Raw genomic sequence first — 144179 nt, 5'->3', positions numbered from 1 at the left:
ATTTCCTGTGAACCTGATTCCTACCTGCTTAGGTGGGGTGTTCACGGCCGTATGTTCCGTGGCTCTCTCCTGGGTTCTCTTTGCATTTGCTCTGCCACTTGGCATATGCAGAGAGCTATGACTATTTGAGCAAATCAGCATTTAGGATTCTATTGTGCTTATTTCCACTGCATAGGTTTATTATGATTATTACTATTATTTGGCTACTGATTTTTTTACCTCTTTTTTTTAATATGTTAAGTTCTAGGGTACATGTGCACAATGTGCAGGTTTGTTACATATGTATACATGTGCCATGCTGGTGTGCTGCACCTGTTAACTCGTCCTTTACATTAGGTATATCTCCTAATGCTATCCTCCCCCCTCCCCACACCCCATGACAGGCCCCAGTGTGTGATGTTCCCCACCCTGTGTCCAGGTGTTCTCATTGTTCAATTTCCACCTGTGAGTGAGAACATGCGGTGTTTGGTTTTCTGTCCTTGCGGTAGTTTGCTCAGAATGATGGTTTCCAGCTGCATCCATGTCCCTACAAAGGACATGAACTCATCATTTTTTATGACTGCATAGTATTCCATGGTGTATATGTGCCACATTTTCTTAATCCAATCTATCATTGATGGAGATTTGGGTTGGTTCCGTCTTTGCTATTGTGAATAGTGCCGCAACATCATCAATTTGTCCATTACTTCAGGTACCACCCTCTGCAATGGCATGCCCTACATAAGACTCAAATTTCACATGTTTACCTGATGTGTTCATTATTTTCAACTGAATACTAATTGTTGGAACAAAAATCAGTAGCCGCAATACACACATACGTTTATTGTGGTTACTGATTTTTGTTCCAACAATTGTTATTCAGTTGAAAATAATGAACACATCAGGTAAACATGTGAAATTTGAGTCTTATGTAGGGCGTGCCATTGCAGAGGGTGGTACTTGAAGTAATGGAAAAATTGAGGATGATTTCACAAATGTCATGGAAGAACAGGAACTGCCAATTCTTACGTGTATTAAGGTAAATATATGTATTGAGAATTTCATACAGCCGACCCAACCCCTTAAAACCACTGGGATAATCTGAATTCTACCTGATATCATATTTTAAAAAGAGGATTTCCACTGCTAGGGAATTGGAATGTTTTGGTGGCAGTGTTGTCACCAAATATAGTACCTGGATGCTTGTAGGACTGGCCATGTTTGCCAGTCTAAATGTTCAATCAGGTTGGCCTCTTGCTCTGTTATGACCGGTGTGTGCCTTGATATCTGAGTGCCTTATATTTACTCTAAGTAGAAGCTAAGCTTGTGCTTATCCTCAAGTTCTACCATAATCTAGTTCTCCCTTCCAGGCCCCTGAGAGTGACCTTCTTTTCCATCTTCTCTGCCTGTACACTGCTTCTCATACTTACAACGGCTAATTAGGGTCCTGATTCAATATATTTTCTAAATATATTTTTGCAAAATTGACATGAGTTTTTAATTAGTAATGAGAACTGAAATAAGCTCACTGAAAAAAAGAAAAGAAGAAAAGCTCTTGTGCTGCCTTTAACTGTAACATCTCTTTCTTGCAGACTGAATGAATAGACTTCAGCAGGAAATGTGCCCTTACCTTTATAAAGAGAGGGATCATATGTACAATTATATATGAATTTGGATTATCCAAATGCCTGCTTTTAATATGGGCAAAGTGGTTTGCCTCAAATTCCATCAGGGATATAAGAGATCATTTATTCAGCAAGAAAAAGAAAGCTGTGGATCATATTAGCCAGTTTATGACATTGTGCAGGCACATAATACAAACAAACACACGCAAAAATGGATAATGCAGCGCTTTTCTAGACTTTGTGAAAACAATCCTCCTACTAGGGTACCCTGATGAGGCAAAATGCCATAACCTCAGGAAAAAAAAAAAAAGTCAAAAGAAATTACAATCGTAAGGTTGGCTGGACTCATTGTACCTGGATAAATGTATTTTAGCTTTCACCATGATTTTCTGAATTTTATTACTCTTTGCATTCTGACTACTAACTGAAAACAGGATTCCTTCAGATTCCTGGGCAACTTGCCACTACTTTGGGCCAAGGGGCCAATAAAAATCATTAGCAATACATAAATTTTATCCAATGGGCTTTCCTGAACATGTGCAAGTATTCATAAGGTTAGAGCACTGACATCCACATGTTTTGTCTCATCATGTGCTCGTCATTTCCTTGCAATCAGTTAAACTCAAATCTGTTATGTGATTATATTGTAACTTATATCAAATGAGGATCAATATGCTGTTCGAGTATACTAATAAGTATGGTGATTAGATAGACACATTTGCTAATAAAAGACAACAGTTGAGACTTAATATAGTTCCAGGTTTTTCAAAATTCTGCATTACAATATTCATATTCTGTACCTTATATATTCATCTGTAGTTACACCAGTATGAATATATTCATAAGAGGAACATGTAGAATGCAGTAAGCATGTTCAAGATTGTCATAATGAGATACCTCCGCCACCTATGAAACTGAAAATCTCTATCTTTTTTGCATTTAAAATTCAAAATTATCATTTGACTAAGTCGAGTAAATTTTCATTTCCCCCAGTTTATAGGGTATAAAGTTTTCTTGTATCTTCCTTTAAAGTGGAAAATATTTTCTGTGAAATATTTTTACCTAATGTTTGGTTAAAACACAAGCACATATACACAAACACACTTGAAATATTATGTGAGGCGCATTTATTCTGATGTTTAATTAAAAAGTGCCAATATCATGGCAGCTGCCATACGACATGCCATCATGGCAATTTCAGTGACTCTAGCACCTCCTTCCTCATGACTCCCAGTGACTATCTTGGGTACACTGAGCAGAAGCCATGAAAATAAGAAATGGGGTTTCAAGAATGGAGACGACACACTGGTTGAAGACAGAGTATTAATATTAAAAGGAAAAAAAAACAAAGAAACTAATTTTGGGGTTTCTGTTTGAACTACGTTGTCATCTACCAGATTATTCTGATATCCAATGATGTGTTCCTTTCTGATGAGTAACTAGTATGTCCTTAATCCTAGAAATCACAGCCCAGTTAAAATCCCCAATTCCCAGTTTGAAAAAAAAAAAAAAATCAAAGGATACCTCCTCTGTAATTTAAACCAGAAGGTAACCTACTTAAGATACTTAAGACTGTAGTAATCTAGTGGGAAATATATTTTGGCTATAAACATCTACTTAGAAACATTTTACAACAAACTAACACCTCTTTGTATGCTAATTAATTAAATACAAATTACAGCCTAAGGATTCTTTTCTCTCTTTCTTTTTAAATTCTATTGGTTATCATGGGCTTGCTTTCTAAAAGGATAGTTCAGAGAATTCAAAACATGAGGAATATATTCTATAAGCTGGCAGAATTTTATTAAAATTGTTCTCAACAGATGGGTATCTATTTTTAAAACACCAGGGAGAGAAGTTCGACACCATGTCTGGGAAGTCCATTCTAGTGTTCAATCTAATCTTGTGATCCTCCAATTATCTTCCTTGTCTCTGCACATATTTCTATTTACCAGAGGATGCAGTTGAAGACAATTGAAGATAAATTAGACAATGGAGCAAGAGTGTGGCAAATAAATTCATTTTTTTGAAAAAAAATGGGACAGGAGATTCATGTTAGTAGTTTTGAAGTCAGCTTCTTATGCTTCCACCCCAGTGCATTAAAAATCTTTAAAATAATGTGTTTCTGATATTGGCTTCTTTACATCGCAACATTTCTGTGATAAAATTAATTCATTTTTATTTAAATTTAGGTAGACATTTTTTATCCATTAATAGGCAATGATTTTTTAAAATGGTGTGTTTTCAGCCACTTATAATATTTATTTCCAAATAGTAAAGAGTAAATGATATCAATCATAGTGATGATATTACCATAATGATGATCATTCATTGTCTTGTTGTTTTCTTCCCAATTTAAAAAAATCATACATAATTAACATGAATATAGACACTCATATGCCTGTATTTGGGAACCTAAAGAGTATTAACGTACAAATTACCTGGACAATATGTCTTTAAACGTTGCACTCAAATGTTTTCTGTATGAGATGATACTGTTTCTCCAGCATAACTGTAAAACGTTGTTACATGTAGTGGAGTCTTCGGGCTTTGCCCAGATGCCCAATTCAGAGCTGATGGATCCAACAATTATCTACTTGGAATATGGGGTTCTGGGGACTCACAGCTGAATACTTCCCTGGTAATTGCCCTTGGCTGCAGAGAACTGCTGAGAGGCAGATTAAGCTTTCTTCAGATTAGGCACACCCTGTGCCTGGCCGATATGAATGTAAACACCCAGTACACCTATCTGCATTGCTGGTAACTGCATCCCAGCGCCACAGCTCACTGAAGAGTCAGGTGGAGCTACAGCTGTAATCACACAGTGTGGCAGCCGCTCCCTTCACGATTCCTGCTTTCCTTTTTCTCTCACAGGGGTAGCTCCTAAAACTATTACCCAATAAAACGTATGCAGACTATGCTCCATCTTGGGCTCTCTTTAGGAAATTCAACCTTGAACACCACAACAATTGCAATGGGGATATGTTATGTAAAAAGTGATTCAAGAATATTTTTGCACACAATCTGGCCATCTGTGTTCCAATGTAGCTTAATTGTCACCTATACTGTAACTCTTTAACAGTTAGTTCCTCAGATACTGGAACATCAACAGGTTAATCTGGAGGCTCCTATGTGCAAGGTACTTGAGATGCTGGGAATACACCCTGAGATTTATACTTATTTATTAATCAAACATATACCGAGGACACAGTCTGCAGTCCAGGCACTTATAGCCTGAGAGGACAGAACAGGCGCATATACAAACATCTCTTTACTGGCTAAAATATTATATTTCTATTATTTTTACCTCCTTTCTGTTTTTTCTCTATTTTTTATTCATGATATTATTACATATCACTATGTCTTTGTTATAAGCTGCCTCCTCAACATTTTTTTTCTTTCTTTTGTTTTAGAGATGGGGTCTTGCTCTGTCACCCAGGTTGGAGTGCAAAGGTGAGATCATAGCTCACTGCAGCTCTGAACTTCTGGCTCAAACGATCCTCCCATCTCAGCCTCCAGTAGCTGGGAGAGCAGGCTTGCGCTATCGTGCCTGGCTGATCAACACTTTTTAAAAGGTCATTAAAAAGTGATTAAAATAATGTTAATAGACTTGAAGGAGTTCAGGATCATGGGCTTTAGAGAAGGAAAACATTTTTAAATGGACAGAGGCAGAAAGTACATTTCAGAAAAAGAGAACAGTACTGATGAAGCATCACAAAGCAGGATATATTCACGGCATGTTTGAAGCATGCATGGACCAATTTGGCTAGAATTCAAATTAGAGAGTTTTAGGCGATACATTTGGAATGCTCAATGATGCCAACTTGGCTATGAATGCCAAGATAAGTGGATGTTAAGTATTCTCACAACAAAAATGATAACTGCATGAGCTAATGCATTTGTGAATTAGCTAGATTAAACTATCCTGCAATGTATATAGACTTGAAAACATCATGTAGTACACAATAAATATATGATTTTCAAAAAGATCAGATCAGAAATTTAAGTTTGTTACAGCAGAAGAGTAGATTCATTGTTTGCATTTAGTTATTAGTTTGGGTTTTGTTTTTATTTTAGAGAGATACATAAAAAGAAAAAAAAAATCCAAAATTTAAATCTGTGATGTGCCTCTTCAAGGTTAATAAGATAAACCAATGTAGGGAACAGCTGAGAGGCAGGGGTAATGTTTTAGAAAATAGGAGTAGACTGTTTAAGAAAATGGACAGCAATGGTTCAAAGCCGCAGTTGTTTCCAAAGAAGAAAGCAAATTGAATTTAGTTATCTGGGTTTGAGGGACAAGAGAGAAGAGTTAATAAAATTCAATTCCAGAGATTTCATCTGCGTGATTGGAAAGACAATGATGATTATGAATGAAATAGCCAAATGTGAAGTACAGACTGGTTTGGGGGAAGAGAGAAAATTTGCCTCTGGCTATATTCGGTTTCAAGTGATTGCTATGCAGTCAGGGTAAAAATAGTAGTAGGTAGGTGGGAATTCAGAGGTAGAAATCTGGAGTTCTTATTGAGAAGACATGTAAAGAAGAAGAATATTCTATGGGTAACTTTCAACACAAAGAGAACTATACACTAAGAATTTTAGAGTTATTAGAACCTCAGAGAGCATCTGTCCCATGTTTCTCATGAGTAATAGACCTGGCATTGCTTCCCTCTGCCATATTGGTTAACAGCAACTATGATGCTGTACCTGCCTTTCCCCTTTGCTTTTCCCACTCCCTCATTATAGAGTCCATTTTAAGTATTTCGATCACTTACTAGGTAACTATATTATTTAGGTTTGAAATAATGTTTATGTGGCCTATAATAATGTAAAGAGATGCTAAATTTCACTCACAACAACAGAAATGAAAATTTAAAATTCCAAGATGTATTACTTCTCTCACACAGATTGACAGAATTCTAAGAAATTGATAATGTGCTCTGCTGATGAGGGAGTGAGGAGACAGGCACTCTGACATGGATAGTTGTAATAAAAAATGTAGAATTCTTGTGGAAAAGAATTTCAGAATATCCAGCGAAATTGCATATGGATTTAATATTTGACTCAGAATCCCACCTTAAAAAATAGCATTCTACAGATACTATGGTAAAAATGCAACACTACTAATTATGGCATTATAACATCAAACAATTAGGGAACTGGAGCCAAACATCTATTATTAGGGTGCTATCTAAATAAGGAAAGTACAAGCAGTGATATATGACGATGGACACCTTGATAGAGATTCACCTGAAAGAGATGTGGTTGGATGAAAAGCAAAATGCAGAACAATATTTACAGTATGCAGAATTTTGTTTAAGACAGGAGTAAATATTACTATATATATATATATATATATATATTTGGCTAGAGTTTCAAAAAGAAACATTGAAAGGATAAATTAAAATTAAAAAAGTGACCGCATATATGACAACATAGAGAAGAGGGTTGAGTTAATCGGGATAAAAGCCAGACTGCTCTGAAGAACCTTGTTTTATTATTTTGACGATGGGATCATGTAACTGTTTTACAATACAAAAAAATACCATCAAATTACTTCAAGTATAAAATCCAGCACCTCAAGTTACATAATGTTAACAACACTCAGTTGGACATATCACTGAGAACTGATTTCCCCCCCTATATTATTTATATTGTAACTCTGTGAATTGTTAAAGCCTAGAATCAACATCAACTCAGATGAAATGTGCACTTGGGATTCCCCACCAAAAAGAACCAGTATACTTTAAATGAAGAGTGATTCCAGTCTGGGGCTGAAAAATACACACGATGCTTCTAGGAAGTGTTGTGCTAGAAAGCAACAGAGACCACAGAAAGTCTCACCAGGTCATGTCAAAAGGACATGGCAGCTATCATGAAGGGAACCCAATTAGCCAAAATGCAAGCATCCAACATGAACCACCGAAGCAACGATAATTGTATCATGGATTGAAAGACATTGGATCTATGAAAACCAGTGAGTTACCATGGGGAGTCAAAGTTCACCACAATTCATCAGGTTACACAGATGCACGTGAGCGCGGGCCAAGCACATTCAGTGTTAAGAAGGCTCGTGATCCACAGCTTGTATTTTCCTAGTCTTCTTCTTTTTGATATTGTATTAATAACAGTTTCTGTGTCACCATGATGCTTGTTTTATCATGCCCTTTCTCCCATAGGTCGTTATAAACAGTCCGATTTGTTCAGGTCATCCTCAAATGCTTTGCAATGAGGCCATTACAATCAACCAGAACTTCCCTGTCTTCACTAACTTATCCACGTGAAAATAAAAAGCTTCAGACACATCAAATTTAACAAGGTTTAATTGAGCAAATAACTATCTGCCAGTCCAGCAGCCCTCAAAACCAGAGGTTCAGAGAGCTCTGCTCTCTGCCGTGGGCAGGCAGGATTTATAGACAGAAATTGGAAGTGAGGTGCAGAAACAGCGTGACTGGTTACAGCCGCGCATTTGCCTCACGTGTGCGTGGTCTGATAAATTGGCAGAATGTGATTGGCTGAAGCTCCGCTGCTGTGATTGGCTGAGACTCCATGAGTTGTTACAAAAGGCACGCTCCTAAATTAGGCTTTCAGTTTGTTTATGTGCTAAATTAGGTAGCAGTATTTCATGTAGGATATAAGGTATAGCGGCAGCCTCTGGCCAATTTTAGTTTTGCTTAACACTCTTAAATATTTTGAGCGATGCTGCAGTGTTAACTCACATCATTTTCTTTCATGCTATAGATTCTTATGCTCTATTACTTACATCTCTTAAGCCCACCACCATCATCCTTTTGTGCCCTGCCTTGTAATATGTATCTAAACAGGGAATCTATTCTTACAAATCTGTCCCTGTATTATTATGCAGGCTATGTCACTGTAGTCTTCTCTCATTTGCCCTCTTCCCATCTTTTTGTTTCTTTGGTAGTCCTATTTCAGGTTCCTTCTCTTTGCTTGAAAAAAGCCTATGTATGTCACTAAATGCAAAAACAGAATATTTGCTTGTCTGTTTCTGTTTTTATATCTGTATCTAATATCATATTTTACCTGGTTATGTAATTAGTGACATCTTAAAATTAAAGCAAGCTTCCTCTTCCATTGATTAAATTTAAATATTTAAATTTCTTCCTGTTGTAACATAAGTTTTTAAATCCTCCATATGACTTCCAAATTTTCAGGATTGTGTGAAATTAGTTTTAGCTATTGCAATATCATAATGAAAAAATGTACTCTTTTTTCTATTTCAAAATTCTTATTTCTGTATATACAATATTAATTCTTGTGTATACTTCAACTTACTATACTTCTATTTCAGACGATTAGCATGTATAACTCAACACACATTCTTCTATAGTACATTCTAACAGGCTGATGTCAGACAATTTGACATTACTTTGGGCTTAGAATCAGACTTGCTTTTTTTTTTTTTTTTTCTAAGACAGGTTAATTTTTCTAGCTCAAATCACAAAATTCTCCATGTAGATTCCTTTCCTTTTAAAAACCTATAATATGTCATAACTACAACTCCTGGGCAGATTATATTCACTTATTTTCACCGGGAAGAGTCCTAAATCTTGAAACTAAAGAAATTTCTCAAATTTGTACTTGAATCCTATGTTTCAATCTGAAATACGCTTCTGAGCTGCTTGGCTATGTCTGCCCATGGACTCCAAAACAGTGTCTTTGACCTTCTCTATATTTGGTATTCCATATTGCCAGAATGGAAGGGCAAACCCCCAGAAGGCTAGAGGACAGGGAGACCTTAGCCATCCTGAAGTCCCATCTGCTCTCCTAACACAAAAGGAAACTGTGGCCCAGAACACCTAAAGCAAAACAAAACACACCTGTTTTCTCAAACTGTCATTCTATTTCTCCTCCTTCTCCTCCTTGACCCTGGTTCCCATGCCCAGCCTCCTCCTTCCACTCCTCTGCCTTTATTATGTTTCATTTTTTAACAGTAGTTTGTCTTAACATTTGGGTGACTTCTGATGCTTTAACTCATGTGTTTTCTCATGAATACCTAGGCTGATTATAAGAGAATTGAATGTAACACACATTTACTGATGATTCCTCCAGGACATTGCATTACCTTTTGCATCTATTTATGTGGTTGGTTCAACATTTCAAGTTCTCTTTCAAACTTCTTTCTTTTAACCTTTGTCTTCTTCAGTTACACTTATTTTATTTTACCTTTTAAGCTGTATTTCTTTTTGATTTATCTTCTGCTATATTCTGCCTGTTGGGAAATGAGGTTCTTTTAACCATGGTCCTGCTATTCTCATTTCTTTGGTTTTGTCTCCATTCATTCACTTTGATCCTGCCCCCATCTCTTCCTCATCTGAGGACTGTAGACAAAAGTGTCTCCTCTGACATTTTTTGTCTCCTTTTCTCGGCAAGACCCATCTCCTCCCTGCTGAACTTCTGCCATACTTCGTATCATTCCCTTGCGATTTATGTTTTTCTTGTCTCTGTTACTCTAATTTCAACCTGAAATCAGTCTTTGCTTTTTTTGTCTGCATTTCTTTCTGAGAGTCCCTCCCTTGCCCTATTCCTACCCACTGTAGAAACATAGTGTGTTAACTTAGGAGAATGTTACTGTAACTGTTCTTTTCTTCTAACTTTCATATAGGGTCCTTGAAGTGGGTCCAGCTGTTGAGCATTGCATAGATACGGTGTTCTTTCGCAAATAAAGATTGCATGCATTTTATGGGAAAATGTGCCCTGTCACTTTCCTCCATAGGAAACTCACATTTCCTGACTGCACATTTCTCCCAGATGAGTTCTAGTGCCTTACACAAAGCGTGGCTTTAATTGTCTTCTTTTATAACAACAATCCTTCTTTGTTTCTATTGGAAAACACCTGGTGAATGGCTAATCCCACCCTATCCTTGCCACATTTCTGTTTCACACTTATGTTTCCTAGAACAAATCCCAAACCTGTCTGCTGTATTTGCTGGAAATACTGACACAGTGCAATGTCATCTTAGTTCATATGCACTCACCATTTTATCCCACTAATTGGAAGCAAGACCATATACTTTTACAATATACTTCTATTACTTTTTTCCAGGCAACTTTAAGTTAACACAATAATAATTATAAATTAATTCTAACAATAAAATATACTACTAACAATAAAACTGGCAATATATAAAATATATAACTAACAATAAAATATAATAGTAACAATGTAAATATAACAAAAATAGTGTTTATATTATTGCCTCTACTTAATTATTCTGTTATGGATGATTTCCTGAACTACGCCATGACCCTCATTAATTTTCCATGGAACAATATTTTTACTTACTCATATAAATTCTCTTAGTTCATGCTTCCCTGCTATTGCTTTTGAACTTTTTATTTCACCACTAATTTTTGCACGACTGTGGCCAGTTGCAACTCTCATTGCTATCTTTTTTTAAAGGCATTCAAATTACTGTTACATCATTTTCTACACTACATTTTTCTATTTGTCCTTGTTTCTGGTTTACTTCTAAATGATGCCACCTTATCATACGAAGCCCAGTGTGTTAATAAATGTTATAGATCAAATCAGATTTATATTAAATATAAGAAAAGCGGGCTGGGTGCAGTGGCTCATGCCTGTAATCCCAGTACTTTGGGAGGCTAAGGCGGGCGGATCACGAGGTTAGGAGATCGAGACCATCCTGGCTAACACGGTGAAACCCCATCTCTACTAAAAAAAAAAATAATAATAATTAGCCGGGCATGGTGGTGGGCGCCTGTAGTCCCAGCTACTCAGGAGGCTGAGGCAGGAGAATGGCGTGAACCCAGAAGGCAGAGCTTGCAGTGAGCTGAGATTGCACTACTGCACTCCAGCCTGGCCGACAGAGCGAGAATCCATCTCAAAAAAAAAAAAAAAAAAAAAAAAAGAAAACCTAACCTAAGTATTCGGAGATTTGTCCAAGTATATAGAACTTGTATGGGACAAATCTGGATCTAGAATTCAAACTTACAGTTTTCTGTACCAACACGTATTATACATCTGTCTACCTATCTAAATAAGGAATATACTGTTATGAAAATAATCCAGAGTCATAATGAAAATATGGCTTTAAAATTAACTTTTGAATAAAGTTATTGCAGTCAGACATATATATGAATATGTATTTTGAAGAAAGTTTGTTCTTGAACTACCAGAAAACTTGTCAAAGACATGCGTCCACACTGCTATTACAATTTAATACCTGAATTAACACAAAATACAGTTATTTGTCATTTCTTTTACTATCCTTACAAAATTATCACTTGAGTTTGATTTGTCCATTATTTTTTACATTTCCCAGATAATCTACAGTTGGGTAAAAAAAAAAGATAGCCTTTATTTTTTTTAAAAAATCGAACATAAAAAAGAAAATGTCTGTAAATCATTTGCATTATTAATGTACTCCCCAATTTCTACCTGCTTACCATTGCAGAAATTCATTTTATAAAAAATGATATTAGTAACTCATTAAGTGGTTAAATGAAGCTGAACTCACTCAATTAACTGAAAATGGTCACACTGGTTGGTTGTAAAGATATAAGAATAAAGCATAGGATCTATACAGCGATAAATTCATAAAAAATAAATGGCTTAGAGTAGAGCATTGTCAAATATTTTTCTAGTCATATATATGAATTGAAATTCTGCAGAAATGCAGTCTTTTCCACTACTACACATTAATTTTAAGTAGACTAGTTGCAACTCAATTTTATGACTTCATACATGAGAATTAGGATAGTTTGAGAATATTTTATTTCTAAAAAACTTAGAACATTTATTATTATTAAAGGATATAGTAAATCACCTTATTATCTAAAATGCTGCTTTCTATAGTGGGTAGAAGAAGTTCTGCAATAGAAATTAGAAAATGATAAATGTAGTATATTATTGGTAGTATATAGTTTATTCTGTACATATGGGTATGTCAATTAGTTTCTTTATTTCTAAACTCAAAAGCGAGGGTTTCATATTAGAAATGACCAAATACATTTGAAAGTACTTCAGAAGTAAAAATTATTTTGTATATGTAACACTGTGTGTTATTTTGAAGCAGATAAGTTAATGCTTCAATATTACCACAGAACATGAAAATGAATTATTTTCTAAGTAGAGGAAAATAAATTATTACTGGCCTGGAAATCTCTGGGTAATAGCAATAAGTCTGTATGGAACATTAACTTCTAAATTGTCATTTTTGTGATTTGGAAATGAAACCATCTCAATTGCTGAAGTGCTAAGCACAATGGATTTGAAAAATTGTCTATGAACCAGAAGTATTACCTAAATTTTTAGCACTGTCTTTGGACTCAATTGGGTTAATTTTTACACTCAAAGGCAAAGGACATAATATGCAAATGGAACAGAGTTTCAGCCATACTAGACATTTGATCACTTTGTTACTGTTTCAGAGTGTCAGTTTCCTGATTCTCTGCATTATAAATTCTCTAAAGTGTGTCTTCAGGTTTCTTCATGCATCATGAGAGAATCTACTATTTGTACAAAAAGAAAGCTCTTAACTGATTTCTCTTAAAATATTCAATTAGGGGAGAAATAATTACACTATAGCTACAAGTTGTTTTCCATATAGTTGTAGAGATAAGTCAAATGTTATTTCTCAATAAATTTTCACCTGTTGTAGAGGTTAAACTATAAAACATCATCCAATTAATATTTACGTAGATTTGTGTCTTCAAGAGTAATGCAATTCATTTTGCATTGATTGTTTTTGATAAGATAGGAAGTAGATTCATAAAGTAGTTTTCAAGAAGTACAATTATATATTGTCTTGTATGCTGATATCTCTATTAAAATTGTCACTATTACACTTGGGGAAGGCTTAGCTACTTTGTAAAGATGTTCCATAAACTCAGCAACATATGTGCACTGACCAAGCATTTCCTGTACTGCACCCTCTGTTTCCTCTCTACTTTTCTGCATCCCCAGGCTACTCTTCCAAATACAGGAAGTGGAATGTACTGCCAAAGCATGCTATATGATTATTATATGTTTCATATTTTACTTCCTCTAACTCCTCCTTTCAGTTTTCTCAATAGGTATGAGAGATAGTTGAAGAGATAATGGAACTTCAGAGAAAGCTAACACAATAGTAACTACATGTGATTTTCCTCTTGTTTCCCCTGCTAAAATACACGTTTATGTTTCTTTGAAGCTTTCACATTGTTTAAGCCTTCTGCCCAACTTCATTGTCTCCCTGTGGCTAACCTCAATCTGTTTTCCTCTCTCTCCTGGCTGCCAGCCAGCTACTGAAACTGCAACAGGGCTATTTATAACTTATGGACTGCAAAAGTGAGTTTTTCATATGGCATAGGTACTTTTTTTCTTTTCATTAAGGCCATTATCTTAAAGGACTCCATGGCTATATTTGTAAACTAGATTTCTCATGAACAAAAAATGAGTTTACATATTGTCAGACATTGGAACACAGTAAATCTTTAGGTAGTCTCAAAGTTGTTTGAGTTTTATCAAATTTCTCTATGTGGAATATTATATATTAAGTATATTCACTATAGACAGTGATGCTTGTTCAATGTTTGGATTAGAATAGATAGAAATATTTCCAACATGAATGACGTTTTTGATCTGAATAAAATCAACATCATAAAAAAATTCTCATTATTCTAGACAACTGAGTTCCAAGAATATGTACAATCCTTGTGTCGCAAAGGGGAACACAAGACCTGAATCACGTATCTTAAGAAAATAGAATCCCTTTAAGTCTCTTTAAAGAAGTCTTGAAAATGAGAGGCTGTGTGATTTAAAGGCACCTGCTTTGGGCTCCCATGGCAACCTGTATCTACATTGTATATGCAACATTTCTAACTGGAATCTAAGCATTAGTTCTCCTCCTTACCTGACTGAGTGCTTTTTAAATTTGTCTTGGCAATTTGTTATGGTAAATAAAGCTTCACTGAAACACAGTCAGACTTTGTGTGTGTGTGTGTGTGTGTGTGTGTGTGTGTGTATTGTGTATGTCTGCTTCCCTGTTACAAAGACAGAATTAAGAGTTGTCAAGAGACCATATAGCCCACAATGCCTAAAATATTTACTGTCTGGCCCTTCGGAAAAAAAGTTTGCTAACTTCTCTTTCAGGATATTTATATGCTAAGAGGATGAATGAATGTATGATCTGATATGTTCAGCAGAGATTCATTTTTTTAGTCGTTCATTTACATGTTTATTACTTCATACAGAATTATCTAGTGTCAGATAGCTCTTGGTTCAAATTAGAACTCCACTATCATACTAGCCTTTGGAAAAATTACTTAAACACATTAAACCTTGGTTTGTTCACCAGTAAAATGAATGTAAAAATTGTACCTGATTCATCCATCCACTCCGTCAGTGAGATTTCATGAATGAATCAGTAGGCCTACACAACATTCTTAAGTTGAGGGAAATACTGCTTCAGTTACTTCTCATCTTATTAATCCTCTGTTTCTCCCAATTGTTCTTCTCATGCTTCTTTCTTCTTTTCTTAAAATACGTAAATGCCTATAAGCATGTCCCAAACCTACAATGTGCCCACATGAAACTGTTTATTCAACAAGCATACACTGCAGGGATGGATGGTTGAGTGAGTGAATGCCTTTAGTCTACTGCCCCATCATGTTGTGATGCTACATGGCTTTGGCTTAAATTGAAACCTGAGAAGCATAGAACAACCTGAATATGGTTGGACCTGAAATAGAATAGTGCCTGGACTACAATCCGTCTTCAAAAAGTTGCTTATGGAAAATGTGTCCTATGAAAAAATGATCCTTTAATGACTTTAAATGTTTTTCTTGTAGCATTATAGACTCATATTAACTTGTAACATGACTGAACAGAATCTAGTTTGGGGCACTAAAAAGGATGAGACATCTGTTTGAAAAGAGCACCTATGAAAGCAACACAAATTCTACTAAAATTGAAGCAAGAATAAACATCAAATATATGATGAAGATTGGGTAGAAGAATAGTGAAATCATTAATGCTTTATGGAAACTTTATGGGGACCATGCCACCAAAGAAATCAGCAATCTACAAATGGATAACTCATTATAGGAAGGGTCAAAATGATACTGACATCCTGAAGTCTACAGTGACAGACCATTCACATCAATTTGCCAGAAAAAAAAATTCATCTTGTTTGTGCCCTAACTGAATAGGACCAATGATTAATAGCAGAAACAAAGCCAATACCATAGATGTCTTACTTGCTTCAGCTTACACAATTATGACTAAAAAAATAAAATTGAGCAAATTTTCTGATTCATGGGTCCCAAAATAATTGTGCTCAGATCAGCTGCAGACAAAAGCAGAGCTTTCAATGGAAATTTTAAAAAAGTGAGATCAAGATCCTGAAGCATTTCTTCAAATAATTGTAACAGGAGATGAAATACGGCTTTACCAGTATAATCCCGAAGACAAAGCACAATCAAAGCAATGGCTACCAAGAGGTGGAAATGGGCCAGTCAAATCAAAATCAGACTCTTCAAGAGCAAAGTTTATGGCAACAGTTTTTTGGTATGCTCAAAGCATTTGGCTTGTTGACTTCCCAAAGGACTGAAGAATGATAACATTTTCTGATTATGAGAGCATTTTGAGAAAGTTGGCCAAAGCTTTAGCAGAAAAATGTTCAGGAAAACTTCAACAGAGAGTCCCCACCTGCTCATTCATCTTATCAAACAAGCGCAATCTTGCAAGAGTTTCTATGACCAATCATTAGGCATCCATCTTACAGTCTTGATTTGACTTCTTGTGACTTCTTTATGTTTCTTAATCTTGAAAAATCTTTAAGGGACCACTATTTGTCTCCAGTTAATAATGTAGAAAAGGCTGAATTGACATGGTTAAATTCTCAGGGACCTCGGTTCTTTAGGAATGGACTAAATGACTGGTATCCGCACTTTCAAGAAGGGGTCTTGAACTTGATGGATCTAATGTGAAGAAATAAAGCTTATCTTTTCATTTTACCTTTGAATTCATTTTTTCATGAACTTTTTGAAGCCTCCTCATATAATAGATGATCAGTAAATCAATCTTTAATGAATGCAGTGAAACATTAGGTAAAAATTACTACATTATTTCAGAATAGCATTGTCAAACAGAGAGACCGTGTGGGTTGTGAAGTCCTTCCTGTATGTTCAGGTTGTTTGTAAAAACAAACAGACCATAGCCAATGCCTACCACGTTAGGCTGAGTATATAGCAAATAACACTGAATAGGTGACTTATACAGGTCACAGAATTGTCATCAAAGATGGTTTTACTCAAATATACAGAACACGTTTAACTTGACAAATTAACAGACAGTTCTAAATTTAGAAGATGCCATTACTTTTAATGGCAAAAACTGCAAGAATTTTTGCACCAACATAATAATTCACATGCAAAAAACTATAACCAACTACAAGATATTTTAGTTTAATTGATAAAATGTATAATTGCTGGAAGAGTTTAAATTAATATTTGGGCCCTTAAGTCTGGTAATTTCCACTTAATTACTTAATTGAAAGGCCTTTGCTTGAAGAAATGCTTTAGACTTCAAGAAGAACAAAGTTCAGTAGGACTGTAGATGATATTGAGGCAGTGTCTAGTGGTAAGGAGGGGAAAGCATCTGTACTTACGTGTATGTAGGGATGAATTCATCATATCCATTCCTGTTATGCTCACTGGATTTATATACTTTATTTTTATTATTATTCAATTTTATTGAAGATGAACTAGAACTGAATAAATTTACTAAAATTGACATAGTGGGGCTGAGGAACCTAAGGTCACAGTGAAGCATAGTGTTAGGAAGAAGTAAGTATTTGCCTTGCGGTTTTTATAAACTCTGATACACATCTGTCACAGCGAGAACTGAATGTTAACACAATTTGTCATATCTAGTATTCACAGCAATGAGAGAAACAGGAGACAAATTGGTCACGAGACACCTGTGGACTCCCAGAAATAACTAGAAATGTTTGGGGAGGAAAAGAAATCCAATTATGTAAGTTCAGGGTTTACGAGGTAAAGAAAACCATGTGTTAATGTTCATATAATAAAATGTAACATAATCTGGTAAGAACTGGAGATATTTAGGTTGCATGCAAAAAGGAAAAAACATAATGAGGGTCATCCTAGTGTAAATAGTAATATAAGAATTTAGATTGTTTGCGTGTATACATTCAGTCCAGTTTCAAAGAGAATAAGAACAGGAACTCATTAAAATCAATATAAAATAATAAGAAATAATATCATTCTATTTATATTGCTTTAATGAAGTACTAAAATATCATCATCATAATTCAGAACATCTTTATTTATTTCAAATGATCACTATAATAAACATTATGATTAATTCATTAACATAAATACATAAAAAAATTAAAAGAAAATATCTAAGTCTGAGCCCAATCCAGTAGCTAGTCAATTAATTGCTGTTATTTTAAATTCATAAAATTTCTAAGAAATCTCAGAGTGTAGAAGCTAAAATTAAAGATTACTTTTTAAATACAAAAATCGTTCTTAGATCAAACCAATTTTTTTCAAATACTTTCTTGTAATACCTCATGCAAGTGATTTTTTTTGAAGATATGATTTACGTATTTACATCCAGAATGATTGGTTGTGTGATGACTGAAACCTGAGACAAAAATACAAGTTATTTGAAAAATATAAAAAAAAAACAAGAGAAATTAGAATTGCAAAAATGACTTCTGAAATAGGTTATTTAGTCCAATTTATAGTTTATACATTCACCGTTGATCTATGGAAATCCAAGATCTGGTTTTTATATTCTGTCCAAACATGGCTTAGTCACAGAAATTTTACAATTCTTTCCATACTGGATGACTTCCTGACATCATTGTTCTTACAAACTGTTATATTAAAGATTTAAAGTTCTTACACCCATTCAGTCTGGGGGCAAAAGCGTATTATTAATCCTATCACAATTTTTTAAGTTGCTTACACATTTTCTAAAATGTATTTTAAAAAGGTAGTTACAGTTTCCTATGATCTAGTCATTATTCCCTAATACAATCCTGACACATGGTCAGTTCAGCTTCCTCTGCCTTGTATTTCCCTTGTTTGAAGTATTTTACTTTCCTGTCTTCCTTACCAGAATCATATAGATCTTTTCACAGACAGTCTAAGTCTCATTCCTGTAACAACCTGATCCTCTTCGTCTCTCCCTTGAGCAGCTGCAAATTTCATGGTAGGTGTTGTGCCAGCATTTCACAGCGTGCTTTTCATTGTGCTCTGTTCCTTGTTATTTTTGTCAGCCCAACTAAATTATGCTCCTTCAGGACAAAAATCATGTCAGTAAGCATTTGATAAATATTTGCTTATTTACAGATTCCTTAATTATGTGTTTTGCCATAGGAATCCCTTCGTGCCAATGATGCTCCATTGTAGAAAATAGAGAGCCTCCACCTGAAAATTGAAGACAATTCCTGACTGGTGGTACTCTGGCTATAATTACCAGTTTTATTGTTTTATCATTGTTTAATATTCATAAAACACAAAGGTATATTCATTACATGTTTTGGAGATTATTCATTGCATCAAATTGAGTGTTTACTTAATCTTAACTTTATGAGACCCAAGATGAGTATTTGCATGTTTCTTGATGTGATGGTCAGTTTTATGAAAAGAGGACAACACCATGAAGAAAATTACACAAGTCAGAAAATGCAACACTTCCTGGTGGCAGGGGGAAGAGGCGTCAGGGTATTTTTATTACAGGTGAAGAAAATCCCACTCACGGTTTTTTTAATCCTTCATTTGATCACATTATGAATTGCTTATAAAACTGACAGATTCACTCTTGAAATCTCCATGGAAAATAACAGAGCTTGAACATTTTTTCCAAGTAAACTATATGATTTTTTTAAAAAGTCTTACTTTCTATACAAAACACAGCATAGAATCAGGGAGTATAAATTACTTTCTGGTTTTAATTTAGTTACATTGGGAAGTCACATCAATTCTTTTCAGTAACTGCTGTGCTGAGCTGTTTGTTTCCACACATTTTAGGAAATTATGGTAAGTTGAAAGAGTGAATGATTCTAGATGTATTTAATGTGTAAACAAATTTTATTTCAAGATGATGTGAATATATTTCTTATAAGACCGTTTGAAATAATTTTTAATGGCAATAGAAACAAACTCAATCGCATTCAGAAGATGAAGTCTTCTGTTTTAATTCCTGTTAAATATATCTCAAGATAATAGATTTCTATACTGAATATAAATTACATTAAATAATGACATTTCCTCGTTTCTAAGATATCAACTTTTCTGTAACATACGTTTTGTCTTTAGGGCTTACTCTCTTAAATATAATTTATATGAACAATGATTGTTAATAATAATAGTAATAAATAATACTTTAAAAATTCAAAGTTTTCTTTTCTTCTATCAATTTTTAAAAATTACGATGCAATTCTCTGCTGACAGGCATCTGATGTGCACCTGTGCCATCCCTCATCCTGCATCCCACTGATAATTGTTGGCACCCATTGCCCAGTTTATAAATTTTAACAATTATCCTGAAGATGTTTCTCTCCTTATTTAGGGAGAAGAAGGTGTATTAGTCTTTAAGTCTGTTATCTGGAAAGTACAGTAGAAGATGATTTTGTGTAGAGGAAAATGAAGAAAGAAAGGGGGACTGGGAAAAAGGGAAAATTAGATGAGAAAATAAGAAAATAGAAGAGGCTGTAGACAGGAAGGATACAACTGATGTAACAAATGAAAGGGGAGTAAAACTGAGAAACTTTCACAAAATATTTTAGAGCATTCCGAAACTAATGTTTGCATCTAAAACCAAAATTTCTGGCCATAGTTTTGTCAGTAGAAAGATGTGCCTTTTCATGTTTTATACCTCACAAGTTCCAGTGTAAATTATTTCAGAGTAGCCCTTACCCTGAATACGTAAAACAAAATAAACCAAAACAAGCAATAATCCTATGATGTTATTGAATTGATTCCTGAATTACACATTTGAAAATACCTTCAAACACACTCCACTCAATCTCATACTCATCAACCTAGAAACACACTAAAGAAAAATTGAAAATATCTCAAATTCTGGGCTGAAGTAGCTACATACGGAATATTTTGGTAGTGGAGGTTTCGTGCCTTACGAGTGAAATTCCTTTTTGGGTATGGCTTTCCATGCTTCCAACACATAGTCCTGTCTCAATTGTTTGTTTGATTTTCCTCCAGTGACCTCTATTGATCTGTGTTCTTCAGATGGATCTCTAAGCTAACATCTTTGACATTTTGCAAATATATCCTTCTCATCTACCCAACCCTTTGCCTGTAGACATAAAATCTTTATCTGTTTGTCAGTCTGCCTATTGCTGCTCTACCTGGTGAGTCACATAAATAAGGCTCCAATTTTATAAAAAGAAGTCAGGGGAAGAGGTGGTGAGAAAAAGATCTTGATGAATTTGAGGAACAAACATTAAGGATTGACACCCACAGCCGGCTGTCTAGTGCTTCCTTTTCTGATCAGTGACACACCGTTCCCAAAGGCTAAAAGACACCAAGCCTTATTTTGTAGACATAAACTGTGATGCTCTGGCAAAACTATCACTGCTTAAATCATATATAACGATCTTTCAACAGAAGTTAAAATGTCATCTTTACTTAATGATGTCAAATAAGATCATCATTTAGAGTCTATCGCAGTTTCATCTTTGCTGATTTAAATTCTGACGTATTGGAAGCCAATTGTGGAAGAATGATGTACGCAATTTGATTTACCTTGACTGCCTGAGCAACTCATTTTGCTCAGCTTATAAATGACAGCGTGAATATAATAGTTCATTTTGATAACGAGAAAATTTAAAGTTTGGCTCTACAATCTGGAAGAACAAAATGAATCTTGACATGGGCCTAAAAATAAGAACATCTGTTTGCAGTAGGAAATAGTAATGATTTATTGTTCCAATATCACTGTTTGATGTGTTGTTTCATTTTATGGTAATTTACAGCATTTAATGTACTATATAAATTGACATAAAGTGAGGTAATGCTCCCCCAAAATGCAATAAAAGGAACAAAAATGTAGAATATAAATGTTTGGTTTCCTGTGTGAAAGTTTTGGTTTTGAAATGGGATTCATGCAGGAAGAGCAGACTGACTCCAAACCAAAATTGCTCTCTAGACAGCTTTGAAGTTCTGCTGGTGTCAGCATCCCAAGCAGGCTAGCAGTGGAAGGCACTGTGTGCATGCAGCCGCAGACCTCCAGTGCCTTCACCCCACTGATGAATTTAATTGAGACTTTTTTGTTTTTTGAGACGGAGTCTCACTCTGCCGCCCAGGCTGGAGTGCAGTGGTGCGATCTCGGCTCACTGCAACCTCCGCCTCCTGGGTTCAAGCGATTCTTCTGCCTCAGCCTCCTGAGCAGTTGGGACTACAGGTGCCTGCCACCACGCCCGGCTAATTTTTGTATTTTCAGTAGAGATGGGGTTTCCCCATATTGGCCAGGCTGGTCTCGAACTCCTGACCTCATGATCTGCCTGCCTCAACCTCCTAAAGTGCTGGGAATACAGGCTCGCTGGGAAGTGGCTCGCCTGGCCAGTTGAGACTTTTTAAAGTAGATCTTTCCTGCAAAGTTCTAAAGCCCACCCAAAGGCCCCCAGTCATACATATTTATCTGATTTCTTTGGCCAATAATACAACTCTTGTATTTTTTAACATCAACTACTTGATTTTATATAAAATTATCCTTGATCCTAAAAAGAGACCTGCCTTTTTCAAGTATTTCAGAACACTTAAAAAGCTCTAAATCAATATCATTTTATTTAAAATATGTCAATACTAGAAAACTGTGCTATACTTTCTTGAAGCTACATGAATACCCCTCAAGCAAAGAATCCTCAATCAAACATTTCCCATGTAACTTTGCTGGTGTTCCATCTCTTACACTTGCCAAGCAACCCTCTTGGTGCGGACAGTGGGCTCAAGATTGGGTAAGGACAGCAGCAAGTACTTTCACAGGCAGGAGATTCAAAGAATCTCAGGACACAAATGGCCAATGCTTTCCACTGAAGAGTTGATGGTTAGTTTTTCTAATGCACAATCGAGCTATTTGCCCGGACAAGAAGTTGTAAGAATGGTAAAGTCATACCAAATATAGAATAAGTTCTGTGGGGAGTAGATAATTTTAGAGTTCAGTGTCCTCACTGTATATAGAAGTAGATGGTTTCATTTTCAGACACTTGTTATATATGACTGGAATTTGTCAGCATTAATTTTAAGCCAATATTTTAGGAAGGAAAGGAGTCCAGTGATGGAATGGTGTGTGCCTCCTTACTATGCATGCATGGGAAATAGGGACTTTAATTAAAATAACACCTGTGGATATTGTCTACAGTTTCCTTAACTTTACATCCTTACAAAAGCCCTGCCCCTGTTCCATCCCTTGCCATTGATCCTCATTTCACAGATGAGGAAACGAAGACAAAAAGCAGTTCACTAACTTGTCTAAATACTAACAGCCCCTAAATGAGATTGTCAGAATCTGAAATCCTGTCTGCCAAATCCAGAAGCCATACTCTCATTGCTCTGCTTTTTAACCTAATCATTCATTTTCCACAGAGCTCCTCTATGTGACATGGTTTTCTCGATTTAGATAACCTCAGAATTTAATTTCTCATTCTACACAAGGTAGGTCCTCAACTAATGTTGGCAATATTAAGGAAAAGAAGTAGGCCGGGCACAGTGGCTCACACCTGTAATCCCAGCACTTTGGGAGGCCAAAGCGGGTGGATCACGAGTTCAGGAGTTCAAGGTCAGCCTGGTCAAGATGGTGAAACCCCATCTCTACTAAAAATACAAAAATTAACCTGGCGTGGTGGCGGGTTCCTGTAATCCCAGCTACTTGGGAGGCTGAGGCAGAGATTGCTTGAACCCCAGAGGCAGAGGTTGCAGTAAGCTGAGATCACACCACTGCACTCCAGCCTGGGTGACAGGGTGAGACTGTCTTAAAAAAAAAAAAAGTTATCAATATTATTAGATCTCCTAAATTTGCATAAACAAATTAATTTTCTCAAAACAGGGATTGACATTGTGTCTGATAAAACAGAAAGGCAGGCTTTTATTCCACTTTTGACCCATAGCTCACTTTCTGTTTGCTATGGTCGTATATAATTGTATATGACAAAACTCCATTTAAAAATGTTGATGTCTGTATTTACTTCAACCCATTAGTATATTAATTTTAGTCGATATTTATTACCAAAAATAATTGTCTTATACAGTAGAGAAGTGTTCACAATACCAACTAAGCTGATTATGCCACTGCCAAAGTCTACTCTTTTTGAGAAGGCCACTCTCTTGCCACTTCAACACAGTGAGAGCTTCTTTGTACATGAAGTAATGATCTATATGTGGGTCTGCTCCGCTCCATTGGTATAACCATCTATACTAACCCAATACGATGCAACTTAGTGTTGCTTCATTCTCATCTGGCCGTGTAAGTCCTCACACATTGTTCATTTTTAGGACTCTTTGGCTGTTTTTGGCTATCTCTATTTTTATATAAATGTTTCAATCAACTTGTCAATTTCCATAAAAATACTCTTGGTTTTTGAATAACATTACCTTAAACTATGCATAAATTTGAAAGAAAATAATATCTTTAGAATATTAATCTTCCACAAACATGTTAGATTTCTCTCTTTAGTGGTCTTTAAAATTTTATCTGAAATACCTCTTATGAATTTCTGTAAAAAGGCTTACTTTAACAGATATTTCTGAATATATATTTATTCCCGGGTATTTAAAAATTATTAATAGTACTATACATGCTATAATGTTAAAAAATTGTGTTCCAACTTGTTAATATCTATAAATATAATTGATTCTGTTATGTTAATATTGGGTACAGCCACCCTGCTAAATATACTTACTGGTTTAACTAAAATGTATAGATTTTTGTGAATTTTAATTCACAATCATTTAATACAATATTTTTTAAAATTGCTTACTTACCATGTCTTACGTATTTCATTTATTTTTTGTGTCCTATGTCTCAGTCTTGTATTTCTCAGTCTACTATTCCTGTCCTATGTCTCAGTCTAGTATAATATAGTCGTGTACAATATTGCATATAATTGGTACGTCAAGGAGAAATCAATTAACATTTGATCATTAAGATAATGATATCATTAAGTATAATGTTTCTCTGGGTGATTAGTAGATACCCAGTCTCAGTCTAGTCCAGTGTCAGTCTAGTCTAGTCTCAGTCTAGTCTAGTCTCAGTCTAGTATTATGGAATTGTGCACAATATTGTATATAATTGGTATGTCAAGGAGAAATCAATTAACATCTTAGCATTAAGTAAAATGTTTTCTCTGGGTGATTAGTAGATACCCTTTTGTAGATCAAGGATACAGCATTCTATCCTTAGTTTTCTAAAAGCTATTAATATAAATTGATACACATACACATTTTTTTCTAAACTACTTTATTCCTTATCTGTTAAGGTAATAATCACACAGTTTTAAAATTTCGCTGTGTTCCCATTAGTGACTTACACTGAGTGATATTAGGATTTTAAATAATATTACCTTTCTGAAATGAATCCTACTTGATCATGATATAGCATAATTTGTATATACTGCAAAAGTAATTTTGTTTATAATTTATTATTTATGACCGATATTTGTCAGTGATTTATCTTTCCTGTAATTAAACTGTAAAGTTATTTTGAACTTATATATCTGGAAGTATTATCACTTATTAGAGTTTTCTATCAATATTTTATGTAAAACTGGCATTATATCTTGCCTTAGCATTTGTTGGATTTCAGCAGCAAAGTCATATACCTTCAGTTTTCTAAATAAAAAGGTTTCAACTTTAGATTCATTATTCATTATTTTTGATAAAGGATTAAATATTCTACTTCTGTCATATTTTGTAAATTGTCTTTCTAGAAATTTGTTCATTTCACATCAATTTTCAGCATGATTTATGTAAAATTTGCTACAATGTCTTCTCATTGTCTTTTCAATTACTGCAGAGTCTATGATGATGCCCTGTTTTCTAATACAGCTTTGTTTTGCCTTCTCTCTTATTTTAAATGTTTCCAGTACTTTTTGATCCCCAGTTGTAGATACTTTATCACATAAAATTCTCTCATTTTTTGCTGTTTTTTAAAATCATAAATAGTTTTAAATTCATATACTTTTTTCAAAAATAGTTTTAAACTCATATACTTTTTTCAATCCTATTCAGTTCTCTTTATTGTTTGGTTTCCTTTGTTTTCTTTGAAGTAATTTCTTACACTTTTTCTAACTTTTGAATATTAATTTATTCATTCTGTATTTTTCCCATTAGATGCATTAAAATCTATATTTCTCTTTTCTCCGAACTCAACTTTAATTCTATTTTGCACATTTGGAAATCTGCATCTTAAACAATTTTTAATTCTAAATATATTGATTTCTATCAACTTTTCTTCTTTGTTTCATGGACTATTGAAAAGTACAGTATATAATTTTCAAGCAGACGGGGATTTTTCACAGTTACCTTTGTGTTACTTTTCTCAAGCTTAATTACATACTGTTAATAGGGTATATTTTATATAATTTCATTATTTTATACTTTGATGACAATTCAATTCATGGGCTAGAAGACTGATTTTCTACCATAGCACTATTAATATTTTGGGTAAAATAATTCTTTATTGTGGGGTGGTATTGTGTATTGCAGTGTGTTTAGTGGTCTTCCTGGCTTCACCTATCAAGTTCTGGTAGCACACTCCTCTCTACCAAGTCATGACAATCAAAATGTCTCCACACTTCGTTAAATGTCTCCTGGTGTGGGAAAAATTTCCAATGCTAGACAAGCACTGGTTTAGAAATGGGTCAATTTTGTAAATATTCCACGTGGCCTCCAAACAATTTAAATACATTTCCATCCCCAAATGCATAAGAAAGTTTTATCCTGTATTTTGGTACTATGTGTAATTTGAGAATCACATCCTTACTTTTGTGAAAACCATTACAGATTCTTCTGTAAATGCACACAACTTGTTTACAAGTTTTTGAATTTCTTACTTTAATCTTTATCTCTGAGTTTCCACATAGGTAATTTTGAAGAATTTATCTGGTAGATCTTTTAGTATGATTCTTTTTGCTGGTGATGACTTAGTCTCCATTTTCACTTGTACAAATATATCTAAAGTGTATTATAAATGGCGTGGCTGATAGATTCTCATTTTCTGTTTTGTTTTCTTTTTTTTTTTTTTTTGGAACAGTTAAAATATAATCACATTGTCATGTACTTTCCACTGTTTTAGTTGAGAAATCCGATCTAGTTTTACTATTTTTCTTTGAGGATACAATGTCTCGATGTTTCTAAGATCTTTTTGTCTTACTTTCTGCTTCTTAAGAGTTTTAATATAATGTGAAGGAATATATATATATATATATATACACACCCATATATATTTATATACCTAGATGTATAGATATCTATAAAATAGATATCAATACAGATATACAGATGGTATATGTTAGATAGATATGTATATCTATATATATACTATATATATGGATAATAGTGATGAAGTGCTATTAAAACTGTCCTGATAACTTTCATTGGTTTTAGAAATTTTGTCATTGATTTTGAAATATGTCTTCTATTTTATTCTATTTTCTTGCATTACGTAGCTCTAATTATCTGTATAATTAACCTCTTTTTACCACATTTCCTCTCCCTCTGCAATCTTTTAATATTTGTTATTTTTTAACTTTTCTGTTTTTTGGGAGGTGTATATATTCTTTATGTCATCTAGTTCACTCATTCTCTGTTTACTCATATCCACCCCACTGCTAAATACATTTTTGTGTATTTAATTATATCTACTTTTATCATTCTGTTATACAAATGGAAATTTGATTTATTTTTCTATAGTTTTTAGTTATCTGTGGAAATTCTTAATCAGCCATTTTATTTTGTTGAAAATATTAAAAATAGTTACTTTAAAATTTGTATGTGATATGTCCATTATCTCTCATCTCTTTCTCTTTTTTCTCTTTAAAAAAGTGGTTCTTTCCCAGGTGGTGGAAGTTGCAGTGAGCCGAGACTGCACCACTGCACTCCAGCCTGGGTGACAGAACGAGACTCTGACTCAAAAAAAAAAAAAGTATATAAAAATAATACAATACAATACAATAAAAAAGCAGTTCTTTGTCTCTTTGTCTAATTTGTGCAGTACATTAAAAATATTTTGAGAAATAGTTTCAGGTATAAGGAAATGTTTTATGTTCCTTCAGAAAGTTTTTTTTTCTGGTAAGAGGCCTATGGACAATGGAAGTTTTATGGGAAATAATCTCAAGCAACAGTAGGGTCCCAATGATCACCAGAGCTGCCAATATTTCTTGTTCCTTTTACTTTTATTGTAAGATTTTTTTTAGGATATCAAATTAAATATAGGTTGGTTTATCAGAGCATCTCAATTTTTGGTGCATTTGGAACTTATATTTTTGTCTCTGGACCAGGGGCTGTGAAAACTCTGCTTGTGACTCCAGTGTCTCAGCATTATCCTCTGCAATCACCAGCTTCCCCCTGAGGACTCAAAGGCTGCACGTCCTTTAAGTTATAGTGGATCTTGGGAGTTTTTCAAGACATTTCTTTTTTTTTTTTTTTTTTTTTTTTTTTTTTTGAGATGGAGTCTCGCTCTTTCACCCAGGCTAGAGTGCAGTGGCGCGATCTCTGCTCACTGCAAGCTCCGCCTCCCGGGTTCACGCCATTCTCCTGCCTCAGCCTCCCGAGTAGCTGGGACCACAGGCACCCACCATCACGCCCGGCTAATTTGTTGTATTTTTAGTAGAGACGGGGTTTCACCGTGTTAGCCAGGATGGTCTCTATCTCCTGACCTCATGATCCGCCCGCCTCGGCCACCCAAAGTGCTGGGATTACAGGCGTGAGCCACCGCCCCCGGCCTCAAGACATTTCTACTGATGTTTTTTTAAAAAGATGTTCCAGGGTTTTTTTTTAAATATAATTTTTCTTAGTAGGAGAGCTTTTCTGAATTACTTACTCTTCTATTTCCGGGAGTTGGATTTAATTCTCCAGGACAAAATGTTAAGTTGTAGTTTATGATGAAGAATAGTGTTTTTTACATACTTAGGAAAACAACTTGAGTCTACCTAAGCCAAGAAAATAAAAGTCTTATTCGCCACCAAAGAAAACAAGTAATATGAAGGTATCTTCTCAAACAAAATATCTTCAAAGATGCCCTCTGGTAGGCAGGCAGTAAATCTGGTCTTGCTATTCTGTTGTCAAATACAGTATGCCAATTGTGCAGTGTACTACATAGAACAGCACAAAGCTGCAAATAAAATTTAAGTGTTAAGTAGGTGGGAATACGTCCTAAACTTTAGTGATAAAGATAAGCTGAGGAGAGGCTTTAATAGGTTGTTCTCATAAAACTCAATAATATTCAATGTGGTATAAACTTTTGAATATGCATGGGCCATTTCTTCATTGTAAAGTTCTTATCAGAGGAAATCGGAATTCTATTGTGACGTCGTATTAAACTGACAAGGTTGCTCTTCCAGGAACATAATGAAATACAAAATTTTAAAAAGCATTTCCCTGGTTACTAAGGCAGCAGTTTAACATTAACTGGAGGATGAGCTTTTAGATATCACACAAAGGGTAAACATTCGGATTTTTATTTTAAAAAATGTTATTAAGAAAGGAACAACTCTAATTACTATTCACAAAGCAGCCCACTGATATGAAGACTAAAGACCAATCCACTGCTTCAGTTGAAGATGGCTCCCTCCAGGATATACATCACTGTCACTTTACCAGTTCACAGTAACATAATGTGTATGCAAGTTAGAGGATAGTGGATTGCATAATCCATTTCAAAGTTATTCCCCCAAAATTTTGCTTAATTGAATAAGGAAATTTTATACAATTATTCAATTATGATATTGTATTACACTTCAGAAAGAAAGTGTTTTTTCACCCTCACTCTCTGTACAAATAAAAAACCGAGAACGTAAGCTATAAACAGCACCCGATGGCCCCTGCAGTGTAGAGTAACTGACCAGCTGCTAAGAAATTTCAACAATTGCCATAATGCAGGAAGTTAACATATTTATCAGATACTTGAGATGAAAAAATGGTATTTCATGGGGACTTTTTACCCTATGCCATCTGGTCCTGAGGTGCCTATTACATCTATTATTGACTCATTAAAGTCAATGAGGTGAATAACACAACTAAATTTGTTTACTTGTCAAGTAACAGTCACTTAACATTGAAATGTAACTTCCAGTTTCAGTACCTCTATGCGGCACAAACCCATTCCGACCACACTTAGTGATACCCAAAATTAATCTCAGATTAATATCTCTCAAAAATTATAGAGCAATTTAAAAGTACATGAATATTTGAGGCTACATTTCAACATACAAATGCCGTATAAGAGTCACAATGAAGATCAGTCTTTATAATTAAAACAATATAAGAGTAATAAGTGGCCAATGGGGACCAAACACAGGATACATATTCCTGCACTCCACTAGTCACTCAGCTGCAGATGGCTTGCACATTTGCAAATAGCTTGGAGAAAACATGGATCTGCGTGTGCAGGCAGGGCAGCAAAAGGAAAAGCTATCAGAATGGAAAAGCTTATTTCTACAAAACAGCTTAAGAATTCATTATTAGATAAGCTCTTAAATATGTGCATAAATGGTTGTGGTAAAATGCAAGTACTATACGTATTATTTTAACTTACCCTCAATATGCTATCATGAGAACAATGCGAAGAAATATCTTTTAACACTGGACCTAAGAAAACCAACATAAAAATGTTTTAGACTATAAATATTTAAATAGTTATAACACAGGAACTTTTGTTTTGCTTTGTTTTGTTTTGAGATGGAGTTTTGCTCTTGTTGCCCAGGCTGGAGTGCAATGACGTGATCTCGGCTAATCTAACACTGGCACTTCTTAACATCCTTCTCTGAGACATAACAAGACAGAAAATCTACTTTTTATTTATAAACGCTTACTTATGTAAAGCAAGTAAACATCATTTGTTCATTATACACATTTTAAGTTCAGACAAATTAGTAAAATGCCAGTTTTCAAATTAAAGTTTCTTGAATAAATGCCATGAGGCTTCAGAAGTAAGCATGGGCTCCATCACTGACAGTCACACATGCATTATGACCAATAAGCATTTAGAGAAAAAAATAGAGAGGGAAAGAGAAAGAGATTGCCAACCACAATGGAAGCACAATAGCATAATGTCTTCTGAAAAATTATTGTAGCCAAAATAATTTCAGTTATTGCCTCAACTTTCTCTCTGTGAATTCCTACCAACTGGCAAGCACCTAAGGAGAGATTTGTGTTACTGATGGCTGCCACCACTCTTGGGGCTAAAATAAATATTTATTTTGCTTAAAGATGAAGTTCTTTTCCTTAAAATAAAATTTCTATTTATTAAAATCCATGTAAAAATTTTAAATATTTTTACAAATGATATCAGTATTTCTTTTACCAAATGTGGACAAATAGTCACTAGAAATTGTCCATTCAAGTAACCTCTAGAGCAAACAAGTATCATTGAGTGTTTTTCATCAATTATAAGACATCCAGGGATATCATTAGCCATTGAACTTAAATAAGTAGCACATTGAAAGATATATCCCTACATGGTCACAGGCCTTCTCAACAGTATGTTTTAATCTAAGCAACTTAACTTAGAATTTACAATGTAAAATCTATTAAGGAAGAGAAAGTGACCAATAATCCAGACATTCGAACTCACTGACTACATTATATAACTAAAAGTTCATGCTCCTCATGTTATAAAAATAAAATAGAAAACCATTTAATACAAATAAATATTTACTGCATCAGTATGCTATAGGATTGTAAACAAAGCTACATTTTTGCAACTAGATATATGGAAATGGTCATTGCAATGACCTCCACTAATATATCTCAGGGACTTAGTAGTTTAAAGATAATGAACTTACTTCTTCATTCAAGTATATAAGGCAATATTTGGTGAGATCTGATAACTAAAAATAACAACAGCTCTGAAATTCCATGTATTTTTATAATCATAGATTTTAGTCAATTTAAAAACATATTAAAACAACCTAATTTAGGGTTGAAGTTATTTACTTTAGACTATCATAACATATTGATTGTTTTTCAAAGTATAATGTTTCCATGTATTTTTGAGAAATAATTGTGATGTTTTCTAGTCATACAAAGAGAAGGGCAAAGGTTAACTGGTGTGCATGTTGAGCTTATTGATAATTTTCAAGTAGTAAAAGTCCTTTCCATTAAAGAGTACATGTCTAACAGCACTTCAAAGAAAGCTCTACATAAAAATTAGATTGACTTCAATTTGGTTCAACCTCATGACTATCTAATCCATTTGAACATACAATGTAGATTTTAATTACTTAAAGAAAAACAAAAATCCATTTGTTTTTTTTTTTTTTGACATTGAACTTAAGTTATGTAAAAGTAAAAATACATTCAAGGCTTTAAAAATTCTGGATGGTATTCAACAGGAAAAGACTTCAGAACATATTCTAGAAAAATATCTTTATATCATATGGAGCACTCTTACATGATCTACTTAGGAAAGTAATAATTATGTAAAACCAAGCTATTCATTGTCAGATCAAGTAACCTTCTAAAAAAGGGAAATTGATCTGCAAATGGACACTTGGGATGAAATGATAGTAAGCAATCCATATGGACCTGAATAAGTAAGTACAGGATTATGTATTTCGTTTTGGAAAAGTGAGAAAAGGAAGATTCAAGGCAATGAAGAATCAATTAATGCATCTTTAATGCATAAGATGAATCAAGAGCAAAACCAATTTAACTGTGAAAATATACAGGCCGAAAGAAACGACTAACTTTAAAAATTACAGTATTTTATATCAAAGCTATGTTTTCTCATATATTATTAGCAGTACTTTTATCTCCTATGAATATAACTGAGTGGAAAAAGCATTTTTATGGAATCAGTGATATATAAAATGCACGGTGATTTTTTTACACCCCATGTAAAAAAATTTACACCTCCTGTGAAAAAATAAATTTGAAAGGATTACTGAGCACTTTTCAAATAAAGAGCAATAACATACTTAATATTATTGAGTAAGTGGTAACACATTCAAATATGGAAACATAAAGCTAGACAAGTAACAGCATCTGCAGTAATGCAAATTAATATTTTCAGATCTTTTCATTAGGATGAAAAGGTCTAAAAGCCCATGAGGGCTGTAAAATGTACACTGAATTACACACGCTCCGTGTCTCATCAAAAGCTTCTGCACTTTTACTTATGGTGAGCATGTTGCCAGCACCTTACTTGTTCCTCTACCTACAGATGAGAGAACTTGTTTGGACAAATTTAGAACACATGGAAAGTGAACTCCCCAGGATTTTAGTTTATTCTGAGAAAAGCACAACTTCCTGGTTTCTTTCTTTTTTTTAAAGAGCCTTAAAGGATTATCAGAAAGTCTCAATAGCCTTCATGGATATCAAATCGCTCTAAAAAACCGGGTGTTTTGATGATTTAAGTGTAAATGATTCAAAAACACATGGATTAAGTTTCCATTAAAATACACAAGGTTGTAAAAATCAAGGGAGAAGTCATTCCAAAAGGGGCATTCGGTGCTTTAACTTTGAGTGCTTGAAAGCAGTTCAAGATGTCCAGCAAAACCAACCTGCAGACAGGACGCATCATTCAGATTGTATTTTACTACAGAACGGGGATGATTTTCCATTCAGGCAAATTTGTGCTGATACATACCATATAACCTTAGAGATTATTACATGCCCAAATAAAATCAGATACACAGTAATTTAAATATATGAAAATTAATACAGATATGATACAAAATAATCATGTAGGTTTTGCCAGTAAAAAGTTATTTTTTAACTCACATTTTGAAATTAAATCAGAAAGTGGTTAGTTAGGCTTTAACTGCAATCTTACCAACTAACTACAGTTTAGATGATTTTACTGACAACTCACCTTGAAAGGTACTCTTATTGAGAAGCCAAGAAATAGAAAGGATAAATGGAAAATGGTTCTACCTTTGGGCAAAGGAATGATGATAAAAGTCCACTCATTCACTGTGACTCTATTTTTATTCTACCTGTATTGAGATGAAACTCATATAACAAATCCCATCCGTTTATGGTATACTTTAGAGTATATTCAGAGGTTGTGCAACCATTACCACAATGAATTTTAGAAAATTTTATCATCCTCCAAAGAAACCCCATTTTCACGAGCAGTCATTTCCCAGCCAACTCCCAGACTTGGACAACTACCAATCTTCTGCCTTTCTCTATGAATTTGCTTATTCTGTACATTTCAAATAAACACACACAATATGTGGTGATATGTGACTGTCTTCTTCCTCTTAGTGTAATTTTTTTCAAGGTTTATGCATGCTATAGCATTTACAATACTTTTTTTAAATTGTCAAATAATATAACATTGCATGTTTAGCACATTTTATTTATCCATTCATCACTTGATGGACATTTGAGCTATTCTCGCTTGTTGGCTGCTATGACTAATGCTGCTATGACTAATGCTGCTATGAATATTGATGCGAAACTTTTCTTTGTGTGGACGTATGTTTCCATTCCTCTTGTATATGTACCTAGGACTGAAATTTCAGAGTAGCTTGGTCATTCCATATTTAAACTTTAGAGGAACTGCCAGACTATTATCTAAAACAGTTGCCATTTTACTTTCCCCTCAGCACAACATGAAGGTTGTAATTTTTCACATGTTCACCAACACTTGTTATTATCTATCTTCTGATTCTAGACACCTTAGTGGATATGAAATGGTATTTTCTCTAGTTTTTAATTACATTTCTCTGATAGTTACAACATAGGCTTGTCCGTGCTGTCTAGATACTTATGTTGTCATGAAGATCGTCTACCTCTACTTATATAGATGATACATACAGACAAATAATAAATAAAACATAATTTCATACAGAGGGACAGTGAAAAAATATGAAATAGGGTAATGTGATATAAATTGACCAGAATAGAGATCATTTTAGGCATCAGAAAGATTCTCTTGATTAGGTGTGCTTTGAATTGAAATAAAAAGGATGAAAAAAAAAAAGCCTCGTGAAGAACGCAGAATACATTTTTCTTCACTAGGGGAGAAGAGCAAGTGTAAACTCTCTAAGACAGAAGTGAGCTTGGCAACTTTCAAGGAGCCCAAGGCAGCCTCGTGTGACTGAAGCATAGAGAGTAGGAGGGAAGACGCGTGATTGAATGAGGAATTCATGGCCAATGAGTAGAACCTCAACTCACACACACCAGGCACTTAACAAATGATGCTTGTTATTGTTGTTATTCTTATTTTACTAACCTATGTATTAGCCAGGGTAGTACATAGATGAGGCTTATTAAAGAATGGTATAATTTCTGTGGATAAAATATTCTACCACTTTATGATTTTTTAAATTATTTATTTATCATTGAAGTCAGATGGCACAAAGGAAAAACCAGAAGGTGTGGAAAGCCTGAGTGAAAACCTCAAGTCTGCCACTTTTATAGCAAAAGTGCAGGGAGTAGAGTGTGGAAAAGGAGCGGGAAGGTCTTTCACTACAACCCCACAGGTGGGAAGCTTGAATTTTGTTACAACTTGGCTTCATTTTGTTACAACTTGGCCAATCTGGGGATTTTCTTTCCACCACCAAGCCTCAAGGTATCTGCGATAATATTCTGTTCTGTGGACTTACCATTGTACCAGATTTCAAAGGCAAGCAGTCCACCCTTTGAGGCTCAGGAAAATGATGAATAAAGCTTTATGGTACAGAGTGTGTAGGGACAGTCTTGTAGGATAATGACTGGCTGGGATGCTGGCTGATATTACTGGTCCATCCCCAGTGTGTAATTACAAGACAGACATGTGGTACATGTCTGCTAGGCACAGGTGGGCATCAGTTCTCATTTGAATTCAGCCTGGGTGTTTCCAGGTGGAAACACGTGGTTCCCCCTGGCTTCTGGCCCTAGTGGCAGATGGTCTTTGCCCAGACTTGGCTAGGAGGCTGTTATTGGCCTCACTCTCTCCCTCTCCACCTACCATAACCTATGGAACGTTAAAAGACAGAATAAGAATATGGACCGTGGGTGTCTTTTGAAAGCTTTTCTATATTGTTCTTAGATGTAGAATTATGCATTTAATAGGAATGAATGTATTGGTTCCTTTCTCTTGTTCCATCTGCCTGGCCAGTCCTCAGGAATGAGCTAAGGGAGCTGGTGTTAGGAAGGACACTGTGGATTATGACGTCAATAGTGGAACATGCCACCCATTAACTTTTGTAGCTCAGTCAGCTGTAAGATTATGATAATACCCTATTTCAAAGGACTGTGGTGATGAGATAACATAATCTATACTACTATGCAAATTGTAATGCCTACACCTCCCAAATCTTTCAAGATAACAAATTCTACATTTTATTCATATTCTGTATTTTATGTATATTTTATATTTTTGCAGAGGGCTGCTAGCTTCAGTTATTAGACCACTTTTCTCCCCTCCCTGCACTCCCTCCAGATGACAGCTCTGACTAGTTTTCTGAGCCCTCCCTACCTTGACCTTTTCCGTTTGGACACTTTCAGCAACTCTGGTGTTCCCAGAGCATCACCTCACCTCAGCACTTTGCACTGGCTCTCCCCTGTGCACGGAATGGTCTTTCACCCTCTGGCTATGTGGCTTGCTGTCTTCTCATTGTATACAGGTCTCAGTTTGACTTTCCTTGGCTTCTGCTCTGTTCATGTTTTCTTTTTCTTAATAGCCTTTAATACCATTGGACACAATACAGGCCTGTTTCAATCAGCTACTGTAAAAAGTCATAAAGGAAAAAACTTTTTTTCTTTTTTACTGTCTACACTCTACCAGTTAGAAAAGTACCTAACATAAAGTAGACATTTAACAAACATTGGCTTAGAAGGCATGAATGAATTTGTCCTAAATTTTTTTTATTAATCAGCAAAGAATATTTGGGGGTGAAGTTACAGCAATGGGTTACTAAACAGATTACAGCTACTCAGGAGGCTGAGGAAGGAGAATTTTTGTATTTTTAGTAGAGATGGGTTTCACCATGTTGGCCAGGCTGGTCCCGAACTCCTGACCTTGTGATCCGCCCGCCTCAGCCTCCCAAAGTGCTGGGATTACGGGGGTGAGCCACTGCGCCTGGCCACCTCTAATTGTTGATGTATTTGAGTGACAGATTCCAAGCAGAATCAGCATGCCCTTTGAAAGTGTTAAATGCTTGCTACTCCAGAAATGGTCATTTATTGGTCCAGAACCATCACCATTGCCTGGAGCTCCTGAAAATGATGAATCTCAGCCTACTCCAGACCTACAGAACAAGAACATGTAATTTTAACAAGATCTCCAGGTGATTCTTATACACATTTGCTGTTGAGAAGGTCTGGGTTAAGCTATGCATCAATTATTCAAGTACATGCAGGGACAAGGCAGGCAATACAAAGAGTAAATTGGAACTGGGTATGAGGTAAAAACAAGCGCATCAGGCTGAGGAGCATTTGACAGTATGTACACATTCCTACAAAGGTTTTCAATATGATGGAAGGAAAAAATAATACACTGTGCTGGGAGAAAAATAGCTCCTGAAGGAAGCACTAAACATGGAAAGGAACAACCGGTACCAGCCACTGCAAAATCATGCCAAACTGTAAAGACCATCAAGGCTAGGAAGAAACTGCATCAACTAACGAGCAAAATAACCAGCTAACGTCATAATGACAGGATCAAATTCACACATAACAATATTAACTTTAAATGTAAATGGACTAAATGCTCCAATTAAAAGACACAGACTGGCAAATTGGATAAAGAGTCAAGACCCATCAGTGTGCTGTATTCAGGAAACCCATCTCACATGCAGAGACACACATAGGCTCAAAATAAAAGGATGGAGGAAGATCTACCAAGCAAATGGAAAACGAAAAGAAGGCAGGGGTTGCAATCCTAGTCTCTGATAAAACAGACTTTAAACCAACAAAGATCAAAAGAGACAAAGAAGGCCATTACATAATGGTAAAGGGATCAATTCAACAAGAAGAGCTAACTATCCTAAATATATATGCACCCAATACCGGAGCACCCAGATTCATAAAGCAAGTCCTGAGTGACCTACAAAGAGACTTAGACTCCCACACAGTAATAATGGGAGACTTTAACACCCCACTGTCAACACTAGACAGATCAATGAGACAGAAAGTTAACAAGGATACCCAGGAATTGAACTCAGCTCTGCACCAAGCGGACCTAATAGACATCTAAAGAACTCTCCACCCCAAATCAACAGAATATACATTTTTTTCAGCACCACACCACACATATTTTAAAATTGACCACATAGTTGGAAGTAAAGCTCTCCTCAGCAAATGTAAAACAACAGAAATTATAACAAACTGTCTCTCAGACCACAGTGCAATCAAACTAGAACTCAGGATTAAGAAATTCACTCAAAACCACTCCACTACATGGAAACTGAACAACCTGCTCCTGAATGAATACTGGGTACATAACAAAATGAAGGCAGAAATAAAGATGTTCTTTGAAACCAACGAGAACAAAGACACAACATACCAGAATCTCTGAGACACATTCAAAGGAGTGTGTAGAGGGAAATTTATAGCACTAAATGACCACAAGAGAAAGCAGGAAAGATCCAAAATTGACACCCTAACATCACAATTAAAAGAACTAGAAAAGCAAGAGCAAACACATTCAAAAGCCAGCAGAAGGCAAGAAATAACTAAAATCAGAGCAGAACTGAAGGAAATAGAGACACAAAAAACTCTTCAAAACATTAATGAATCCAGGAGGTGGTTTTTTGAAAGGATCAACAAAATTGATAGACCTCTAGCAAGACTAATAAAGAAGAAAAGAGAGAAGAATCAAATAGATGCAATAAAAAATGATAAAGGGGATATCACCACTGATCCCACAGAAATACAAACTACCATCACAGAATACTACAAACACCTCTATGCAAATAAACTAGAAAATCTAGAAGAAATGGATAAATTCCTCAACACATACACCCTCCCAAGACTAAACCAGGAAGAAGTTGAATCTCTGAATAGACCAATAACAGGCTCTGAAATTGTGGCAATAATCAGTAGCTTACCAATCAAAAAGAGTCCAGGACCAGATGGATTCACAGCCGAATTCTACCAGAGGTACAAGGAGGAACTGGTACCATTCCTTCTGAAACTATTCCAATCAATAGAAAAAGAGGGAATCCTCCCTAACTCATTTTATGAGGCCAGCATCATCCTGATACCAAAGCTGGGCAGAGACACAACCAAAAAAGAGAATTTTAGACCAATATCCTTGATGAACATTGATGCAAAAGTCCTCAATAAAATACTGGCAAAACGAATCCAGCAGCACATCAAAAAGCTTATCCACCATGATCAAGTGGGCTTCATCCCTGGGATGCAAGGCTGGTTCAATATACACAAATCAATAAATGTAATCCAGCATATAAACAGAACCAAAGACAAAAACCACATGATTATCTCAATAGATGCAGAAAAGGCCTTTGACAAAATTCAACAACACTTCATGATAAAAACTCTCAATAAATTAGGTATTGATTTGACGTATCTCAAAATAATAAGAGATGTCTATGACAAAGCCACAGCCAATATCATACTGAATGGGCAAAAACTGGAAGCATTCCCTTTGAAAACTGGCACAAGACAGGGATGCCCTCTCTCGCCACTCCTATTCAACATAGTGTTGGAAGTTCTGGCCAGGGCAATTAGGCAGGAGAAGGAAATAAAGGGTATTCAATTAGGAAAAGAGGAAGTCAAATTGTCCCTGTTTGCAGATGACATGATTGTATATCTAGAAAACCCCATTGTCTCAGCCCAAAATCTCTTTAAGCTGATAAGCAACTTCAACAAAGTCTCAGGATACAAAATCAATGTACAAAAATCACAAGCATCTTATACACCAATAACAGACAAACAGAGAGCCAAATCATGAGTGAACTCCCATTCACAATTGCTTCAAAGAGAATAAAATACCTAGGAATCCACTTTACAAGGAACGTGAAGGACCTCTTCAAGGAGAACTACAAACCACCGCTCAGTGAAATAAAAGGGGATACAAAGAAATGGAAGAACATTCCATGCTCATGGGTAGGAAGAATCAATATCATGATAATGGCCATACTGCCAAAGGTAATTTATAGATTCAATGCCATCCCCATCAAGCTACCAAAGACTTTCTTCACAGAATTGGAAAAAACTACTTTAAAGTTCATATGGAACCAGGAAAGAGCCCACATCGCCAAGTCAATCCTAAGCCAAAAGAACAAAGCTGGAGGCATCACACTACCTGACTTCAAACTATACTACAAGGCTACAGTAACCAAAACAGCATGATACTGGTACCAAAACAGAGATATAGATCAATGGAAAAGAACAGAGCCCTCAGAAATAACGCTGCATGTCTACAACTATCTGATCTTTGACAAACCTGACAAAAACAAGAAATGGGGAAAGGATTCCCTATTTAATAAATGGTGCTGGGAAAACTGGCTAGCCATATGTAGAAAGCTGAAACTGGATCCCTTCCTTACACTTTATACAAAAATTAATTCAAGATGGATTAAAGACTTAAACATTAGACCTAAAACCATAAAAACCCTAGAAGAAAACCTAGGCATTACCATTCAGGACACAGGCATGGGCAAGGACTTCATGTCTAAAACACCAAAAGCAATGGCAACAAAAGACAAAATTGACAAATGGGATCTAATTAAACTAAAGAGCTTCTGCACAGCAAAAGAAACTACCATCAGAGTGAACAGGCAACCTACAAAATGGGAGAAAATTTTCGCAACCTACTCATCTGACAAAGGGCTAATATCCAGAATCTACAATGAACTCAAACAAATTTACAAGAAAAAAACAAACAACTCCATCAAAAAGTGGGCAAAGGACATGAACAGACACTTCTCAAAAGAAGACATTTATGCAGCCAAAAAACACATGAAAAAATGCTCACCATCACTGGCCATCAGTGAAATGCAAACCAAAACCACAATGAGATACCATCTCACACCAGTTAGAATGGCAATCATTAAAAAGTCAGGAAACAACAGGTGCTGGAGAGGATGTGGAGAAATAGGAACACTTTTACACTGCTGGTGGGACTGTAAACTAGTTCAACCATTGTGGAAGTCAGTGTGGCAATTCCTCAGGGATCTCTAACTAGAAATACCATTTGACCCAGCCATCCCATTACTGAGTATATAGCCAAAGGACTATAAATCATGCTGCTATAAAGACACATGCACACGTATGTTTATTGCGGCTCTATTCACAATAGCAAAGACTTGGAACCAACCCAAATGTCCAACAATGATAGACTGGATTAAGAAAATGTGGCACATATACACCATGGAATACTATGCAGCCATAAAAATGATGAGTTCATGTCCTTTGTAGGGACATGGATGAAATTGGAAATCATCATTCTCAGTAAACTATCACAAGAACAAAAAATCAAACACTGCATATTCTCACTCATAGGTGGGAATTGAACAATGAGAATACATGGACACAGGAAGGGGAACATCACACTCTGGGGCCTGTTGTGGGGTGGGGGGAGGGGGGAGGGATAGCATTAGGAGATATACCTAATGCTAAATGACGAGTTAATGGGTGCAGCACACCAGCATGGCACATGTATACATATGTAACTAACCTGCACATTGTGCACATGTACCCTAAAACTTAAAGTATAATGATAATAAAATAAAATAAAAAGAACACTTCTGGCTAGCTGTATTTTCCATCTCTTCATTGAAATCATATAATTTATGATGAGTTACAATAAAATGTTATTTCAAGCCGATCAACACCCAAGGGATGTCAATTTTAATGAGGTATAATAGAACTTTAGGTAATATTTGGGAGCAGAAAGCATTTTAAGACACTGGTTTTGGACCTTGGAAGATCAATAGCAGGGCAATAAGTCTTCAGGGTAGTTGAGGGAAAAGAGAAGGCTTAAGTAAAACTTTGCAACTTTCTCTTTCAAATCCAAAGAGAAACCAGATCCCCTTGAAAAGAATAAGCAATGTGTCCAAGGTTGCATTGTTGGGGAGTGTTGGGACTTGGATTGCTCTGCCTAATCTCATAACCCAGGCATCCCTCATCCTGGAAGGAAGGGTGGTCCTGATGACTTTACCTCTATTAGATTAATGTGTCAAACCTAGCTGACTCCAAGGTACCACATGTCTGGATCTTGCCTGTGATTGGATTATTTTCTATATCTTTATAACTCTCCTTCTATATTCTTTATTTCTGACCTATGAAAGGCTGAACTTTGGGTAGCATTTTATTCTTTCTTGATGAAAGTTATCTCTTCCTTTTGCCATAATTTTTCTGATGCCATTAATAATCAAATTTTATATTATCTGTATTTCTTTTGCTGAAGATTTATGTTGAACTTGCATAGATTGCCCCATATCTCATCTTTACAGCATAAGTTCTTTTATTGTCCTACTCATCCCAAATCCACATATGACAATGCCATTTAGATAAGAATATTTTATAAGTAATTTTCTGCTTTAGTTTTTCAATATTGTAGTACATTATTCTGGTTTTTCCTATACACTGTTTGCTCCTAGACATAAATTGCTTCTAGTTCTTAGGTTGTTTGCTTGGTCTTGAGAGAGTATTCTTTATTAGTTTATCTTGTCCCTAAACTCAAATTCTCTGTCCAACTCATTCAGAACGAACCTGGATCCTCTCACGCTGCTGCAATTTCTTATTCTGGTAATTCTTTGTTGTTGGGGCCGGACTGTACATGAAAAGATGTTTAGCAGCATCCCTGGACTCTACCTACTGCAGGACGGTAGCTCTTCTTCCACATCCAGGTCATGCCAGTCGAAAACATCTCCAAATACTGCCAAATGTTCTGAAGGTCACAACCACTGCTCTATTGAAACCTGTCGTCCTAAAGTCACTCGTGACCAGAAACAACAGCCAATTTTTATTATTTATTTTGTATTTATTTTTATTTTTATTATTATTTTTTTTTGGCGGAGTCTCGCTCTGTCACCCAGGCTGGAGTGCAGTGGCGCGATCTCGGCTCACTGCAAGCTCCGCCTCCCGGGTTCACACCATTCTCCTGCCTCAGCCTCCCGAGTAGCTGGGACTACAGGCGCCCGCCACCACGCCCGGCTAAGTTTTTTGTATTTTATTAGAGACGGGGGTTTCACTGTGTTAGCCAGGATGGTCTCAATCTCCTGACCTCCTGATCCGCCCGCCTCGGCCTCCCAAAGTGCTGGGATTACAGGCGTGAGCCACCGCGCCCAGCCCAATTTTTATTTTTTACATTATTCCTGAAAGCTGAAAGCCTCTGTTCCCCTGGAGTTTCCTTCGTTCGGAGATTACACTGCACCATTCTCTTGGTTCCATTTCTAGCACACTTCGGACTTTTGAGTTGGTCTGCTTTCTTTCCCTGGCCTTGAACAGTGTGCCCACCCGGGTTCTCAGCTCTGCTCTTCCGTATGTGGTACCACTGTCTCAGGATAACAATTGTTCTGAGAATTTCCACTCCCATTCTACATTCTGACGACTGTCCTTCTTCAGTTCTAGTCCCCTTGAAGCATCTCTCCTGAGAGCCAGTCCTGGACCTCGACCCTTTGCTGCCCAGCCAGCACTCATGTAATTACACTAATCCACTGTATTTTCCTTTCCTTCTCCATGAGACCTGGTATTTATCACACATTTCCATTGTCACTTTATGTCCTCATCACCCAGCTATTCTCCCTCCCTTCTAAATTTAGATTTATTACCAAAATCTATTTATTACAAACACACGTATCCGAATTTGATCTCTCCAATCTATCATCATAATCTTTCCTTAAAGCTAGAGAAATACTGTAGTTTCCCCATCTCTTGCCTGCACTATTTTTACAACCTCCTAAACGGTCTTCCAGGCTGCCAGGCTCCCTAGATTTTGTCTGCTGCACATGTTGCTGACAAGTTTATTGTCCCTAAAATAAACCTGAATATGTCCTTTCATTGATTAAAAGACCTCAGCTATTGTGCATTGTTTTGTGAGTATAATTCAATCACCTTAATAAGGCATTGAAAGACCTCTATGATCAGGCCCCACATACCTCACTGAAGTTATCACCCTTTTCGACTACCAGCCACAATGTGGCCATGTCCTTGTACGATCCCACTTCAGATGTTGCACTTTTTCTGTCCTGGGTCACCTTCCCTACTTCTTGGCTGACAGACTCTTACTGATTCTTCCCTAAACCGCTCAATTACCCCTTCCCTCTAAAGGGGACTTGAACTTACATAGGCATAAAAAGAAACTTGGAAACTATTTTCATTTATCAGAATGTGCTATAAGTATTCTTTTAGACTTGCATTTTCCTCTTATGAACTATCAGACCATAGGATCTGATTATTTCTCAATAGATTAAACAAGATTGTTAGCCAGGATTGTCTCGATCTCCTGACCTCCTGATCTGCAAGATTATTTCTCAATAAACAAACAAGATTATTTCTCAATAAAGAAAGAAAAACAAAATGACTCAAACAAAAAGTTCTATAATTCAATTGCACATTTCACAATAACACTGAGAAATAAAAGTGAAAGAAAGCAATATATATTTAGGCATGCGTGTGTGTGTATGTGGAGACAGAGAGAGAGAGAGAGAGAACATTGAGCTATGCTATTACAGTAGGAATATTTAACAAAATAATTTCCTTGACTTATATTAATCTAAATCATACAAATATTAGAAATTTTACAACAATCCTAAGGAAAAAAAGGTTATTGAGCATATAAATTAAAATGAAACTTTCATGGAGAGAAAAATAATATCAGCACATTGTTATATAACAGCTTTCACATTTAATCAAATTAACTGCTAATAAATTTCATATCAGTCAGAAATAGAAATGCAGAAATATATTTTGAAAAGTAATAAAAAACAAATGTATGTTTATATTGGATTTTACATTTTCAAATGCCAGAAGTCCTCATTAAAGATCTCACAAGCTGAGTATTTTCTTTGCATTCTGTTTAAATTAGTACAACTTTAACCTCAGCCAATTAATTTCATCATCTTAACAGTACCAAGATGTACTTTGGAGTTCAGCTCTACTTATTCAGGGCTAGAGACTTTGAATCATGGCTCAAAATTGATGCAATCTTAAAAACGAAAGGCCAGTACTTTATCCTATAATCTTCTTCAAAATATTGACTCAGTGTCCATGGATGTTCATCATTGCCCAGGGATAAATCAGTAAGACTATCTTAATGGAGTTTGATTAGTGAATGAGGCCACATGTGTTCACAGGGCCTAGCCTAATAACTGGGTCAATATGTTCAGACCCATTGTCTGTGCGTAGTGATTTCATTAGATAAAAAACATCTTTGCCCATTTTTTTCTAATTGTTTTAGGAGTATAATTCCTGCTGATAATCTATAACATTGACTTGTACATGGGAAGGCAAACATTTGTTAGAAATTCTTTCTGCTACCTTTGATCGGAATGAAAGAAAAAAAATCAAGAGATATTAAAATCAACTACAAAGGAAAAGGAACCTGTCTTTTCAGGTAAAATTGAGTTATTTAAGGCTGATTTACAATTATATGTATTTTACAATGTCTCCTGCAAATGTATATAGCTTTCACTAACAGTGCAATGATACTTGCCATCAAAAATAAAATGCAGAAACCTCTTTTCCCATCTTATTGATAAGAAGGTAAAATTTAAATCCTGAACAGCTCTTTCCATCAGAACATGATCTTTGGTTTCACAAACTCTTCCTTCAGTAACAGAGCATAAGTTTGGAATATCATGCTTTATTTTCACCCACTAATGCCATTTTCTGTTTGAAGAAAATAATAATGTGCAGCTGCTGCTCTATCAGGGTGACTGGCAAGTCATTCCCAAGCTTCATCCTAATTAGATCAATAAAAACTAATCCCTATGAGAGTATAAATAAGTCTTGCCAATTACACACTTAATTTAGAGAGAAGTAGTACTATTTTCAATAAGTGGAACTATCATGACTATTTCATTGCTCTTTTCCAACATTTATTTCCCTGGATCACTGAACTGCAGATGTAACCAGTGAGACATGAGACAGGGTGGGGCGTGGTGAATGGGAGGAGCAATCATTGGTTAATACTTATGGCTGCTTTGATGCTTACAGAATGATTACACAAGAGGAAACAAATGGTTTTAGAAAAGCTCATGTGATCATATAATAATTGGTCTATAGGCTTCTGTGCACGGTAGAAACTCTAAGACAATTATAGGTACCTGTGTCTAAATAACTTAAAATCATTCCACTCTGCCATTTCTGGAAAAGATTAAGAAGCAACACAGTCCAGCAATCTGAGAGCTGTGACGATGTGATACAAGTAGAGTTCAGGTCAATTTGTCATCACTGGCAATAATTAAATAGTCTTTGCCTTGAGCTGCTTTACCCATTTGAACGGGAACTATGTCCACCACCACCAGAGTCACTTTCTACTGCCCAGGTATTGATTTGGTTCTTTGTTTTTTTCGACATGCAGAATCACCAATTACAACATGGTTATTGATATCATGGAAGGATCTAAATTGGCTCTTTTTGCATAGTAGGTAAAAATTAAGGAAGAAAATCGTGATTTTTATTCTGACAAAATAAACTAATTTTAGAATGTTATTACTTGATTTACTGTTTTGCAGAACATGTAATTCTTTTAAAATTGATTCAACTTTTCAGTTCATTGGCTTTCTCTTCAACATTTATTTTAACGTAAAATGATACAAAGATATCTAAGTATTTAACATTACGTGCATACGGGCTTGTAAAGGTGCAGTTGTCCAATATATACTACTGAATAAAATGTAATTTATAAAATCTGATTGTGAGCATATATTGTAATTAGTTATATAAAATATTTGCATTTACTAAAAATACAAACACCAATTTTTGTTTTAAACAAGGCAATACATATAATTTCTATTAATATGCAGTAGATTCGTTTTACATCTAAGTTTTAAAATCACCAGGGATAAATCATCACTACTTATGGTTGTGTCAATTTACATAACTAATTCTGCAAGCAGAACGTCTCTCTAGCCCTGCCCATCACAGCATAGCTTCAGAGCAATTTCCCCTCTATGCACCGTCTAGGAACATGACCAGATTCATTCTATTTAGGACAATGTGGCAGCTGGGAGAGCAGTTCTTCAGTTTCACAGAATAAGTCAGTATGACATTCACCTTGAACTCAAATTTTATATAACTTTCATATCCAAGATAGTACATACATTTTGGGGGAATATGTCAAACTAAAATATATCACCTGTGTCTTAAGAAATGAAAAGTATTGTACATTTTGGGTTATATATGGCTAACTGTATAGATATAGATATGTAAATATACCAAATGAACAAAAAAGAGGAGAAATATCTGCCCAAGTACACTGAAGAAATAGATACTTACATGATATTGGGATTATTTTATTGACTTCTCAGAATTAGGCAGAAAAATCATATCACTGGTGCTATGTAAATAGGATGCTAAATTTTAAAAAGTTTTACTCTCCTCCAAATGGAATAGAAAGGGGGAATGTGGTGATGAGATGCTCTCTTGCCTTGAAGTCAGCTGGGCATGCTACTAACAGCCAAGGCCGAGCAGCAGATCAAGGTTCTCCTGGCCTGCTGCCTGCCAATCATGATCTCTCATGAGCTATTTCACTTCGCTCCACTGTGTGTGATGCGTAGGTTCTCTGGCCTAGCAATCCATGGTCCTTTTCACTTTGGGTGAAGGACAGAGGCCTAGTTTCATACAGGAAGAAAAATGAAGACAAAGGAAATACTGCATTAGGTATAGTGTCTGAAATGATGTTGGACATTCACAATGGTAAGAATGCCAGAAAAACTAAACTTTGTTTTCAAATAGACATCTAGAACAACAGCACTATATTTTTTGGAATCTTACTATGAATGGTTTATAACACTTCAAAATTTTGCCTGTTTCATGCATTCACATTTACAATAGGTAGGTGATGACTGATCCTCCAGCTGGAGTCTGGGGGTCTGGCATGCCTCAACTCTCAGAGGACACTTAACTGTCCCGAAGAAATGGTCATTTCATCATTTAATCAGGTACTTGCATGTAATTGCATTTGGATACACAGGCATTCACACACTTACACAACTACATTTAACCTTCAAAGAGAAATTTTCTAAAGGGAATTTGCTTCTTATGGAAGTAAAGTCAGAATGAGCTGTATTCAAAGGGTGAGGAAAGCTATACACAGGAGACCTCTGTTTTATTGTGGTTTAGCTCATGGAGCAAATATATTTAGTGGTTTCGGTCTACTTCCTTGGAAAAATGTCCACATTGAAAATGACCACCCAGGTTAGCAAAGTTTGGCATAATGCTCACATCCTAGAAAACAGAAGTCTCTATCCAAGGCCAATGTCCATTTCCAACTCTTACTACATTTCTTTTCCTCAGGGAAGAGATTTTAGTAGAATCAAAAGAAGTTATTCTACGGGTCTAGAAAAAATACAATAAATTGCGCACTTTAAACTCATAACTACTAAATCAAAATAATTTATTGTCCTCCATTTTTAACCATAAATAGAGACCGTCCACTATGGGATCAACCAAGAGTGAACTACTCCCCCAGCTGGTTATGAAATTTATTCAGATGTCATGGAACTGTGACCTGGTAACCTGCCCAGTCTTAGAGATGCCGAACATTACAAATGTGGAGGCAGTTGGGCTACATAAAATTCTTTCCCAAAACAGTGTAGCATTGTCAAAAAGTCGTATAAATATCAATCCATGCCACAATCTTATAAAAATTGCCAGCCTCATTCTTTTTGTTTCACTTTCTATTCCCCCTTCTTAGCAAATGACTGATTGATTCCTTGGGCAGACTTTAGACTCCTATCAGGTACTGAAGAGGCTTATGCAGTCCCTGGGCAAGACCGTGAGTTCCATACAGGGTGAAAGCATGAATTTTGCTTTCAAAGAGCCCACATTTTTCAGGGGCAATACAATGAAATATATGGCTTCCTTAAGACATTTTCAACAGTAATATAGACTTGTGGAAGAATTTTGTGCAATTGGCATTGAAGTAAACATAAAGGCACTAAAGAAAGTGGATGCAATTGCTGCAAATAACTCCTTTTTTGAATATATTGAGTCAAAATTTTGGAAATTTTAAACAATAAGCCTTGTGCAGACATGCAATTAGTGACAGAGACATGTTCTGATAAATGTGTCCTTAGGTGATTTTTGTCCTTGTGCTAACATCAAAGAGCGTACTTACATAAACCTAGATGGGATAGCCTAGCACCTAGGCTATGTGGTATACAGCCTACTGCTCCTAGGCTACAAACGTGTACAGCATGTTATTGGACTGAATACTGGAGGCAATTGTAACACAGTGGTGAGCATTCATGTACTTAAACATATTTAAACATAGAAAAGGTACAGTAAAAACATGGCATAAAAGATTAAAAAATGGTAGACCTGTCTAGGAACTTAGCATGTATGAAGTTAATTGGACTGAAGTTGCTCTGAGTGAGTGGTGAGTGGTTGTGATGGCCTGGGACATGACTGTCGGCTTTATGGACACTGTACATACAGGCTATACTGTGTTTATTATAAAAATTGTTTTTATTCAATCATACACTTAACTTACTGTAACTTGTTTACTTTATACACTTTTTAATTTTGTAAACCTTTTTACTATTTTGTAATAACACTGAGCTTAAAACACACATTGTAACCTGGACAAAAATATTTTCTTTCTTTATATCCTTATGTTATAAGCTTTTCTCTACTTTAAATTTTTAACTTTTATTTTTTACTTTTTAAAATTTTGTTAAAAACCATGACACAAACACACATACCACCCTAGGCCTATACAGGGTCAGGATTATCACCATTATTGTTTCTGCCTCCACATCTTGTTCCCCTGGAAGGTTTTCCGGTGTAATGGCACACAAGAAGCTGCCATCTCCTATAGCAATGCTACCTTCTGGGTCCCTTCCCTGCCCGAGGCTATTTTACAGTTAACAATTTTCTCCTAAGTGGAAAAGGTACACTTTAAAATAATGGTAAAAAATATAGTATGGTAAATACACAAACCAGTAATATAGTCATTTGTTACCATTATCAAGGATTATGCACTGTATATAATGTATATGCTATGCTTTTATATGACTGATAGTGCAGGTTTGTTTACACCAACATCACCACAAACATATGAATAATGTGTTGTGTTATAATCTTATGATGACTATATCATTAGACCACAGGAATTTTTCAGATCCTTTATAATTGTATGCAACCACTATTAAATATGCAGTCCATCATTAACTGAAATATGTCCTTATGCATGACTGTGTGTGTGTGTGTATACATATACAAAAATGTATATACACCCACATATATAAGTATAATTTATTCTATATACTCTCTGATTTCTGTCACTGAGATTTACTCAGAGTGTTCCAAATAATATAATAATTTGCTTTGCCTACAGAATGAAGCAAACTATAGAAATTAAGTGTAGGTAATGTCAGCATTATTTGAAGATTTTTCCTATATTACCCAAATATTTATTTCAATTTTACCTAGTCAATTCCTAATTTGATTTCTCATTAAATATTATAGAATTGTCACTTTTTAAAAAATAGCCATGCTTGCTTGTGCAATCTTTGTCACCTTTGAATGTATCTTTTTCAAGCATTTTTTCCAGAAAAGCAGAAGTCAAATAGATTTTCAGGCTATAATAGCAAGAAAACTTCTACCTGAGTACAATGAACATGAAAATTTTTTAGAAAAATGTAACTCCAATATTCAAACCAGAGTGTTACCTGTAGGAAAGAGAGAGCTAGAATAATGCATGATGAAAGTCAACACTGAAACCAATTTTATTACAACTCTCAAAGTTATTTCAGTAAGTTTTAGTTTGGGGTAAAGAATCCATATTCTATTTACTTCTGAAAAAGTCTCCAAAATGAAGCAATGAAGGTGAATAGTTGCATATATATGTGTTAGTAGACAATATTCATTGTATACCCCAGTAACACTGGGGTTGCAAAGCATCAAATCAAAACAATTCAATGCAAAGCAAACATGAAAAATTCTAAAACACATAATTGAAAAGCACAACGTACAGCTCTTTCCTACTCCTGAGTCTCTTACAACAGATCTAAAGTATTTCTGCTTCTCCTAATTAAGTAAATATTCTCCCTTAATACTCTTTCACTTTGCCACCAACTCTGGGTTCTTGAATTTAAAACTTCAATAAAGTAACTAAAATAAAGTTTCCTTAAAAGCAATCATGATGGTAAAGAACCTGGTAGAGGGATATGGGATACAGTAACAAAGCAAATGAGAAATTGTGAATTCCTTAAAAGCAGAGACTTACTGCTCTTTTCAGACTCAGGACTTATTGCAGTGCTTAGCCTCAAAAGGAAATCTATAATTGCTTTTGAATTTTTGAATTAACTCTCTTCATCTTGTGGTGGAAATTTTATCTTAGTTGAAGATTTATCTTGTCAACTAAAACCACTTGATAGTTTAGGTTTTCTTTAATCATCCAGTCAATAACTTAATTGTAGCTGTATTCGACTCTCAAGTAATCCATATAAAAGTGGCAAGTGGTATTGTATATGTTTGCATTAATCAATAATAGTAACTTGGAAAAAACAGTCACATTATATTTCAATACAAATACTTCTTTAATTCAGTGATTAACATGAAACATAAACCATGGTTTGTTTTTACGAAGGGATTTTACTATTACTCCAGTTTTACTAACAATAATTGAAAGAAAATATGTCATCCCAGTGAGTGGTATTTTCAGTACCATTATCATCACAATACTAATTTTAGTTTTTTTTTCTCTTTCAGTTGAATAGAAGAACTGCTGTCTCATTATGGTCTTTTTCAATTAAAATGAACTCATGTTGATAGACAAATATTTGCATTGCTATAATATTGGATTAATAACACTCACAGCAACAGCAATTAAATCTCCCTTCACCAACATTTAATGTCCAATTTTAATCAAGTCTATGGGGAATGTAATTGAAAAAAATTCCCATGTTCTTCCTTTGCCTTTGCTGTGCATAGATTTCTTTTTTGTCTTACACATATAATATCATTCCAATAATATTTGTCATAAGGAATAGTAAAAATTAAGAACTGATCATATCTTCATTTCATTTCTCTAGGGCAAAAAGTGAGAAACACCAAATTTAATCAATCTTACTACCAAAACGTGGTAATTTCTTTGATGATGAAAATTACAAGGTTATGTCATTTATTACTGGGACATTAATTATTGGTAAAATGTAGAAATTCATTATAAAAAATGCCATACACAATACTCTAACAATGGAATTACATATGCATGCCCACCTGTGCATGCGTGTGTACCACCTGTATGTACATGCACTAACCTCTTTCCAGAATGTATTTAATACAGTACTGATTGAGTGTTATCAACTACATGATAATAAAACAGTCTTCTGAAGATTGTTCAGCATAGGTATCACGTTAAAAAGCAGATTCCACATTTTCTGTGCTTTCAAAAACTAAATATAAGGATATTAGAGTCTTTCCTGTCAAAATTATTCATAGGAAACAATCTGTTTGCTTTTAAATTAAAAAAACAAAACAAAACAAAATCAAACAATAAAAATCAACAAAGATCAACTGAACTTTCTATACAGAGCTCAAAGAGGTGATATTTAAGAAAGTGAGAGTCAGGGAGAAATAACATATTTACACTGGTCTGTGTTGATATTCTGTTTACCATGAACATTTTGTACTAATTTTGAGTTTTAAAATATTTATCAAATATTATTTATCTTGATAACTGTGGGGTTTTTGTCCCATCTTAAATTTTCTTCCCAATTATGTTTGAATGGAGTCCAATTATTCATCACGGATACAATTTTTAATAAGTGTTTTATTATTAAATATAAAAGCAGGTAAAATCATTTTCTCTCCATCATGAAAGAAAATAGTATTAACCAATTTTAAGCCCCATGTACATTAAAATTTTGACTCTTCACTATGCTTTTATTTCTACAATTCTAGGTAGTTTCTCTTCCAATTAATATTTAATTTAAACATAATTCAAATATTTATTTCATTATTCTAAAACTTTATTTTTAAGAACCTGTATTGTCTTCCATTCTGCCCTAGCATCTAGCTTCTCTATATTCTTCTGCTTTCTCCATTTGGCTGAGTTCTAATTTTATACTTTCCTAGAGCATTAAGCTCTAATCTAACATGCCTGATCATAGTAAAGACAGGAAGATTTTTTAAACCAACACATTCAGAGTAAAGCTCTCTATATGATTATCCTCCTAATTGTGTATCTCTTTTAGTGCACAGTATTATTTTACCAATTCCATCTTATTTGTTAGAAAACATGCTTCACAATTTTGTCCTACTTTTTTATTATCAGCAGTCCTTTCAAACTAAGTTTTAATGTCTTTTAATCTGAGGCATCAGTATCTGCCACATCACTGTAGGTCGCCTATAGAATGTCTTCATGTAATTTATGTCTTCACACCACACTACCATTTTTCTTTTCTTTCACATTTCTTCCCTCATTTTTTTCATACTTACTTTTCTCTTTCAATTTTGTTTTTGTTTGGAATACAACACCCTTGGGAAGAAGTGTAAGAGAGAAATAAAACTAAATAAGTGATACGTGATACAGCTGTTTTCTGGTTTGTTCTTGCATGATTTATTCTTAGAAACAAAGCCAAAACAATTCTCCTAGGTGTTTATGTAATGACCAGCCCCCACCTTTAACTATGCACTGAGGCTGTACAGGAGCTTTCCATTTTTATCTTATTGAATTAAAATTCATAAAGCTTGACCTTTATGATTTTCTATTAATTGCTTTTCCTTTTATAATTTTCAATTTGCCAGACAATCAATTGTCAAATTCAATGTTATACTTCTTTCTGCATTCTGAATATTTTTGTATTTTTGTTTGCCATGAAATGCTTACATTTTTAAAATTAAAATATCATTTTGCCTCCTTTTTGTCAGACACATCTTACTACATCTATGTAATGTCGATGAAAAGAACCTTCACTTATCTTCTAGACTCAATGTACTCTCTCCAAAAAACAAGGAGGTGGAGAATACAAATATAAATATTTCTAGGTTATTTAGGAAGAAAATCATCTAACTCCAAAGAAATATAACTGGGCCATTCACATAGATTTGCCATAGTTGACGGTACTTAGTAAATCTGCGTTTAAATGTAAACTGTTGTTCAAAGTAGAGTTTGAACAACAATTTGAATCGTCAAACTTGGCAACATTCCTTTCAGACAATATAAAAAATAAAATACTCCTTTTGTATTCACTTGACATTTTCCTCTGTGTTTGCAAGGAATTAAGAGAAGGTTCTGTAAAAAAAAAAAAAAAAAAAAAAAAAGAACCATAGTAAAATATCAAAATGTTCATGACTAAACAAGCAGATTAATGATCAGAGGGAGCAACACATTTTGGAATCCTTTTATCCCATCTTTAGTATGTGCCTAAGCCTATGGATCCCAGTAACGGCTGGAATCGATCACAGCTGTAGACCTTCCTTCAGAAGCACATGCTTCATCTGTTAGTGATGCAGCTGGGGTTTGTGTGTGTTTTCTCCCCATGATTAACCCTTATTCAATCTAACAAAAAAGGGGTCTAATATTCTCAGCACTGAAACTATATCATGTCACTAATTCTAATACTAGTGTTTTTATAAACATTGCATAAGCTAAAATACTAACATTTCCCTAGTCTTATTTTATTAATTGTTAGGACATTTCTGACTCAAAAATAGAGGTAAAAGAATGAACTTCAATGAAGTTTTTATTTCTGCATTTGTGTGTGTGCTAGTTTTGCATGGCGAGAATACAGCTAAATAGACTCAGATATAAAAAATTGATTTATTAAAAATTTTTAAAGATAAAGAGTAGTAAGCAATAATAACAAAAGAAAAATCTGGAACCCATTCAGCTCAACTAACATCCTTGGCAGGTTCCTATTTACAGCATGAGAAATTTAATGACCAATGCATATAAAACAAAGACTGCCTACATTTTTTCACATGTGCTTTGTTTTTGAAAGAACACTAAAAAATATGCCTACCAGACAGGGCATTTTCATTACATTTAACAACTTTTGTTTTTCTTAACTCTTGAATAGGGGCTTGAATGCTTTAAAGATGGTACAAGAAGTCTACAGTCCTGTTCAATGAGAATTTATCTATATATATTATCAATTACTGATACATTGTGTTTTGTTATAAATCACTCTCATGATCTGTATAAAAATAAACCCTGTTTTTCCAAAGGGAGAAGTTTTACGGCTTTTCTCATGTTGTTTTGTTGCTGTTGTGTTTGTTAGGATGTTTCCCATTTAGTGCTCCCATGTGGTTTAAATTAGAGAAAGAGTCTTGTAATTCAAGAGCCACTCTCAACTTATAATGAAAAAGTAAACGAATAAAATACCAGATTTAATAGTCCACAGGAAAAATATTTAGAAAAATAAGCTTTTCATGGTATTAGCTGATAAGGAACAGAATAAGAATAAATATCTACACAGTAAGGAGTAACACAAATACAACTTGAACAATCAATCAATCGCTCTGAAAGATAGTACAACCTCTGCAAATGGATTTTTCTTTTTTATTGTTACCTGAGGAAAAAAATCATCTTCTGTGAAGTGGAAGGGTGAGTTGAGTGGTGTTTTTTATACAAACCCTGGGCAATCAGTTCCTTCTGAGGAAGTCCAGCCTGCCTCAATCTCTCGGTAAGCATAGCTGGTTCCTGGAGGAGGGAGACCTAAGCGACCCTTAAAGTTGTTGTTATTATTATTTTGTTTATTTGGACTGAAGGTCTGGGCTCAGAGAAGGTACTAAGAATTTTAGGTTGTGTGTTAGGAGGGGAGGGAGTATGGGCAGTTTGGGGACAGTCTCTAGCCAAGGCTGACAGCTCTACTCCACTCATTTATCCTTGAATCATGCTTTGCGTTGGAGAAAGTCCATGAGTGTAAACTCAGAGAACTATGCACTGGCGTCCATGAACTGGACGAACTGCAGCACTGAACCATCCATGAAGTCAGGCACGGGACCATGGAGGAGTCGCCTTCAGAGAAAACAACACGACAGAATGAAGCAGAAGTAAGGGTCCCTAGGAACTCACATTTCCAGGCAGCTCTATGCCTTTCACTACAAGCAATCCCTTTTTGCCTAAATACATTTAAAGATGACTGTAGAAAACGGAAGCCTCAAAAGGAAAACAATTAACAATGCATTTGGGCACTCTATCACCTTGCTACTTAAAAAATAGTTCTACGAACCAGTGGCTTCCATATTACTAAGTAGCTTTTTAAAAATAGAGACTCTCTGGCCCCACCCCAAAGCCACTGAAACAGCATCTGTATTTTAAACGGATCCCCACATTATTCATATGCATGTAGAAGATTGAAAAGCATGATTCTTGTGATTAATTATGAAAAAAATAATTTTCTGTTTGAGGAATCAATAAAATATAATACACATATAATATTTGTTCATACATGTGTATTTATAATTAGATAAGATGTATATGGGTATGGTCTCTGCCCCTTATTAAGTTAATATTTTCATAAGTGGTGACAGCAGTGATTTATTAGCTCTTTGGTTATATTTGAAGAAGGTGGTGCTTTTCAGGTTTACTTGATTAAACAAATGCTATACTTACATGCAGATACATTTCTACCCAAATGATAAAATAATTGCTTTTCAAGGAAGAAGGTGGGTGTTATTCCCAAACTCAGAATTCACCAAAAAAGAAATCGATGACAACAGCAAATGCCACCAGTTTAGGAGTCTTTGTCACAACAGGACAAAGTGGAGAGGATAAACCCAGCAGTTTATTGGAACTCAGATAGCTCTCCCAGGCCCTTAAGGCTGCCTACAGCTAACTCATCAGCACAGAAACTTAATCATGTTTTCCTCTGTATATGGATCGAAACTTTAGAATCGAGAATCCATTGACTAAAGAAGCAAAATGATAAGAATTATAATCCCACTTCAAAATTCAACTGATAAAAATAATGCAAAGAATGATTTAAATTTCTGAAGCATTCATCTGAGTATATACATCTGACTGCTAGAAAAGAAACAGACGGTTAAGAATTAATGAAAGGAAGAACCAAAAAACGCTGAAATTATTTCAGAATGAGTTTCCCAAAATATGGCAAACGGCTGGAAAGAAGTTCTATGATACGTTGTTAAATACATTAGGTGAATTCTTGCTTTAACCTGTCATTTTTTCTCTTTTCTTGTTGCTTTCTTTTCTTTATCTCTTTTCTTTCTTTCTCTCCCTCCCTCCTGCTGTCTCTCACCATTTCCCTTTTTTACCACTCCTACTTCCTCTTCCTCCCCACTCCTCCTCCATCCTTCCCTCTTTTCTTCTTCCTAATCTAACATAGAGAATGCCTGTAGTCAAGAAGTACTGAAAATCATTTATTAACTATATGCTACCCAAAGAAATGATGGTAATGATTATGTATTTCCCTTCAAAATTAATAGCAGCTCTTTTTCCTTTACCTTTTCAGCTTTTTCTTACCGCATTTCAAATGTCATAATAAGGATAAGAAGCATTTTGTTTCCCAGAAATGGAGTGATTGATCTGATGTGTGTCAGGTTCGATGACATAAAGAAGAAAATATATGTGCCAGTGTGGGCCAAAAGAGTCATTTGGCATTCAATCCTATAGGTTTTCTGAGTTTCAGGAATTTTATATCTTTTCATTTTATTTCAGGAAGAGATAAACAGCTTGAAGCCAGAGTGCCCACTACCATAGTTACAAGAAAACTGGCAATTAGTTCTCTATACAATGCTATTTTATATATTGTAAATCTCCTAAATAGTTGATTTTAGTCTTGGACACTCTAAAAATCCAGAGTTTGGGGGAGAAAAAAAAAACTCATGAAAATGTATTTGTTTCAGGCAGTCTACTAATCTTTTAAAAAAGAAGACATAAGTGTTAAGAAGGGTCCAAGCCAGAATTAAGCAATATGTTAACTATTACTTTAGCTCTGAACTATCTTGTTTTGTGTTGAAATAATTAGTCTTTGAAGGAAGCCGTGCAAATTACTACAAGACTTGACCTGAAAGAAATTATTTGGGCTCTCAAGGCTATGTAATCCACAGCAATGTCACCTACTTTAGACTATTAATTCCCAATAAGCCTTGCATTTGTTATGCATGTGTACCCGGAAGCCTATTTGAGCATTTTCTGTAAGCCATATGTAATTCTCTTCAATTTTCCTTGAAATTGCATGAAGCCTTTGAATATTCTAAATTACAATCTATGAACTAAATTATGGAACTCAGTAGAAAGATCATTAGATCAATATTTTGTCATTCAGATGACATAAATATGGTGCTTAAAAGAGTCCATGCCATATAAGAATTGTTATATATGTGTTAGATATTATTATTACTACTATTGTTAAATTATTTTTTGAAAATGTGAAATTCTAATTTTTATAATTATATTCCAGCAATTTAATGTGAAGTTTATATTATGTTTACCAGACTATCAATTATATATTATCTGTATACCCAACACGAATCTGTTGTTATTAATACCTAAGACAAGTCATAATTTGTCCTGCGGTAGATATTTAGAATTAAAAAAGTATCAAATCATATAATATTATACTCTTAAAAATAATAATCTGATTTTTATTACTGGTTTCGGAATTGAATACTCATATTTCCTCTAATATAACAGTTCAATTTTCAGTAAGTCTAATTATGTTTTCTATTTTCTCAAATAACTATTTTAGTTTTCATAATCAATGTCTTCCTATATGCTTTTAAAATGATAAAAATATATACTGTTAATTTTTTTAAACCTAGTGTTTTAGTCTGTTAACATGATGCTATAAGGACATACTCAAGACTGGGTAATTTATAAAGGAAAGAGGTTTAATTGACTCACAGTTTTGCAGGGCTGGAGAGGCCTCAGGAAACTTACAATTATGGCAGAAGAGGAAGCAAACACATCCTTTTCACAAGGCAGCAGCAAGGAGAAGAATGAAAGTAAAAGGCGGGAAAGGCCCCTTATAAAACCGTCAGATCTTGTGAGAACTCACTCACTATCACGAGAACAGCATGAGGGTAACCACCCCATAATTAAATTAATTCCACCTGGTCCCTCCCATGATACGTGGGGATTATGGGAATGACAATTCAAGATGAGGTTTGGGTGGAGACACAGCCAAACCATGTCACATAGTCACTATACTAAACATTTTTACTTATTATTAGGAATAAATAATACAATTTTTATTATAACCATATTATAGGTACTAATACATTTCTTATTGCGTACAAATTGAAACTGAGGCACAGAAAATTTTAGTAAGGCTGAGGCCTCACAGTTAGTAAGGTTGGAACTGTGAGCAAAGTCTGGGCCTGGCCTCAGAGTTTCCTCCCTCATCTTTTGTGACCTCCTGTAATCTCTCTGTAGGACGAACAGAGAATACATAAGTGGAAAATAAGCACCACTGGGTACTATAATACCATTTTCTTGTTTTATATAATCTGCTATTATTTTGTATTTTTTCTTTATTTTTCATACAAGCAGGGATGACATAAATTTTTTGACACAGAGATCTTATACTTCTAGCCAACCACTTTTCCTATTAGTTTGTGACTGGGGATATATTTATCCTCAAATGTAGCACTTTTCAGTTTTTTCTAATGTTTTCCAATACTGTCTTCATTTAATTTTGAAAAGGAATATTTTTAATTTCCAAAGCTCGTTTTCAATATTATTTTTATGTGTTTATTTTTTCATAAATACAGTAACACCATTTGATAAATCAACTATTTCTTACAAGTCATTAGTAAGACTATTTACTAGAATGTATATCAAGACCGACACTTTAATAATGCTGTTTATCAACTTAACAACAGTTATATTGATAGTTTCTTAGCTTCCCAATAAGACCTACACAGATAGAATAGAAATTTGACAGACAGAAAGGAAAATTGTTCTATTCTATACCTTGTACATATGAAGCCATCCTAGGTTCAATAAGATCTTTCCTTCAGTGTGTTCTTTTATTTTTTATGCAGCAAAATAATCATTTCCAGGGTTGCATCCACACAGAAGGAAGGATTTATTAATGTATTTATTCATTCCTTCATTCTACATGGATTTATTTAATATCTATTCAATCAGTTCAAAACATATTTATTTAACCTTAATCTTGAGCAGTACACTATGCCAGACACAGAGAAGGATGGAGTGAAAAAAATCAGATTAGAAAGGAGCACAGCCTAATCTTTACCATATTTCACCGTTACTCCCAGAGCCTCTGCGTTCTGCTGATTTGCTCTGATGTGACTTGATAGTCTTAGTCATTTCAATATGATGTAGCCTCATATGAAAAACAAATATCTCCCTAAGTGTCTGACTTACTACCAAGAGGAAATATAATCAGCAAGGGAAATCAGACTCAATGTATGCAGCCTGCATGTGATGTTTGCAGAGGGTGTTGAAACACAAAATACAGGATACCATATATACAGACAAGAACCCATGCATTGGCTTCAGGAATCTGGGCTGCTTTGGACCTTGTTTATTTATTTATTTTTGGACCTCATTTAAATCCAGGCTGCCTGCACCTCCCGATAACAACATTCTGCTCTCTCAGGCTGAATTCTTCTACAGTCTAACAGCAAGTAATACCCTTCTAAAAGCCGTGAATATACCTACTCCGTTGAATATCAATTACGTTAACATGGCAATCTTTGTGGTCTCCAGTTGCCCATGAAACGGAGCCTTGAAATTCCTCCAGAACCTAGGTCACCTTCAGACCAGCAGTCTGCTCGATGCTTACTCACTAAAAGGCAGGGCTTGCTAAGTTAGGGAGACTCGTGAAAATAAAGTGATGTAACTATCAGGATCTTGTTCTTTTTTCATTGCACTAATGAAATAGAAAATATAAATTGTTCCCCAGAATGTAATATTTAAAGACCTATCTCCATTAATGAAAGAAAAAAACTCATATATATTATGCTTCCTTAGACATAGGTTTTAGTCTTTTTTATCCTTTCAAACATAGATATTTCCTACATAGTTTTCTTGCTAATAAAAATTTGAGGCAATTTTGTTAAAAAAGTACAAGGATATATATGTGTGTGTGTGAGTATATGTGTGTGTTTGTATACATATACATACATATGTGTATGCATGTGTGCATATATATATGTGTGTGTGTGTGTATACACGTAGATATATATTTCCTCTCTCACTAAAGGTACTCACTAGACATGTGTTCTCATTTACACAGTAAATGCACACACAGGTGCATATGTGCACCCAACTTGACTGAAATTTAAAAAGTCTTGGCCTTCTCTCTAACCCTTTACATCTAAGAGCATGTTTTCTATATGAGATGTCCTAAAAATTATAGTAACCAGTTACGGCACACCATTGCTGAGAAGATTTTGAAAATATCGAGTCCCGGACACATACTGTCTACATGTAAGACAGGCTGAAGAATGGGAATACTTCTTTCAATTCCTTAGGCTTTACACCTATAGAAATGAAAACCGTAGTCTATTAAAATAACTCAGTGAAAAAGCTGTGGCTCATTTCAGGATTTTTTTTTTATGCCAGGCATTAATAGAAGTATGGATTCCAAAACAGCCCAGGGCCTGAAAATGTACATCTGAAAGTAACCCTGTGAAGAATTAGGAGAAATACACTTGGAATATAAGCAGAAACTGGAAGGATTAAAGGAATAAAAACAATGCATTTTTTTCTTCTTTAGTTTAGTGAAATCAATAAAATTGACTAGTATCAACCACTGAAAATGGAGGAAAGAATACAATTTTTATATTTTGTTTAACAAAACGTATCACTTCCTTATTTGAAGGGCTTCAGTTTGGGTCCTACTGTTGTCACTCAAGAACTGTGTGATATTTATGGTATCATAAATTGATTTAATAAATAACCAAATATAGGGTTAATCTATATCTATAGGCATAACATTAGCCAGAATCAATGTATACTTAGATTTCAAGTAATCTGGTAAGCTTTTCAATTTCTGGAGATATATTTATTTATTTTAGATTATACTTACGTAAAGTTTTTAAAATAAGGTAAATCAGCTTAAAAGTGATTAAGGTAAATCAGCTTAAAGTCCATAAAAATAATAAATATTTCTTGTGATTCATTACATTGTAAGCACTAGTTTGAAAATATTATATTGTAAGCACTAGTTTGAAAATTAGCAACTGAGGATTTACATTGATAAGACTGTTGAGTTGATGGATTAACCCCACACCACCGGCCAGATTAAATTGTCACTGCATGCCTTACAGTTCCAAGAGATATTACGAAATAGTAAATACTAACTCCAGCCTGTTGTGTAAAAGATGACTTTTACACAATCAGAATTTATGTCCCATCCCATGGTTAGAACTTCCTTGAGGGCCAGAGCCTCCCACATTCTCAGAAAATAAGGCAGTATGTGTTTTGATCTGTTAAATGAAAAGTGTAAATTAATGACTACATTTCTAAGTGAGTCACTATTACACTACCTTTCCAAAATTTTAATAGAAAATATAAAAATTGATAGGAAAATTCTCATTGTCAAATACCATACTTCTCTAATTAATCTCAAGGCAAGATGGATAATTGTGTGGGGTTTCACAAAGACAAAGTTGTTTCTATTCAGCTTGCTCTGAAAAAGAAAAGAAAATTAAAAGGATCTAAAGTCAAACTTTTAGTTCACAGTAAGACATGTAAAATCTAAATACATTATACCTATTATTTTCAAATTAGCACATAAAAATAATGAATCGCAAGAAATATTTGTTTGATTTATGAACTTTAAAATCAAAATACATTCACTTTTAAGCTGATTTAACTTATTTTAAAAACTTTACATAGAAATATACCTAATGCCAGATGACGAGTTAGTGGGTGCAGCGCACCAGCATGGCACATGTATACATATGTAACTAACCTGCACAATGTGCACATGTAGCCTAAAACTTAAAGTATAATTTAAAATAATAATAATAATAATAAAATGTGAGTATTAAAAAAAAAAGAAATAATCTAAAGCAAATCAGGATATCTTTGGAAACTCAAGAGCCTACCAGATTACTTGAAGTGCAAGACTGTGTTGATTCCAGTTGAGGCTATGCCTGTAGATATAGATGAACCCTATATTTGGAAATGTGAGACTCATTTTCCTCATTTTTACTTCATTATTTTTCCACTTTTATTAATATTTTTAAGACTCTTTTCTTTTCACTTTATTTGATACAAAAGTATTCTCGATGCTATATCTAGAAAACATTAGAAAGACAATAATTTTTTATTATACTTTAAGTTCTAGGGTACATCTGCACAACATGCAGGTTTGTTGTATATGTATACATGTGACATGTTGATGTGCTGCACCCATTAATTCATCATTTACATTAGGTATGTCTCCTAATGCTATCCCTCCCTCCTCCTCCCACCCCATGACAGACCCCAGTGTGTGATGTTCCCCACCCTGTGACCAAGTGTTCTCATTGTTCAATTCCTACCTTTGAGTGAGAACACGCGGTGCCTGGTTTTCTGTCCTTGTGATAGTTTGTTCAGAATGATGGTTTCCAGCTTCATCCATGTTCCTACAAAGGACATGAACTCTTCCTTTTTTATGGCTGCATAGTATTCCATGGTGTATATGTGCCACATTTTCTTAATCCAGTCTATGATTGATGGACATTTGGGTTGGTTCCAAGTCTTTGCTATTGTGAATAGTGCCACAATAAACACATATCTTTAGAGCAGCATGATTTATAATCCTTTGGGTATATACCCAGTAATGGGATGGCTGGGTCAAATGGTACTTCTAGTTCTAAATTCTTAAGGAATCGCCACACTGTCTTCCACAATGGTTGAACTAGTTTACAGTCCCACCAACAGTGTAAAAGTGTTCCTATTTCTCCACATCGTCTCCAGCACCTGTTGTTTCCTGACTTTCTAATGATCGCCATTCTAACTGGTGTGAGATGGTATCTCACTGTAGTTTGGATTTGCATTTCTCTGATGGACAGTGATGATGAGCATTTTTTCATGTGTCTGTTGGCTGCTTAAATGTCTTCTTTCGAGAAGTGTCTGTTCATATCGTTCGCCCACTTTTTGACAGGGCAGTTTGATTTTTTTCTTGTAAATTTGTTTAAGTTTGCTAGATTCTGGATATTAGCACTTTGTCAGATGGGTAGATTGTAAAAATTTTCTCCCATTCTGTAGGTTGCCTGTTCACTCTGATGGTAGTTTCTTTAGCTGTGCAGAAGCTCTTTAGTTTAATTAGATCCCATTTGTCAATTTCGGCTTTTGTTGCCGTTGCTTTTGGTGTTTTAGTCATGAAGTCCTTGCCCATGCCTATGTCCTGAATGGTATTGCCTAGGTTTTCTTCTGGGGTTTTTATGGTTTTAGGTCTAACATTTAAGTCTTTAATCCGTCTTGAATTAATTTTGTATAATGTGTAAGGAAGGGATCCAGTTTCAGCTTTCTACATATGGCTAGCCAGTTTTCCCAGTACAGTTTATTAAATAGGGGATCCTTTCCCCATTTCTTGTTTTTGTCAGGTTTGTCAAAGATCAGATGGTTGCAGATGTGTGGTATTATTTCTGAGGGCTCTATTCCATTCCATTAGTCGATATCTCTGTTTTGGTACCAGTATCATGCTGTTTTGGTTACTGTAGTCTTGTAGTATAGTTTGAAGTCAGGTAGCGTGATGCCTTCAGCTTTGTTCTTTTGGCTTAGGATTCTCTTGGCAATGAGGGCTCTTTTTTGGTTCCATACAAACTTTAAAGTAGTTTTTTCCAATTCTGGGAAGAAAATCATTGGTAGCTTGATGGGGAAGGCATCAAATCTATAAATTACCTTGGGTAGTATGGCCATTTTCATGATATTAATTCTTCCTACCCATGAGCATGGAATGTTCTTCCATTTGTTTGTGTCCTCTTTTATTTCATTGAACAGTGGTTTGTAGTTCTCCTTGAAGAAGTCCTTCACATCCCTTGTAAGTTGGATTCCTAGGTATTTTATTCTCTTTGAAGTAATTGTGAATGGGAGTTCACTCTCGATTTGGCTTTCTGTTCTTAAACATATCAGCATTACTTGTAAGTTTTATAGTAGTAGTTAGTGATATGCCACTAATAAAGAGCAGTTCATTTAGTAGGAACTGAATATATTTAAAGACTAGTATAAACTAATTATAATACACAAAACTACTCTGCTTACTAATTAAATTTCTTATAAATTTGTTAGTCTGGAAGCAGTAGCCAAGGTGGACAAAATAGTTGAATGTATCCGTGGAAGCATTCAGCTAATTCATTACTGAAAAGCCCAAGTGGTGTCTTAACCAATACATTGTTCGAAAACAAAAGGTCCATAGAGTTATACTTCCCAATATGAAACTGTTTTAAAATATACATATATTACATTTAAGCTCCTTTTACAAAATGCATGTTTCTTCTTTATTCTCTTTAAATTTGGTTGATATATTTACATGAACAAATTTTAAATACCACAAATTTTGAATATTGGAATGACAAGCTTACTTTTTTCCCTAGATTATTTTCCCAAATGAATAAACAAAAAAATGACAACTACAATATAAAAGAAATTATCCATCAACAGTACAGTGCATTGCAAACAAACAAGCTCTCCCTCTAGCCTCGCTTCTCTAGAATAGAAATTGAATGTGGAAGAGAAACAAAATACTTTTGGAAATAAAGAGAATTGTGAAAAGGAGAGAGTGTTTGTTGTTTGTTTGTTTTTGTACTGTGAAAAACCAGATCTCTGATGACATAGAAATTTCAAATGGACGCCCAGGCTAAATTTTAGAAAGTCAATGTGGTTTTCACAGTAGATTTGTTTACATTGTTTATTTATTATTAGTTAGTTATCATTATAAATACTCTCTTGAATAAAAATTATGAAGAGAGAAAAATTCAATAGATGTAATGTCTATATTATCAAAACCCTGAAGTATTATGTACCTTACAAAGAACTCAAAAGGAAGGGATTACAAATTATCACATATTTAGTCAATGTATTTATTTAATTGTGACAAGTGAAATAACATTAAATAAATTATATTCTGTCTTCAGGCTAAACTCATTCCAATTAAGGGTAAGCATTTTGTAAGTGCTTAACGTATGTCATTGTAGTAAAAACAACTCATATAATAATACCATGGAGTTTCACCAATGGCCCTGGTGGAACTATGACTGTTGTTGGAAACATGTTGTATTTTGCCTCTGGCAAAATCATTTTCATTTGCTCCAACTGTAGTCATCCATTTATCCATTTTCTAGAGCAGTGCTACTTTGGTTGCTAATATCACTAGTCCATCAAAATGTATGAGGAACTTAAATATTTTATCCAAAGAAAGACTACAGGGATTTCCCCCCCAGTATACTAGCCATTTGCTTTCTTCTAATAAACAAAAGAAATGTTGATATTAAAAAATTACATTTAGTATTTTTGAATATGACAAAAATATTTTGAGCTATATTTGAGCATGAGTAATTTGTGTATTTGATAATTGTTAAACAAATTGTTATATTCTTCATAGTAAGAATATTTCAAATGTGTACTTTTACTATTACTGATTATTAAAGTAGCAACCTAATTGTATAATATTGTTCCTAATTCAGCTAAATTTTTTATTAAAGGAAGCACGTTTTATTTTGTAAAGTCACATGCAAGTATATATGTATTTAATTTTTTTATTTTAACAAAAAATATAATTCTACCTTTGCAACTTATTTTCATTTACTACTATATTAGGGATATTTTTTTCGGCCATATCTCTCTTTTTTTCTCTCTCTCTCAATAGGTAAATAATTATATACTTCATTTTTTTACATCTCTTAAACATTTGACTTTGACTTTTATGACTTTTAATCATAGATATTTCCAAGTTTCAGGAATCTTATATCTTTACATTTTATTTTAGAATGAGATAAACAGCTTGAAGCCAGAGTACTCACTAAGTCAGTGATGAGAAAACTGTTAGCTCTCTACAAAGTCCTGACTGACTAACACTTAGCACATCACCAAACTAACCTCAAAATTCAATCCTAACATTTGTTATCAAGGATAATCAGTATATTTACTATTGATTACCATAATGTGTGTGTGTGTCAGGGGGTGTTTTAAATTTTTCTAGTGGAAATAATTGTAAAGGACTCTGGAAAAAGTTATAGAATATCGTTGCCCTTGATGGCAAAAATATATTTTTAAATCTATTGTTTCCTAATTAATATAATAATTTTGGCAAGGTATACTAGATTCTCAATTTGTTTGGAGACTAAACACATTTATTTTACTGTCTATATGTAAGAATGATGTGGAGAAATCTGGAGGGTAGAAAATTGGCATCTCTCATTTCTGCACGTTATAGAGCAGAGGCAATGATCATCTTTGTTGAGATTACTTTTTCAGAATGTTTTTACAGCAAAAAGCCTTGGAAGATAGAGAGTGTTGCACTCTTTGAAGCAAAGGGAAGTTTTTTTATTGATTAGTATAATAAAGATAATGCTTTTCTCTTAAACGTAAAAAATGTTCATAATAATAAGATGTTTCTTTTTTCTACACATTCTTCTAGGGTTCCAGGCTTTCATGGTTTGTCTGGCTGTCATCATTTCCAGACACCAAGATGAAACAGTGGAAATCCAGGTCAGAAGTTAATTTTAACAAGGTTGCCCTTCTAATTATAGGGTTGGCTGATATTTAATCACGTGGTCACACTTAGCCCGGAAAGATAGTGGTGAATGTGGTCTTAACCTGAATAGCCCTGAGGAAGGAGAGAAAAGGTTTGGATAGAGACAGGCCGAACAACCACTGATACACGGTCTTTAAAAATCCTGGGCCGGGCGCGGTGGTTCACACCTGTAATCCCAGCACTTTGGGAGGCCGAGGCGTGTGGATCACGAGGTCAGGAGATCGAGACCATCCTGGCTAACACGGTGAAATCCCATCTCCACTAAAAATACAAAAAATTCTCCAGGCGTGGTGGCGGGCGCCTGTAGTCCCAGCTACTCGGGAGGCTGAGGCAGGAGAATGGCATGAACCCGGGAGGCGGAGCTTGCAGTGAGCCGAGATCGCGCCACTGCACTCCAGCCTGGGCAAAAGAGAGCGACTCCGCCTCAAAAAAAAAAAAAAAAAATCCTCGGTAACAAAGAATAAAAACAAGAGAAAATTTTTAACAAAAAGAAAGACTATGTGTAATAATCTAAAACAAAATCTAAACATGATAGCCTGGGAGTTGGGTGGACACCAAAGGGAGATGTTTCAGTAAAAACTGGACAGCCAATAGGACAATGGTCTCAGGGTGAACCATTTCTATAGCCTGATGATAGGGTAGAATTTCCAGTGGGACAAGCTATGCAGGTGGAAGACAGTGAAAATGATTATCTTGACCTTGTGTAGGCCTAGGCTAATGAGTGTGCCTGTGTCTTAATTTTTCATAAAAAATTTAAAAGGTAAAAAAATTAAAAATAAGAAAAAAGCTTATAGAATAAGGATATAAAGAAAGAAAATATTATTGTACTGGTATATAATGTGTTTGTGTTTTAAGCTAAGTGTTATTACAAAACAGTAAAAATGTTTAAAAAAACTAAGTTTATAAAGTAAAGTAGTTACAGTAAGCTAAAGGTAATTTATTATTGAAGAAAAAATATTTTCAATATGTTATTAGTCTGTTTTCATGCTGCTGATAAAGACATATCTGAGACTGGACAATTTACAAAAGAAAGAGAGGTTTAATGGACTTACAGTTCCACGTGGCTGGGGAGGCCTCATAATCGTGGCTGGGGAGGCCTCATAATCATGGCAGGAGGCAAGGAGGAGCAAGTCACATCTTACATGGATGGCAGCAGGCAAAGAGAGAGAGGTTGTGCAGGGAAACTCCCCTTTGTAAAACCATCAGATCTCGTGAGACTTATTCACTGTCATGAGAACAGCATGGGAAACACCTGCCCCCATGATTCAATTACCTCACCAGGTGGTCCCTCCCACATCACCTGGGAATTCAAGATGAGATTTGGGTCGGGACATAGATATCAAATATCTTAGTGTACCTGTAGTGTAAGGTGTTTATAATGCCTACAGTAGTGCATAGCAACATCCTAGGCCTTCACATTCACTCAGCACTCACTCACTCTATTCACCCAGGGCAACTTCTAGTCCTGCAAGATCCACTCACGGTAAGTGCCCTATACAGGTGTACCACTTTTAAATCTTCCGTATCATGTTTTTTAATGTGTCATTCCTATATTCATATACTTTTAAATACATGTGACTGTACTGAACCCTGAAAGCAATTGTAACACAATCATAAGCATTTAGGGGCTATAGGCATTACCATAGAGTCTAGGTGTACAATGGGCTGTACCATCTAGGTGTGTGTAATTATGGCACACTCTGATATTTGCACAAGGACAAAATCAATTGATGATGCATTTCTCAGAACACATTCCCATTGTTGAGCTATGCATGACTGTATGAGATTACACTCTTCTGCTCAAAACCATTTTTGATTTCCTACTGCCCACAGAATCAAGTCAAATTTTCTTATCCTAACATTTAAAAAAGTCATCTATTATTTACTACAAGGTTTATGCATTTTTCTCACTACCATCCATTGCTCATTCCTTTAATTGTATTGATTATTATTTTCCAACATTTCTGTTCTATGATTCTATGATTTAAAGCCATCTCTTAGTTTTCACCTTCCTCCTCTTCAGATTCATGAGGAAATCCTTCATGTTCTACTTTTGCTATAAATCCTGCAATTGGAGCCCCTTGATGCATTGCTCTTACACCCAGCCACCATCACCTCTCACTCCAAACAGCATGATAGCTTCCCCATTGGGTGTTCAGCCTTGATCTTTACCATGTAGAAACTCCACAGTGCCTACACTGAATACTCTTCTATGGATTGAATCACATCATGCCATTTCTAAGCTTGCAGAACTCCAGGACCTTTGCAATTCTCTGAGAAACAACAACCAAGTCCTTTCCTTGGACAGGGAGGACTTACATGATCTGACTCACTCACTCTTCTGATCTGATCTTCCACCACTTCTGCCTCATGCATCTCGCTCCAGCCACACTGGCCACTTGCTCTTCCTGGCACTGACATGCTTCTGCCCCCAAGCTCTTGCCCTTGCTTTCTCTCTACCTGGAACTTTCTTTTTCTGCTCCTGAAAAGATGCACACCTTGCTCTTTCTGCCTTCTTTCTTCCAATGTCTGCTTAAATGTTACCTTCCCTGCGATCACTTTATATAAAATTGTACTGCTCTCCCACCATTCTGAATCTTCCTTAATTTTATTTTTATAACACTTTGCATTTCATAAACTTATCAATTATTGTTTATTTTTATTTGTTTCTTGTTCCTCTTTGAATTTACGCTGAGGGATGATGGCGATTTTTCCATTTCCAAGAATAGAAAATTGCATGTACTATGGAACCAGCAAACCTTTGCTGAGTGAATTTCTGTAATTTTTCCACATTGTTGATATACCCTGAAATACCTATCCCTCAACTGTCAGACCTTCTACTTTCCTTGAGAAACCCAGTACAAACACCATCTCTTCCATCAAGACCTCTTTAATTCCCTCAGTTCTAATTAAATGTTCTTCTGAAAGATTCCAAAGTATTTTAAATTCATATTTTAGAATCTTTCACATTGTATCATGCTTTCAAGTTGCTAAGTATACAGCAATTTCTCCCAGTAGAACGTGAGCTCCTTTTCTTTATGGTTGTATTGAGAGAGGCAGTCTGCCATGGGCCCTCAGGGTCCCCTCTAGTAGGTTTGCCAGATAAAATAAAGGATGCTCGGCTACATTTAAATTTCAGATAAACAACAAATGCAATATTTGGAACACACTTATATTAAAATATTTATGCTCTTGAAATTCAGTGTAAATTCTAGTCTGTCTGTGTTTTATTTCTCACCTTGCTTACAGAATAAAAGTTCACATAATGTCTTCCAGAAATGAATGTAGGCAAATCCTCATAGTCTCTAGCCCTCCATCTTAGTTTTCTTCAAACACTCTTTAATACTGTGAGTCCCTACAATCACTTATTTGAACAAAATGGCAAGAGGCTAGCTGCTGCCTAATTTATTTAATTAATATTTATCTTAAATTCATTAATAACCCTACTCCACTCCTTCCCCCTCCTGAATCATACCCTCCCAAGAAAATAAGCCTGTATCCTCTTCTAAGATCAATGGGAAAACACGACAATGATATTTTATAGGCTACCTGTAGCATTAGTGACTTATTTTTTAAAAATAAATTCTTGTGGAATAGTATTAGATTTACAGAAAAGGTGCAAAGATAATTCAGTGCTATACTTTATCCAATTCCCCCTAATGTTATCACCTTACATTACTGTGATAACATTTGTCAAAACTAATAAATTAACACTTATACAATATTATTAACTGAATGCTTAGTTTTATTCAGATGTCTCCAGTTTTCCCAGTAATGTCTATTTTCTGCTTCAGGATCCCACATTACATTTGAGTGTCTTTTCTCGGTAGGCTGCTCTGGTCTAGGACATTGTCTTAGCCTTTGCTTGTTTTTGATGACCTCAAGGTTTTAATGAGTGTCTGTCAGGTAGCTTGTAGGATGTGTTTTCATGTTTCCTTCTGAGGAGTCAAATATGCAGCACAGGGGCCACCAGTGAGTCCTCTGAGGCTCACGGTGCAGTGGCAGCCAGCATGGTGTCTCTATTAGAAAGTCCTCACACCCTTTCTTGCCTTACTTCCCTTTCCTCACCCATGAATTTGTATGTCCAAAATAATGCATCTGTCTTCTAGAAATATCAAGAGAAAATAGCAGTAATCATTAACTGTGTTTGCTTGGGAGGAAGGGTGAGGAGAGAATTTTGAAAGTGACTGATTTTTTTTTTTAAATATTGTAATTGGACATTCTATGCCACTTTCAAGTCTCTGTTCTGGGCTCCAGGCTTATATTAGTAGAAATCAAAGAGTCTGTTAATTTCATACCCTTCCATATTTGCTTTCATATGATAGGCAGTTAGGGAAAGATCATTAAATAAAACATCTGTCATTTTACCTTAAAATAGCATCAGTTACCACTACACATCTATTAGAATGTCGAAAGCTCAGAAACACTGAGAACACCAAATGCTGGCAAGTAAGTGGGGAAACAGGAACTCTCATTCATTGCTGGTAGAAATGCAAAATGGCACAACAACTTTGACAGCTCTGCAGCTTCTTTCAAAGCTAAACATAATCTCCTGTATGATCCAGCAATCGGGTCCTTGGTATTTACGCAAATATGTTTAACATTTATGTGTACACAAAAACCTGCATATATGTAAATTTTCCCTAAGTTATTGGGGTACAGGTGGTATTTGCTTACATGAGTAAGTTCTTCAGTGGTGATTTGTGAGATTTTGGTGCACCCATCACCCGAGCACTACACACTGCACCCTATTTGTAGTCTTTTATCCCTCGCCCCCTCCCACTCTTTCTCACAAGTCCCCAAAGTCCATTGTATCATTCTTATGCCTTTGTATCCTCGTAGCTTAGCTCCCACATATCAGTGAGAACATACGATGTTTGGTTTCCATTCCTGAGTTACTTCACTTAGAATTTAATAGTCTCCAATCTCATCCAGATCACTGAAAATGCTGTTAGTTCATTCCTTTGTATGGCTGAGTAGTATTCCATCATATATATACATAAATATCACAATTTATTTATCCACTCATTGATTGATGGGCATTTTGGTTGGTTCCACGATTTTGCTATTTTAAATTGTGCTGCTATAAACATGTGTGTGCAAGTATCTTTTTTGAATAATGACTTCTTTCCCTCTGGTTAGATACCCAGTAGTGGGATTGCTGGATTAAATGGTAGTTCTATTTTTAGTTCTTTAAGGAATCTCCACACTATTTTCCATAGTGGCTGTATTAGCTTACATTCTCACCAGCAGCGTGGACATGTTCTCTATTCACTGCATCCATGCCAACATCTACTGTTTTTTGATTTTTTTTTATTATTGCCATACTTGCAGGAGTAAACTAGTATTGCATTGTGGTTTTGATTTGCATGTCCCTGATAATTAGTGATTTTGAGCATTTTTTCATATGGATATCTTCTTTTCAGAATTGTCTATTCATGTCCTTAGCCCAATTTTTGATGGAATTTTTTTTTCTTTCTTTATTACTGATTTGACTTCATTGTAGCTTCTGGATATTAGTCCTTTGTCAGGTGTATAGACTGTGAAGATCTTCTCCCACTTTGTGGGTTATCTGTTTACTCTGCTGACTGTTCCTTTTGTCCTGCGAAAGCTCTTTAGTTTAATTAGGTCCCAGCTATTTATCTTTGTTTGTATTGCATTTGCTTTTGGGTTCTTGGTAATGAAATCCTTGCCTAAGCCAAGGTCTAAAAGGGTTTTTCCAATGTTTTCTTCTAGAATTTTTATAGTTTTAGTCTTAGGTTTAAGTCCTTTATCCATCTTGAGTTGATTTTTGAATAAGGTTAGAGTCGAGGATCGAGTTTCATTCTCCTATATATGCCCAGCCAACTATCCTAGCACCATTGCTGGAAAGGGTGTCCCCTTCCTGTGTCCATGTGTTCTCATTGTTCAATTCCCACCTATGAGTGAGAATATGCGGTGTTTGGTTTTTTGTCCTTGCAATAGTTTGCTGAGAATGATGGTTTCCAGCTTCATTCATGTCCCTACAAAGGACATGAACTCACCCTTTTTTATGGCTGCATAGTATTCCATGATGTATATCTGCCACATTTTCTTAATCCAGTCTATCATTGTTGGACATTTGAGTTGGTTCTAAGTCTTTGCTATTGTGAATAGTGCTGCAATAAACATACGTGTGCATGTGTCTTTATAGCAGCATGATTTATAAACCCTTGGGTATATACCCGGTAATGGGATGGCTGAGTCAAATGGTATTTCTAGTTCTAGATTCCTGAAGAATCACCACACCGACTTCCACAATGGTTGAACTAGTTTACAGTCCCACCAACAGTGTAAAAGTGTTCCTATTTCTCCACATCTTCTCCAGCACCTGTTGTTTCCTGACTTTTTAATGATTATCATTCTAACTGGTGCGAGATGGTTTCTCATTGTGGTTTTGCTGTGCATTTCTCTGATGGCCAGTGATGGTGAGCATTTTTTCATGTGTTTTTTGGCTGCATAAATGTTTTCTTTTGAGAAGTGTCTGTTCATAAGGGGAACATCACACACTGGGGACTGTTGTGGGGTGGGGGGGGGGGAGGGATAGCATTAGGAGATATACCTAATGCTAAATGACAAGTTAATGGGTGCAGCACACCAACATGGCACATGTATACATATGTAACAAACCTGCACGTTGTGCACATGTACCCTAAAACTTAAAGTATAATAATTAAAAAATTAAAAAATTTAAAAAAAAGAACACTTTATGTTTTTGTTTGCTTTGTCAAAGATCAGTTGGCTGTAAGTATTTGGGTTTATTTCTGGGTTCTCTATTCTGTTCAATTGGTCAATGTGCCTATTTTTATACGAGTACCATGCTGTTTTGGTGATGATGGCCTCACAGTATACTTTGAAATCAGCTAGTGTGATGCCTTCATATTTGTTCTTTTTGTTTAGTCTTGCTTTGTCTATGCGGGCTCTTTTTTGGTTCCATATACATTTTAGAATTGTTTTTTCTAACTCTGTGAAGAATGATGGTGGTATTTTGATGGGGATTGCATTGAATTTGGAGATTGCTTTTGGCAGTATGGTCATTTTCACAATATAGATTCTACCCATCCATGAGCATGGGATGTGTCTCCATTCATTTCTGTCGTCTATGATTTCTTTCAGCAGTGTTTTGTACTTTTCCTTGCAGAGGTCTTTCACCTCCTTGGTTAGGTATATTCCTAAGTATTTTATTTTAATTTTTGCAGCTATTGTAAAACGAGCTGAGTTCTTCTTTTGATTCTCTGCTTAGTTGCTGTTGGTATATAGAAGAGCTACTGATTTGTGTACATTAATCTTCTATCCAAAAACTGCTGAATTTTTTATCAGTTCTAGGAGCTTTCTGCGGGAGGAGTCCTTAGGGTTTTCAAGGTAAACAATCATATCATCAGTAAATACTGACAGTTTGACTTTCTCTTTGCCAATTTGGATGCCCTTTATTTCTTTCCCTTCTCTGATTGCTCTGGCTAGGACTTCCAGCAGTATGTTGAAGAGGAGTGATGAGAATGGGCAACCTTGTTTGGTTCCAGTTCTCAGAGGGAATGCTTTCAACTTTTCCTCATTCAGTATTATGTTGGCTGTGGGTTTGTCATAGATGGCTTTTATTACATTAAGGTGTATCCCTTGTATGCCAATTTTGCTGAGAGTTTTAATCATAAAGGGATGCTGGATTTTGTTGAATGCTTTTTTTTTTTGCATCTATTGAGATGATCATGTGATTTTTGTTTTTAATTCTATTTATGTGGTGTATCACATTTATTGACTTGTGTATGTTAAACCATCCCTGCATCCCTGGTATGAAACCCACTTGATCCTGGTGGATTATCTTTTTGATATGATGTTGGATTTGGTTAACTAGTATTTTGTTAAAAATGTTAGCATCAATGTTCATTAACGATATTGGTCTGTAGTATTCTTTCTTTGGCTATGTCCTTTCCTGCTTTGGGGATTAGGGTGATGGGTGATGCTGGCTTTGTAAAATGAATTGGGGGGGTTCCTTCTTTCTCTATTTGTGGAATAGTGTCAAAAGGATTGGTACCAATTCTTTAAATATCTGGTAGAATTCTGCTTTGAATCCATCTGTTCCTGGACTTTTTTTTGTTGGTAATATTTAATTACCATTTCAATCCTGCTGCTTGTTTTTGGTCAGTTCAAGGTATCTAATTCTTCCTGATCTAAGCTAGGAGGATTGTATTTTTCCACCAATTGATCCATTTTTTTCTAGGTTTTCTAGTTTATGTGCATAAAGGTGTTCATAGTAGTCTTCAATGATCTTTTGTATTTCAGTGGTGTCATTTGTAATACCTCCTGTTTCGTTTCTTAGTGAGGTTATTTGTATTTTCTCTCTTCTTTCCTTGGTTAATCTTACTAGTGGTCTATCAATTTCATTTATCTTTACAAAGAACCAGCTTTTTGTTTCATTTATCTTTTGTATTTTTTTGTTTTAATTTCTTTTAGTTCTGCTCTGATCTTGGTAATTTCCTTTCTTCTGCTGGGTTTGGGTTTGGTTTGTTCTTGTTCCTCTAGTTTTTTTGAGGTGTGACCTTAGATTGTCTGTTTGTGCTCTTTCAGTCTTTTTGATGTAGGTGCTTAGGGCTATGAAATTTCCTCTTAGCACCATCTTTGCTGTATCCCAGAGGCTTTGATAGGTTGTGGCATTATTGTTATTCAGTTCAAATAATTTTTAAATTTCCATCTTGATTTCATTTTGGATCAAATGATCATTCAGGAGCAGGTTATTTAATTTCCATGTATTTGCAAGGTTTTGAAGATTCCTTTTGGAGTTGATTTCCAGTTTTATTCCACTGTGGTCTGAGAGAGTGATTGACATAATTTCAGTTTTCTTAAATTTATTGAGGCTCATTTTATGGCCTATCATATAGTCTATCTTGGAGAAAGTTCCATGTGCTATTGAATAGAATGTGTATCCTGCAGTCGCTGGATGAAATGTTCTGTATATATCTGTTAAGTTCATTTGTTCCAAGGTATAATTTAAATCCATTGTTTCTTTGTTGACTTTCTGTCTTGATGTCTTGTCTAGCACTGTCAGTGGAGTACTGAACTCCCCCACTTTTATTGCAGTGCTATCTATCTCATTTCTTAGGTCTATTGGTAATTGTTTATAAATTTGGGAGCTCCAGTGTTAGGTGCAAATATCTTTAGGATTGTGATATTTTCCTGTTGGACAAAGCTTTTTACATATATAATGTCCCTCTTTGTCTCTTTTAACCGTTATTACTTTAAAGTTTGTTTTGTATGATATAAGAATAGCGACCCCTGCTTGCTTTTGGTGTCCATTTGCATGAAATGCCCTTTACCACCCCTTTACTTTAAGTTTTTATGAGTCTTTATGTGTTGTATTTGAGTCTCCTAAAAGCAGCCAATAGTTGGTTGGTGAGTTCCTATCCATTATGCTGTTCTGTATCTTTTAAGTGGAGGCTTTAGGCCATTTACATTCAATGTTAGTATTCAATGTTAGTATTGAAATTCTCTCAGCATTTTTTTGTCTGAAAATGACTGCATCTTTCCTTCATATATGATGCTTAGTTTCTCCGGATATGAAATTATTGGCTGATAATTGTTTTGTTTGAGGAGGCTGAAAACAGGGCCCCAATTCCTTCCAGCTTGTAGGGTTTCTACTGAGAAATCTACTGTTAATCTGATAGGTTTTCCTTTATAGGTTACCTGGTGCTTCTCTCTCACAGATCTTGATTCTTTCTTCACCTTAACTTTGGATAACCTGATGACAATGTGCCTAGGTGAAGATCTTTTTGTGATACATTTTCTAGGAGTTCTTTGTGCTTCTTGTATTTGGATGTCTAGGTCTTCAGCAAGGCTGAAGAAATTTTCCTCATTTATTCCCTCATATATATTTTCCCAGCTTTTAGAATTCTCTTCTTCCTCAGGAACACCAATTATTCTTAGGTTGGGTCATTTTACATAATCCCAGACTTTTTGGTGGCTTTGTTCATATTTTCTTATTCTGTTCTCTTTGTTTTTGTTGGATTGGGTTAATTCAAAGACCTTGTCTTTGAACCCTGTATTTATTTCTTCTACTTGTTCAATTCTGTTGCTGAGACTTTCCAGAGAATTTCACATTTCTAAAAGTGTGTCCAAAGTTTCCTGAATTTTTGATTCTTTTTTCTTTAAGCTATCTATTTCCTTGAATATTTCTCCCTTAACTTCTTGTATCATTTTTTGGGATTTCCTTGTGTTGGGCTTTGCCTTTCTCTGGTCCCTCCCTGATTAGCTTAAAAACTAATCTCCTGAATTCTTTCTCAGGTAAATCAGGGATTTCTCTTGGTTTGGATCCACTGCGGGTGAATTAGTGTGATTTTTGGGGCGTGTGAAAAGCTTTGTTTTGTCATAACAAAGGGTTAGTTTTCTGGTTCCTTCTCATTTGGGTAGCCTCTGTCAGAGGGAAGGTCTAGGGCTGAAGCCTGTTGTTCAGATTCTTTTGTCCCATGTGGTGTTCCCTTGATGTAGCACTCTCCCCCTTTTCCTATCGATGTGGCTTCCTGTGAGCCAAACTGTAGTGATTGTTGTCTCTCTTCTGGGTCTAGCCGCCTAGTGTGTCTACTTGGCTCTGGGCTGGTACTGGGGGTTGTCTGCACAGAGTCCTGTGATGTGAACCATGTATGGGTCTCTCAGCCGTGGATACCAGTGCTTGTTCCAGTGGAGGTGGCAGGGGTAGACTCTGTGAGGTTTCTTAGCTTTGGTGGTTTAATGCTCTATTTTTGTGCTGGTTGGCCTCCTACCAGGAGGTGGTGCTTTCCAGAAAGCATCAGCTGTGGTAGTATAGAGAGGGACCAGTGGTGGGCGGAGCCCTAGAACTCCCAAGATCATATGCCCCCTGTCTTCTGCTACCCAGGTGGATAAGAAAGGACCATCAGGTGGGGGCAGGGCTAGGTGTGTCTGAGATCAGACTCTCCTTGGGCAGGTCTTGCTGTGGCTCTTGTGGGGGATGGGGGTGAGATTCCCAGGTCACTGAAGTTGTGTACTTAGGAGGATTATGGCTGCCTCTGCTGAGTCATGCGGGTTGTGGGAGAAAGCTGGCAGTCAAAGGCCTCAGCCAGCTCCCATGCAAACCAAAGGGCCTGTCTCACTCCCACCCCTGCCTCTCCCCAACCGCCCCGAGTCTGTTTCCAGGTGGAGGGTGTGTGGGCTTGAAAACTTGCCCCAGGCTACCTGCCTTCTAGTTGGGAAAGAAAAGGGCTTGGTTCTTCCCCTGCCTGTGGAGTCTGCACACCGGATTTGCACCCTTCCCTGAGCTCTGGCCAGGAGGCTTCTTGCCCTGTTGAAATTGTTACAAAGTTCAACTAGAGATTTCCTTCTCGCTATGGAGTTTTACCCCCTGCTCCTCTGGTCACCCTTCCAATGGATCCCTGTGGTACCAGGCAAAAATGGGCTGCTTGGGACCCAGTGAGCTCCCAGGGCCTTTCTGCTGCTTCCTCTAGCCCTGTATTTTGCTTGGCTCTCTAAATTGACTCAGCTCCAGGTAAAGTCGGAAGCTTCTCCCACAAACAGACCTTCAGCTTCTGCAGTGGCGGTGTGTGTTTGGGAGAGGAGAGTCTCCCTTTCCCACTCACACAGTTGGGGCACTCACAGTATTCCCACGTGGATATTTTGACAGTTGGGGAGGTGATGCATGAATGGGGTCTTCTCTAAAATATAGTCTGCAAAAATTGTTTCAGTTAAGTATCCTAAAAATCCCTAATCTTCCCAAGAGGTAGAAGAACATTTTACCTTCCTAAATCTGTTGTTAAAGAGCTTAATGTTTATCATATTGATGATACATCACTGCATTAGCAATTACATGGAGACAAACACTCTGCTCAAAAACCTCATGTGAAACATTTGTCTTTTCTTGATCCTGTGCAATTGCAAATTATTTTGGAAAATACACCTTCATAATTTTCATCTCTGTGTTATCAGCATCGCCACACATTCTCACATGCTACCCCCTAAGCATTTGGTTGAATGAGTGAGGGTGAAAGATACGGACATTTTTTACACAGCCACCTTTTACCATATTCTTAAAGGATATCATATAATATTATTGAATGATGGTGAGAGAAGAAGAAATGAAGGTAGACAGGTGAAACAAGCAGATGTTTCTGACCTTATTAAAGGTCCTTTAATTTAGATTAAGAAGCATTGTTTACTGAAGAGTGTGCTCTGTGTGTGTGTGTGGGTGCGTGTGTGTGTGTTCAACTGAAAGTAAAATGAGTTTCTGGTAATAATAACTTTGATGAAGAGGAAGGAGGAATGATTTGGTGATGGCGGTTCACTGAGTGGACACCATGTCTGGGTGGATGAGGCTCATTGTAGCAGCTGAGTGTGTGAGGAGGGTGACAGGCAGAGATGAGAAAAGTTAGGAGGCAGAGATGCTGGGAACATAGAGAAAAGGGAGAGGAGATGTGTTAGGCTTTCCTTGGCTTGGTGTAAACGAATACCCCAGATTGGGTGATTTATAAAGTAGGGGCATAATTGACTCACGGTTCTGCAGGCTGTACAAACAGCATGGCACCAGCATCGGCTTGGCTTCTGCAGAGGCCTCAGGGAGCTTTTACTTGTGGTGGAAGGTGAACTGGGGGCAGGCAGTCACACGGCAAGAGCGGGGAGCAAGAGAGAGTGGAGGGCGGAAGGCACCCCCCACTTTTAAACAACCAGATCTCTTGAGAACGCACTCAATATCGTGAGGACAGCCCCAAGCCATGAGGGCTCTGTCCCCATGACCCAAACAACCCCCTCCAGGCCCCTCTTCCAACACTGGAGATTTCATTTAAACATGAGATTTGTACAGGACAAATATCCAAACCATATCAGAAACACACTAGTTGACAATTTTTGCGAGAAAATAACAGAAAAGGAGGAGGATAACTGAAAGAAGAAAGAAAGCAATATGAAACTCAATAAAATATTTTGGAAGCTTTCTTGCTGGTCACAGGCAGTGTATTAATTGTTAAACCTAATTTCTTTTGCTTTCTATTTGAGGTCTTCTCCATAAACTCTACATCATGCCATATGCTGCCACCCACCCTTTTCTCTTAGGAAGACATCGGCTCTCTTGTTTTTAAATGAATATGGGAAGAACATCCAATGTAGGTCTGATTGTATTATTAGCAGCCATTGACTATATCAAAAATTGTGTCACCCCAAGCAACATAACTTTTGTCTTTTGCGTTAATATTGCGTTTAATTGAATGTTTAGTTAGTTTACACTGGTGTGGCCACTGGTTCTAGCTGGCATCTGATTTGATTGGTCATTGCCTATATTTTAAATGTTTAAAATATTACCAAAAAGCAATGCTTTTGTCAGGAAATGCTTGGCTTCTTACTTCTATTTATATCTGCTGCACACACAATTTGAATTTAGGCCATGAAGTCTAACCATATAGAACACTATGGCATCCAACTAAGCAGGTTGATTGAACAAACATATGTCTCAGACAGATATGGGTCAAACTATGATAGATTAGTGGGGACTATTGGCTCATTAAATTGAAGGAGTGTTGAACAACTTAAATCTAGATAGGAAAGGCATTCCATTGTAACTCAAGCAAAAATAAAATACAAATCAGAAAGCTGCCAGATCTCTTTCTGCATCTTTTATTTTAGCTTCATTATTTTTTTCTCATAGTAGACTGGCTTACTTCACTTGGTTGCAAAACTGAGATCTCACCAATGACAACTTCCAAGACTCAGTGTGAGGCTTCAGCCACAGAGAGAGATGAATCTTCCTTCTTAAATCTACCTTAAAAATCCAAGAGAAGAACCCTCACTAGCCTACCTTGTGTCAGGAGCACACTGCTGAATAAATCAGTGTGGCCAGTTGCATGAGGTCAAGTTAGGACAACCAGCACATTTAATGAGTGCCAGAGGAGTTTGTATATAGAATGGTGGTGAATCTCAAAAGAAGTTCAGCACATGGATTCTGAGTATTCACAGACCGGGGATCATAAGAAGAAAACATATTAAGCTGCTGCTCGGGCCACACATTGAGTTATTCAGAATTACAGCTCTCTATTTTTGTTTGTTTGTTTTAAATAGATAAAAGATACTTGACAGGGTTTTATGATGACCCTTAAAAAATTAATAAATAATATTATGTGAGTTAGAGGTAAATAGATGAGACAGATATAAAGATAGATTATAATCTTAATTTTATGAAAAACAGTGCAGGTTCTTATAACCCCTTGGGTCTTCAGATATTGTTTTTAATCTCTCTATTCAGAAGTATTAACATTAGCTTTGGATACTGTGTAATAGCAGCAATCTTTGGAGTAATACTGAAGTCATTTGGGATTTAAAATATTACACAATTCAGAAAGTAGAAGGGTTCTAAATTATCATCTAGAGCCACAGATGTTTGACTTTTTGTTTACTTTTCTGAACACCTGAAGTGTAAAACACTTAATCTTATTGACTAGATTTTTTTTTGAACAGTTTAAGTTCAACATTACTAAGAACTGTTTGCAGAATCAGTCTGATTGAAACACTTAAACAATCTGGCTATTACAAATGATGCTGAATAAAATAACTCTAGGTGGTTTAAGCCATTTGTTAATAGTCCATGATTGAGAACGTCTTGAACTTATCTAAATTATACAGAAATATACATTTAACTCTTTAGTAGCTTTTGGTGTTTTGTTGTTATTGTTATTCTTTTATTATTACCAGCCAGCCACTTTATTGAAAATGCCCTTGCCACAAGAGACCTATATTTTGTTTATGGGAACATTGTGTTTAATGAACATTACAACTATGAAATAAAATTGTGGGACTTAGTCTTTTACACCTGTGCTCAAATATTGTGCCTACCACTCTTCTTTGATGTTCTTATTGGTAAAATTGGTTTATAAGAAACACATTGCCAGCCGGACGCAGTGGCTCACACCTGTAATCCCAGCACTTTGGGAGGCCAAGTCAGGCGGTTTGCCTGAGCTCAGGAGTACATGGTGAAACCTCGTCTCTGCCAAAAATACAAAAATTAGCTGGGCGTGGTGGCATGCGCCTGTAATCCTAGCTACTCCAGAGGCTGAGGCAGGAGTATCGCTTGAACACGGGAAGCAGAGGTTGCAGTGAGCCGAGATCGCGCCACTGCACTCCAGCCTGGGCAACAGAGCAAGACTCTGTCTCAAATAAATAAATAAATAATAAAAATAAATAAATAATAAAAGAAACACATTGCCAGGATGCTACAGAAGCTGAATGACTTTCCGGAAGATTTTAGGAAAAGTAGGACCAGGACCATAGTCAGATTTGTGTTTTAAGAAAATCTCTTTGGCAGCAGTGAGATTAGAGAACTATAAGCTTCTAGTAACTGTCTGAGAATTACTGCCTGGATCAAGGCTATAAATGTGGGTTAGCATAGGGTTGTCAGGGATCAGCTATCTGAGATGGTATCTATGAGGGTGGTTATTAGCCTTGGTGGTAAACAAGCAGAATGCACGTATAGTATATTTCTAGGTTCCCCAGTTAATTACAGTATTCAGCAAAGGTTGCAAACCAGTGATCGATATAGTTGGTAACCTGTTGAAAGCTGGATAACATGAAGCAGTGGTTCTTAACGCTGATGTAACTAGAACTACCTGTTCAGCTTTTAAGAAACAAATAAATGTCCTAACTTCATTCAAACACATTAAATCAGAATTTCTGGTGGGAGTTCAGTTATAGTATTATTTTATAGTTTATAGGTGATTCTAAAGATCAATCCAAGTTGAGATTCCCTGAGAGAGAAGAAGGCAGCTAGGCAAATCATGAAAGGCTTGGACACCTGGATAGCTAGAAATGCAATTTATTGAGAAAAGGAATGTATGAAAATGAATAGCTTTGGAGTTATGGGTCAGAATGGTGTAAGTGTGTGCGTGTGTGTGTGCAGGTCCATGTGTGGGTGTTGTGAACATGTTGGTCTTAACGTACCTAAGGGACCACCTGGTGATGATGCTGAAGAGGAAGTTTGGTTGATTACTTTGGATCTCAGAAGAAGGAGTGGGTTAAGAACATCAGTATAAAAATGATAGTTGAAGCCATGGACAAAAACAGGGTCTCCCAAGAAAAAATGTGAAGGGTGATGAATTATTAAGAAATAAAAGCAAAAGCCTGGGTAACATCACAATATGAGTGGAGGGGAGGGGAGGGAAATATACTCTATTATTTCAATGCACAGAAAGAGAGACTTTGAAACACTTTGGTATATACACATAAAGAAGACTGTGTTAGCATTCAGTGATTTGATCCAGCCACTTGGATTTAGAACTACATACCAAGGAAAATTGGAAATGCAGAGTCAAGTGGGCCCAAATCAAAAGCAGATGAACTCATTTGAACAACATTACAAAGACTCCCCTGCCTCCTAAATGAGGATTAATTTATTGTAAAACAGAAAATTAAACTTAGGAAACAGAGACCCCATCCATGTTCTCGGCTTGACCAAGATGATAGGTCTTTGTATTATTCCAGAATTTATAACATTTTAAATTCTATAAATTAATTAAATTGCTTTGAATAGTTGGAGAACAATCATTAAAACCCCATGTCTTTTCTACTGGGAAGCATCTAATCGTGGAGTATAGAGGATTGCTTTGTATTTTCCTTGCCCGCTCCTAGGGAAATAAAACAAAACTGCATTTCACAGCCAAAAGGTATTTTGGCAGAGCCTTTCAGGATTGCAAAGTACAGAAGTTATTCTAGTCTCTGGAAATTAAATATGTAATTTCACTAATTAGGAAACTATGACCTGAGTCATACAAAAATTCTCAATATTTCAGGATTAAATCACCACTCTGAATGTTACCAATTGACCTTTATCAATTAAACATGCTTAGGGAGAACTATGGTATTCTTAAATTTATAACTAACATATTTTAATTATGTTTTACTCCTTTAAAAGGAAATATATTTATTCTATATTAATTGCATTGCATACTCAAATTAGACCTGGCAGAACCAACCTTTCATGCTCATCTCATTACTGGGACACTCCCTAGGACAAATGGCAGGAGCTACAAGGGGGAAAAAATGCTCGCTGATTTTTTCCCTCAGGATACGTTTGGTGGACTTTCCATGTGGCTTCAGAAGAAATGGAGCCTGAATTCCAATTCTGACTTCAAACCTTGTGCAAGTCACATAACCCTTCATTTGGAGAATGCGGATGGTGATAATAAGATTGTTGTGAGAAGTGAATGAAAATATTCATTTAAAATGCTGACAATAGAGCTTTTCTCACAGTAAATAAAGAACAAATGTCAGCTTTTATTGCTATTATTATCAAAATTAGTAGTATGTGCTCCCTAACCTTAAGTTGTTTATTTGTAATAATAATGAATGTGAGAGGCAATAGACTACAAAGTGGCTAGCATCTACACTTTCTAAGAAGAGGATTCTTTTATTGTTGATTTTAAAGAAAGAAATCCCTCATTCTTTGTGAACCCCTGAATGAATTCCAATACCATGCACAAAGTCAACTCTGACCTTCTGCTGTAGCCTATGTTGTACCCTTCCATGACACATGAAATTCTTACCATATTCAATAAATCAGAAAATATCTTTGCATTGACTATCTTTTTTTTTTCTGGTTGACTACTGTGGTAAGCTTAAAAATTATCCCTTCACCCCCTAAAAGATGTTGCTATCTGAATTTCAGAAACTCTGAATATGATACCTTTCTCATTAAAAGAGCATTTGCAGAGATGATTAAGTTGTGGATTTTAAGATAGTAAGGTTATCCAGGCAGTCCCACTGTAATCCAATATTATCACAAGTTTCCTCTTAAGACAGTGGCAGACAGAGATTTCACTACAGAAGAGGAGAGGGTATGTGACCATAGAAGCGGAGATTGGACTAATATAGCCACAAACCAAAGAATACTTGCAGTCACCAAAACTGGAACCGGCAAGGATGCCAGCCCTGTTGATACCTTACTTTTAGCCCTGCAAGACCCATTTCAGGCTTCTGCTCTTTGGACATGTAACAGAATGTATCTCTGTTGTTTCAAGCTACCAAGTATTTGGTAATAAGTTATAGCAGCTACAGGAAATGAAAACAGCTACCGTTCACATAATCTCAAGAACTAGTTCAACATTCATATTACTGAGACCCCTGCTCAAATGACATCTGCCAGCAGAGAACTTTCATTAAAAAAAGACACTTTACATGAAATATTTGGGCATCAAAATCATTTCAGATTTTCAGCAGCAGCTCTGGAAACGAGAAGATGATAAAACCATGTCTGAAAGTTCTGAATGAAAATAATTGCCAGCTAAATAATCAATCAAGTGTTTTGGTAGAATAAAGATATTTCACGACCTGTAAGAATTCAAAATATTTACTCCATACACTCATTTTTTCATGTAACATGATATTCATTCTAATGAGGGAGGATTTTAAGAAAGTAGAAGACACCAAAACCAGGAAGCATGTGGTGCATTCCCAAAAATGGGCAGTGCAGAGATATTCCAGGATAGGAGACGTGCGCAAAGATCGAAGAACAATCAATTCAGATAGGAACAGGTTGGAAGATGGCAGGACACAGCCCTTCAAGTAGATAAAAGTGATCTGATATTAGAATGAATGATTTTCCTAGAGGAGAGTTGGGTTCAATTATTAATAAATTCATGGACAAGAAAATAAATGGAAAAGAAAATTACTCCATGGAATGCAAATGAAAACATTGCAAAAAGGATAACTAATCCTAGTTTACCATATAGTGTAACTCTGAGTAGCAGACATAATAGTGTGGGTAATGAATAATAATCTGGCCAGAATTATACATATTTTATATGCAAGAATGTAGTGGGGCTGAGATAAAGAAACTAAGTCATCATCTTAGGAAATACATTATGCTTACATTTAAGGAGTGAAAAGTGGAAATATAACTTAGTTATTTAGAAATTCAGAGGTAAATATGAGCGACTTTCTTTAAAGTCACTCATAAAACGTAAGGTAAGGTGGGAGGCTAGGGATTGCTATTTGTTATCTATTAAGGTATCTAATTAACAAGTTAATATTTTAAACTATATGCATTGATAAGTTTGACAAAAATAAAAACCGAAACAGAAAATAAAATATAATCTTAGTAATAAGAAAGAAAAATTACATAGGATTATATCTAACTACAAATAAGTGGAACATTTATGGAGGGAAATAACATATATTTTAGGAAAAAATAGCTGATAATAATGATGAGAAACCCTGTTTCTTTTGCATGAGACAAGTCATTATCATACAAATCTCAAATTTCCACAAGTTTATCTGAAATTGTTACAGTTTTATTGATTTCAAGTGGAATGAAATTATGACAAACTGTCTAAATTTAATATGAGAGGATAAATATGCTTGATTTATAGGGTAGTTTATTACAGATAATTTTTTAAAATAAGCCAAAGAGAGAGCACACTATTAAAAGTTTTTAAAAGGACATTGGTGAAAAAGTAGAAAAAGTTTGAGTAAGGTCAATAGTCTAGTTAGTAATATTGTATCAGCGTTAATTTCCTGTTCTTGATAATTGCATGTTTTTGTGAGATGTTAAAAATAGGAAAAGTTGAGACAGATAAGAACTCTTTGTATTTTTCTGCAACTTTTTCATTAATTATAAAATTGGTTCAAAACAAAATGTCTATGAAGACCAAGTAGTGAAAATAATGAAGAACTGGGAAAAATGCAAAGACAAGGATCAAAAACCATGCAGAGTCTGAAACTTTCCTCTATATATTATAATTTGTATATAATATAAGTGGCTTCAGTAGTCAGTGGGTAAATTAAAAGGTTTCTTATTAAGTGATGTGGGGACATTTGTTCACTATTTTGTGAAAAATAAAAAGTTGTTATCACACCATACCAAAACCAATATAAAAGGATTAAATATCTTATAAAAACCAAAAACTAAGAAAATAATAGAATAAAACATCAAATAGTTTTGGAACATGTGTATGCAGAAATATCTTTTATCTTTTTATAAAGACAAACTATAATGGGTACAGATAAGTTTATCAAAACTAAAGATTTTAGTTCAATAAAAGGCAGCAAAAATATATCCACATGTAAGACAGTATGGTGATGTGTGCAATTTCTAAACGGTTATAGACTTAAACTTATATTATTTTGAAATACCATCATAACGTAGAGTAGAGAATCAGGAAATATGTAATCAATAGCATTATGAGCAGTTTGTGTTTAAGCAATCACAGAGGTAGAAAACTTAATGGTTGAGGATGGAGCAATATGGCAGAATAGAAGCCTCCACCAATCATTCCCTCTGCATAAACATCAAATTTTAACAACCAGCTACTCACATGAAAGAACCGTCATAAGAACCAAAAATCAGAAGAGCAAACACAGTACCTGGTTTTCACTTTATGTCACTGAAAGAGGCACTGAAGAGGGTGGAAAAGACAGTCTTGAATTTCTGACACCACCACCCCCAACCCCTGGCAGAAGTCACGTGGCGTGAAGAGAGAATCTGTGCACTTGGGGGAGGGAGAGCACAGTGACTGGGGGACTTGGCATTGAACTCAGTGCTGCCTTGTCACAGAAGATATCAAAGGTGTGCTAGGCTCAGCCAGTCTCCAACTTCAGAGGGATAATTTGAACGAGCCCTTGCCAGAGGGAAAATGCCCATCCCAGCAGTTGGAACTAGAGTTTCTCAGCAAGTCTCACCACCATGGGCTAAAGTGCTCTGGAGTTCTAAGTAAACTTGAAAGACTGTGTAAGACACAAAAACTTCAATTCCTAGCCAGGTCATAGAATGATGTATAACTACCAGATCTGACAGATAGCCATCAAATTGCCAAATCTAATAGTCATTGGCCTTAAAGAGAAGGCAGAGAGTGAGATCGAGGTAGGAAGTTTATTTGAAGTCACAATAACACAACTTCACAAACTTAGGGATAGATACCAATATTCAATTACAGTAAGGCTGTAGAACAATCAAGTAGATTTAACCCAAATAAGACTACTTCAAGACATTTAGGGCCGGGCGCGGTGGCTCACGCCTGTAATCCCAGCACTTTGGGAGGCCGAGGCGGGCGGATCACGAGGTCAGGAGATCGAGACCATCCTGGCTAACACGGTGAAACCCCGTCTCTACTAAAAATACAAAAAATTAGCCGGGCGTGGTAGCGGGCGCCTGTAGTCCCAGCTACTCGGGAGGCTGAGGCAGGAGAATGGCGTGAACCCGGGAGGCGGAGCTTGCAGTGAGCCGAGATCTCGCCACTGCACTTCAGCCTGGGCGACAGAGCGAGACTCCGTCTCAAAAAAAAAAAAAAAAAAAAAAAAGACATTTAGTAATCAACCTAAAGGTAATGAAAAAAGAAAGGATTCTGAAAGTGGCAAGCAAAAATAAGCAAATAACATACAAAGGTACTCCAATGTGTTAGGCAGCAGGCTTTTCAATGGAAACCTTACAGGTCAGGAGAGAGTGGCATGACATATTTAAAATGTTGTGGGGGAAAAAATTACCCTAGAATAGTATATAAAGGCAAAAATATCCTTCAAACGTAAAAGAGAAACAGACTTTTTCCAGACAAACAAAAGTTGGGGGATTTAACACCAGACCTGTCCTGCAAGAAATGACAGAGTTCTTCAATCTGAAAGAAGAGACTGTTAATGAATATTAAGAAATCATCTGAAGGTACAAAACTCACTAGTAATAGTAAACACCCACGTGAAAGAACTGTCATAAGTACCAAAATCAGATGAGCAATCATGGTACCTGGTTTTAACTTTATATCACTGAAAGAGACACTGAAGAAGGTAGGAAAACAATCTTGAATTTCTGACACCACCACCCCCATTCCCTGGCAGAAAAACATGGATATGTTAACGCTGTAATTGTGGTGTGTAAACTACTCTTTCCTTAAGTAGAAAGACAAAATGGTGAACCAATAAAAAATAATAATGACAATAGCTTTTGAAGATATAGACAGTACAATTAGACACAGAGAAACAACAAAAAGTAAAAAAGAGAAAAAAACTAAGGCATAGAGTTTTTATTAGTTTTCTTTTGCCTTGTTTGTTTGTTTACACTATTATTCTAATGGGATATAAGATACTATTTGCAAGCCTCGTGGTAAAGCTCAAATTTAAAAAAAAAAACATACAATGGATACACGAAAAATAAAAAGCAACAAATTAAATCATACTACAAATTAAATCAGAGTGAAAATCACCTTCACTAAAAAGAAGACAAGAAAGGAAGGAAAGAAGAAAGAGAAGACCACAAAACAACCAGAAAACAAATAACAAAATGACAAGAGTAAGCCCTTTCTCATCAGTAATAACATTGAATATAAATGGACTAAACTCTCCAGTCAAAAGACATACAGTAGCTGAATGAATGAAAAAGAAAAAAAGACCCCAAGGTCTTTTGCCTACAAGAAAAACACTTCACCTACAAAGATACACGTACACTAAAAATAAAGGGATGAAGAAAGATATTTCCTACCAATAGAAACAAAAAAACATCAGAAGTAGCTAAACTTATATTAGACAAAATGTATTTCAAGAGAAAAACTGTAAGAAGAGACAAAGAAAGTTACTAAATAATGACAAAAGTGTCAGTTCAGTGAGAGGGTAAAACAATTGTGAATACATTAATATATATTCCCAATGCTGGAAAAAAATATATATATATCCAATATTATTACAGCTAAAGAGAGAGATATACGTCAATACTATCTGGAGACTTCCACACCCCACTTTCAGCACTGGATTGTTCTTTCAGACATAAAATAAACAAATAAATATCAGACCTAATCTGCACTAAAGAACAAATGGACTGAATAGATATTTACAACTGTTTTATCCAATATCTACAGAATACACATTCTTCTTCTTAGCACATGGGTCATTCTCAAGGATAGACTATATGTTAGGTCACAAAACATATCTGAAAACATTCAAAAATTAAAATAATATCAAGCATCTTCTCTGACCACAATGGAATAAAACTAGAAATTAATAACAAGATGAATTTTGGAAACCATAAAAACTCTCAGATATTAAACAATATACTCCTGAATAACCAATGGGTCAATAGAGAAATTCAGAACAAAATTGAAAAAATTCTTGAAACAAATGATGATGGAATGATAACATTTGCAAATCTAACAATTGATGATGGAAAACATGTCAAAATCTATGAGATACAGCAAAAGCAGCACTAAGAGGCAGTCCTAAGCAGTACTAAGTTTTTAGCTGTAAGTGCCTATATCAAAGAAGAAAAAACTCAAGCAACATAATGATGCATCTTAAGGAACTAGAAAAGCAATAGCAAACCAAATCAAAAATTAGAAGAAAATAATTAAGATCAGAGCAGAAATAAATTAATTTGAGCTAAAGAAACCAATTAAAAATATCGATGAAAGGAAAAGTGATTCTTTTGTAAAGTTAAACAAAATTGCCAACTTTAGGCAAACTAAGAAAAAAAAGAGAGAAGATCCAAATAAATAAAATCACAGATGAGAAAGGAAACTGATACTGCAGTAATTCAAAGGATCATTAGTGGCTATTATGAGCAAATATATGCCAATAAATTTTAAAAATTTAGAGGAAGTGGATACATTCTTAGACAAATACAAACTACCAATATTGAACCATGAAGTAATTTGAAACCTGAACAAATAATGAGATGGAAGTCATAATAAAAAGTCTCCCAGCAAAGAAAAGCCTGGAACCCATGGCTTCACTGTTGATTCTGCCAAACACTTAAAAAGTAAATAATCTCAATCCTACTCAAACTATCCTGAAATATAGAAGAGAGAGAATGTTTTCAAACTCATCCAATGAGTTTAGTATTACCTTGATACCAAAATCGGACAAAGACACATCAAAAATAAAAAAGAAAATGCAAGAAAACTACACCCCAATATCTCTGATTTTTGATGCAAAAATCCTCAACATGAGCAAAACAAATTCAACAATACATTAAAAAGATTATTCATCATGACCAAGTGGGATTTATCTCAGGGATATGGGGATGGTTTAACGTATGCAAATCAGTCAATTTGATACAGCATATCAACAGAATGAAGGACAAAACCATATGGTCATTTCAATTGATGCTGAAAAATTATTTGATAAATTTCAAGATCCCTTCATAATAAAACCCCTTAGAAAACTGGGTATAGAAGAAACATACCTCAACATAATAAAAGTCATATATGACAGACTCATAGCTAGCATCATCCTGAATGGGGAAAACCTAATAGCCTTTCCTCTAAGATTTGGAAAATGACAAGGATGCCCACTTTCCCCACTTTTATTCAACATAATACTCGGAGACCTAGCTAGAGCAATCAGACAAGGAAAGAAACAAAGGACATCCAAATTGGAAAGTAAGAAGACAAATTATCTTTGTTTGCATATGATGTAATCTGTAACTTGGAAACACCTGAAGACTCCACCAAAAAACTATTAGAACTGATAAATTTGCTAAAGGTTCAGGATACAAAATTAACGTACAAAAATGAATAGCCAACACTGAACAATCTGAAAAAGAAGTCAAAATAGTATTCCCACTTAACATTAGTTAGAAATAAAATTAAATAGGAATTAACCAAAGAAGTTAAAGATCTCTCCAATGAAAACTATGAAACATTGATGAATGAAATTGAAGAGGACACAATAAATTGGGAAGTTATTTCATGTTCATGGATTGGAAGAATCAATATTGTTTAACAGTCCATACTACCTAAAGAAAACTGGAGGAATCACATTATCTGACTTCAAATTATACTACAGAGCTATAATAACCAAAATAGCACGGTACTACCCTAAAAAACAGACACATGCAACGGAGTAGAAAACCCAAAATCAAATCCATCCAAGTACAGTGAACTCATTTTGAAAAAAGTACCAAAAACAAACATTGGGGACAAACATTAGGGAAAAAACAGTTTCTTCAATAAATGTTTCGGGGAAAATTATATATGCAGAAGAATGAAATTAGACCCTTATCTCTCACCATATACAATAATCAAAGAAAAATGGATAAAAGACTTAAATTTAAGACTTCAAACCATGAAACTACTACAAGAAAACATTGAGGAAACTCCAGGACATTGGTCTGGGCAAAAGTTTTTTGAGTCATGCCCCACAATCAAGGCAACCAAAGCAAAAATGGACAATTGGGATCACAGCACATTAAGAAACTTCTGCATGGGAAAGGAAACAATCAACAAAGTGAAGGAACAACCCACAGAATGGGAAAAAATGTTTGCAAACTACCCAACTGACCAGGTGTTAATAACCAGAATATATAAGGAGCTCAGACAACTGGATAGAAATAAATCTAATAATCTGATTAAAAATGAGCAAAAGTTTTTCAGATTGTTCAGTGTTGGCTATTCATTTTTGTAAGTTAATTTTGTATCCTGAACCTTTAGCAAATTTATGAGTTCTAATAGTTTTTTGGTGGAGTCTTTAGGTGTTTCCAAATTACAGATTATATCATATGCAAACAAAGATAACTAGTCTTCTTACTTTCCAATTTGGATGCCCTTTGTTTCTTTCTCTTGTCTGATTGCCTTATACAAAAGGCTAGAGCAATTTGTATTTTTGTATTTGACATCTAACTTGTATTTGACATCTAACTTGTGTTTATATACATATAAACACAAATATACATATATAAACACAAGCTAGATATCAGATATAATATACTGAGTTATACCATAAAGAAACAAGATAAAAAATATAGGAAAATACCTTGAGATATTATTAGATATTTCTCAAAAGACATACAAATGGCAAATAGGCCTATGAAAAGGCACTCAACATCATTGATCATCAGATAAATGCAAATCAAAACTACAATGATATATCATGTCACCTCAGTTAAAATGACTTTTCTCCAAAAGAGGCAATAATGAATGCTTATGAGTATGTATAGAAAAGGGAGCTTTCATACACTTTGGTGGGAATGTAAATTAGTTCAAACACTATGGAGAACAGTATAGAGGTTCCTGAAAAACAAAAACTGGAGCTGCCATAGGATAGAGCAATCCCACTAGGTATAGACCTCAAAGGAAGAAAATCAGTATATGGAAGGGATTGCTGCACTCTCATGTTTGTTGCAGCACTGTTCACCATAGCCAAGATTTGGAAGGAACCTAAGTGTCCACCAACAAATGACTGGAAAAAGAAAATCTAGCACATATACATAATGGAGTAATATTCGTCCAGAAAAAGTAAAGAGATCTTGTCATTTGCAACAATATGGGTGGAATTGAAGGTCATGTTAAGTGAAATAAGCCAGGCACAGAAAGACAAACTGCATGTTTTCAGTTGTTTGTTGGTGCTAAAATGTAAAACAATTGAACTCAGGAGTTAGAGAGTAGAAGGATTGTTTCCAGAGGCTGAGAAAGGGAGGAGTGAAGAGTGGAAGTGAGGATGGTTAATAAGTACAAAAAGTAGTAAGAAGAATGAATAAGACCTAATATTTTATAGCACCGCAGAGTGACTATAGTCAACAATAATTTAATTATACATATTAATATAATGAAAAATATAATTGGATTGCTTGTAACACAAAGGGCAAACACTTGAGGGAATGGACACCCCATTTATTATGATGTAACTATTATGCCTTGCATGCTAGTGTCAGAGTATCTCATGTACTCCATAAATATATATGCCTACTATGTACCCACAAACATTTTTTAAACAGAAAGAAAACTTTAATTGCTAACTAATATGTAAAACAATAGTTAACTGCACTAATAATTGAAGAAATGCAGGTGATAATAATGACATACTAGTTTAAGCTCATAATATGGGAAAAGTTAGAAACAGGGAAAATAGGCGCAGTCAAAAAGGAATAAATCAACAACCTTTGCATTTCTGGTGGAAATATATAACGCAGCCATACTGAGAGTGATCTTGCAGTAATTAATGAAATTATGTATGCCTTATCACTCAGCAGTTGTCCTGAGTAAATAACTAAAAAAAATTACTTTCCAGAGGTCCACAGGATTTTTATATAATAGGATTCATAGCCATGTTTTGCTGGCAAAAAAAATAAAAATAAAAAAATTACTTAAATTATGTAAGAGAACTATATAAATAAAAGGTGGTATAAGCAAAAAACTGAAGTACTATGCAACAGCAGTAATATAATTATATTGACATCTATAAACACAAGCTAGATGTCAAACATAAAAGACGGAGTTACAACAAAGAAATGGGATGAAAAATGTAGCAAAATATGTTAAGTACATTTTAAAAATAAACACAAAATGTAATTCTATTATCAAATAAAGCATATCACTACATAAATATAAAATATATAAACACATATATAAACTTTGCTTTCGAAGAATTAAACAACTAAAATGTGTACCAAATACCCTCAATGTATGCTTCAGTTGGACTGAGAATATAATAGAGAAAATAAGTGAAGAATAAATAGTCAAACAAAAAAGGTCCTTACTTGGAACTTACTATAGAATATTGTGACTTGAGAAATACTAATGTACTGTGCTATTAGCTTAAAATAAAATAATAAAAATAATAATTAGCACAGCATTACTTTTTATTATTTAAAAACATGTAATATGCCACTATATATGAGAAGAAATTTAAGCATGAAAATAGCACTTTCTCTAAAATTATCAGCTAATAAAATACACTTTCCTAGGCAAACCTGGAGGGTAGAGGGTTACAAAGTTTAAATTCATAAATATGTGTATATTTACACGCATTACTACAATTTAGACGTACATGTATTAACAACATTAGTTTATCATGTGCATTGAATATAATGAACAAAATAAATTTGCAAGGGATTAACTTCTTTACAGGTAATTGCTTTTTAGTGTGGCCTGAGAAAATTTTAAAAGGCATTTCAAAAACTGAGTGGTAGGTATTAAAGCGTCCTGAGGAGAATAACACAGCAAAACAAAAGAAAAATAGAAAAACTTATAGGAAGAGATGAGATACTTACATGGAGATAAAATGTGTAAATTTATTTGTGATAAGTGGTATATTATGAGAAATACAAAATCAATAAATATCAAGAAATATTTCTTAATTAAGAATTAAGTAATACTTAAGGAAGAAAGGAGGGTTGAAGTGCAAAAGATATCTTTATAGGTACAGAAATACTTCAATATAGACAGCTCTAAAATATAAGCCACTTAGTCTATCTAGGTTTACTACTGGCCTGAAAGAGAAATAATTTACTCCTCACTCCTCTATTCTTTTTAATTCTCTAAATAAATTTTTGCATGTTCTCATCAAAGCAATAGAGATTTGACACAAAACTCCTAAGTATTTTAAAACCTAATTTTCAGGTTAAACTTCCTGTTAAAATCTTTTGAAAGAGATACTGCGTCCTTTCCAAATATAAAACCAATTGTCTTTTCATCAGTCAAGTTTCTGGTCTCAGATTACATTAGCTACTTTTGGGACCTTCTACTGTGCATGTATAATAGCTGGGGGTTTTTTCTCATTTATTTTTCCATCTCCTATTCCTGAAGATTATTTATTTGTTTCTTTTGATTCCAATTATATAGCCAACTATTTTCATCACAAATCTTATTTTAGTGTTTTTCTTTTTCTTAAGATATAAATTTCACTATTATTTTACAATATCATCAACCAAGAAAATATTGTTATAAATTTAAGATCTATGCTTTCTGAAATTATTTTAAATATAATGGATCTAAATTTCACTATTTAATGTAGAGAGTCAGTCCATTAATGGTTATCTATGAAATGTAACTTGTTTGAAAATGTTGACTCTTAACAATTTTTCTTCCTTAGACAATAACTTATATATTGTATATCAGTACAGACAAATAGAATTAATTGAGTATTAATTAAATAAAAGTGTTAAAATGCACCTTTATTGATAGGAAAATGTTAACAATTTTTTCTGCTCTTATCCTGGCTCATACGGAACTAATTACCATTGGTACATTTTTCTTATAATTTTAAGGGTTTGATACATTGTCCCTGATGCTAAGATAAATTTTAAATATACTTTATTGGTATCTTGTCAAATAGTCTAAATCTGTTATTCAAATATTTACTTGGCCTACCACTAAACATTCTGGCCATATAATAATGCCACCTTCATTTCAGTGTCTTGCTTTTGGAACTATGTTATCAGGAAATAAATTTGCTGATAATTCCATTTATTTTACCAGTTACAGTTTGGAAAAATGATTTTTGTTTTGCTCCCTGATTATTGAAAATATCTGTCTTCCATCACTTTACTGAGCCTATTAGTTCTCATGTTTTATTTGATGTTAATTTAATTTGGTTTAAATGTTAAAATATTCTTATCTATTTTCTTAATTCATTTTTTAAATTTACGTATTTTTTCCAGGTAATACAAATTATAATTTGTTTAAAGAAGATTTATTTTTATGTCACTGAGAAACAGAAGTCGTAGAAAACTGATTACCAAAACCAATGCTGTATCAAGATATGCACATTTCATCTTAAGAATTACATTGTTCGTAAAGACCTAAAATTTGATGGAAACATAATTGGTAAGCAAGATCCCAGTTACTGTTGTAATCCAAATAAAGTAATCTAACTCCACAGTAACTGAGGAGCATCTAGAGTTCTAATGACTGAGATTTTTAACATGTCTTTTTGCAATTTAAAGTATCTTAGGTATCTAATTCAAGTACTCCCAAAATGCAGAAAAAATAATATATAGAAAAAGTATTACAATAATCATTATTAAATTTGTTCCATGATAGTGAAAGTTTGCTTTTCAATACCTCACCTCCATTGCAAGAGAGTTGCAATAGAAGAGCTGGTCTCTGTATGTATCAGAATGGTAGTGATCTTTGTTAGAAAAGGTTGGTGAAGAATGAGTCATTGTGGAGTTAGAAGAGGTTACTGAAAATGGTGACTCCAATGGTGGGATTTGAAGAGGGAAGTCTCGATAATTTTGACATATGGTTTCTTGCCAGGAATCGGCAATGCTAATTGCCTATGCTTAATTCTTTATCAACAGACTCTTTGAATCAATTTAGAGATCCTCAGTGACCCCATGGCTAGAGTTCCTGACCCCTGCTATGGGAAACATTGAATGCAAACAAGCATAAATTGCTCAAAGCCATGTTATTTTTGAAGTACAAAATGGCTTACAAAGTTAAAAATAGGCATCCAAATACATATGTCTGCACTTACATGGATGGAAACACTGAGCCTCTTCTTTCAGGCCCAGCACCCCTATTTAGAGCAGATACTGTAGAGTAACGCAATCACAGTAAGGTCACACAATCGCCAGTGGGGTCCAGGATGAGACATCTTTTCTAACACAGGTTATTTTTATTTTTTAAAAAAGTACCTCTTACCACTGCCTTACAATTTCTATATTAAGAATTACATGGAAGCTATACTAATCATAATTTTATCCAATTATTAATCTGAATGTTAATTTTTAATTGAATTTAAAAGTATAATTCAGTAGGGCAAAATCCTATCCACTTTTGTACTGAAGGTGACAAGAAGAAAAACAATGATAAGTGATAATAATGAGGTTTTGTGGACAAGATGGAATGCTATTCAGTTGCAATCTTCTATTAAAATTACTTTTTCTTTTCATTCCAAAGAATTTCCCACAAGAAAAAAAATGGAAATCATTTTGTTTTTTCTTGTGGGAAATTCTTTGGAATTAGAAGAATACTATGGTCCAGATACCCAAAACAAATTGGGAGAGATGGACAAGATTTTTAATGGTGGAGTAGTTCACATTAGATAGTTGATAATAATTCTAGACATTTTAAATATGTAGATATATTTATTCAAATTAAAGCAAAAACAAGATGAAATAGAAGCATTATTATTGTTTTTCTTTGATTATTATCCCTATATTAGAGATTATCTTTTTATTTTAAAATCTTTCATGATTTATTTAATTATAATACAAACGAATTACATAACAGAACTCTGCTGATTAAAACATGTTTGGAGAGCCCTCTGGTGTGCTAGTTCATAAAATGAGTTGGAAAACCTGAATTACTTTACTTCAATAATTCATTCACTGAGTCACCAAATAAGCATTTATTCTATGCTTACATGAAGCCATGTGAGATGTTGCATAAAGAGGACTAAAATTTTAGTAAAGATAATTACACAGGACATTTAAAATTAACACCTCCTATTTATTAAATCTCCATCCGACCCCCTGCTTCTGCATTCACCATAAAGGATATGTTTATTCAGCATTTTTAAATAGCTAAAGTGATCATTTTATTAAAATAGTAATATTAAATAATCCTACTGGAAAGTTTGTGTGCAGTTAATTTTGTTCTTAAAAATAATCACCTTGAGGGACTATATGCTTATCCTATAATTGACATTATTTCTAATAATATTCTCAAGTAGAATATAAAGGTGATGGGATATCATAAATGGAAAGTTTATCTCAAAGGATAAATCCAGTCTTCAGAGCATTTGTGCCATTTATGAACAAGAAAATTCTTTAACTTACCTTAATATAACAAAATAATATTTCACCTCTAACTTCCCATTCAAGTCTACCTCTCAGGAAACTTTTCTTTTTCTTTTCCTTTTTTAGAAATGTCATTTAAATTGACAGATAACTTATGATTTTATTGTGTACACATGATGTTTAGAACTACATATATATTATGGAATGGTTAAATCTAGCTAATTAACAAATGCATTGGCTCTCTTAATTGTCATTTTTGTGATAAGAACATATAACTAATGATCTCTTCACATCTTTGAAGAATACAATATGTCATCATTAGCTATAGTCAGCTTTCAGTACAATAGATCTCTTGAAATTTGCTCCTCTTCTATTACTGTAATTATGTACCCTTTGACCAACATCTCCCCAATTCTTCCTTCCTGCTAATCACCCCATCCTCTGGTAATCACCATTCTACTCTCTACTTCTATGGGATCAATTTTTTGTTTTTATATTCCACATGAGTGAGATCATATAGACATTTGTCTTTCTGTGCTGGGCTTATTTCACTTAATGTAATGTCCTCCAGGTTCATCCATGTTGTCACAAATGGTTGGATTCCATTTTTTATGGTTAAGTGATATTCTATTATGTATATATGCCACATTTCCTATCCATTCATCTATTGATGGACACTTAGGTTGATTCCATGTCTTAGCTATTGTGGAATATGCACTGCTATAAAGATGGGAATGCAGATATCTCTTAACATACTCATTTTAATTTCTTTGAATATAAAACCATTAGTGGGAATGATTGGTCATAAAGTAGCTCTATTTTTAATATTTTGAGACCCTTTTCTTTTTTAGAGTTCCAGTTGAGTGATCTTTCTTTTCTGAAATTATATAGCCTTGTATTCACTGCATCACTCATGTAATAACATAAACATTTTCTGCCTCTAAAGAATCTATCTCCTAATGAAGTATCTTACCTCTTAAACTGGATGTTAAACTATTAGAAGTCAGAAAATCTATCATTTCTCTGAATACCGTAAGGAATATAACACAACAAATTAAAAGTAAAATAGTAGGTCAATCAAAAATACTTTCCTGAATATAGAAAACAAATAAAAATATAGATCAGACTTGGTATTGTCAAATGGCTCCAGAATCCATTTAAAAATATTACTTAGTCTCAAGTCCTAGTAGCCACTGGTTAGTAGGTGTAAGTCAGAAAAGAAAGGCAGAATGTGGAGGCATAAAGGAGAATTAGTCCAAACCCATTTATTAACTTTGATTTCACACCACAAGTATAATATTCTAACCATATGTCAAGAATTGTATTTGGTTCCAGGGATAGAAAAATAAAGGTAAAACTTTGCTCACTTCTCTGGGTACCTCCCACCCACAGGAAGCCTGGCGTCTAAGAGAGATACTTAATTTTGTCAGTTCCCAAAGATTGCAAGCTCAGCACAAATTTAGCTTGTAAATTATTATTATATAACTCGATGCTGCATTCAAGCCTTATGTTCTCTGTAGGGTCTCTCCTGACTCTTGAGACAACTATAGCTAATAATTTCTCCCACCACAATACCAAGATAGTCAATTTACAACTCTTATTTACCTCATCGTATTTTAATTACATACTCTAATGACATAATTTCTGATTAGACAGTTATTTTCTTAAGAATATGGACACTTTCTTGACACATGATACTTTATAAATCTTGATCAACTAATTATTTGTATAGATATACAAAGGAATGATAGAAAAGTGCAGCCCACTGTGGGTAGGATGTAAATATAAAATATCTGGACAAAAATTATGGAATTATATGAAGTAAGTTAAAGGAGATATGAAGACAAGATACAGTGTAAAGTCAACTGCCACAAAACTCTATTATTTTGGTCAGGTGACCACATGATTTGCCTTCCAAGCCTGGAGAATTCTTAAAGTGAAAAAGGGAGCCATCCATAATTATACTGATCCACAGGCAGAAGCAGGAGTTCTCCATATGCTCTCCCTGTATTTGGGTGACTAGGTGCACATTGATTTGGAATGGAAGAAAAACTTTTAAGCACAGATTTAGGGACGATTATGCAGCAGAATAGTCCTGTTAATGTCCTATTATTTTGCTCTACTCAACTGTAATTGAGAAAATGTCATTCAGGTCTTGTATTGGTCCGTTTTCACACTGCTATAAAGACATACCGGAGACTGGATAATTTCTATAGAAAAGAGGTTTAATTGACTTATAGCTGCACAAGGGTGGAGAGGCCTCAGGAAACATATAATTATGGCAGAAGGGGAAATGGCATGTCTTATATGGCAGCAGGCAATAGAGAGAATGCAAGAGCAGGGAAAACTGACTTGCAGAACCATCAGATCTCATGAGAACTTACTCACTATCATGAGAACAGCATGGGGGAAACCACTCCCATGAACCAATCACCTCCCACCATGTCCCTCCTTGACATGTGGGGATTACGGTGATCACAATTCAACATGAGATTTGGGTGGGGACACAGAGCCAAACTGCCAAACCACATCAGGTCTCTTCCACCTAAATTAGCTTTTTGCTCTTGCAAACAATCAGCTAGAAATTTCAACCTAAATGTCACAAATTTAATATAAACAAACCAATGAACAAAATGATGCCATATATATATATGGTATATATATATAGGTAGCTATATATATATACACACACAAACATATATATTTTGGATTATACAAACATACATATTTTGGATTCAAGTAAATATGTTCATTTAAATGGGCATTCATGATTCATGCATAGTGAATTATATTCTAATCCAGAGCATGCCTTTGTTTTTTTCAGTCTTTTTGCTCCATGGATTCTGGCATGATGTGCCTTGAACAGAAAGGATAAAACTACTGCTCCTTTTATTCCATGAATTCCAAAACACAAGTACAGAAAAATAGCTCTCTAACATCAGCCACATGAACATGATACTGGGCGTGCGGGCACTGACAGATACACAAGCCCCAGCTCAGTATATGACTCTTGATTCTGGGTGTGACCGGGAGCTGCAGAAAGAGTACCTTTCATTGTCTGGCTCCAATCTCCTTGAGTGATGACCCTCTTCCATTCCTAACTACCACCTACATGTACTGATGACTCGGAACATTACCTTCAACCCATACGCCTCTTAGAAATATGCTCATCTTGTTAGTAACAAGATAACATCTTAACCTAGTTATCGAACAGAAATTGATATTATCATCCTGCCCCCAAATCTGTTTAATGTCTTCTCTTCTTTGTTCCCTATGTTATTTATTGGCATCAAGAAACACATGCAAATGATTTTTAAGACTTTTAAAACTAATTTTTGATTGGTTTATAAATTGGTGGGAATTGAACAATGATATCATATGGACACAGGAAGGGGAATATCACACTCTGGGGACTGTTGTGGGGTGGGGGGAGGGGGGAGGGATAACATTGGGAGATATACCTAATGCCAGATGACGAGTTAGTGGGTGCAGCACACCAGCATGGCGCATGTATACATATGTAACTAACCTGCACAATGTGCACATGTACCCTAAAACTTAAAGTATAATAAAAAAAAAAGTAAAATTGTACTATTTGCACCTCTTACTCATGGCTAAAATATGTCACCATCTCCATTTTATTTTTCTTTAAGTTTTAGAGACAGGGGCCTCCCTATATTGCCCAGGCTGGTCTCTAAATTCTGGCCTCAAGCAATCCTCCCACCTCATGCTTGCAGCTGGAATTACAGGTGCAAGGCACCATACCCAGCATTGTGCCCATATTGATTGTAGAGTTCTGTTAAAACTATTTAACAGCACACAAAATCCTTTATAATTAGACCCTTCTATTTATCTAGTATTTTCAACAACTTTACTACAAACAAGATCATAATATAATAACATCAAATTATCAACCTATTAATCTATTAAGCACAAATGAGTTAGAGCAGGTTTTTATATCGCTGGTGAAACATTTGGATTTTCTCTTCTATGAACCGTCTTATCATGGCCGTTTTCAATTTTATTATTGGGTGACTTTTTTCCTTCTTTTAAAACCTCTGTTCATTATGAATTTTTCCTTCTGGCTAAACTCTATATTAAATTTATGTTTTCCCAAATCTACTGAATGTCTGTTGACTTTGTTTATAGAGTGTTTCCCATGAAAAGTTTTATTTGTATATAGTCAAGCATATCATTCCTTTATTTTATTGCATCTAGATAGAAGACTTAGTTACTTAACTCTTTCCTTGTCTAAGTTTTTAATTTATTCAAGATTTCCTTAATGAGTATCTATGGTTTTATTTCTTACCCTTTAAGTATTTATTCCAACTGAACTCCTCCCCCTTTTTGGAAAAATATGTTTCCAATTTTATTTTTTAAAACAATAGTAAGTACTAACTTGTGCTATCTCCAAGCTTTAAATCATCCTCTCTTACCCTACTAAATTGAAATAGCAACGTTATCATGTATTACATTCTTATGTAACCTGGAATCTATTTTCTGGATTTTCTATTCAGTTCAAATCTATTTGTCTTTTTCTATAGCCACACAATATAGATTTAATTTCCACGAGTTTTAAATTATGCATGTATCTCCTAATTCAAGTTCCTGTTGCTGTTCTTAATATAAACTTTTTCTCATGTTTCCTCTGGCTGGATTCCCTTTCCACAGCTGGGATAAGGCTCTCACAAAGTCCTTTTCCCTGGAGAGAAGGTCTATGTTATGGAGAAGGTTCTCAGTATATTTCACACAGATTGATATTCCTCTGCTTTTCCCAGAGCTTTAATGAGCTCTTTCTAGAATTTTTATCCTGAGAATCTACTAGGGTTCTGGATAGTAAAACCTAGGAATGTGTGTTTATCAATGTCTCCTACCCCCGGCCCTGTGCAAAGACTTCAGCCACCAGGAGGTTCTCAGTCTCATGTTTTTCTACATTTAGTTTCCAGTAATTACTCAACACTGCCATTAAATATTCCAGCTTCAGCCTCAGCAGTTTTTGCAACAGGCAAGCAGATCTAAGCTATGTCTCTCTCTTGGGCTGTACCCATCTCTCCAGATTTCAGGGTGCCAGTTTGCTCTGTGACTTCGGTTCTTTGTTGAGAAAAAAAAAGTCACTGATTTTCCGATTAACCAGTTTTGCTTGTGTAAAAACCAAAGTAATGACTTCCAAATTCTTTATATGGCAGAAGTGGGGCTGAAAGTCTCATGAATTTTCCTGAACACAACCTTACCAAAAATCCTCTTTAGTAAACTTTTAAATTAATCAAATGTGTAGACTCTAAGTGTATACCAGAACTGAACAATTATATAAATGGATGGCAGATGGTGAGGGCCTGGTTTCTCACTGTTGGGGTGGTTATTTACAGACAAGCAAAAAGTGGAGGTTAAAATAATCCAAGTGGTATGGACTAGAGTTAGAGACATCAGCATGAACTCTCATGTTTAGTTAAATATAGATACAGATGGTTACATATAGAAATATTTATACATATGTGTATATGCACAGTTAGGATGCACACATATTTTTCCTTGCCCTGTCAGCTGAGAAGCTCTAGAAGCAATCATATCACCACAGCAATGAGCATACCTAATATATTGGTTTCTAATATCATTTTCCTATAAAAGGAAGCAGGGATCCTTGCAGAAATGACACATTTTTGGACAGAGGCAGCAAATATACAAGATGATCCTGAAGTATCTTGTAATATCTGAAAATAAGAAAGCAAAAAACCAAACCAATAAAACCCCACACACGCTGATGAGAATAAATCAACAGGACACAGGAACCCAATGAAGGAGCACCTAAAGGCCAAATCTGCAACAATTTGAGATAACAAAATAAATGACGTAGCACTGCATTATAATGCAAAATATGAAATAAATATCCATGAGCACGAACTCCTCTAAATACATTATTAAGTAACTACATAAGTGGTAAAAAGTAAACATTTTATGCAGAAGATCTCCAAATATTTTATACAGATGTTGCAAGGGTGGAGCATATAGGAGGTCAAATATAAATTTCCATTTTTAAAACGAGGGCTGCATCTCTAATCCCAGCACTTTGGGAGGCCGAGGCGGGCAGATCACGAGGTCAAGAGATCGAGACCATCCTGGCCAACATGGTGAAACCCTGTCTTTATTAAAAATAAAACAATTAGCTGGGCATGGTGGCACGTGCGTGGTGGCACGTGCCTGTAGTCACAGGTACTCAGGAGGCTGAAGCAGGAGAATCGCTTGAACCCAGGAGGCAGAGGTTGCAGTGAACCGAGATCGCGCCACTGCACTCCAGGCTGGCCAGAGAGCAAGAGTGTCAAAAAAAAAAAAAAAAAAAAAAAAAAAAAAAAAAGTGGTCTGCATATAGTGAATTTCTTCCAAGGGATACAGTATGGAAAGAAAGGGGAAAAGGGGTGGCGTGACAGTGGAAAAACTTGGCAAACACCACTTCAGCCAAACAGAGTTTAAAATCTACAGTGATAAGACTTTTTGATAGTAAACATCTTTAACATGATATGTTGAAAACACATGACATGATGTGAGACTTTAACTCAATGGTCTTCTTCCAAAGAACATGTAATTTCATTCTAACCATTAGACAAACATCAGACACATCCTAGTTGAGGGACACTCTACACAATGCCGGATGAGCACTCCTCAAACTCTCACGGTCATTGAAAACAAGCAAAGTCTAAGAAACTCCCACAGCTAAGAGTTGCCTAAGAAAACAGTACAGTTAAAGTGTCATGAATAGGATTCTTCCTAGAATAGAAAAAGAACATTAGATGATAACTATAAAAATCTGAATAAAGTATGGTTGTTACTTAATAATAATGTCTCATTTTTAATTCATCAATTGCAACAAATAAACCATTCTAATACAGGAAGCTAATAATAGGGTAAACCATGTGAGGTATGTGGAAACCCTACTATCTTCATAATTTTTCTATGCATTTAAGATTTTTTAAAACATAAAATTTTAAAAAATTGTGGCTGGGTGCGGTGGCCGATGCCTTTAATCCCAGCACTTTGGGAGGCTGAGGCGGGCGGATCATGAGGTCAGGAGATCAAGACCATCCTGGCTAAAATGGTCAAACCCCGTCTCTACTAAAAATACAAAAACTTAGCCGGGCGTGGTGGCGGGCGCCTATAGTCCCAGCTACTCAGGAGGCTGAGGCAGGAGAATGGCGTGAACCCGGGAGGCGGAGCTGGCAGTGAGCCCAGATCCCGCCACCGCCCTCCAGCCTGGGCGACAGAGCAAGACTCCGTCTCAAAAAAAAAAAAAAAAGAAAAAAAGAAAAAAAAGTTGTATATGAAATTCAAATAAACGCAAACAGGTATAAATATGTCCGGAGCAAACAGTAATACTTGTAAAAATGTAGAAATTTATAAAAATAAATAGTTATTTCCTCAGCTCACCATCAACTACAGAAGTAGCTTTTCATTCACAAATATTTCCATGAAATTCTCAGTTTTCCCAAGAGAATTCCACTTTCTCTGCCATGCTCAACTCTGAATTGAAGAATGATATCTTGCACTAACATGATAATTCAGGAAAACCATGTGCTCAGAACTTTCCAGGTAGTAAAATCTCACTGCCACTCAATATCTCTCAAATTCTTACCAGAGTGAAACAATACTTCTGTATCCCCCCGGTGGTATAAAATTTATTTATCCTGCTAAATAATCTATTGTTGACCTTAATATTTTTCTGATTATGATCTCTTGCCTATTCACTAGAACACTGTAACTACATTACATTTAGTGGTTTTTTTTTCATTTTTTAGACCATAAAAACATTAAAACAAACAAACAAACAAACAAACAAAGATCATTAAGATAAGATCCGGCAACCCCACATTCAACTATCCCTGGGTGTTGATCAGTTATGATGGCTTTTTGGAGCTCTATATCAATTGCCTGTTTGAGAGTTATATTATTTTGAATTTCTCTTTGGCTTGACTTTTTTCAAGGGTAATAGAAGAAACAGCAACGTTACACACGTATCAGTTTCTGCTGTAATGGTGTTTCCTTGAGGATACTGTACATTCTATTACAGAGTGTCCTCATCCTCAGAGCTCCTGAGGGAATGATCTTTATATTTGTAATGTCAGGAAGTGGGGGAATGAGGAATGGGAATGCATGCTAAATTCCTGATCTTATTTTTAGGAAGGAGTCAAAAGTTATTATATATACCTTAAATTTGGTTCTGTTTGGAAATTGGGGTAAAGGTAATACTTTGGGGAATATAAAAGTGATTTTTGTACAATGTAATAAAAACAGGATGGATCTTTTTTGTTGGAGAAAAGAAAATTAAATATTATATATAAGCAAAAAAAATAAACAAAGTAATTTAAAAATAAGATAACATAAAACTTTCATATGAATTACAACAGAAATGGGTTATTTTTAATAAGAAGCAGGGGATTTCATGAGGCAGCCATGCTTTTTGTGTGTTAGAAATGTCTTATTTATTGTTCTGACTGGTAATTACATGGGCACATTTACTTGAGCTGCACACTTAGGATTTGGGCTCTTAATCTGTTTTTATCTATATCTATTTTAATAAAGCTCTTTTTTAAGACAAGTGTATCTAACATATAGTAGACACATTAAACACAAAAGATTTTTTTTTTCTTTTTCCTTTAACTTTTATTTTAAGTTCCGGGTACCTGTGCAGGATATGTGGGTTTGTTACACAGGTAAACGTGTGCCATGGTGGTTTGTGGCACAGATCATCTCGTCATCTAGTTATTAAGCTCAGCATCCATTAGCTATTTTTCCTGCTGGTCTCCCTCCCCCTACCCCCAACCTGGCATGCCCCAGTGTGTGTTGTTTCCCGCTTCATGGGTCCATGTGTTCTCATCACTCAGCTCCCACTTCTAAGTAAGAATATGTGGTGTTTGGTTTTCTGTTCCTGCATTAGTTTGCTGAGGATAATGGCTTCCAACTCCATCCATCCAGGATATTTTTAAAAGTAAAGGGTTGTGCAAATATATGCCAGGCAAAAGAAAGATTGGCTATATTCACATTAGAATATAGAAATTTAAAAGAAAAGGTATTAAATGAGATCTAGAGGGCATTTTGTAAAAGATACAATCCACACAGAATAAATATTCATGAGTGTATGTAGCAATTTATATATATATTTTAAAAATGTATCATACATAAAAGGAGAAATTGACAGAAATATGTATTAGGAGGGCCTTTTACACAGTGCTCTTTCAAAAATCAAGTAAACAAAAATAATGAGAATTTGAGTAATTGATCATACTGAAATAATATATATATAAACTATATACTTGCAGAATAGTTAACATATCTTTTTTGCAACAATCAGTGAAGCACTTGTCCAGTTTGCCATATTCTATGCAACCTCAATTTTCTCAAGACAAAAACTGTGCAGAATAGTCTTTGCCTATAATGCAAATAAGACTAAGAATTAATAAATGTATTTTTTTAAATAACCATTTATAATTTCTGAAAACTGTTAAGATACATATTGGGGCAAAAAATAAAACTGTTTCTATAGAAAATTTATGCATGTTACGGAATAAAAACAGGAAATGCTGTATATCAAAACAAAGTGTATGGCTAAATTTGGAATGAAAGGTTAATTCATGGTCTTACACATTTAGCAAAACTCTGATACTACCAACTGACAAAAAGTACAGTAGAAGTGGTTCCACTTACCACCAATTCCAGCAGGGTGTTTGTGCTGGTGAAGTTCTGCATGAATATTTAGGCTCTGTGTGTCTAGATGTTCTTCTTCTTTGTGGGAAGACTCTTCTTGAAGGCCTGTGTTCCACCTAATTCTCACTAAATGTAAAGCCATGGTTGCTATTAGTTCATCCTGGGCTCTGCAAGTCTGTAGACCAGCGGATGAAGAAACAAAAAAGGGCACTGTTGCAGGTGTAATTGATCCCAATCATCAGGATGAGTCACAGCCATTGCTACATGATGGAGACACAGCAGAAGAAGTGTGGCACCAAGTGGTCCACCCCTAGGTATTCTTGTGTCCAGTTCCATCTTCACCCGGATAAGCAGAACAAACAGACTACGATGTAGTGCAGGTCCCTCCAGTTTCAGGATCTAGGTGGATAGTGTGAGGAGACCCTAGAACGAATGAGAAAGGAGGGAAATTAGTTTCAGTTATGACTTCAGGATGAAGGACATCAGTGGGAGCTATAGCTTCTTTCACAAATCCTCTTTTTGGAAATTTCCCCAGAAATTGTAAGCAACCAGAACGCTGAAGAAATTGTGACCACATAAAGTGAATGTGAAAAATAAGCATTTCTGAGATAGGAATGTGAAAAATAAGCATTTCTGAGATAGGAAAGAGGGGATTATAAGGTTTGCTGTTGGTACCTAAACCAGATGCGATCCCAGAATAGGTGCACCCATGCCCAACCTGCTCCACAGATTGGATGCTAATCACCTACAGCTACATCCTTCTCTGGAGGATTACCCTTGCCTGACAGAAGCTTCCTGTCCCTGAGATGCTTGAAGGTTTCTGTCCCCACTCCCGACTCCCAGGGCTTCCTCATATTCCATGACTTACGGATGCTGGTCACAGAACACTATCTGAGCAGAACAAGCTCTGTGTTGCCATTTGTACTCCAGAGCTTCCTGGGAGATCTGCCTGCAGTTATTTTCCTTTTTATGTTCTTTGAAATTACTACCTCTATAAATCTCTGACACACCATACCCATCTCAGGCCTTTCTTTCTGTAAACTCAAAGTAAGTTGAGTATAAAATAGAATGTCCAATAAACTCAAGGTAAGTTGAGAATAAAATAGAATGTCACAACCTGAGCTCACCTATGATGGCACTACTCTAAGAAAATAATTGTCCAGTTATAAAAGAAAGTACTAGAAAATCTATTAATACATCAATTTTTGAAAAGTAATTTCAATAACTGAAGAAAGGTATTCAATAACGTATAACTAGAATCAAGCGTATGGTCCACCTAGTCAAACACTCCTCTCATATATGCAGTAAAATACTAGAGATGTTTCCATAAAAATATCTGCTGTCACCATTATTTAATATACTTCCTGGATTTCTGGGAAGATCATAAAGAATAAAAAAGAAGTATGGAACAAAACTAGTAAAAATGATGGGAGCAAATTTTTCTTGTGTTAATAATCAAGTAGATTCTATTTCAGAAAATAAACCGTAAAATTAGCGAGTGCAATAAAATGTTCAGATGAAGAAAAATTAAAGATTAATACATATGGAAAATATGGCAATAACTAGTTTGAACAATAATAAAGAAATATGTTTTGTTTACAATATTTTTGATATAGAAAGTCATAGAAAGTTTATTATTAAAAATATAAAAGCCCATATGAGCAAAAACTGCAAAACATTATTGAAAGACATACACACTATTTATGAAATCCAGTGTAGAGATGACATATATCCTAATAAGGAGACTAAATGTTATAACAAAGTTAAATTTCTTTCTAAATTAATGATTATCTAAAAAATAAAATTATTCCATTATTGTTTTCTTTTATTTTAGGACAGCATGGTACAATTTTTCTAAAGTGCATCCAGAAGAATCAACAGAAAATTTTGTTATTGTCTAGAGCAATGCTTTGGACTTTCCTTATGTATTTGCTTATTCATATATTTCAATATAATTTGAAGTAATAAAGCAAAGTGATACTTGTACAAATATCAATAGACAGTTGAAAGGCATAAAAGAAACAAAAAGGAAGAAACAGAGGGAGTATATTCATCCTTTTTTCACACTGCATAAAGAACTGCCCGAGATTGGGTAATTTAAAAAGGAAAGAGGTTTAATTGACTCATAGTTCAGCATGATTAGGGAGGCCTCAGGAAATTTACAATCGTGGGGGAAGGCAAAGGGGAAGCAAGGCACCTTCTCCACCGGCCAGCAGGAAGGAGAATGAACTAGGAGGAAATAACTAACACTTATAAAACCATCAGATCTTGTGAGAACTCACTCACTATCACAAGAACAGCATGGGGGAAACTGCCCCATTATTCAGTTACCACCCCCTGGTTTCTCCCTTGACACATGGGGGTTATGGAGATTATGGAGATTAGAATTCAGGATGAGATTTTGAGTGGGGACACAGCCAAATCATATCAGGGAAAGAGGGAGAAAAGGAGGAAAAAAAGAGAGAGGAAGTAAAGGAAGGGAGAAAAAAGGAAAGAAGGAAGAAAGAAAGGAAAGATAGTAGACCTTAAACAAATCCTTGTCCAGGGAGAGTTGTAGACAATAAAGAAGACATCACAAATGAGTGGAGAAGAAATCTTGGGATAACTGGTAATTTGAGATAAGTAAGACATAGATTAATGAGTTAGAAATTCATCTTATGAGAAAAATTATTTATGATAAAGAGAAAAAAGATAAAATTCTGCTTAGGCTGAGTAAAACATAGAATAATAGAAAAATATAGAAGAATATGTCACCGACCTATCATAAAAACATTTTTAAGTAAAATGCAAGGTAATATAACACAAATAAAAAAATGTAATTGATTACCTGGAAAATAAAGCAAAAGTTTTTGCAAGGAACAAAACTCATAAACTAAGCATTAGTACAATTAACCTATCTTTTAAAAATAGCATTAATACTAACATACTAAAAGAAAAAAATACACAGCTTAAGACTGCTTTTTTCAAAAAAGAACAAAATTATTGACTGAACATATGCCAATTTATATAATAGCTTTTGTAATCAAACTGCATAATTAAAATAAGAGATAACATTGTTGTATCAAATGCATTAAGGTTCAATAACATATGCACTCTTATTAAGTGATGTTGTTTATATAAGTATTGCAAATTTTGTGAAAAGATAGTTGGGTATTTCTTTAAAGTTCTTTTAAGATATTATATAAAGTTGAACTTAATAACTTTACTCCCAGAAGCACATTATTATCAAAGAATAAAACATGGAAACAAAATTTAGAAACAAATTTCATGTATTGATTTGATACATTTTAATTAAAAATTTTAAATGTTAATATAAGTTCAGTTGAAATTTTGATACATGTACTATGATATAACGTGTTAATACATTTAAATATTCTTAATAAAGAATTTAAAGAACACAAAACCATATGTAGGTGAGTAGACAAAGGGAAACAAAGATGGAGATATATAATGAAATACCAATTTGGAGATTATGTATGAATTCCATAAAGAAAATGACTAAAATTCCAGCTATACAAATATTAACATTGGCCAACTTTAGTGATATTTATTTTCTTTTTAAAACGTTTTCAAATTTTACATTTTAAATGTAAATTACTTTCACAATGAAAAAATAAATATATATTAAAATGAATGTTTAAAGAAGATATTAAGGGTAGCATAGTCATTTCTTAATTATATCATTAGTTTTCTTTGACTTATAAATAATACACATGTTAACTTGGGTTATAGAGTTTAATATTTTAATTTTTCCAATAAATTGTTGAAATTACCTAGAAATGTGTATTAGGAATAAGACAGTATGCAAAGTGAATCTAATATAAATCACCCACCATAGATCTATAACACATATTCTATAGTTGTGGTGAAACAAATTGTCAAAGTCCATTATTCAAACTAACATGATATCAAAGCAGTCATGATGGTTTGACGATAAAAACTGCTTTGCTTGCAACAACACAAAACCAAACAAAACCTGCACTTCCTCTTAGGCCACAACCTGCAGAAACCTTGTCTTCTTTTTGATAACCAAATTCTACTAAAGAGATAGTCATTAAAATTCATTTTTAAGAAAAGATATTATTTTTGCATATATGAAAATTTCAGCTATAGGTAAAAAATAAAGAATATTTTTAATAATTAAAATATTCAACTAATTAGAATGTATTCATACCATCATTTGTAATATCCATTATAACTGATATTGATAAACGTTAAAAGGACAATCTAAAAAGATGCCACTAAAGTGAAGCTAAATACCGCCTACTTTTATTATTAGATCACAAATGAAAAACATAACTACCACTTAGATATCAATTTACAATTTATAAAGTATCCCTCATTTTTACATTTGATCCCCTTAACAGTCCTTTGAGGTAGCTTATCCTCATCATAGAAATATTTATTATTGCATGTATTTTCAATTCATATTTTATTGTACATACACATCAAAATCGTATGTACATTACTCACACTTATGCTCAGGCAATTGTATTTAATTATCACATTCAATAAAACTAACTAAAAACTGTGTCACACTTAAATAGAAACTCATATTCATAATTTGCCAAATGTTTGCACAGTAAGTGAAAAAATTTGAGAAAATACAATTTTATAGACACATCTGCATTCTTATCAGCATGCAAAAATCTGTGACATTGGGCTGACTTCCACCAAACCAAAATTTTGTAAGCAGAAGAGAGTGTGAAGAAGGATTGATGTTTTGTGAGTGTTTAAAAAAAAAAAAAAAGAAATCAGGCCGGGTACGGTGGCTTACACCTGTAATCCCAGCACTTTGAGAGGCCGAGGCAGGCAGATCACGAGGTAAGGAGTTCAAGACCAGCCTGGCCAATATGGTGAAACCCCGTCTCTACTAAAAATACAAAAATTAGCCAGATGTGGGGGTGGGCACCTCTAGTCCCAGTTACTCAGGAGTCTTGGCAGAAGAATCACTTGAACCCGGGAGGCGGAGGTTACAGTGAGCCAAGATCGCACCACTGCACTCCAGCCTGGGTGACAGAATAAGACTCTGTCAAAAAAAAAAAAGTAATAAACTATTAAGGCAACAGATATTTTAAATTAAAAACTTAATTATGTCAGGTTTGTAGAAGATCAGATTGTTCTGGGTGTGTGGTCTTATTTCTGAGTTCTCTATTCTGTTGCATTGGTCTATGTGTCTGTTCTTATACCGTATAACACTGTTTTGGTTACTGTAGCCTTGTTGTGTAATCTGAACGTGGGTAGCATGATATCTCCAGCTTTGTTCTTTTTGTTTAGGATTGTCTCAGCTATTTGGGCTCTTTTTTTGGTTTTATATGAATTTTAAAAGAGTATTTTTCTAATTCTGTGAGCAAATTCAACAGTAGCTTAATGTGAATAGCATTGAATCTATAAATTACTTTGTACAGTATGGCCATTTTCACGATAATGATTCTTCCTATATCTATGAGCATGGACTGTTTCTCCATTTGTTAGTTAGTGTCCTTTCTGATTTCTTCGAGCAGTGGTGTGTAGTTCTCCTTGAAGAGGTCTTTCACAGCTCTTTTTAGCTGTATTCCTAGGTATTTTATTCTTTTTGTAGCAATTGTGAATGCGAGGTCATTAATGATCTGGCTTTTTGCTTGCCTGTTGTTGGTGTATAGAAATGCTAGGGATTTTTTTCCACATTGGTTTTGTATTCTAAGATTTGCTGAAGTTGCTTGTCAGCTTAAGAAGTTTGTGGGATGAGAAGATGGGTTTTTCTAGATATAGGATCATGTCATCTGGAAACAAAGATAATTTGACTTCCTGTCTTCCTATTTTAATACCCTTTATTCATTTCTCTTGCCTGATTACCCTGGCCAGAACTTCCAATTCTATGTTGAATAAAAGTGGTGAGAGAGGACATCCTTGTCTTGTGATAATTTTCAAGGGAAATGCTTCCAGATTTTGCCCATTTAGAATGATATTGGCTGTGGTTTTATCATATATGGCTCTTATTTTGAGGTATAGTCCCTCAATACCTAGTTCATTGACAGTTTTTAACATGAAAGGTTGTTGAATTTTATCCAAGGACTTTTCTGCATCTATGGACAAACCTAACAAAAGCAATGGGGAAAGGACTCCCTATTTAATAAATGCTGCTGGAAAAGCTGGCTAGCCATAAGCAGAAAATTGAAACTGGACCCCTTCCTTATACTATATTACAAAAATTAATTCAAGATGAATTAAAGACTTAAATGTAAAACCCAAAACTATAAAAGCCCTAGAAGAAAATCTAGGCAATACCATTCAAGACATAGGCACGGGTAAAAATTTCATGACAAAAACGCCAAAAGCTATTGCAAAGAAAGCAAAAATTGACAAATGGGATCTAATTAAACTAATGAACTTCTGCACAGCAAAATAAACTATCATTGGAGTGAACAGACAATCTAAAAATGGGAGAAAATTTTTGCAATATATCCATCTGACAGAGGTCTAATATGAAGAGTCTAAAAAGAAGTTAAACAAATTTACAAGAAAAAAAAAACATTAAAAAGTACCAAATGACTTGAACAGACACTTCTCAAAAGAAGGCATACATGCAGCCAACAAGCATGTGAAAATAAAAAGCTCAACATCAATGATCATTGGAGAAATGCAAATCCAAACCACAATAAGATACCATGTCATGTGTGTCAGAATGGCTACTATTAAAAAATAAAAAAACCACAGGTGCTGGTGAGGCTCCAGAGAGAAAGGAGACCTTTTACACTGTTGTTGGGAGTATAAATTAAACCATTTTGGGAGTATAAATCAACCATTGTGGAAGACTGTGTGGCGATTCCTCAAAGACCTAGAGGCACAAATACCATTTGACCCAGCAATCTCATTACTGGATATATAACCAAAGGAATATAAATCATTCTATTATAAGGATACATGCACACATATATTCATTGCAGCAATATTCACAATAGCAAAGACATGGACTCAACCTAAATCCCCATCAATTATAGACTGAATAAATAAAATGTGGTACATATACATCATAGAATACTATGCAGACATAAAAAGGAATGAGATCATGTCCTTTGCAAGGACATGGATGGAGTTGGAAGCCATTGTCCTTAGCAAACTAATGCAGGAACAGAAAACCAAACACCACATGTTCTCAGTTATAAGTGGGAGCTGAATGATCAGAACACATGGACATACGGAGGGGAACAACACACACTGGGGCCTGTTGGAGAGGGATGTGGGGAGGGAGAGCATCAAGAAGAATAGCTAATGGATGCTGGGCTTAACACCTAGGTGATGCAATGATCTAGGCAGCAAACCACCATGGCATATGTTTACTTATGTAACAAATCTGCACATCCTACACATGTACCCCTGAACTTAAAATAAAAGTTGAAGAAAAAAAAAATAGGGGAAAAAAACAGACTTAATTCTAACATGCAGTTTACAGGAAAAAAAATAAAATTCCCAAATCACCTCTCTTTAATCTTCCAGAAAAAAAAAAAAAGTTTCTTTCCTCCTTCAACTACTCAACAATACTAGTTTCTGAACATTTAGAATAAATAACAAATGCAATTTGATTTAATACTAGTGATTCCGCTTTTGACATATATTTGAGTTTATTTTCATTGGTTTTATTAGGCCTCTCAGTGTTGTCTGGGATTTTTGGAAATCACTGGTGTAATAACATCCAGTTGAAATAATAACATTACCATCAATTGTCTCCATTGTCTATGAAAGTCTAATGCAATACAAAAAGGGTAAGTTATGTGGTTTGCAGTTTCAGGTTTTAAGGATTGACCAGGGATCACATAATCTCCTTTGCTCAAAATCAGGATCAACCATTTCAATTGAAATGACCAACTCTGACCAATTGAAATGACCCACTCTGGACTATGGATGTGATTGTTTCACTGTATTAACAAGATATTGAGAATTAGTATTATTTTCATTTTAGTGTCCACAAATTACACATTTTATGAGAAAGAGAGGGTCCCTGCTAGAGAAATTAGAGAAGTTCTATGGCAATTTTCATCATAACTTTGAGGACACTTTAAAAGGTCTAATGCATTGCATTTTAAAAACACTTGAAGATTTTGTAGCTTGTAGCATCATTCCATAGCATTCTAAGTAATTTTTTTGAGCAAGCAAGAATTTAAAGAAGAACTTCTTGACAAAAACTTAAAAATCTTTAATAAAAATATAATTTTTATGGTTTAATCTTAAACAAGCATGATTTATTTACTTCTAAGTAAAGTTGTTGGGTGATTATATAACTACATTAAGGACACGATAAAATTCAACTTAATTGTACTTAGAAGAAATCAACAGTCTTTGCATCTGCTGAAAACATGAAAGTAAAATATTATTGCTGAAGGCATCTAATATCCAGGGAACAGTCATTAAGTTATAAAGAAAATTAAGATGAATCAAAAAAGGAAAAATATTCAGAAGGGAGAAAAATATAAATGCTTAAACTGAATAATAATAAATCCATGTTTCAAATTCCCTTTATCAATGTTGAAAATAAATTGCTAATCAAAATTCATAGTAATATAATATCATATGAATACATTATTTTTACATTAATATATTCAAATCCTAATGGCTGCCACATATTTCGCTACTATCATTTCAGTATAAGTCATTTGATACTATATCATTTATGATAAATATGCTATTTTAACATGCTAATCATCTAGCTGACCATTCTGTTAAATCAGTTCATTGATTTTGTCATGTCTCTAAGCTTATGTGTTTCCTTTATCTAATGTTGTCTAATTATAAATTCAAGTTATATTCAGGAAGTCCACGTTCCAAAAATTGTATTTTTATCCAGACACCAAATTTTAGTGTTGAGTAACTGATAGGGGCTCAATCATTTAACCTAAAACACAGAAATACCATGTCAAAAGAAAAAGAAAAAACAGAATTTGATATATGTTTATTGAGAATAACAGTAAATTAGTTTAGTGCGATAAACCAATATTTGAAGCCCAGTAGAAATGTTAACAGATGAGAAATATTTTATATTATTAGAAATTTATAGCAGAATAGTTAGTAACACAGGCCCACACCACATAACGATATTTCAGTCAACAGACCATGCACACAACAGTAGTCTCATAGAATATAACGAAGCTGAAAATTCCTATTGCCTAGTGATATTGTAGCCATTTTAAGGTCATAGGACAATGAATTACTCATGTTTCATGGTGGCACTGGTATAAACAAATCTATTGCACTTAAAAGTCTAGTACGTATAATTATGTACAGTACGTAATATTTGATACTGATAATAGACAATTATATTAATGATTTATATATTAACAATATTATACTTTTTACCTTTTAGAGTGTATTCCTTTTATTTATATTAAAAAAAACTGTAAAACAGCCTCAGGCAGGTTCCTCAGGACGTATTCCAGAGGAAGATACTGTTATAGGAGAGGACAGCTCCATGTGTGTTTCTGACCCTGAAGACCTTCCAGTAGGACAAGATGTGGAGGTGGAAGACCGTGACATTGATGATCCTGACCCTGTGTAGGCCTAGGCTAATGTGTGTGTTTGTGTCTTAGCTTTTAACAAAAAATGTTTATAAAGTAAGATAAAAAATTAAAATATAGAAAGCTTTATAGAATAAGAGTATAAACAAAGAAAATATTTTTATACAGTTGTACGATATGCTTGCATTTTAAGCTGCGTCATTACAAGGGCCAAAAAGTTAAAAAAATTAAAAAAGTTTATAAAGTAAAAGTTATAGAAGCTAAGGTTAATTTATTATTGAAGATAAATTATTTTGTATAAATTAAGTGTACAGTATTTACAAAGTCTACAGTAGTACACAGTACTGTCCTAGACCTTCACATTCACCCATTGCTCACTCACTCACTCACCCAGAGCAACTTCCCATCCTGCAAGCTCTATTCATGATAAGTGTCCTACACAGGTGTGCCATTTTTAACCTTTTCTACCATGTATTGTTTGTTCCTTTTCTATGTTTACATATGTTGAGATACATATACAGTGGCCATTCTTTTACAATTGCCTCCTAGACTCAGTACGGTAACATGCTGTACAAGTTTGTAACCTAGGAGTAATAGGCCATACCCTATAGCCTAGGTGTACTATGCTATCCCATTTAGGTTTGTGTAAGTACACTCTATGATGGTTGCAAAATTGCCTAACGACACACTTCTCAGAAGGTATCCCTGTTGTTAAGAAACACGTGATTGTACACTTTTAGAAGCTGGCAAAACTGAACACTAAATTGCCTTTTACACACTATATGCTTACATTGTAAGATGAGTAAATTTTTATGAATATCACAATAAAAATAATAATCTTGCTTAAGATGTTACAAAGAATAAAATCCTCTTCTTTTCTCGACTCGAGAACGATGTGTACCTCATTCACATAAAGTAGTTCTCAGATCAGTTCTGCTGCAGACTATTTTTTCTTTTTCTTCTGAACCATTAAGAGTATGGCACACACATGATACATATCTCTAAAATTTTTGACATGAATATGCTACAAATAGGACATTGTTTTTATAATCACAATACCATTACCATGTTGAAGAAAATTAACATTATTTCTACAACATAATCTAATATACGCTGGATAATTCTAGTTTTTTTCTCTTGTCCTGAGTCTTTTATGACTTTTTGTTGTTGTTTTTTTTTTTTTATCTAGAATTCAATAAATGTTTACACACTTATCTGGGTTGCTTATCTTTAGTTCCTTTTTTCAAATTTTTTAATCTCAACAGTCTCTTTAGGTATTCTCTCTATAATAGGGGAAGTTTGGATGATTCCCATTCCAGTTTTGTTGTTGAATATATGGCAATCATATGTTGATGTGTTTCCTGGAGACCAGCTCATGTTACACGTTTCATAGTAACATACCATAAGTCTTGTGGCACCTCTCACCACATATTGTCAGGAGGCATTCCATGTGTTCACATTTTAGGAGGTAATAAATTGCATGAAGGTGGTCACCATCAGATTGTTTCATAGTAAAGGAACCTATTTTACTTTGAAATTGATACTTATATTTTGGTGAAACACTTTGAGACCATTTGAGTACTCTATTCTCCAACCACCTGTCACCCAACTGAAGATCGTTGCCTGAAGCAATTTCACATTGAAAGTTAGTTCTAAAATGAAGAGATTCCCACTGTATCATGTCTTCGTTATTTATTACCCAGCATTTTCTGTAAAATTTTCCTTCTTTCTTTTCTTCTTATATGTCTAAAACTTTTAAGTTATCCCTATAGTCATTATTTTTCATGTTAAATATGTTTAACACATTACCATGTTATTCATTTCCATAAACAAATAAATGAAGCTTGCATTTTCACTTGAAAATGGAAATATTAGACCTGGAATCATGTATTTCTCCGAGTAGCAGGCTCTGGTTCATTTAGTAGAAATGAACATTGGGAAATCAAGATCTGGGCACTAGGTATGCTCTGTACTCCTGGAATCTTGCACTAGGCCCTTACAGTGGCCATATATATCACAAGTTCATAGTGATGCCTGCAGTGAAAAGCTACCTTCCAGCATACTTGCCATCAACTGAAATGCCCCCAGGGAAAAGCTACCTTCCAGCATACTTGCCAGCAACTGAAATGCCTGCAGTGAAAAGCTACCTTCCAGCACACTTGCCATCAAATGAAATGCCTGCAGTGAAAAGCTACCTTCCAGCATACTTGCCATCAGCTGAAGCATTTGAGTTGTTTGCTACTCCCTTCTCACCAGGTCCAATAAGCATAAGCATAATATCATCCCTGAAATGTTGTAATGTTTGGTAGAGTATGAAAATTTTTAAAGTTCCTGCAGGCTGCATCATGATTGAGAGCAAAAAAGTTTAAGTAGACCTGCAATAAAATACCAAAGGTGTACGGCTGCCCTGTGAAATAAAGACAAACTGCTTCTGATTATCTCCCTGAATTTTGGTAGAAAACAGATTCGTTAGGTGAATAGATGCATACAGAGTCTCGGCAAGCAGAGCAAAGATATAAGATCAAAATAACAACTGTAATTTATCAGCATCTGATTAACTGGACAAATATCCAATTTCATTTTACAAGACCTCTCTATCTTCTACAGTGGCCAAATACAGAGTTAAAAAATGAGGATGCAATAGGAATCTCTACCCTCCTAGCTTGCAAGTCTTTGTTAGTGGCACTAACATCTACAATCCCTCCCCAGTGCAATATTGTTTTTAGTATAATGTTTTAATGAAGGGTTAGGAAACAATTATTTCTACCTTAATAGCCCTCACTCCATGATCAAGGAAGCCTGTGAGTATCTGTACATAATTAAGTGTATTTATATCTCCTTTACATATTCTGAGATTAAGAAAATAACTGTAGAATGGACTCAGGTCAAGACTCACTCAATCTCTATAAACTACAGAGTGGCCACTTTGTGTCTTTATTGATGAAGATTTTTATCTTTAGGTATTAATGTTAGTTCAGATTTAACATCTAATGATCTCTAGATTGTTTATTTCTCCTACCAAAATACTGACACCTTCATCAATGGCCACCACATCCACTAATAATGTTTTACTGAAGATTCAGTGCATACATATGTGGCTTTGTTTCCTTTTTTTTTTTTTTTTCAAAAAGACAAACTCTCCTTCAATCAAGGAGCTCTGTGTCTGTAAACAGGCATTGTCTGACACCTAGGTAAGAGGCTGAGATTCCCCACTGTAATTCTTCCGCTTGGATTTCTCCCCGTCAAACATGGACCTTTTTGCTTGTATAGGCAGGAGTTATCTTAGTAAACTGCAATATGTTTCATTCCTCTGGATTCATTCATAGGGGTTATTTAGTCACAAGTGGTCACTGAATTTCACAATGCTTTCATTATTTCTATGTCTCCATTACTTTTCACAGTAATAGTGCTCTGTCTTTCACTGTTAGGAATCACCATTTGATCTTTATTACTCTTCTTCCATTGAAATCGAACAGCCAAATTCCACAGTGCTTCTCGTCCATGATCTCCAGTCTACACAGAGTAGGACAATGTGGTAATAAAGTAGCTGGGCTGGTTCCACATAATCTACCCATTCCAACATTCTGAGCCAGGAAACTTCTGGTATTTCAAACCTGTCTCTTTAGAGAACCACATACTTCAGGTTTCAATTAACCAGCCTCTCAGGTACTGGACACAGACTCTCAGGTACTGGACACTCTCAGGTACTGGACACAGTATATTAATTCTCAAATCTAGGGTCAGTGTAAGAATAGCTCATCTACTTGGCCTAATCTACTTTTAAAGTTGCTCTGCTCCATTTAATAACTTTATGGCTAATCTGTTATGCAGAGTTCTGATACTTCAACTTAGCAAGATTTTGATAATACTACAGTTCAACCTGTGGCCATAATTATTCACTTCATTCCCATGTTTTTATCCCTATCACAGTAACCCCTCAAATCTCCACTTGCAAAGGCAGCCTTAGAAGCCAGGTTCTTGCGCTCTTCATCAGATTCGGATACGTCTCATTAGACATGACTCTTAATCCAGAGGCATCTAGAATAAAAAGCATTACTTGCCATCATTGTACTCATTATACAATTGTTGAATGGGCAAGATAATCCAAGTTATACAGACAGGCCTGAGTTCAAGTGAGGGGAAAAGTGTAATGCTACCGTGGGCCCAACCCATGGAGAGTCTGAAGGACTGGCTCATGCTGCGGTCTCCTCCATTTTTGTGCTGCACACCTTTTTACAAAAACGTTTTTTTCCTTTTTTAAAATTTAAAAACGAATACATTTTCTGGTATTGTTAAAGGCTGCAAGTAAAGATGGAAAACACTGATCTATGACCATAGGATTTGTAGTCCCCAAAAAAACCAAAGGTCCTGACTTTAATACAATGTTGTATCAGCTTACAAACAGGAAAATAAAAATCAGAAACAGTACATTATTAAGATTTAGAAAATCCTAGAAAACCCATTTATCACCATTGGGAAAATGTCTCTACCATTCCACATAAAAATTATTGAAATTGTTCCTTTGGAGCACGTATATAATTTTTAATGCTTAGCAGCACTTTAGGGCTCTTTGATCTTTGATTTGACTAAAGATCTATCTTCTTAAACTTTACATTAATTAATTTAATTACTTTCAAAGCAAACAGATACTTAAAAGCTTATATGGATATAGAAACTCACATAACTTTGGCAAACAGCCAATGTAAAGGAACTTTATCATTTGTGATTCCATTTCAAAAACGTGCCAGCACTATATGACAAAGACTGTTAAAACTTCCTCAAATTACCTGAATCCTAAAACTAACATAGTATAAAATTTAAATTCTAATTCAAAAAGGTAACTTTAACTTATTCAAACAGAACCCATTGTTAACTCTCTTGTAATTGAGAATCTATAATATACGACCAATTATCTAGTGAGAAGAACTGAAGATTAATGTCGAGAGATTATTTTTCTTTATGTGTATCTGAGCATTTAATTAAATGGGTTAGGCCAAATTATCCTGGAACTTTACAAATGAATGTAACTACAAGAGTCTCTATTTTAAATATCTTTATCTTTAAATCCAAAGTTCTTTGGATTAAATTCCATGTCTAAGATCACACAGAAGGGCGGCAGAGGTGAAAGGAAACCCTAGGTAAACACACTTTCCCACAACCCCATTTAGCTTGAATTTTCAATTGAATCAGAAATAATAAACAGAAAGCCTATCTTATTAATTTCTTTCTGCAAAATTGGTCTCTGAGAAACAAATTTTGTTACAGGGCAATAATTGGGTCCAGCATATACAGTTTAAAAAAATCAGAAGACACTGCTATATCTAGAATAAAAGACAACACAAAAGAAACTAGTAGGAATCATTAAAGATGAACTGAAATATAAATGGCTGAATTGGCACTCAATATCTTAAGGCTACTCTAGTTCACCGCAATGTCATTATGGCATTGATGAGTGTGGGAAAAGCCTAAGAAATGCTGCTAGTGTGACATTGATAGATGTGGGAAGGACACGTGAAGTTTTTCAGTCTGATAGATTTTTTTTTGAACCCATCTGCAAGGCTGCTTTACAGGAAATGACAATCTTCTCTGCTAGTTAAAGAAAATGATTTTATCTGGCCCAAAGATAGACTTTTAATAATGAAACCAGTTGTTTGTATCTATTTTCTATTGATTTTTTTGAGAAAACATAATTATCCTAGCTGAGGAATTTCTTGCCACCCTGTGTCATTAGTTTCTCACAGCCTAAACCATTTTGGTGTGACAGATTCCACCCTCTGATTACAGCAGAAAGGAAATCACACACCTCAGCCAAGCCCACTGGCTGTGCTTCTCCCCTTTCTCCCCCCAGCTCCTGTGGCTTACTTGACTGGTCTCCAGCAGGTTACATACTCTGCCTGGCCCCCATCACCTCCACTGAGGAACTGAAGGAACAGGAAGCTGCAAATCTCAGCCCAGACAGGGGGACCTGGGGAGGCCCTCCTCTCATATTTGGGTCAGATGGAGATCCACTTCAGGAAGTGTCCCCTGCCACTGAACTGCATGATTCCTCAATGAGTTGGGAAAGACATCAGTAAGTAGGCCCTATTCTTGCTTATGTTTGTAGAGGGTGCCTAGATCATTCTGTTTCATAAGAAGTAAAATGATCGTTTCCCCCACTGTAAATGTGCCAGGGTGCCTTTTCATTAATGTTTTGTCATTTGCTTCAACATTCAGCTGCTCGTCAGAGATTCAGTGACTAAGAACCACAACAAAGACAGAAACATTTCTCCATGCGACACTCTGTACCTATTTGCAATTTGATCTCATCCAAACAAATTTCCCTGTTGTTTGTGCTGCTATTCAGGGGAACATATAAAACAGAACCAGTCATCTCTGGGGAAGAACTAGCAAACCATTTTAGATCATGTGTAACATTGTACACCAAGCAGTAATCTATATTACTTTAATTTATCTTCCTACAAAATATATGTTACCTGCCATGTAATTAAAACTCTCCAAAGTTATCTACAATAAAACTGTAACTACCTGGGACACATATAATAAATTATAGAGGATCTTATTAAGTAATGATAATCAATTATTAATTGAATAAATTTGTGGTGAATGCCATTTAGATACTTGTGGATTTTAAAAATAACTTGAGGATTAATTAATGGGCAGTGTCATCTTATATCAATAGTACTGAAAATTTTTTAAAAAGTGTTAGAAATGTAAAACTGCAAGCCACTGTGGTTAGTTATACACTATTAATTACAGGATTTTTAAGCCCTAGAAACACTTTAATTTTGTCTTCAGACTTTAAACTGTGAGTCTCTGGGGGAGTTCTCAATACACTCTTCTAACTCTCACGTCAGCCTTATTTCATGGCCTAGTTAATCAGATTCAGATTAATGATCCTTTTTGTACCTTATAACATAAAAATTGGTCACAAGTGACAAGATATTTATTTTGAAAGCAGTCTACCAACATTCCACCTATCGAGATGTTGAAATGTATAGATAGAAATATAGATACATTGATATAGAATCAAAATCTGTATCTGTATAGGTGATTTGTGCATCTGACATACTTTCTAATTGGCTACTGCAGGGTTGAATTGATTTATTTCTCATAAGTCTGATTGCAAAAATTTCCAGGAAAATGATTTATTATAATGACAGAGATACATTGACAGTTCAATAACACTGATCAATGATACTAACCAATGGATAAATGGTAAGTGCTATGCTTTGGAATGGCATAGAGGCATTGACTACTGAAAAGCCATTCTCAGAAGTGTCCAAGTGTGAAACAGTATGTGGGTATAAATGTCAATCCCGTTGTTCATCCTTCACTTTGGAATGCAACTTCACTTTTTCAAAAGTGACTCTATTTGTCACCTTCTATGCTGGAATTCATATAGCCAAGAGTGTTTTCCTTAGAACTGCTGGGTTTTCATTTTTTTAAATCCCTTTTCTAGCTAGGAAGTGATCTTCTACCAAACCACATCTTATCACACACTTTTCTTCTTCAGCTTCCTAATGGAATTGGTCAGGGAGTGCTAATTGCTATAATAATACCCTTAAAATCTCAGTGGCTAAACAAACACAATTTTACTCATCATTTACCTCTAATTCCAATAAGGGCCGATGGCTGAGTGGGGTGGAGCTTTGGGACAGATTTAAATCCCTCTAATCTAGTAACTCCACAGCCTTCTGCACCTTAGAATCCTCCTTTGCAGCCTCTACAAGCATCAAGCAGGCAATGTGGAGGGAGAGGACCAGCTCTGAAAGGGACAGACCTAATTTCCTGTACTTTTGTAGGCTTAGAACACAGTCATTTAACCTCATTATTCCACAGGGAGGCCGCAGAATATAATCTTTCTGTGAGCCAAGAAAAAAAAAAAAGTAAACAAATAGGATTATCGTTTGCATACACACACACAAAGTATTATTTCCAAGTCCTATTTTCACTTCTCTTCCTAAATCTTTACTAAAATGATATTACCCTGAAAACAGACTGTATGGGTATTAATTACTTTCAGATTTTTACTTTCTGGTTTTCTCTACCTTTCACAGTTTCTAAAAGTAATGAAAAAATAATAATAACTTCTTTTCCACTAGCCAAAGGCAAATTTAATAAGTTTCCTTTGATTGTGTAAATTTTGACAAATTTGTTGACCAGATCCTCAGTAAACCTCTCTTAGAAAACTTGCATGTAAACAAATAATTATCACTTCCTGATGAAGAGCCACCAAATGCCTGTTTTACATTCACCTTGTTTATACACAGACGGAGTTATTTAGTTTTCTGCAGAATTTTATCTAGTAACTAAGGGTCAAAGTTTCATAACAAGTATTGAGAAAACAGATATTAGTCTCCAGATGTGATGTAGTATGAAATTCACATTTTTATTTTGCCCAATTTAAGCTAGCCTCAGGACTTCTTGTTTTTATCAAATAAAAGGAATAAGGGATAAGTTAAAGGGCACATGAAAAAAAATCCATCTTAATTTGAAGTCTCTCTCAAAGCAGACCCTGAAATAGGACTTGGGTGCATGTAGTTTCTATGGAAGAAGATCTCAGAAAGCACAAGTAGGAGAAAGGAAGAAGAGAGGAAATAGAGAAAAGCCAATAAAATTTATGTTACCTGTCAGCTTACTGCTGCAGGCAACTAAGGCACAGTCCTACTGGGAAAGCTTTGAGAAACCAAGTTGAATTTCCCCTGAAGGCATAGGGAAGCTTGGGTATTCAGCTGCCTGTTCACATCCCATCCCTTCTATCCTAGCAAGTGCCAATTGTCCCAGCTAAGACAAGCTCCAGGGGTGCTCTAAAAAGCAGAGAAACAGACAGGAATGGGGGACGTGGCAGGGGACAAGGTAAAATGTTAGAAAATATTGAAATTGAATCTGGGTAGAGACTTTCTCAATGCGTACTGTACCATTTCTTCATCGTTCCTGTATCTCAGGAAAAAAAAATGTTACCAACATTAAGCAGTAGGAGCTATTATCTTAAAAATATTGTACATGGATATTTTAAAAATTTACTTTTTTTAAAGTTCTAAATATGTAGACAATTATCCTAAATAAAAAAAAAAAACAACATTCTAAGTCTCTTTCAAAATACTTACTCTTTTCAGTAAAACATTATATTTATGATGTTCAAACTTTTATTACAAGATCTACTCAAGGCATAAAGAGAAACAGACACACTGGGAACACTGAGAAATTGTATGAAAAATGTCAGAAGCATGGGCCCTGGGAAATTTATTTTTAATTCCACAAAGACAGTAAGTTAAAATATAGGCATATGTCAGTTACATCTGATGAGGCTCTCTTGGTAGTCGCAGTGGATGATGAAGAAATCCCGTGTCTTGTGAAATAAAACTGATCACTAGTGAGATTTTCAAAGGACAATTAGGAAGAGTCAAAGCTATCTCCCGACTTAGCTCCTACTTAACTTGAGAAGTTACCGCACATACGACTCTACTGTGAGTGTAGCCTTTAATCAAGTAAGTATATATATGGAGATATATATTCAGCTCAGGAACTAAAGTTCCACTTTAAAATAGGTGATGGTTATGCAATGTATGGTTGTGAAGTGGAAGCTGAAATATCTCACATCATGTAAATAAAAAAATACAGATATTTCTCACAAAATTCCTCATATATTAGATCAAACAGTTGTCATGTGTTTTGGTTTTTGTACTCTAAAATTCAGATCTTGATCAAAATCTAAGGACTAACTGAAGACTGTTCCTCAATTTTATTAGCAAGAACAACAACAACAAAAATCTGAATACTTGTAAATCAACAGAACTCAATGTTACTTATGGGAAGGCCTATATTTGTAGACCAATGCATGCTTGCACAAAAGAATCCCTCTACTCCTTTCCACCTAAGTTACTAAATTATGAAGTTAGGTCAAGACAAAAGGTTCAAGTCTTGATACCAAGCCAATGTTTAATTTGCCTTGGATTATTAACTTTGCTTATATATGACATACTAATCTTATGAAAGAAAATCGTTGGCAAGAAAAAATATTAATATATTCTTGTTCTCCTTGGAATTTTATGTCATAATTATGCAAAAAAGGTCAAAATTGAACACTCCTGTTCCTGATAAACAGCATCAGTTTATATTTCTCTGAACTCCTAATAAAGTATGTATATGATTAGTTAGAAGAAAAAGGTGGATTTTCCAGGAATAAATCCATCGTTGAATGTCTCCATCATTTTTAACATTTCTGAATGTGAAATGCATTTTAACATCGCTGGCTTTTTCCCTGAAAATGGCCCATGTTTATAACTCTTTCTAGGAGTATATGAAATAATCATGTTTTTTTACAATCAATAATGGTTTGAATCCATTGAGACTTCATGAATCATCATCTAATCAATCCTAATCAATTATGTGAATAACTTACTAAAATGAAGTATATGTCTAGAAAAAAATTATCAGATATTTTAGTCGTCAACAGAATAAATAGGATCTTCCTGAGAAAAGCAATTGGATACATATGAGTATGTGAATCAGATTTGATGACATTAACAAAGATACCATTAATCTATTCTGTTTAGATGCTGTCAAAGGTATGGTTGTTTTTATCATTTTGGCCTGTTTTGGATGCAAATATCAGAAAATACAACACAAGTAGGTTTACTTTTTTGGCTTGTGTAATTGAGAAAAACAGGGTTTATCAAGGTTTATCTGACTCAATAGGCATCATCAGAACCTGGCTTCTTTCATTCTCTCTGCTCTTTTCCTTGTTAATTACATTATCAGACTCCATCTGGGAGCAAAACGGCTATATCCTCCCTGTTGCAAACCGCCTGCCTGAGTACTGAGGGCATGCCTCAAAAATTTCAAATCAGCTATTTTAAATGTATTCAACAAGCTAAAGAAAATCATGTCCAAAGAACTAAAGGAAAGTGTGAGACTGATGTTTCATGAGACTGAGAATATTAATAAAAAGATAGGTATTATAAAATATAAAATTATGGAGTTGAAAACTACAATAACTAAAATGAAAAATTCAGTAGAAAGGCTGAAGAGCAGCTGTGAGCAGGCAAGAGAAACATTTAAAAACAATAATTAATAGGTAAAAAGTGTGATATATAATGAAATGATTTCAGTCACAGAAAGATTAAACCCCTCTTACATGCTACAACATGGAATGAACTTTTCAAACATTATGCTATGTAATAAAAGTCAGACACAAAAGGCCACTTATTGTATGATTCATTTGTTCAAAACATCCAGAATATGCATAACCACAGATAGAGGATGTGAATTGTGGTTGTCTGGGTATGTGTGGAGGGGAAATTTACAGCTATCTGATAATAGATACAGAGTTCCTTTGTGGGTGATGAAAATGTTGTAGAAATAGCTAGTGGTTATGGTTGCACAACAGTAAACATGCTAAAAACCATGAAGATTTTCATTCTAAAATGGTGTGTATTGTTATGAGAAGCATATATCAATTTAAAAAGTTATTTTTTTAAAAAAAGTTGTAAAGTCAAAAGTCTGACAGTATGTTGAAATTAAAGGGTACATTGGGAAGTTAACTGAACAGGAAGTAAAATGATTGAAAAGTTATTTCAGAATAAACCAATCGTCAGTTTCTACTGACAGTAAATTGGATGAAGCTGGGAATCTCTATTCGTTCTGTATAATCAAGGAGTAGCCACCTTGGAGAATATCTAAATTATTAAAATGAGAAAAACACCAGAAACAATGTGCAATTTTAGTTCTAACTCCCTGAAATCACATCTATGTTGCTTGACTTATGGTAGCTGAGAGCTTATACGGGATTCCAGAATGGCTTACCTTTTAAGTCACTTGCTCTAAAGTAGAAGAAATATTAAAATCACCTGCTCTAATATCTGTGCTGAGCTGATAGGTGTATCAAGTCTTCCAGGTGTATGGCTGAGAGAGAAAATTGGCTGAAAATATGGGCAGCCCCCCAAATGGTAGATGTTTCTAGAAAGAGAAAGTGGAATGAATCATTCGCATTGGACAGGGCCTCTCAATTCAGCGAAGCTGGGCGTTCTGCCGTAGGATAGTCCCCAAGCTTCTCAACACCCACTCACTCAGAGAGAAAAGGACAAAAATCATCTGAAATCTGGCATATTATAGAACATTCAGTAACAGTTCCATATGTGATTGCTGAATTTTTAGTTTTTAAAAATTATTTCCATTTGATTCATTTTCATTTGTTTTCTGAAAAATTAGAGAGATACCCATAAAAAAGCCTGTCCCACAGGGGACTTGAGGCTCAGATATAATCACTGCTGCACTCACTGAGTATCAGTCACTCCAGTTGATATTTTAAAGACTTTAATCTTTAAATTAAATATTTGAATTATCTATTTTGTTTCATTTTATGAATGAGAAAACTGAACCTCAGAAAGGTTAGGTAAATCCCTTAGGATTATAAATGTGAAAGCTATGGTTGAAACCCAGTATTATCAGACTGTAAGTACAGTTTGCTGTTTGCTCCTTAAATGTACCTTCATAAAAAGAAAGATGTCCTTCACACTATGTGCATCCCCTCTCTGGAAATTAAATTCAGAAATGACTAGATTATGTGCCAAATACTGTATGGTAATGGTTAAACACAGAGTGACCATTGAATAAGCATGACTAAAAAAATTAGAGCTGATAATTTCTGAAATCTACAGAGAAAATTTCAGATCATACTTAGAAAATAAGACATAAGTGAAAGATATTTTAGCACAAGTATATTTGCTAAAGCAAATTTTACTTTAACAGAGAGAAACTTATTCTGCATAATTCATAGAATTCATAAGGAATTCTGCTTGTTTTTAGCTATCTCTTTGGCTTTTGTCATGAAAGCATAATTAACTATAAAAAGAAAATTTCCGTATAGCATGTTCTATGAGAACCTGAAAAGAGAGCATTAGAAGATTGTCACACCAGAGATCTATTTTAAGACCAATTATGTAAGACATCCCAGATAATTATACTGTAGAAGGTATCTTTTCCTATCTTTAGGCAGCATTTTAAGTAAGAAATGCAGAACAAAACCGTCAAAGTCAGTAGAAATAAAATGTGATCACTTTTTACAATGATTCTTGGAGAAACCACATAATGGCTAAAGCAGCCTAAAATTACTTGGGATAGGTTAAATAAAGTAAACATGGCTTATTAGATTTCCATAGAGTTAATAGTCTACATAGTCTAATGTTTTATAGACAAAACCTCTGTCATTCTGTTTTATAGAGTAACTCCTACCTCATCACTTCCAATCACATTTATTGCATTTACTAAACATCACTAACCTGTCAGCTGGTAATCATCTAGTCAATGAGCTAGTTGAGTGGGTTATCAGGTGATTCCAATTCAGAAAGATAGCTACTCTCCATGAGAACATGACATGAGAACATGCTTCTGTCTTGTCTCTAATTCTGTTTTGCCTCCTTGAACACTGAGTTAAAATGGAAAGACATTGGAAATGATATCTTGTAGAAAAAAAAACTCACATGTACAGATAAGAGTATCTCTTTCTAATAAGAACAACTATTCCAAAACTGCATAATTTTGAATGTCACGTATGATGAAAACTCTTGTTATGGTGATACTGCTATGATTTTTTTAAAAGAATTTGTGTAACAGGAACCATGTAAATTTTAATACTCAGAGAATCTAGGCATGCATGATTTAAGAATAATTGGACAAGACAAGGCTATATAGAAGATAAGGCTATAATGTCTTTATTCTCAAGAACATGTCTGATGGACTAACCAAAAAAGAATAAGGCTTCCATAGATCAGATTTAACCAACAAAAATATAGAATGTTTAGTTAATCATGTTTTGGAGTGATGTCCTAAATCTTACATATGGCATATTTATAGTAAAATATGTGATATGGTTTGGCTGTGTCCCCACCCAAATCGCATCTTGAATTGTAGTTCTGATACTCCCCATATGTCATGGGAGGGATCTGGTGGGAAGTAATTGAATCATGGGGGTAGTCACCACCATGCTGTTCTCATGATAGTGAGTGAGTTCTCACAAGATCTGATGGTCTTATAAGGGGCTTTTCCCACTTTGCTTGGTGCTTCTCTTTCCTGCTGCTGAAACAGGAAAAGTTCCTTTGTCTCCCTCACAGTGTGTGTGTGGCTTGCTTCTTCAGTGCCCCGCTGCTCAAACCTCCAGGGGAGCATACAGATGGGCAGACTGTGGGGCTCTGACCCCACAGCAGTGTCTACAGGTGAATGTTGATAGCTGAGGCCCCAGTGGGTGTGTGCTACAGGGTGCTCTTTTAGTTCAGCCGTCCGTAGGCAGCTTGTGTTTACCAGCTTAATTAGACCCTCTACTTTGTTGCAAGGACAGACGGCTTTCTGTATCCCGGGGTTCTTGCCTTGGTGTACTGGAAGAATCAGAACACGGGTGGGCTTGGGGGATGAGTGCAAGGTTTTATTAAGTGGAAGTAGCTCTCAGAAAATGGGAAAGCCAGAAGGGAGATGGTTTTCCCATGGAGTCAGGCAGCCAAGCGCCTGACACTTCTCTGACACCTGCCCCCCAACGACTGCATAATTCCACCAGTAAATGGCCTGTCTACGTGCTGGTGTCTGTCAGTGGGCTCTTCTGCCAGCGTGCTCCCCTGGACATTCTCCTGACGTCCAGCCACTTGTGTCTTCTTCCACTGATCCACTCCTCCCCACCTCCAGCCGCTTGTGTGGCTGCCTGCTAGGTTCTTGAGGTTTTTATAGGCACAGGATGGGAGCATGGTGGGCCAGGGTAGTCTTGGGAAATGCAACATTTGGGCATGAAGGCACGAGTGACTGTCCTCACCTAGGTCCGTGGGCATAGGCTGGGGGAGGAGCCCTCACCAGGGACCAAGTCCTTCCCTTCTCAGCACTTCCCTGCCCGCCTCCTCTATCACGCGGCGTGAAGAAGAACGTGTTTGCTTTCCCTTCCACCATGATTGTAAGTTTCCTGATGCCTCCCCAGCCCTGCACAACTGTGAGTCAATTAAACCTGTTTCCTTGATAAATTATCCAGTCTCAGGCAGTTCTTTATAGTAGTGTGAGAACAAACTAATACAACATGATTTGTTTATATGAAATTTAGATTTCTCTAGGTATCCTGCATCTTACATGTCAGCCTTAGGTTCAAAGTGAGTTGGCAGAATCGTGGACATAAACTAATACACCCCCAGGTTCCAGGTCCATAAGCTCACTGCACGCAGTTGCTATAAGCTTTCTGCATTGTTCTTTAAATAAATACTTGTGATTATTACTAGCCAGATAACCATATAAAAGCCCAATTCTTTATTTAAAATATTTTTCAGATATTTTAGAAATAAATTATATTCAAATATATAATAGGACTAGGAGCAATTATGTTGGTAGATTTAAATGGATAAAAACTCAAGGGGAAAATTAGACTTAATTTATTGTACTTGTTAACAAAGTTACTTTGCACAATAAATCCTTCAGAAATCAGGTCTATTCTTTTAGTGAGGCATTTTGTAAACACTTACATGGACATAGAGTGAAGTTTTATTCCAGTTCTACTTCTGATATTAATTTATAGATATTCAGCTATCTTATTATTTAATGATTTAATCTTTTTTTTTTTTTGCCTTTTCTCTATCACCTATCATTTTACTATTCGGAATTCATTGTTATCTCCATCTTAAAAGGAAATAAAAATAATAAAATTCAATGGGCCAGTTTTTCTATTTGATGAAGAAATAATTTAAATACTTTAAAAATTGAAGCAAGTTTTCCATTATCCATTGCATTTATTTTCCTAGTAAAAAGGAATAAATGACATTTGCCAGCCTCTAATTTTAAAATTGCTCTAAAAATTATCTGCCAAAAACTAAACTACACTTACACTTCAAGAATATTCATGAAACTGACACTTCAAGTATTTATATGTTTCAAAAATATATATTTAAGTAACATTTTATATTACAAATTACTTTGTTTTGCAAATAGAGAATGCTTAATTTAAATGTTGATATTAAAAATGTATATGTACATATATGCACCCATGTGAATATATACACATACCAATTATATTTGCATCTATTTATATAACCATATATAAACTTTTATATGATTATAACACGCTAGTGAAATTAGTTTTACCATATTTATAGATAGGAAATTAAGCAGGTTTAATGTATCTTAAATTAATAATTTTAGAGAGCTTGCCTAGCATTTGTAAAAAACACAATCAAGAATAAGTAAATATCAAGGTAATTTACAGATTCAATGCCATCCCCATCAAGCTACCAATGACTTTCTTCACAGAATTGGAAAAAACTACTTTAAAGTTCATATGGAACCAAAAAAGAGCCCGCATCGCCAAGTCAATCCTAAGCCAAAAGAACAAAGCTGGAGGCATCACACTATCTGACTTCAAACTATACTACAAGGCTACAGTAACCAAAACAGCATGGTACTGGTACCAAAACAGAGATATAGATCAATGGAACAGAACAGAGCCCTCAGAAATAACGCCACTTACCTACAACTATCTGATCTTTGACAAACCTGAGAAAAAGAAGCAATGGGGAAAAGATTCCCTATTTAATAAATGGTGCTGGGAAAACTGGCTAGCCATATGTAGAAAGCTGAAACTGGATCCCTTCCTTACACCTTATACAAAAATCAATTCAAGATGGATTAAAGATTTAAACGTTAGACCTAAAACCATAAAAACCCTAGAAGAAAACCTAGGCATTACCATTCAGGACATAGGCGTGGGCAAGGACTTCATGTCCAAAACACCAAAAGCAATGGCAACAAAAGCCAAAATTGACAAATGGGATCTAATTAAACTAAAGAGCTTCTGCACAGCAAAAGAAACTACCATCAGAGTGAACAGGCAACCTACAGCATGGGAAAAAATTTTCGCAACCTACTCATTTTAAATATTAGTTAAATTAATATAAGCAAAGGATCATGTACTTATGTTGGTCTTATAGTTCTCTATCTGTATAAAAAAGATACCTATTCAATCCCAAATATAATATACACACTGAACTTTTGCCAATCACTCATAATAGTTGATTATAAAACCTTAAAATTATGCTATATTAGAAAATAAAATGAGAAAATAAAATTCTTAGCTGAAAGATTATGGTAAAACTTTTTTGAAGAGTATCCACCTGCAACATGAGAATTTTATATTTGATATTCTCTTTCTCTACAGATCTAAGTGAATAGACAAATATAAGACAGATGTTGGCTGAATTTCACCCTCTGGAAACAATGGTCAGGTTAATAACCTGACCTTCCTCTTAGAAGGAAAATTGAAGCCATTCTTCCACCTGGTTTAGACAGTGACCATGAAAAGGAGTGATTAGATGCAATGTAACGAAAACCACAACATTTTTGCCATGAGCAAGTCTATCACTGGCAGAACTAAATTTTTACTCAAAATTTGAGACTGTTCTTTGATGAAGCAAATTTAATCAAATAGTAGAGAAACCTAAATGAGGAGTACAGAAGGAAATGCTGGTCCAGAAGTCTCCAGAAAATATGTCTGAAGACTCACTTTTGTTTGTTTTTGGTTTTGGTTTTTTAAATGACACAATTGCAGAGTCAATTTAGGTGTGAACGGTAATACTCCATATAAGAAGAATATGATGTGAGTAGGCCCAGAAGGCACACACATGCTAATTATATTAGCAATGTGTTAGTTGTGTAGTCCCAATGAAGACTTTGAGAATGAAGAATTAGACCTGGTGCACAGGTGGTTCTGCATGATATATGGGCACTACTCAGAAGAGGACTGTTTCAGCATGATAGTCCTACTCATGGGAGGCCCTAAAGAACACTGCTGAAAGGAAATCCTCCCAGTTGGCATTACTTGCAGCAGTGAACCTATTGTTTTGCCTGGAAAGAGAAAGAGACATCACTTAAAAACAGATCTACTTCAATACATGGGCAGTGGCTATTAATTTATATGAATATGTACTTAGAAGAAACACAATTGGAAAATTGGTGACGAAAAATTCTGGGGAGTACCCTATGCTACAGCATCGTTCTCTGAGGAAATATGCAGCTAGGTTGATTGCATTGGTCTTGTTGATTGCATTGGACCATTTTCATCAAGAGAAGAGCAAGACTTTGTTCACATCTGAACAGACACTCTGGATACAGATTTGTCTTCCTGTTTCTAATGCACCTGCTGAAATCACTATTCAAAGATTTACAACAGCATTATTCATTGTCATGTTATTTATCATAGCATTGCTTCTGATCGGATAATTCACTTTACTGCATATAAAAAGCATGACAATGGATTTGGGGATATGGAATTCACTGGACCCAGTGTTTCATGTTACCTTGAAGCAGCTGGCTTGATGGAATGGAGGGCTGACCTTTCAATCAGTTGATAATAGTGACAACTGGATTATAACATTTTGTAGACATAAAGGAACATCCTTTATATTTCTCCCATAGCCAGGATTTAAGGGTCTGGTAATCAAGGGACGAAAATATGAGTAGGTCTTCTTCATATTACACCTGCTTATTTATTAGAAAAAAAATTCCTTTTCATGAATATTAGGGTCTTTGTTAGTTTAGAGGTCTTAGCTTCTAAGGGCAGAATCCTCCCCTTAGTGAACTGAGTAATGATTCCATTAAACTATAAGCTTAGACTGCCACTTGGCCACTTTGGTCTCCTTGGACTCCCAAGATGGTAGGCATAGAAAGGGGTGATTATACTGGACAAAGTGACTGGCTTCATAAATATAAATAAATAAATAAGGTTGTTACTAAAACATGAAAGAGGGAGAAGTATGTCTGGAATACAGATGATTCCCTGTGGAGGCTCTTAATTATCCCATGTTCTATGTTAAAGTTAATGGAGAAACCAATATGCACAGATTTCAGAAATAAATGTTTGTTCAGTGTTTGGAAGGTAGAAACAAATCAGCAAATCATGATACTCTGAGAGTTTCTTTGATGAGACACAGAGGTGCTGGCCAAGTCCAGCTTTTCATTGCTCTACGTTCCTCCATGACCCGCTCTTTCTCTGACCCCTGCTGTGCTAATCAACAGCAACAGCAAGGCCACCACCTGATGCAAAGCCTGATACACACCTAGGCATCCATTCACTTTCATGATTATATTGAAGCTGCTGCACATGCCTGGCTTCACATCTTTCTCTGCAAGCTCATCTTGTCCACTCACCATAACACAGTGCTTCACAGCGATTGCTTAGGACCTCTCTGATCCTTCACATTCTCTTTCCTGACTTCACCACCCCACCTCCTTCTACTACTGAGCAAAGTCAAATTCCAACAATAAATCTCTTATTTATAAATACCAATGGTGGTTCCTCTTTCTTGATCAAATACTGATTGATACAGCTCTAAATTAAAGCCAAAAATTTCAAGCAGATTTTTTCCTCATTAACTTACCAAAAAATGTGTTTTCTGCATGGAATTTTATTTTTGAGACAAATCACTTGCTTTTTCTGCCAAAAAATCCTCACTCCATCAAATACAAGCATCAATATTGTTCAGACATAAATTAACAAAAGCAAATACATTATGGAAAGGAAGTTGAACGTGAATATTCAACCAGCTTCAATATGGAAACGTCACTGTGTTCTACCTCCCCGGCCACCATCTGCCCATCCGGCACTGATCTGATTCATTAGAGGGACTCAACCAACTAAAGGAAGAAAAATATCTTTTCCTAGACAGAAATAAAGTTCCTTCACTTCTAAGAATTGTTTAAAACCAGCCTTCACTACCTTGAGGTGAACAAAATTAGTCTGTAGTTTGATAAACTATTTGGACTTTTAAAAGCGTTTCTTTCAGCTCTATTGGTGACAAAGAAAAATAGTGTGTGTGTGTATGTGTGGTGTGCGTGTGCACACACATGTGCTGAAAGTCATGTATTTGTATCAAGAGACAATGGAGGAAAACCTGTAGAGAATTATATATGAAGTTCTAGAGACCTGGGAAACCATAAAAAGGGCCTTGTCTTAGAAGAAGGTAAATGTATAAGGGAGCTTCTAGGCTTCCAGAGAGGGACCAGTGTGGAGATTATTCTTTGAGAGCTTTTTTTTTTTTTTTTTTTTTTTTTTTTTAGATGAGGTCTCTCTCTGTTTTCCCAGGCTGGAGTGCAGTGGTGTGATCTCGGCTCACTGAAACCTCCACCTCCTGGGTTCAAGTGATTCTCCTGCCTCAGTCTCCCAAGTAGCTGAGACTATGGGACTACAGGCGCATGCCACCATGCCCGGCTAATTTATTGTATCTTAGTAGAGATGGGGTATCACCGTTGTTGCCCAGGCTGGTCTTGAACTCCTGAGTTCAGGCAATCCACCCACCTTGGCCTCCCAAAGTGTTAGGATTACAGGCCTGAACCACTGCACCCGGCAAATTCTTCTAGAGCTTTTAATATTACCCAAACTGAAGCATTACCAGAAAAATGACCTCATCTTCACAGAATTAAGAACTTTGCTTTACCTACTCCCAGGTTCTCCTACTGCAACTCTTATTTTGGGGTGGTAGAGAATGTTGCCCCTTCAGCACTTTAATAACTGATTAGCTAAACAGAGATGACCCTCATAGTGCTGAGATACTTTGCTCTATGTCTATCAGGGTTTTTTCATGTTGACACCTTTCCACAACATTCAATGACGCTCATGAACCCAAGGCATGGCTGACCAAGAAATGATCATCCCTTGGGTTGGCAAGAAGATTATCCATATACATCAAAAGGAGAGTGGGGTAGACAACAAAATAACAACAACTTGGGACAACTGTATTAACACCCATGGTGACAGAAGTATGATTGCTTCCATTAATATGCTTCTATGCTTTGAGACTTTTTTTCAATTTCAAATTTTATTTCAGATACAAGAGGTACATGTGAAGGTTTGTTACATGGGGATATTGCATGATGCTGAGGTTAGGGGTGCAGATCCCATCACCCAGGTAGTGAGTATAGTGCCCCATAGGTAGATCTTAAACCCATGCCCTTCTCCCTTCACCCCCTCTAGTAGTCCATGGTGTCTGTTATTGTCATATTTTTGTCCATGTGTGCTTAATGTTGAGCTCTCTTAAAATTTTTTTTAAAAATTCCTTAATAAATTGCAACCATTTGCTCTCATAAATTTTTTGATTGCTGATACAATACATATGAATAGAGAAATACTCTGATGAATTTTGAATTCACAAATTAGTAAAGATATCTAACTTTTACTATGAAGCCCCTTTCCAAAAAAATAAAAACAACAACAACAACAACAAGAAAAGCAAAGCCAAAGTACATCTAATTGAATTCCAAACTCTGCCTTGTTGTTGTTGAGTTGGAGGCTGGGTGGTTGTTGCATTAGCACCAAGGTATTGCAGGCCACTTCTGCCTCTCCAGTCCCATTTCACATTCCCATCATCATTTTGTCCCAAACTCGAACTCCATTCCCTGCCTTGAACCAACCTTGCTTTCTTCTGCATTGGCACTAAATACAGGATTTTTTTCCCTGAGAGGCTTATCCTCACTGTTGCTCTGAATATTCACACCTATCCCATAGATCTCAACTCAATGCCATTTAAGAATCCATTTTTGTGGCACATATACACCATGGAATACTATGCAGCCATAAAAATGATGAGTTCATGTCCTTTGTAGGGACATGGATGAAGCTGGAAACCATCATTCTCAGCAAACTATCGCAAGGACAAAAAACCAAACACTGCATGTTCTCACTCATAGGTGGGAATTGAACAATGAGAACACATGGACACAGGAAGGGGAACATCACACACCGGGGCCTGTTGTGGGGTGGGGAGAGAAGGGGAGGGACAGCATTAGGAGATATACCTAATGTAAACGATGAGTTAATGGGTGCAGCACACCAACATGGCACATGTATACATATGTAAGAAACCCACACATTGTGCACATGTACACTAGAACTCAAAGTATAATAAAAAAAAAAAATATATATATATATATATATAAATCCATTTTTAACCTCCCAGAGCCCTGCCCACTATTCCCTAATATTCATCCTCTCTCTTCTAGCATTTGCCATGGTTAAAATCTTACCTGTAATTATATGGTCATTTGTCTACTCTGTCTCCCTAGTAAGTTAAAAATTCCCAGAAGACCAAGACTATTTCTGATCTTTAACAAACATAGTATTTTAGAAGCTGGCACATAAGTCTATTATTATTTACTTATAAATATTTTTTGTTGTTGTTGAGGTCCTTAGTGTCTTCAAATGTCCACATAAGATTTTCTTTAGAAACATGATATATTATTGAATTATTTCATTTTCTGTGTTAATTGAAGAAAATATAATAAAGCATATTTCTATTCAATACCAAAGTTCATCATAAAATTGTGCATATTAGTTTCTCAAAAACATTATTGAAATCATTGAGGTACTGTATTTTATAGTAAATGGGAAATATATTTGACAAGTAAAATATAAAATTATAATTTACACAATGTTGTTTACAGAAATGTCTCATCCTGCATGAATTTGTTGGATGAGCTTATTTATTTCATTGTATTTTTCTTCATTACTCATGCATTTGAGAAGTAAACATTTGCCTGTTTATGCCCTGAGGGAGACTTTCAATTTAAAATTCAGTTCAGAGCTCTCTCCCTTTCTCTCTCTCTCTCTCTCTCTATATATATATATGTTTGTATGTGTATATATACATGTGTATGTGTATATATATACACATACAAACATACATATAATAAATAAATATATCTAGTATATAAAAGCATATATAATGGATAAATACATCAAGTGTATGTAAGTATATATAATAGATATATATATCTAGTATATATTATAGATACATACATATATATATATAGAGAGAGACAGAGCTCTCAAAAATATATATATTCTGAAAAAAAATTCTATCTATATGTATGTTTAGAGACAGGGTCTCACTTTTTTGCCCAGGCTGGAGTACAGTGGCATGATCATAGCCCACTGCAGCCTCAAACTCCTGGCCACAAGCAGTCCTCCTGCCACGGCCTCCCAAAGCACTGGGATTATGGGCCCTGATCTACTGAACTTGGCATCTGAATATTGTTAATGTTTCCCTTTTACTTGGTGTAATTATTTTCCTCTACCTGTAGCATAACTTTTATGTAGATTAGACATATATTACAAAATACTTGATACTTTATTTAAACTCTACATTTTCAAGTGGTTATTAAACACATGTCACTAATATGCTTCTTTATTTTTCAAACATTGAAATATAAATGAAAGTCAGTTTGCATATACACCACAATTACTTACCTTATGGAAATTTGAAATTTATATAATGATTAGGGATTTTTATAAAAACTATAAAATGGAGATTTTTTAAAAGATAAAGTGTAACTTTTTCAACATATTCTTATATGTAATAGAGTTTTTATTTATAAGAATGCATTTGTAGATATACAGAGTGAAAATTAACCAAATAACATATGAATTGGAGAAATCCCCTCCATGTAGCACACAATAAAAATATGACACATATATAAAATCTGAAAGAGCAATCAAGAGCTCATAGAAGATAAAATGAAAAGGCCATGACTAATAACCTTTTGATAATATGACTAATGTGTGTTGAAGAGACAGAGCAGCAAAAAAGAGGCAAAATTCAAAGATACTGGATGAAAATTTTTCCAGAATTGAAAAAATAAATTCTTAGCTGGAAAAACGTAATGACTACTCAGCAAAATAAAATAGCAATTTTAAAAATTAACAATTCACACTTTCACAGTGAAGCTGCAGAATAAAAAATAAAGAAAATCACAACATTTAGAAAGAAAAATGGGATTATTTACAAAAGAGAGAAATTATTTGCAGGCTTTGCAAAGAGAAAAATAGTTTGCCAAAAGAATGGAAGTCTGAAAATAGTTACAATAATTTCCAAATGCTGGGGAAAAACACAGTCAAGATTATGTACACCAGATTAAAATATTATTTGAGTGAGTGAGAAATAAAGGCACTTTCAGTTAAACAAAAGCAATGGAAATCTATGCCTGGAATCAGAAATAACCTATTGATTTAAAATATAGATATCTATATCAGATAGTCTTGTAATTAGTACTTGATGTGCTTTTACTTTTCAATTCCTAGAATAGTGACTGTCACACGGTAGATGTTTAATAATTATTTTTTTGATGGTTCAATTTGAAACGATCTACAACAGTGCTACTTTGAAACCATAGAGTCAATGCAATGGCCTAGAGCAGTGGCCTGTGCATTAAGGCATGCAAATTCTAAGAGTCCCCAAACAGTTTTCAAGAGAGCCACAAATGAGACAGTTTTAAGAGAATTCTAGATTGCTAACTTCCACATATATTCTTCCCTTAAAGTGTTTGCCCTGAGGTTTTCTTCTTTTTTTCTCCATTAATTTTTTTTATTATACTTTAAGTTCTAGGGTACGTGTGCACATCGTGCAGGTTTGTTACATATGTATACATGCACCATGTTGGTGTGCTGCACCCATTAACTCGTCATTTACATTAGGTATATCTCCTAAAACAATGAGAACACCTGGACGCAGGAAGGGAGGTTTTCTTATAGTGGGGCAACAGGAATCTTTATTTCCTTTCTACAGTACATTGCAGCAAAGTATCAAAACACTCAGGATCCAAACAAAAGGTTGCAGGGAGGTGGGGGCAACTACCAACATGGGTGAAATATTTTTTTAAAGTTTGCATCATATACCCTTGATTGGGTTTTATGTTTTTATATCTTACATATTTTTTTCCAATGAAGGGTGAAATGTTGCATTTGAAGCCTAGGATTTTAGGCTACATGGGAATACTCTCCAATCAGATATGTTATGTTGAAGACTATAATTTAGTATTTTCTATTTTTTGAACATTTACTCAGAAAAGAAAAGAAGAGTAATGCTCTTGTTAACTTTTACTAAATGTATTAATTTATACTATTTTGTTAACTTGAGAGCATTTCTTCTCCTTCCCATTATTTGTCAATCACTAGATATTTCTTCATTCTTTCATATATTTATTAAATTTAGTATATCCTCATTTTGTTGAGGGTCCTACTATGAACAATGCACTTAACACCAATTACTAATAGCCCTTTCCTTTAAGCTTTACACTTCCTAGTGAACTTCTCTTACTAATGGTCTTCTTTTTGCTATCAACTTCCAACGAAAACTGTATCACTCTGCAACTGGCAATGGCCATCTCAGATTGGTTGGACCGATAAGAAGCTCCAAAGCATTTCCCAAAGCCAAACTTGCACCAAAAGAAAGGTCATAGTCACTGTTCGATGGTCTGTCTGATCCACTACAGCTTTTTGAATCCCAGCAAAACCATTACAACTGAGAAGTATGCTCAGCAAATCAATGGGATGTACCAAAATCTGCAACACCTACAGCCGACATTGGTCAACAGGAAGGGCCCAATTCCTCACAGCAATGCCTGACTGCACATCATTCAGCCAATGCTTCAAAAGCTGAACAAATTGAGCTACAAAGTTATGCCTCAACTGCCATATTCACCTGACTTGCAGCCAACCGACTACCACTTCTTCGAATATCTTGACAACTTTTTGCAGGGGAAACACTTTCATAACCAGCAGGCTGCAGAAAATGCTTTCCAAGACTTTGTCGAATCCTGAAGCACAGATTTTTACACTACAGGAATGAACAAACTTGTTTCTTGCTGGCAAAAAGTGTTGATTGTAATGGTTCCTATTTTGATTAATAAAGATGTGTTTTAGCCTAGTTATAATACTTTAAAATTCACAGCCCAAAACTGCAGTTACGTTTGCAACAACCTAATAATTATTTCAATCTTTGAAAAAATTTGTCTGATAGAGTCCTGAATTCCTTCTTTGTGTTATTTTGAATTTCATTTGGTTTACTGAAAACAGCTGTTTTGAATTATCTATCTAAAAGATCATCTCTCTCTCTCTCTCTCACAGCACTGGGTCTCTCCCAAGGCCTGCAGTGACCACTGCCTGGCTACTGCCTATGTTCACTCAGGGCCCATGGCCTCTACTATCACCAGGTGATAAACTCAGCCAGGCTTGTGTCCTTCACTTTAG

The sequence above is a fragment of the Pan troglodytes genome, chromosome 14 (genome assembly GCF_028858775.2).
Source record: "Pan troglodytes isolate AG18354 chromosome 14, NHGRI_mPanTro3-v2.0_pri, whole genome shotgun sequence".
Lineage (NCBI taxonomy): Eukaryota > Metazoa > Chordata > Mammalia > Primates > Hominidae > Pan > Pan troglodytes.
Note: the sequence above shows the minus strand (reverse complement) of the source record.